Source organism: Somniosus microcephalus, chromosome 20 (assembly GCF_052327205.1).
Source record: "Somniosus microcephalus isolate GS21.2 chromosome 20, FLI_Smic_1.0, whole genome shotgun sequence".
NCBI classification, from domain to species: domain Eukaryota; kingdom Metazoa; phylum Chordata; class Chondrichthyes; order Squaliformes; family Somniosidae; genus Somniosus; species Somniosus microcephalus.
The window spans coordinates 22,604,969-22,744,279 of record NC_141006.1 but is presented as its reverse complement, the minus strand read 5'-3'; the positions used below and the strand labels follow the sequence as shown (position 1 = coordinate 22,744,279).

Here is a 139,311-nt window from a genome sequence, read left to right as displayed (position 1 = left end):
ATTGGGCGAGAAATTCATTATAACCAAGGAATGGGCAGTGTTTAGACTAAAAATGATTAAGTAGCGCTGGGTGAAAATCATCTAGACTGCGTGGAAAATTCGTCCCCATTCTTCATTAAAATGATTGCAGTTGTGGCGGTACCACTGGTTGTCCCTTACATTGAGACACATAATTCCCTTTAACTTACCTTACTGTATGTTTAACTTACCTTTTGGGGCCGTTGCCCTTTTAACTTACCTGTTGGGGCCATTACCCCTTTAAGACGCGCCCTATCGCGCTGACGTCACGTACAACGTGATTTGCGTGCACCGGCACAGCCCGGCCCAGCGTCTTCGGCCTCAACGGCCAGCCGACGGGAGCGACGCAATCTTCCGCTCCCACGGCAAGCACCGGCACAGCCCGGCCTCCCGACTTCGGCCTCAATGGCCAGCGACGCAACGACGCGCATCACGTGACGCCCTAAGCGCGGGAAACGCGAACAACGTGATGACGTCATCACGCTCCCCACAGGACTGCAAACTCAGTCCTCGTGGAGTCTGTGGTGTATGTACCTTTAAGAGGAACTATGTTTTTTTGAAGCCCCTGTGTACTGTAGTACCGGTAGTGACCACTCGGGTATATAAGCCTGCATAGCATCTTGTATAGTTTAGTTCACCTCCAGACTTTGTTCAGTAAACACTTGTTAACTCAACTCCTGCTTTCCGGGTCTTCATTAACATACGGATACAACAGTGGCGACGAGTTAGAAATGAACTTACCTGCAATTCGGCAGCACCTCAAGGAGACCGATTCCTAAACTGTGGTTTCACCAGCTAAACAGGCTGGTGGCAGGTAGTGCACTGATCCTTCCTGGGTGACGGGCTGGGGCTTGATCGGGTAGCTCTGCAGCGGGGCCGGGCAGCAAGTCGTAAGGCAGAAGCAAACAGAGAGAGAGGGTGGAGCACTCAGGACACAGCCGGCGCTGCAAAGCAGGTCGGCGTTCGGACCAAGCAAAGGGAGGGGAAAGTCCCAGAGAGTCCGACAGGAACGATTCTCCAAGTGACGGAGAAACTGTTTAAAAATACATATGTGAATAAAAACCGCGGAGAACAGCGTTGGCAACGGCGGGAAAGCGCAGGAGGCGCCATCTTGACTCAGCAGGGAAGAAGGGAAAGCGTGGGAGGCGCCATTTTTGATTTTCAGGATGCCTAAGACTGGCAATATTACTGCTTTCGATAGTGATGTAGAGGATTGGACCACATATGTGGAAAGAGTGGAGGTATATTGCAAGGCGAATGAAGTAGCGGATGATAAAAAGGCATCGGTACTTCTAAATCTGATGGGCGCAAGGACATACGGGCTGTTACGAAACTTGATCACTCCAGCCAAACCGATGGACAAGAATTTTAAGGAGATTGTTGATACCCTACAGGAGCACTTAAACCCAACACCGCTGCTGATAGCGGAACGATTCAAATTCTTCAGGAGGAATCAGCACAAGAATGAAAGTAACGCTGATTACCTCACCGAATTACGAAAGCTGTCTAAGCACTGCCAATTCGGGGCAGGACTGGCAGATTCTCTACGAGACAAATTCGTCTGTGGTCTCCTAAGCGAAGGAACACAGAAAAGACTACTTTCTGAGAAAGATTTGACACTGGACAAGGCTTTCAGTGTGGCTGTATCATACGAAGCAGCAGCAAGAGGAGCTGCAGAGATACAGCAAAAGCCACAGGACTTCGGCACCCATGAAATGACACGGGGTTTCAAGAGATGTTATCGCTGCGGCAGATCCACCCATGACCAGAGGGACTGCTGGTTCAAGGACAAAGCATGCAGGCAATGCGGAAAGATGGGACACATTGCACGCGTATGCCGATCTGGAAAAAAGTCCGCTGACAGTAAAAAGGTCAATAAGGAAAAGTACAGGAAGGTACAAATGATGACAGACAGTAGCTCCGAAGACCAGAAGAGCGATAGCGACTCCGGAAACAAGAGACTAAGCTGTCTCAAATTACATAATGTAATTGCCAAAGAAGATTACCAGACCATTTGGGTTACCCTCACAATAGCGGGGTCCCCAGTTAAAATGGAGCTAGATACAGGATCAGCTCTGACCGTCATAAATCGACGGGATTACGAGCGGCTATTTCCGCATATACCTTTGAAAGACACATCCATTATCTTGAAGACATATACGGGGCAGAAAGTATACCCCAGAGGGAAAATAAGGGTGCCTGTTGTATACAATGGCAAGGAAATACAGAAGTTGTATTTATACATTCTGCAAGATGGTGGTCCACCGTTGTTGGGACGTGAATGGATCAGGAAGATACGTTTGGACTGGCACTCCATTCAGGCACTGACGGTGACCAGTAAGAAAAAAAATGATGATGACGTCATCCCTGGACGATTGAAAGAAATCTTGGCTAACGCCAAAGAAGTGTTTCAACAGGATCTAGGAACCCTGAAAGGCACCACCGCCTCAATAAAGGTGGAAGATGCGGCAATTCCCAAGTTTTTTAAGGCAAGGCCGGTGCCATACGCAATTCGTCCAGCAGTCGAGGCAGAGCTGGAGAATTTGGAAAAAGCAGGCGTGTTATCCAAAGTAGATTGGAGCGAGTGGGCAACACCCATCGTCCCGGTCATGAAGAAAACGTTGAATAATGATAAATCTGAAGAACAGAGAAAAATTCGCATCTGTGGGGACTTCAAGGTGACTGTAAACCCGGTTCTTCATACGGTACAGTATCCTCTTCCGAGGATAGAAGATATTTTCGCCTCACTATCCGGAGGGAAACATTTCACCAAAATTGACTTGGCACAGGCATATCTACAGATGGAGGTTGAGGAGACCTCTAAAAAGTATCTCACGATAAACACACACAAAGGCCTGTACCAGTACAATCGGCTAGTTTTCGGAGTAGCATCAGCTCCAGCTATCTGGCAAAGAGCTATGGAGCAAGTACTGCAAGGGATTCCAGGGACTCAATGCTACCTAGACGACATCCTTGTAACAGGAGAAAATGACAACGAGCACCTTGCCAATTTGGAGCAGGTGCTCACGAGGCTGAGAGAACGGGGCCTACGAGCAAATCGCCCCAAGTGCGAATTTTTCCAGAAACAAATATCATATTGTGGCCATGTCATTAACGAAGAAGGGTTGCATAAATCACCTGAAAAAATTGAAGCGGTCGTAAAAGCCCCAGCGCCTGAAAATGTCTCACAATTAAGGTCGTTCCTGGGATTAATAAATTACTATCATAAATTTTTACCGAACTTGTCAACGGTTCTGCACCCTCTTAACGCACTGCTACAAACGGGAGTAATTTGGAAATGGAGCGAAGACTGTAAACGTGCCTTCCATAAATGCAAAGGCTTGATCACGTCCAAGGAAGTGTTGGCTCATTACAACCCATCACTGCCAATCAGACTGGCGTGCGATGCATCCCCTTACGGCGTGGGAGCGGTATTATCGCATAAATTCCCTGATGGCTCGGAGCGGCCGATAGCTTTTGCGTCACGCTCATTGAACTCAGCTGAGCATAACTATGCCCAGATCGACAGGGAGGCACTCAGCCTGGTGTGGGGGGTTAAGAAATTCAACCATTACCTACACGGACAAAAATTTACCTTGTTGACTGACCATCAACCCCTCGTCTCCATATTCAACCCTATAAAGGGTGTTCCCATTATGACAGTGCAAAGGCTACAGAGGTGGTCCCTTTTCCTAGGGGCACACCAATATGACATAGAATACAAAGGAACAAAACCGCATGGGCATGCTGACGGTTTATCGCGCCTACCGTTGCCAACGGTAGAAGAGGCACCTACAGTGGACCCAGTGGAGATGTTCCACTCGACCATAGTTGAATGTCTACCAGTGACAAATTCTACCATTGAAAAGGAAACGAGAAATTACCCGACTCTCTCACGAGTCTACGATTTAACGGTGAAGGGATGGCCAGCACATGGTGAACCACTGTTGCCAGCATTCTCGCAAAGAAGAGAACAGCTGTCAGTGTGCCGAGGAACCTTGATGTGTGGATCCAGAGTGGTGATTCCACCCAAACTCCAGGATAAAGTGCTAAAGGAGCTTCACGAGGGGCATCTGGGTGGAGTGAAAATGAAGAACTTAGCCAGAGCATTTGTGTGGTGGCCAGGTATCGATGGAGACATCGAAGAAATGACCAAGGGCTGTCTAGGATGCCAGAAGGTCCAAAACGCCCCACCACAAGCCCCTCTACATCCATGGGAGTGGCCCTCATCTCCCTGGCAAAGGGTACATATCGACTTTGCTGGTCCATTTATGGACTCAATGTTCTTAATCGCGGTTGATGGTGGCCGGAGGTAATAAAGATGTCCTCCACCACCGCTGAAAAAACCATCACAGTATTAAGGACCATATTCGCCAGGAATGGGCTGCCTGAACAGATCTTTTCTGATAATGGATCGCAATTTGTATCCGAAGAATTCAGGAAGTTCTTAAAAAACAATGGGGTTAAGCACTACACGTCCGCCCCATAACCATCCCGCCACCAATGGATTGGCAGAAAGGTTTGTCCAGACCTTCAAGAAGGCCATAAAGGCCATGGGTAATGAAGACATGAATCTACAACATAAGGTAGATAACTTCTTGTTTGCGTACAGGAATGCAACACATGTGGTTACAAACCAAACCCCCGCCATGATGTTTTTCAATAGAAGACTAAGATGCCAGCTGGATTTGATCAAGCCAAACATCAGAAGGGACGTAGAGAACCGACAATTTCAAGGCATGAATGAAAGACCAACTAGAACCTTCCAGATAGGTCAACAAGTTTTGGCCCGGGACTACCGTACAGATAAATGGCAGCCTGGAACTATTTGCACACGACTAGGACCACTGATGTATAACGTGGACATTGGAGAAAGCATAATAAGGCGCCATGCTGATCAGATCATAGAGTCATCCGAAAAGGGACAACCTACACCACAACTCTATACGCCTAATGATGAAGCAGAGATACCCATAGTATCTACCTCCGATCCGGTGATACTGGAACCAGATGAACCCGACACTGGCATTCAAGCCGAATCGACCTTGCCAAAAGAACCTACTACACCACCGAGGCGTTATCCGGACCGAGTCAGGAAGCCTCCAGAGAGACTGAATTTGTAATTAATTAACTTCAGCAAATGTGTAGATTATTGTTCTTGTAAAAATGTTAATGAATGATTATTTAAAATATTATGTACTATTTATCTAAAAGGGGAGGAATTGTGGTGTATGTACCTTTAAGAGGAACTATTTTTTTGAAGCCCCTGTGTACTGTAGTACCGGTAGTGACCACTCGGGTATATAAGCCTGTATAGCGTCTTGTATAGTTTAGTTCACCTCCAGACTTTGTTCAGTAAACACTTGTTAACTCAACTCCTGCTTTCCGGGTCTTCATTAACATACGGATACAACGGAGACCCCGCTGGGACAAGACCTACACCATGGTGCTCCTACAGTCAGCCATCTTACCTGCTATCTTACCTGCTGTAATTAGCCTGTTCCTGTAAATAAACAACTTATTTATAGTTCGGCAAAGTCAAACTCTTTTATTTAGTGGCGATCTACACGAACCGCTACATTGGTGACCCCGATGTGATTACGGGAGCTCATCAATTCCAACGCTACAATTGGTGAACCCGTATCCGTGAACGATTTTCACGGTAGCAACGCGCAGCCTGACCCTCGTCTTCTCACAAGACGACCAACGCACAACCGACGAACAACCACGGAACAGCAACCGCCTAACACCGATTCCACCAAAAGCAACCCCGTCTTTGCGAACGCCTTCGCAAAGGAAGCGCAGCTTGGAGGTGAGCCCGTTTTTCACGAACAATTTCACAGAGGTAGAGCATGACCAACGGCAACCGTCGTCCACCAGCGCTACAATTGGTGGGTTTGTGAACAACTTTCACAAATGAAGCACGCTATGGAAGCATCAGCCGTTCCGCTGTCGCTACCGCAATCCAGGGAGCCACGGTCTCCCTCGTGCTTTATGATGGTAGAAGCCCCGTTCGCCGAGAACATCGATGCGGCACAGACCACGCACGTGCTCACGGTCTCCGTATTCGACTCTTCTACCGCCACACGGATCGTCCGCCTCTACGTCCAAAGCAACAGCAAGTATACATCTCTCCAAGCGCGGGGTACAGCATGTTTGGGCCCACAAGTTCGGAGCGCGCCCCGCGGGGATACCACGAGGACTCACCCCCGCAAAACACGAGGACGCACTCCTCGCACACGAGGACCCATCCCTCGCGAACCACGAGAACCCATCCCTCGTGAACACCGACGACTCCTCCGCCGACGGCGCACCAGCCCTTCAGCTTGCTGGTTGTGTTACCTACTACACGATTCGGCGTGAACAAAAAGCGTGCCGCCCCCCCGGCTGTTTTCTCCTATATCTACAACAGTTTCAAGTGTTGCCACCCTCCAGGCAGAGTTTACCCCGCCCGAAAGCAACAACAACCTGGACCGTTGCTGCCCCTTATCCAGTTTTCCCTTTAGCAAACGCAAACGTCTACTGAAGCTGCACACATCGAGGACAGGTCCAACGGGCATCCTGCGGCCAATGTAGCGGTTCGTGTAGATCGCCACTAAATAAGAGAGTTTAACTTCGACGAACTATAAATAAGTTGTTTATTTACAGGAACAGGCTAATTACAGCAGGTAAGATAGCAGGTAAGATGGCTGACTGTAGGAGCACCGTGGTGTAGGTCTTGTCCCAGCGGGGACTCCACGAGGACTGAGTTCGCAGTCCTGTGGGGAGCGTGATGACGTCATCGCGTTTGTGTTGTGACGTCATCACGTTGTTCGCGTTTCCTGCGCTTAGGGCATCATGTGATGTGCGTCGCTGGCCGTTGAGGCCGGAGTCGGGAGGCTGGGCTGTGCCGGTGCTTGCCGCGGGAGCGGAAGATCGCGTCGCTCCCGTCGGCTGGCCGTTGAGGCTGAAGACGTTAGGCCGGGCTGTGCCGGCGCACGCACATCACATTGTACGTGACGTGACGTCAGCGCGCTAGGGCGCGTCTTAAAGGGGCAATGGTCCCAACAGGTAAGTTAAAAGGGCAACGGCCCCAAAAGGTAAGTTAAACATTCAGTAAGGTAAGTTAAAGGGAATTATGTGTCTCAATGTAAGGGACAACCAGTGGTACCGCCACACATTCATGATTCTAATCTTAAAAACCCAAGCTCATTGGCGTTACACTGAAAAGATCCCCTCTTTCACTATTTGAAGGGGCTGCTCCTCGATTTTTGGCTGCACTTCAGTCCCACGCTCTTGATCTATGGTCACCCGGTGTGGAGGGGAGCGGGCAGGTTGGAGGACCTCCTCGTGGGTCTGCTCCTGGGCCTGGCCAAAAAAGTCATTAATTGGTCCAGGCAGCGGGCAATCGAGGGGGTCGTTCAGCCCGATTGCCTGCCTCTCTTCCGCGGCCATGTTCGCGCCTGGGTGGCCCTGGAGATGCAGCACGCGGTGTCCACCGGCACGCTTGAGTATTTCCGCGACCGGTGGGCGCCGCGGGGACTGGAGTGCGTTATCAACCCGGACAACCAAATTTTAATTTGATTTGTTAAGTTTTATTTGAAGTTTTGTTAATTACAGTCAATTTGTTTATGTACCCAATCAAAAGAGTACACTGAAAAGATCCCCTCTTTCACTACTTGAAGGGGCTGCTCCTCGATTTTTGGCTGCACTTCAGTCCCACGCTCTTGATCTACGGTCACCCAGTGCGGAGGGGAGCGGGCAGGTTGGAGGACCTCCTCATAGGACTGCTCCTGGGCCTGGCCAAAAAAGCCATCAATTGGTCCAGGCAGCGGGCGGTCGAGGGGGTCGTTCAGCCCGATTGCCTGCTTCTCTTCTGCGGCCATGTTCGCACCCGGGTGGCCCTGGAGATGGAGCACGCGGTGTCCGCCGGCATGCTTGAGGCCTTCCGCGACTGGTGGGCGCCACGGGGACTGGAGTGCATCATCAATCCGGACAACCAAATTTAAATTTAATTTGTTAAGTTTCCTTTAATGTTTTAAGTTACAGTTTATTTGTTTTTGCGTGCATCAAAAGAGTACACTGAAAAGATGGACCAATATCGAGTGTAGTCTAAACTCAAGTAATGATTGGCCCGGGCTTGTTTCACTACTTAAAGGGGAGGTTCATTGATGCTACAGCACCTTATTCTCAGCATTGTTGGCGTGCCTGGGTGGACCTGGAGATGGAGCATGTGGTGTCCACCGGCATGCTCAAGGCCTTCTGCGACTGTTGGGCACTGGAGGGACTGGAGTGCATAATCACCCTCGGGGACAAAATTTTCATTTGATTTGTTAAGGTTCCTTTAAACTTTTTTAAGTTACAGTTTTCATTGATTGTGCCCCTTTAAAAAGGGGCCACGTGCAGAAGAGTCAGCATTGTTGGGAATGCAGCTACCTCAACAACCATAACAAGAAGGACAAGGAGAAGGAGCACTTATTTACAAATCCTGACGGCGGATCGTTGCCCCAGGGAGAGAACCCGGGGGTTTTCCAATGAAGCTTTGGAGGCATTGATTTTAGCAGTGAAGAGAAGGCGGGTGGTCCTGTACCAACTAGCAGGAAGCCCACGCCACAAGTCTGCTGGACGATGCGGAGGGAGGTGGCACACCACGTCACGGGCAGCACTGTGGTCACTGGAGCCAGCTTCCTGCTGCTGTACGCCACCTGAAGCTGTCGATGCTTTCTCCAGCCGGTAAACACCTTGGTTAAATGAAGTTGAGTGATCGGGCGTTCAGTGAGCGTTGCACACTCCCTGACGTCACGGCCTCCATCATGGCGAGCTCCCTGGCGATTGAGGTTACCGGCAGCACTACCAGCACCACCGATATAGCGTGCGGTGCTGGAACCGGCATTAGAGAATTAAAATAAGGCAATTAAGAGTGATATAATCAGTAATTAATAAATAATACCTGTTCCCCCAAATATTTCCACCTTAATTATAGACAAACCAACAACAAAACACATTGATGTAATATTTTAGGAATTTTATCCACATGACCTGGAAGGGATTTGCTTTAGTTTATGTTATGCTATTGATGTAAGGTCAGGTTCAGCTTCCAACGGATTTACCCCCAGACATAAAACATTTTTTTGACTTAATATTTAATAGCCAATCACCCCAGACATGCCCTTCCCCCATGTCAGAGCGGGTGCGACTGGTAAAAGGGACCCCCTACACTGGGAGTGACCAGTGATGCTGAGCTCGAGTGAATATCTACTGACGACATATGAAATTTGTAACATCCACCAACAAGAGAACACAAATTGCACTGCTGCAGTTATCTTGAGTAAGAACTGTGATTCGGAGCAGACTTTCCCAGTGCTTTTCGAGTGGGCTATTTCTGGCTTTTCCAGGGACCTTCCCCCACCTGAATTCCCTCCAAAACTGATCAATGTCTTTAGAAACACAACTTAAATAAAACAAACCAAGAACAGATGAGCACCAGATTTTGATTTCAATGCTGAAATATAGATCTGTAACAAGCCTTGAATGAGTGAGGATGTTGTGGGTCATTTGTGATCGTGCAGATACTCGCACTGCTGCAAGTACAGGCAATGGTGTCTGCATTGGTGAAGTCAACAACATCCAAAAACCCAAGTAGATTGTCCTTGATGAAGCACCAAGTCAATGACCTTAGAAACTTGTTTTTTGACACCATTGATGACCTTTGGGAAGACTATTGAGTTATGAGAGTGAGTTACAGAAGTCTCACGAGTAACTAATAATTAAACTCAATATCGGGAGGTAGTGCAGCGCAGCCATGTTTGTTTCTAATGATGACTGGATGAAATGTTCAGAAAAAGTCTGCCAGGAATACAGATTGAATATGAGCTGCCATAAAGTTCAGATCTTCCATGGTGAGTAACTAAGACATTACCATTCAGAGACTGGCCTCAAAAAGGGCCAAGACACACTGAAGATGTTTTGATAACTTCTTGAACTGGCACTTACAAATACTAATGATCTTCTTAGAAGTAGACATGCATACTTTGGATCTGTAATGCTCTTCAATTATTAAACAGCACCTTGGAAAGTTTGAAGGTTGAAGTGATGCCAAACTGGAGAATTCTGTGTTCGTTGTCTTTTCTCATCCTACTTGTGGTTGTGGAACCTCAAATACTTCCACCTCAAGGCTTCTTTCTACCTTCCCCGATCAGTTATCTTCTGTGTGTCACCCACCACTTCCTCAAATTCCTCCTGACCCAAATCCTGACCACTCATCTAACTCTCCTCAGCCCAATACTAGAATCTATGAATGATATAGCACAAAAGTAGGCCATTTGGCCTATCATGTCTGGGTCGGCTCTTTGAACGAGCTGTCGAATTAATCTCAAACCCCCTGCCCTTTCCCCACAATCCTGCAGATTTTTCCTCTTCAATTATTTATCCAATTCCCTTCTGAAAGTTATTATTTGAATTTACTTCCACTGCCATTTCAGGAAGTGCATTCTAGATAATAACAACTCGCTGCGTTAAAAAATGTCTCCCTTCTGGTTCTTTTGCCAATTACCTTCAATCTGTGTCCCCTGGTTACTGACACTCCTGCCAGTGGAAGCAGTGGCTCCCTATTTACTCTATCAAAACCCCTCAATACTCACTGACATACGACCATAAGAATTAGGAGCAGGAGTAGGCCATACGACTCCTCGAGCTATACAATAAGATCATGGCTGATATATGACGTCAACTCCACTTTCCCACCCGATCTCCTTCCTTTCCTTGAACACTGTTCCTCTGACCATCAAATCTGCTACCACCCCGACCTTTAAAAGCCCAAATTTGTCCTCAGCGGTAGCCAACCCCATTGCTAACCAGGCTTTTACCAGGCATAAGATTTTTAAGGGTTTTCAGCGGAAGCAGAAAGCGGAACACTTCACCCGCAGAGGCCCTTCTCCAGGGCAGGCGTCCGATCTGTCAAGAGGATTCTTGACATCGGAAATGCCGGTTTTCAGCGCATGCGTGTCGCATGCCTGAAACCGGTTTTTCCGATGTCATTACGGGTGTGTACACAGCTCGTACAGACCCATAGGCGTCGGAAAATATGGGCCATTGTTGCCACCCAGATCTGTGTCCATCTCTCTCACCACTATGTGTTTGAATCTTTTCAGTCGGGCTTCCTTCCTGCTCACAGCACTGAAACTGCCCTGGTCATGCTCACAAACAGTAACCTGTTTGACTCTGACTGGAGTGTTTAATTCCTCCTTATCCTTCTCAACCTCTTCAAGACCTTTAATATGGTCAACCACTCCATCCTTGAATATCACTTCTCCTGTGTGGTCCAACCCCATGGCCCCACCCTTTTGTGGTTTCATTCTCTACCTGTCTCTACATAGCCAGAATATCTTCTGCATTGGGTTTTCCTCCCATCACTGCACAGTTCTGTCCTTGGCTTCCTTCTGCCCATCATTTATAGGCTGTCTCTTTGTGATATTATATAATAAGCATTGGGTCAGCTTCCATATGTACAGCACTTTTAACCAGATGGGCTGTCTGACTACCTGACCACAAGTCAAGGATGAGTCAGAACTTCCTCCAGCAAAACATTGGTAATTACAAAGCCATCCTGTCCTGTTCTGGACAGAAACTCCATGTCTATGTCCCCATCCCATGCCCTTTCCCAACTGTTCAATTTGAACCTGACAGTGTCACTCTGAACTCTGCTTCAAAGCCCACGTCCAATCTATTGCCAAGGCTGATTAACTATCTCCAAAACGTCACCCACCTCTGTCCCCACCTTACTTTCACCATCACATAGGATTACATAGGATATACAGAAACAGGCCATTCGGCCCAACCAGTCCATACCGGCATTTGTGCTCCACCCAAGCCTCCTCCCGTCTTTCCTCATCTAACTTTATCAGCATAACCCTCTATTACCTTCTCCCTCATGCTTACCTAGCCTCCCCTTAAATGCATCTATACTATTTGCTTCAACCACTCCCTGTGGTAGCGAGTTCCACATTCTCACCACTCTTTGGGTAAAGAAGTTTCTTCTGAATTCCCTATTGGATTTCTTGGTGACTGCCTTATATTGATGACCTCTAGTTTTGCTCTTCCCCACAAATGGAAACATTCTCTCTGTATCCACTCTATCAAAACCTCTCATGATTTTAAAGAACTCTATTAGGTCACCCCTCAGCCTTCGTTTTTCAAGAGAAAAGAGACCCAGCCTGTTCATCCTTTCCTGATAGATATACCCTCGTATACCCAGCGGCGGCGGCAGTGCGGACCTGCGGGGAACGAGGCGGTGGCGGCGGCAATAAAAGGCGGCAGAGACCAGGTAGGCCCCACAGCAGCAGCAGCGGCGGCGGCAGTGCGGACCTGCGGGGAACGAGGTGGTGGCGGCGGTTATAAAAGGCGGCAGAGACCAGGTAGGCTTACCAATCTCGGAGCTTCGAGAGCGGGAGAGAGAAGTAAAAAGTAATCGAAGTGTGACGCCACCAGAAAGCAGGTAAGTGATTGGTTGGTGACAATTTCTCTCTTTTTTAGACTTAAATTCTGTGGTTTATAGTTTCTAGGGTCTCTGTGGTGTAGTGGGGACTGTTGGTAATCCAGGGCCCTTAATTATTATCATTTAACTGTAGTGAAATTGGTGGGATTGAATTGTTTAATTTAATTTGAATTAATTAAAGGGTAAGTCATGGCAGGACAGCTCGGTGCCATGGTATGCTCCTCCTGCACTATGTGGGAACTCAGGGACACTTCCTCTGTCCCTGACAACCATGTGTGCAGGATGTGTGTCCAGCTGCAGCTACTGACAGACCGCATTGCGGCACTGGAGCTGCGATTGGATACACACTGGACCATTCGCGATGTTGAGGACGTCGTGAATAGCACGTTTAATCAGTTGGTCACACTGCAGGTAAAGGTTGCACAAGCAGAAAGGGAACGGGTGACCAACAGGCAGAGTAGTAGGCGCAGGCAGGTAGTGCAGGGGTCCCCTGTGGCCATCCCCCTCTCAAACAGATATACCGCTTTGGATACTGATGGGGGGGATGGCTTACCAGGGGAAGGCAGCAGCAGCCAACTTCCTGGCACCAGGGGTGGTTCTGCTGCACAGGACGGGAGGAAAAAGAGGGGTAGAGCTATAGTAATAGGAGATTTAATTGTAAGGGGAATAGAGGGGCGTTTCTGCGGCCGCAAACAAGACTCCAGGATGGTGTGTTGCCTCCCTGGTGCAAGGGTCAAGGATGTCTCAGAGCGGCTGCAGAACATTTTGGAAGGGGAGGGTGAACAGCCAGTTGTCGTGGTGCATATAGGTACCAACGATATAGGTAAAAACTGGGATGAGGTCCTAAAAGCTAAATATAGGGAGTTTGGAGGTAAATTAAAAAATAGGACCGCAAAGGTAGTAATCTCAGGATTGCTACCAGTGCCACGTGCTAGTCAGACTAGAAATAGAAGGATATTTCAGATGACTACTTGGCTAGAGGAATGGTGCAAGGGGGAGGGATTCAAATTCCTGGGACATTGGAACCGGTTCTGGGGGAGGTGGGACCAGTACAAAACGGACGGTTTGCACCTGGGCAGGGCCGGGACCGATATCCTAGGGGGAGTGTTTGCTAATGCTTTGGGGGAGGGTTTAAAATAAAATGGCAGGGGGTTGGGAACCTGAGCGGGGAGACAGAGGAAAGGGAAACAAGGATAAAAGCAAAAGACAGGAAGGAGAAAAACAAAAGTGGCAGGCAGAGAAATCAAGGGTTTAAATCAAACATGGCCACAGTAAATAATAATTCTAAAAGATCTAAGAGCATTAAAAAAACAAGCCTGAAGGCTTTGTGTCTTAATGCGAGGAGCATTCGTAATAAAGTGGATGAATTAGCTGTGCAAATAGAGATAAACAAATATGATATGATTACGATTACGGAAACATGGCTCCAGGGTGGCCAAGGCTAGGAACTCAACATCCAGGGGTATTCAATATTCAGGAAAGATAGGCAAAAAGGAAAAGGAGGTGGGGTAGCATTGCTGGTTAAAGAGGGGATTAACACAATTGAAAAGAAGGATATTAGCTCCGATGATGTGGAATCTGTATGGATGGAACTGAGAAATACCAAGGGGCAGAAAACATTAGTGGGAGTGGTATATCGACCTCCAAACAGTAATGCGGAGGTCGGGGATGGCATTAAACGGGAAATTAGGGAAGCGTGCAATAAGGGCACAGCAGTTATCATGGGTGACTTTAATCTACATATAGATTGGGCTAACCAAATTAGTAACAATACTATGGAGGAGGAATTCCTGGAGTGTATACGGGATGGCTTCCTGGACCAATATGTCGAGGAACCAACTGGAGATCAGGCCATCTTAGACTGGGTATTATGTAATGAGAAAGGATTAATTAGCAATCTTGTTGTGCGAGGCCCCTTGGGTCGGAGTGATCATAATATGATAGAATTCTTCATTAAGATGGAGTGTGAAATAGTTGACTCAGAGACTAGGGTCCTGAATTTAAATAAAGGAGACTACGATGGTATGAGATGCGAGTTGGGTAGGATTGATTGGGGAATGTCACTCAAAGGGTTGACGGTGGATGGGCAATGGCAAACATTCAAAGACCGCATGGATGAACTACAGAATTTGTTCATCCCAGTTTTGCATAAAAATAAAACAAAAAAGTTGACTCAACCGTGGCTAACAAGGGAAATTAGGGATAGCATAAGATCCAAGGAGAGGACATATAAATTGGCCAGAAAAAGCAGTAAACCTGAGGATTGGGAGCAGTTTAGGATTCAACAAAGGAGGACAAAGGGATTAATTAAGGAGGGGGAAAATAGAGTATAAGAGTAAGCTAGCATGGAACATAAAAACTGACTGTGAAAGCTTTTATAGATATGTGAAGAGAAAAAGATTGGTGAAGTCAAGCGTAGGTCCCTTGCAGTCAGAATCAGGGGAATTTATAATGGGGAACAAAGAAATAGCAGACCAATTAAATACATACTTTGGTTCTGTCTTCACAAAGGAGGACACAAATAACCTCCCAAAGATGTCAGGGGACATAGGGTCTAATGAAAGGGAGGAACTGATAGAAATCAGTATTTGTAGGGAAATGGTGTTAGGGAAATTGATGGGATTGAAGGCCGATAAATCCCCAGGGCCTGATAATCTACATCCTAGGGTACTTAAGGAAGTGGCCCTAGAAATAGTAGATGCATTGCTGGTCATCATCCAAAATTCGATAGACTCTGGAACAGTACCCATGGATTGGCGGGTAGCTAATGTTACCCCACTGTTCAAAAAGGGTGTTGGAGGGAAAACGGGGAATTACAGACCAGTAAGCCTGACATCGGTAGTGGGGAAAATGCTAAAGTCCATTATAAAGGATGTAATAGCAGTGCACTTGGAAAAAAGTGACCAGATCGGACAAAGTCAACATGGATATACAAAAGGTAAATCGTGCTTGACTAATCTACTGGAATTTTTTGAGGATGTAACTGGTAAAATAGATAAGGGAGAACCAGTGGATGTGGTGTATTTGGACTTTCAAAAGGCTTTCGATAAGGTCCCGCATAAGAGATTAGCGTGTAAAATTAAGGCACATGGGATTAGGGGCAAGGTATTGACTTGGATAGGGAACTGGTTGGCAGACAGAAAGTAAAGAGTTGGAATAAACGGCTCTTTTTCCGAGTGGCAGGCAGTGACTAGTGGTGTACCGCAGGGATCGGTCCTTGGACCCCAGCTATTCACAATATATATTAATGATCTGGACGAGAGAACTAGATGTAATATCTCCAAATTTGCAGATGACACTAAGCTGGGTGGGCGTGTGTGCTCGGAGGAGGATGCCGAGAAACTGCAGTATGATTTTGACAGGTTGGGTGATTGGGCAGATGCATGGCAGATGCAATATAATGTGGATAAATGCGAGGTTATCCACTTTGGTGTCAAAAACAGGAAGGCAGATTATTATCTGAATGGCAATAGATTGGGAGAAGGGGAAGTGCAACGAGACCTGGGCGTCCTTGTGCACCAGTCGCTGAAAGTAAGCATGCAGGTGCAGCAGGCGGTTAAGAAGGCAAATGGTATGTTGGCCTTCGTAGTGAGAGGGTTTGAGTACAGGAACAAGGATGTCTTGCTGCAGTTGTACAGGGCCTTGGTGAGACCACACCTTGAGTATTGTGTGCAGTTTTGGTCACCTTATCTGAGGAAGGATGTTCTTGCCATGGAAGGAGTGCAGCGAAGATTCACCAGGCTGATACCTGGGATGGCAGGAATGACGTATGAGGAGAGATTGGGTCGATTGGGCTTGTACTCGCTGGAGTTTAGAAGAATGAGAGGGGATCTCATCGAAACTTATAAAATTCTAACAGGACTAGACAGACTAGATGCTGGAAGAATGTTCCCGATGGTCAGGGAGTCCAGAACCAGGGCTCACAGTCTAAGGATAAGGGGAAAGCCATTTAGGACAGAGATGAGGAGGAATTTCTTCACCCAGAGAGTGGTGAACCTGTGGAATTCTCTACCAAAGAAGGCAGTAGAGGCCAATTCATTAAATATATTCAAGAAGGAGTTGGATATATTTCTTAAGGCTAAACGGATCAAGGGATATGGAGAGAAGGCAGGAACAGGGTACTGAGTTTGGATGATCAGCCATGATCGCATTGAATGGCAGAGCAGGCTCGAGGGGCCGAATGGCCTACTCCTGCTCCTATCTTCTATGTTTCTATGTTTCTGATACCATCCTTGTAAATCTTTTTTGCACCCTCTCCAGTGCCTCTATATCCTTTTTATAATGTGGCAACCAGAATTGTACACAGTACTCCAAGTGTGGTCTAACCAAGGTTCGATGCAGGTTTAGCATAACTTCACTGCTTTCCCTCTAGAAATAAACCCTAGTGCTTGGTTTGCTTTTTTTTATGGCCTTGTTAACCGGTGTCGCTACTTTTAGTGATTTGTGTATTTGTACTCCGAGATCCCTTTGCTCCTCTACCCGAATTAGATTCTTATTTTCCAAGTAATATGTGACCTCCCTATGTTTATTACCAAAATGTAATACCTCACATTTATCTGTGTTGAATTTCATGTGCCAATTATATGCCCATTCTTGTAATTTGTTGCAGTCCTCCTCAGTATTGACTATCTCCCTCAATTTGCTGTCGTCCGCAAATTTAGAAATTGTGTTTTTGATTCCAAAGTCTAAATCATTAATATAAATTGTGAACAACATTGGTCCCAGCACTGATCCTTGTGGAACACCACTTCCCACCTTCTGCCACTCCGAACTTTACCCCTACTCTCTGCTTTCTGTCTTGAAACCAGCTCGCTATCCATTCTGCTACTTGTCCCCTGACTCCACATTCCCTGACCTTATTCATTAGTCTATTATGTGGTACCTTATCAAAGGCCTTTTGAAAATCTAGATAGATTACATCACCTTCATCCTTTTCTAGTTGGCCACCCAAGCTCCAACTCATCCAGAATTCTGTTGCCTTATTTTAACCCATTGTCCTGCTCAACCATCACCCCAGTCTTTGCTGACCTTCATCGACTCCCCATCCCCCAGCGCATTGAATTAAAAATCCTTGTTCTCATTTATAAATCCATCCATGACCTTGTCCCACCCGACATCTGCAATATCCTTTTTGTCTCAGCTCATACTCTGAGTTTGATCTTCTGTGCAATTCCCCCTTCCGCTACTCCATCCTTGGTGGCACAGTCTACAGCCATCCTACACTCTGGAATTCCCTCCCACGTTGCTACACACCTTCAAAACGCTCCTCAAAATCTACATCTTCGAGTGTGTTGTCAGTTGCCTCCCCTACCGTTCTATCGCAATTCTTTCTCGGTATCTTCTGCCCACTCTTGTGAAGGATCATTTCAGCAACATTGAACCAGCATTGTAATTGAAGTTAACAATCTCCACATACCAAGGCGTTTACAACTGATGTTAGGTGACAGTTTTTCTACTTCCTTAACTTTCTGGGTCCTACAGATTATGTGTAATGTCCAAAGAAATTGGAGTGATGGAACCTCCAGAAGCAGGAGGGTTTTGCATTCACCAAATGCCCCTCCTATTTCTTATTATAGATTATTCAGATTTTCCCATACTTTTATATTATAGCTTAGGCACATTTGACATCCAATCATTATCGTTTTTTATTGTATTTCTAAGAACCAGCTCAAGAAAGACTTTGTAGCAAGTCACCTCTCCTCTCTATTGGTGTGAAACAGTGCTTCATGTAGGGAGAACAAAACAAAGGGAGGGAGAAACTTGCTGGTTATGAATACTGGATGTCCTTTGTAAGATGCAAATGCCATTCATTGCAGAGACTTAAAACTGCAACCAGAGCTTCGGTCGCTGTTTTTGAGTGGATAGAATGACAACTTGCATTTATACAGCGCCTTCAATGTAATAAAATGTCCAAAGACACTTCAAAGGAGCATAATCCGACATAAATTGGCACCAAGCCAAAGAAGGAGACATTAGGACAGGTGACCAAAAGCTTGGTCAAAGAGGTAGGTTTTAAGGAGGATTTTAAAGGAGGAAAGAGAGGTGGAGAGGCAGAAAGTTTTGGGAGGGAATTTTAGAGTTTAGGGCCTAGACGGCTGAAGGCATGGCCGTCAGTTGTGGGGCGAAGGATGTGGGGGATACACATGAGACCAGAGCTGGAGGAATGTAGAGATCTCGGAGGGTTGTAGGGCTGGCGGAGGTTGCAGAGATAGGGAGGGGGTGAGGCCATGGAGGGATGTGAACATAAGGATGAGAATTTTAAACCAAGCTGTTTCAACAGCAAACTCAGTGCACGTCTCATGTGTTTGCTAAAATATACTTCAAACACTTGCAGTCCAAGCACCAGGAGTAGTTCTACACCTGGGATTAAAGGATTGATGTTTTGAGTGCGATTTTCAGTGGTGTACTTTTTCAATTTAAAGTAACGAACACCTGTTGAACACCTCATCTGAGATCTTGTCAGAAAACAATGCACGTTTTAGAAATACTTAATAAGAACATTAGTATAATTGGGTCATGCTGGGCGTGACATGCAGCTTTGAATAAAGTCATTTTAAATCTCCAATGTTCAAAGTAGAAGATGAAAATAAGACCAGCATGATGCCATAGATGATACAGTAGCCTAGTTTTTCTGATCAGCATTATTTTAACACCAGTATTAACCCATTCATTCTAAACGTCAATGTTAAAATAATGTCGGTTGGGGAAGTCAGGCTTGTAACATAAAACATAAAAACATAGCAGATAGGAGCAGGAGTAGGCCATTCGGCCCCTCGAGCCTGCTCCGCCATTCAATGTGATCATGGCTGATCATCCAAATTCAGTACCCGGTCACTGCTTTCTCCCCATACCCCTTGATCCCTTTAGCCTTAAGAAATATATCCAACTCCTTCTTGAATATATTTAATGTCTCTACTGCCTTCTGTGGTAGAGAATTCCACAGGTTCACCACTCTCTGGGTGAAGAAATTCCTCCTCATTTCTGTCCTAAATGGCCTACCCCTTATCCTTAGACTGTGACCCCTGGTTCTGGACTCCCCGACCATCGGGAACATCCTTCCTGCATCTAGTCTGTCCAGTCCTGTCAGAATTTTATAAGTTTCAATAAGATCCCCTCTCGTTCTTCTAAACTCCAGTGAGTACAAGCCCAATCGACCCAATCTCTCTTCATACATCATTCCTGCCATCCCAGGTATCAGCCTGGTGAATCTTCGCTGCACTCCTTCCATGGCAAGAACATCCTTCCTCAGATAAGGCGACCAAAACTGCACACAATACTCAAGATGGGGTCTCACCAAGGCTCTGTACAACTGCAGCAAGACATCCTTGTTCCTGTACTCAAACCCTCTCGCTACGAAGGCCAACATACCATTTGCCTTCTTAACCGCCTGCTGCCCTTGCATGCTTACCTTCAGCGACTGGTGCACAAGGACACCCAGGTCTTGTTGCACTTCCCCTTCTCCCAATCTATTGCCATTCAGATAATAATCTGCTTTCCTGTTTCTGACACCAAAGTGGATAACCTCGCATTTATCCACATTATTTTGCATCTGCCATGCTTTTGCCCAATCACCCAACCTGTCCAAATCATCCTGGAGTTTCTCGGCATCCTCCTCACAGCACACACGCCCACCCAGCATTGTGTCGTCTGCAAATTTGGAGATATTACATCTAGTTCCCTTGTCTAGATCATTAATATATATTGTGAATAGCTGGGGTCCAAGGACCGATCCCTGCGGTACACCACTAGTCACTGCCTGCCACTTGGAAAAAGAGCCGTTTATTCCAACTCTTTGCTTTCTGTCTGCCAACCAGTTCTCTATCCAAGTCAATACCTTGCCCCCAATCCCATGTGCCTTAACTTTACACGCTAATCTCTTATGCGGGACCTTATCGAAAGCCTTCTGAAAGTCCAAATACACCACATCCACTGGTTCTCCCTTATCTATTTTACCAGTTACATCCTCAAAAAATTCCAGTAGATTAGTCAAGCACGATTTACCTTTTGTAAATCCATGTTGACTTTGTCCGATCCTGTCACTGTTTTCCAAGTGCTCTGCTATTACATCTTTTATAATGGACTGTAGCATTTTCCCCACTACCGATGCCAGGCTTACCGGTCTGTAATTCCCCGTTTTCTCTCTATCACCTTTTTTGAATAGTGGGGTAACGTTAGCTACCCTCCAACCCATGGGTACTGTTCCAGATTCCATCGAATGTTGGAAGATGATCAGCAATGCATCTACTATTTGTATTTTCGTCTCTGTGTATGAGTATGGCAGCCTCGTGATTATCATACTAGACTGGCAGCCGAGGGGTTGTGGGGGGTAATTTTCAACTTTGCCACCTGGGCATTAACCTGACCAAGCAGATCACCCACCCATTATCGAACCAGCCATTTGTTATTTGTTCGATTGATTTCACAACCAGGTTACCGCCCATGCGGAGAAGCTGAAAATGACCCTCAGTGGGTTTAAATCCCACCATGGCGAGTTAATTGATCTCAATAAATCTGGTCATTTGTGGGCTGGCAGCAGGAAAATGACCATGGAAACTGCTGGGTTGCCATAAGAACCCAACTCGTTTGTTAACGTCCTTCAGGGAAGAGAACCTCCCACCCATACCCAGTCTGGCCTACGTGTGATTCCCATTCCACACCACGTGGTTGACTCTTAATGCCCTCAGACCAACCAGGGATGGGCAGTAAATACTGCCTTGCCATTTTATTTAAATGGTGTATCTTGTCAGGAACGTTCAAACTGCTGTTATGGAGTCAAACTCCAGGGCCGTCTTTCAGGATATCGGAAAATGGTTACAGGCCACTTTGATGTAGGGATTCCAAGGCCTCGTGCAATGTCAACTCTCTATGGCTGCACAGATCAGTGAGCACCTTTATTTTAAAAAGCAACCACCATTGAGTTAGTTAGAAGAGCAGACAGTCCAAGAGGTCGAAGGGCATGTGAGGAGGACATATCGAACCTAGTGGTACCCCAAGAGCTTACCATCCCAAATTTCACCTGGATTTCACCAAGGATCAGTGACTCGTGAGGCTACATCTAAGCAAAGACATAGTAGCTGATGTCTGCCGTATGATTGAAGCGGACCTACAGATACAGTCAGACACTGTGCTATTTGTGGCATTTAAAGCAACCACAGACCTCAGCTTTTGTGAAACTGGGTCAGTCAAGACAGCAGAACCTGCCTGTTCACCGCTGTATAAGGGAAGCTATCATCGGCCTTCTTTAGACACACCAGTACCTACATTGTCATCAGCCTCGCCAAAAGATTTTATCATTATGTTGGCTCATCAGGGTGAAAGAAAGACTTGCATTTATATAGCACCTTTCACAACCACTGGACGTCTCAAAGTGCTTTACAGCCAATGAAGTACTTTTGGAGTGTAGTCACTGTTGAAATGTGGGATACACGGCAGCCAATTTGCACACAGCAAGCTCCCACAAACAGCAATGTGATAATGACCAGATAATCTGTTTTTTGTTTTGTTGATTGAGGGATAACTATTGGCCAGGACACCAGGGATAACCCCCCCGCTGCTCTTCTTTGAAATAGTGCCATGGGATCTTTTACGTCCACCTGAGAGAGCAGTTTAACGTCTCATCTGAAAGACGGCACCTCCGACAGTGCAGCACTCCCTCAGCACTGCACTGGAGTGTCAGCCTAGCTTTGTGCTCAGGTCCCTGGAGTGGGACTTGAACCCACAACCTTCTGACTCAGAGGCGAGTGTGCTACCCACTTTTTAAAAATTACTTTATTGAACAGTAAGAACATTTACAACATCGTGATCATTTCATTGTATGATACAAATCAATTCCGCCGCTCTGCACAGCCATTCCGCCACCACATTTTAACATCAAAACCTGAAGTTTAATTTGTCTCCTGTAACATATATTAATCAATTATACTTTAAAAGTCGGTTGTAAAATACTGTCCTCAAATTCCTTTCTGAATAAAACATCCACAGAGCCTTATACAGTAATGATCTTTTAGCTTATATTTAAAATACTCTTTTAGATTGATTCTCCTCCCCTTAAAAAACAGAGCATTCCTTCTTTGCACAATCATGACTCTAGCCAAACTGAACATTAAATTAATTGCCGCTCTGCTAGACTCTGGCAGACTCTCCTGCAATCCCCATCTCAAAATTGAGTCCCACGGGATTCCCATTTTCGCACTTCGGTCCCCACCCAGCAAAAAAGCTTCACACAACTGTCGAACATAGTACTTAAAGTCATTTAACTGCGGACATAACACCAGTAAATGGGACAGAGTCTCATCCCGTGTCCCACACATTGGGCAAGTTGCCGCCTCCACTCGTCCAATCTTGCACAAGACCGTCATGGTAAAAATTCAGTTATGAGCCAATTTGAAATCCAGTTCAATCCATTCTGGGCATTTAAAATTCGCCCACACTCCCTTCCAAATCCTGTTGAAGTCCAGCTGTGGGTATATACTCTGCCAAAACTCCTGACCAGCTGGTGTCTTGAATCTCCATTCTCTGAATACCTCATAGAAATCTCGAGTATTACAGTTGTCAAATTGGACCAACTCTCCCCCCTTTCTCCAGTACAAAGCTTGGAAAAGCAGGAAGCATTTTACTTCCTTTGGAGATTTCCGCATTTATTTCTTCCATCCAATCCTGTGGCATTGCCCTTACAATCTTCTCATACATGATTCCTATTGCTTTTCCCTCTACCTCCTGATCCTCATCCCACACCATGTCCCTCACTATCGCTTCCGGCAACCAACCTGGATTTACCTCGTATAATACATCTTTCACAGATATAATCCCAGCTTTTATAAAAGCTTGATTAAATAAAACCTCTCCTTCGATGTTGATCCACCTGTTCAAAAATAAGGGCTGTTCTAAAAATTCCTCAGCCCCCTTGGGCATAAACTGCACACTCTTTAAAAATTGGGCCCAAGTCTCTACAACCCCCTTATAAAACCTAGAGAGAAGTTTAATCGATTTCAAAAACATATTATTGTATTCCATATACAATATCCCCTGCCCTCCTATCCCACTTCGTTTAAAAAAATGCTCAAAACAACTCTTCTAAAAACCTGTATTTAACTTCTGAAGAAACCTCTTCACCCATTTGATTTTAAGGATTTCTTCTTCAAATCAATATCTGGAAAATTGAGTCCTCCCTGATTTCTCCGTCCAATAGTAGTATTGTATGCCACCAAGGCTGGTTTCCCTTCCCATAAAAACCTCACACAAGCCTCTCGGATGGACTTTTCTGCCCACTCAGGAATATCCTCCACCATCAATAAGTACCATAGCTTAGATAGCAGGAGAGCAGACACCACTGTCGCTCTTCCTTGCACTTTCAACCACCTTTCCCATCTTCCCAAAATCTTTTTAATTTTCATAACCTTCGGTTCCCAATTTAATCGATCCACTTCATCCCTGTCTTTCTTGCACACCATATGCACCCCCAGAACTTCCAAAACCTCCACCACCTTAAAGGGACATTCCCCCAACCATTCCCCCCTACCCATCCCTGCAACCAGGCATTGGGACTTACTATAATTCACTCTGGCTCCTGAAGCTCTACAATATTCCTCCACTACATCCATAGCATTCCTCACTGACTCCCCATTTCTCAATGTTAAGGTTGGGTCATCTGCATATTGGTGTATCACCGACACCAGCCCAGAACTGGGGACCACAATCCCAACGACACCTTGTTTCTTTCACATCATGTAACCTAATGGTTCTGCTACCAATGTGTACAACAATGGGGACAGGTGACAACCCTATCTCACTGACCTCTGTATCGGAAAATACTTGGATAAAAAACCATTACATTTAACACAGCTAAATATGTTTGAATAAAAAATCCTTATCCACTGAATGAAATTTTCCTTGAAACCAAAAGCTTCCAAAACCTTCAATAAAAACTCATGAGAGACCCTATCAAAGGCTTTCTCTTGATCTATCTTTAATACATAAGCCTCCCTCCCACTCTCTTCCATGAGCTCTATCGCATCTCGGATTGAGACCACAGAGTCTGCGATGACCCGGCCTATGACTCCATAGGACTGAAAGGGCCAAACTATCTGCGGCAACACCTCCTTCAAACGATTTGCCATAACCCTCGCCAAGATCTTATAATCCACATTTAATAATGTGATGGGCCTCCAATTCTTCAGATCCTGTCTATCCCCTTTATTATTTTTATATAAGCTAAGCTTATGATGCCTCTCCTCATAGATGGGGCCAGGATTCCCTCAATTTTAATTTCCTTAAAAACTTCTAAGAGCAATGGACTTAAAATCTCAAAAAATTCTTTATAAAATTCTGCACTTAGTCCATCGGACCCTGGGCTTTCCCCCCCTTCATTCCACTTATTGCTACTTTTATTTCCGCTAATCCTACTTCTTTGTCACACATGCTTCTCTCATCCTCCTTTAAACCCTCTTCAATAAAAGCAGTAACCTTCTCCATCGCCAAATTGGAAATGTCTTCTTTTGTATATAACTCTTGATAAAAGCTGCTAGCCACCTTTAAAATCTCCCCACTTTCATGAATGATCTTCTCCCCAACCTTCAACTCTTCAATTAACGATAATCTCTGTCGCAGCTTCTCTTGCTCTAGAAAATATCTAGTGCATCTTTCGCCCTCCAATGCATCTATAGCCTTTGCACAGAGAATGGCCCCCTTGCATTTTTCAGCTTGCAATAATTCCCACTCTTCCTTTAGCACCCGGAACTTAATCTCAGCTCCCTTATCCCCTCCGTCAACTGCTTTACAGACATCCGTAAACCTTTTGTTTATATTCTCTTCTCGATGCCGGTTAGTTGCCGCCCTCTTTTTCCCATAACGTACCGAAAAAACTTTTACCTCATATTTGAAATTGTCCCACCAAACTCTTCTTTCAAGAACAAAGCTTCCGAGCATTCTTTATTATATTTATAATCCCTTCTTTATAAGCAATTTCTTTCAGGTATTGATTGTTTAAAATCCACACCCCTGAACCGACCTTAACTCTGCTGTTCCTAATTCTAAGAACCAAAGCCGAGTGATCACTAAAAAATACATTTTTATAATAAATCTCCATCACCTCCGAACTTAACCCTTCCCGCATTAATACAAAATCTATTCGGCTCTGTTTTAAAATATCACCCAACCTGCTTTGGAGAACTCCCTTTTTATGGGGTTCCGGTCCCTCCATAAATCTCTCAAATTTAAATTTGCCATCATTTTTACAATCATCCCTCTGGAGTTATCATCCTTAAAGGTCATCTGGGCTGAAATGTCCATCCGAGATAAAAATACATTAAAATCCCCCACTATACAAGGATTTTCCACCTCTGCCGCTTCAGTGAATAACCCCCGAAAAAACTTGCGACGCTTGCAATGGTCGTTCGGTGCATACATATTAATGAGATCGCAATTAAATCCCTCCATTTTTACCCGTAGCCATAAAAATCTCCCCTCAGTGTCCTTGTCCACCAAGGCAACGTTCCCTTTTATGGACGGACTCACCAAAACAGCCACCCCTCTATGGTTATTGTTTGCACAACTTGCAAACACCTCTCCCTTCCAAACCTTCTGAACTCTTTCTAGAATATCCTCATCCCAAAAGGTTTCTTGCAGACACAAGTCCGTGCCTTTAAAACCCTGCAACAACTGCTGCAATTTCTTCTCACCCCTCAGTCCGTTCACATTAATCGAGACCAATGCAATCATGGCTCCAAAGAAGGGAAGTATGCCTGATAATCTCCCCATCATTTAATCTCTGGCTCTTCCCTCCTCTCATGCTCCTTCTCAACTTTTCGGGCAGCTGTTGCTTTTTCCTGCAGCCTCCGGCTCTTTTTCACCTCCTGTTTGACCCCTCCCTGCTGTTTCAGTCTCTTCCTTGCATTTAGTTTGGGCCCAGGAGCTGCCCTTTCTCCCTCCTTCTGCCCCTCACTAACCTTTCCCTTTCCACGTGATGCCACCCCATCCCCGACTTCCATGTCTCTGTCCCCCTCTAATTCCTCACACTCAAGCTCTTCTGCAACCCCCTGTGCCTGCTCCCCGTCAGATACATAATCCTGCTCCCCGTCAGATACTTCATCTCCCATAGAGAGTCTTCCTGCTATCGCAGTTTCTCCCACTGTGCTGCTCCCTTCGACCACATCTCCACCTCTGACCCTTGCACCCTGTCCCCTCTCTCCATGGGACAATGGTGCACCTAAATTGTTCCCTTCTGATGGCTCTCTCTCGCCGATCTCATCCTGCTGTCCCTTTAAGGCTCCTGCCTCTTGCACCCTTTCTCCGTCCTGCCCCCTCCCGCTCACCAAGATATCCGACTCCCCTCCTCTCTCTCCCTGGAGCACCCACATCCACCACACACCCCACTCGCGCCACCTCTCCCCCCGCAGACACCAGACTCCCCAGGGGGAGCCGAACCGCACTGAGGCTTGAGTCTGCACTCGACCCTTGCTGCCCACTGCTGTCTTTGTTCCCCTCCACAGCACTCGGCATGTTTTCCGCCATCTCCATCCCATTCTCCGCTCCGCCATCCTCTGCCTCTTCCTGTGCTCCATTCTCCTTCATTTTACCGGCTGTGTCCTCCAATTGCACCGCTCCTCCAGCCGTTCCACTCTCATTTCCTGCTCCTTCTCCCATCTCATCACTCATATCGCTCCCTTCTGCCACACACTCACAGCGGGTGGGGCCTTTGGGACACACCCCACAGCTCTCCGCCTTGCAGCTCCGAGCGATGTGTCCCGACTCACCGCAATTGTAACAATACAGGTCTGGACAGTTTCTTACGAGATGGTCATGTCCAAGACAATAATAGCACACCTTTACTTGGTTATCGTGCAGCACACGAAAGTACTGCACTCCTTCCAGTGTCTCGAACTTCATACTGTACGGCAATGACCTCACCCCCTCTGGGAACCGCACCTTTACATACCGGGTTCCGTCTGCTACCCGTGTTCCCGGATAGTACCTCTTTATTGCAGAACAGATTTTAATGTCCCACGACTCCAACTTTTTGCTTAGCACTTCATCCTCAATGTAAACTGGCAAGTTTAAAAATGAAACCACCACCTCCTCTGAATATAGCAGTCACCTCCAAGAATTTCTCACCAACTGTCAGACTGAGTAACAGTCTTTCCACCTCCTCACGACCACTGACCGTCACCTCGAATCCCACATTTGGCTTTGGTCGGCAGGCAAAGCAGCTTCCCTTGCCACAGTCCTCATGAACCGTTTGGATAATATCCCAAGCTCGAATCTTCTTATCCTCACATTGCACCACCACCGTATTTTCTTTACCAAACCTCCTGGGGTCCCGGCCCAAATCTTTGGGCCTTTTTTTCCCCTTTCCCACCACAGTTTCTTCCCTAATTAAATTCCTCTCGGGAACATTGTCCTCTGAGGGGCCCGGCACTCCGGACCCCTCAGCAGCCATCTGGCTGTTTTTGTGGGCCAAAAAGGCCCTAAAACCTGAAAACAAAACCCCAAAACCCACCACCAACTTTTTACAAAACTCCCTCCAACTCCCAGCTGCAATCAAGCAACCAGTAACACCTGTTCACTCCTAGCCCCTCCCACCTAGAGAGTGCTGCCCACTGAGCCACAGCTGACACGTAACGGCTACTTGGACTACACCCACATAGTGATTTGTGCACCTTTCTACAATGCTACTTTCCACATAAATGAGGGATCATTCACTACCACTTGTTCAAAGGGAATGTAATGGCCCAGGCAACCACCAGTTCCTGAGATACTGGATGCATGTCACTGCTTGAGGCCAAGTCCTGAAGGTGCTCACTAATCTGTGCAGCCACAGACAGTTGACATTGCACAAGGTCTCGGAATCCCTACATCGTAGTGGCCTGTAACCATTTTCCAATACACTGAAAGACGGCCCTGGAGTTTGACTCCTTAACAGCAGTTTGAACATTCCTGACAAGATACGCCATTTCACCTATGGCCTAGGTCCCTGGGGTCTCTGCTGAAAATGCCAGATACAATGCAGACAACTGTTTCTGCATGACTGTACAAATCCGGGTGCTGCACCCACCTTCAGACCTTGCACCGGATTCAAATATCTCGTGATGCTGCTTACGTAACCAGGCCCTATAAAGCCTGAATCCTGAGGCGATGCTGCACGGCTAGCAACAGTACTGAACCTCTACCCAGTTTCACATTCTGCTACCAACAGCACTGGCTCTTCCTCCCCCGCGTCCTGTATCCCACCCAGTCTTGCCTCCTCTATTTCAGAACTATGATCTTCTGACGCACGTGTCTCTGACCTCTACCTGTTTCAAGTGATGTTGGCATTGCGATCTAGGTTCTGGAAGGCTCCAGTCTCTGGCTTTGACTCTTCATGCATTTCTATGAAAAAAGCATCATGACAAAAATGGTATTTTGATTACTTGGGCTCAGCAAACCCTATTACAGCTGCACCTGGAGGACATGTTGCACTCTGTGATGTTGCTTTATACAGTGCATGCTCCCTTAATCTTTTAACTTATTGACAGTGTTGCAGAAACTCAACAATATAGTATAAATCTTCAACTTCGCCATCAACCATGACCTCAATGGTCTCTTGGCCTTTGCTGTCCATCGTAGCAAGATTAATTCCCAGTCTGAAGCATCTTAGTTATCAAGATAGACTAATAAAGGTGGGACTCTGCACTTTAGAGAAGCATAGACTTAGAGGTGATTTCATCGAGGTTTATAAGCTGATGAAAGAAATAGATTGTGTTTGAGTAGATAGCTTCTTTCAACTTAATAGGTTAGGGAGGACCAGGAGTCACAATTTCAAGTTATATAAGGACAGATCTAGGTTAGATGTCAGGGGGTGGTTCTTTTCCCAGAGCATAGTGAACCTCTGGAATGGGCTGCCAGTTCGTGCGGTCCTTCAAGTGAGATCTGCACCTGTTTCTGGCAAGGGCGGATATCACCTCCTACAAAAGGTAGGTACTGTATGACATTAATCAGGGCAAGAGTGATTTCCTGGACTAGTTTCGATCGCCTAAGGGGGTTGAAGAGGAATTTCCCAGATATTTTTCCTCCCAAATTGGCCTGGGTTTTTATTTGGTTTTTCGCCTCTCCCAGAAGATCACATGGCTTTCTCTCTGGGTGCGGAGTGTATATATTGTGATACACTAGGCATTGCAGTTATGTGGGACAGGTTGGATGGATGAGAGGGTCTTTTCCTGTCCGTCATTGCTCGTACATTCCTATGTTCGTATGACTGTCTCAAAGGAGCTAAGCTCTTTATACTGGCCAGTTTACCTGCTCATATTCCAGGCGACTTAATAGCAGCTTTACACAAAAGTGGGACAGTGTTTAACAAAGCAGATTGCACTTGCAATGCTGAGTTCTTCTATGATGCACAGTTAAGGTAGAATAGTGGAACTTCCAAGATGTTACAGCGGCCAGATTTAATAATCAGGTCCAACTTTGGGCTTGTGAGCACTTTTAAGCTACAGGAGTGCAGCCGACTGCAGATGTGCAGTTTGTCCTCTGTCAGCTGCACTCTGTCATGTAAACAGCCAACCTCGAGCAACGCTTTTAGTCACTGGTTAGACCTCAGCTAGAGTATTGTGTCCAAATCTGGGCACCACATATTACAAAGGACTTCAAGGACTTGGAGAGGGTGCAGGGGAGATTTACAAGAATGGGTACCAAAGATCAGTTATCTGGAGCGACTAGATAGGCTGGGATTGTGCGCCTTAGAGCAGAGAAGGTTAAGGGGAGATTTAATAGATTTTCAAAATTATGAGGGTTTTTGATAGAGTAACTAAGGAGAAGAAAATGTTTCCACTGGCAGGAGCATCAGAGGACACAGATTTAAAATAATTGGCAAAAAAGTCAGGAGGGAGATGAGGAGAAATTGTTTTACGCAGTGAGTTGTTGTGATCTGGAATGCACTGTCTGAAAGAGTAGTGGAAGCAGATTCAATAGTAACTTTCAAAAGAGGATTGGATAAATACTTAAGGGGAAAGAACAGCTGGAGTGGGACTAATTGGTCACTCTTTCAGAGAGCTAGCACAGGCATGATGGGCCAAATAACCTCCTTCTGTGCTGTATCGTTCTATGATCCTAACAACAACAATAACTTGCCTTTATATAGCGCCTTTAACGTAGTAAAAAATTCAAGGCACCTCACTGGAGTGTTATCAGACAAAATTTGACACAGAGCCAGATGAGATATTTGGACAGGTGCTTGGTCAAAGAGGTAGGTCTCAAGGAGCGTCAAAGGAGGAGAGAGAGGTAGTGAGGTGGAGAGGTTTATGGAGGAAGTTCCAGAGCTTTAGACATAGACAGCTGAAGGCGCGGCCGCCAATGGTGAGGCAAAGGAAATCGGGGATGCGCAAGAGGGCAGACTTGGAGGAATGCAGAGGTCTCGGAGGGTTGTAGGGCTGCAGGAGGTTACTGAGATACAGAGGGGTGAGGCTGGAGGGATTTGAACACAACGATAAGACACAGCAAATAAATGTACCAGAAGTTCAAAAATATGGCCAAAAAGTAATTGCCATGATCTGGTCCTGCTCATCTGTACTAAGGGGGCTGGAGTTTCTGAATCGAGGGGGATGCATCTGGAAAACAAGGAAAAATTGGGCGGCAAGGTCTCCTGTCCCACCCTCTCCTCAACTTTTAACCCCTCACCCTTGCCATAACATCCATCAGCCTCAACTGCCACGTGTAAATGCTTGTGGGGTGGTGGGACCTGTAAGCTGCCCAATTTACTTGCTTAATGCTATTATCTCTAGCAAACTCCTAGGGGCCACCAGGAGAAAGGTGGCGATAGGCCCTGGGAGAGTGGCGATAAGCATACCTAAAACAACGTGTGGAGGGATAGGGCCATTGGCATCCTTACCCTGCATAATGGTCAAACACATTTCCTCTTCTAGGCCTTGGTCTCAGCCGGCCTAAAATAAATCTACTCTTCCTCATTAGGTCTCTTGATAGAATCATAGAAATTTACGGCACAGAAGGAGACCATTCGACCCATCATGTCCGTGCCAGCCAAAAAAGAGCCATCCAGACTAATCCCACTTTCCAACTCTTGGTCTGTAGCTTGTAGGTTTCGGCACTTCAAGTGCATATCCGAGTACTTTTTAAATGTGATGAGGGTTTCTGCCTCTACCACCCTTTCAGGCAGTGAGTTCCAGACCCCTGCCACCCTCTGGGTGAAATAAGCTCTCCTCAACTCTCCTCTAATCCTTCTACCAATTTAAATCTTTGCCCACTGGTTATTCACCTCTCTGCTAAGGGAAATGGGTCATTCCTATCCACTCTATCTAGGCCCCTCATAATTTTATACACCTCAATCAAGACTCCCCTCAGCCTCCTCTGTTCCAAAGAAAACAACTCCAGCCTATCCAAACTTTCCTCATAGCTAAATTTTCCAGTCCTGGTAACATCCTCGTAAATCTCCTCTGTACCCTCTCTAGTGCAATCACATCTTTCCTGTAATGTGATGACCAGAACTGTACACTGTCTTTCATGCCCTTTAAATCTCCAGCTGTCTCTTCACCAGAGACCTGCACCCGACTTGGGGTGTAAAAAGGGGAGAGTGATATATGACGGTCACATTGTGGAGACAGGACCAAAAGTGCTCTTTAATTTAATAGGGACTTTATATGATGCAATCCTGCTTCAACATAATATGGATTGTAAAAATTATTTTGTTTCAAGTGTTAGCCGTGGCTCAGTGGCAGCGCTCTCACCTCTGTGTCAGAAGGTTGTGGGTTCAAGCCCCACTCCAGAGACTTGAGCACATAATCTAAGCAGGCATGAAGGGATAATTACTAGTCCTAGCCCCTTTAGGGCTACCCCAAATCAGGCGTATCCCTCAGACGTTCACTTTCAACTAAAGTTTGAGGTAGCCGAATCCAAAAGGTGCTTAATTGGGTCTAACGGTCTGGACTATCTCTCCCTAAAGGAAGGAACAACCTGAAAATGTTACCATCCTCCAGATAGCACTTTTAATAAGTTTAGCTAGACTGTAACATTCTGGATATTATGAAGGTCTGGAAAACTCCCCCAGAATTCTGCAACTCCTCACCAAAGAGTGTACAGAGATTGAGTTTGCGAGTTTGATACAGAAATATTATGTGAGCTGATTCAAAAAATATATAGATTTATTAAAGAACTGACATGTAATTTACAGTTGGTGAGTCAATCGCAACATTAACAGTTCCAAAAAGAGAAAGCTTACAATTCTATTATCAGAGAACCTACTCTCAAATCTTAACTTCACTACAGTTTTATAGTTCTTAGTTTTCTACAGGATATCCACCAAAATCAAATACCTTTGATCCTCGAGGTACAAAGAGTTGGAGACTTACAGAGCCGCCTCTGAAGCTGAGAATCGCTTTGCCCCTTTAAAGTGAGTCTACTATCCCATTTGAGAGTTCAATATTTATACCCTTTTCCAGTGGTATTTCCTTTAAGGTTTTCTGCTGATGTAAGCTAATTATCTCTAGTCATTTTTCTGCTGACCCCCGCAATTTTTACAGCCACCTCAGCTGGTAGCATTACAGAATTATGTCTCTCCTCTAGGTGTTCTAAGTTTATCATAAAAAACGGTGTAACAGCAGGTGCGCTTTATTTGATGTCATTTTTACAAAGGCAGATGTTTGTTACTTTTATGTGCTTCTTAACGAAGTGTAAATTAGAACACTTTGTACAGGGTGAACTATTGTCTTGTTCCCAAAGGTTCAGACTGCCAGGAGCCTTTAACCTTCTGTTTCAATAAGGTTATTGATTCAGTGTCAACAACTATCTTATCTCATTAGCCAGAATGCTATCACAGCTTTTTCATAGATTTTTCTAGATTTCCAGATCCAGTTTGTCATGTTTCAATAAGGCCAGAATTCTTTCATAGAATGGTGTCTTTTTCTGAATAGGTTATATGGCTTATTCCTTCACAGGCCCGGCACTTCCCAGCTGGGCCCCGGGTCGCGCTGCGCAAGGCCCCTCCAGTGCAGTACTGAGGGAATGCTGCACTGTCAAAGGTGCCGTCTTTCAGATGAGACATTAACCCGAGGCCCCGTCTGATCTCTCAGGTGGATGTAAAAGATCCCATGGCACTGTATCAAAGTGTGGAGTTTGCACATTCTCCCTGTGTTTGCGTGGGTTTCCTCCGGGTGCTCCGGTTTCCTCCCACAGTCCAAAGATGTGCGGGTTAGGTTGATTGGCTATGATAAATTGACCCTTAGTGTTAGGGGGATTAAATACGTGGGGTTACGGGGATAGGGTGGGATATGTGTTGGTGTAGGGGTTACGGGAATCGGGTGGGATATGTGTCGGTGCAGGCTCGATGGGCCGAAATGGCCTCTATCTACACTGTGGGGTTTCTGTGATTTCTGTGATCTGTGATCTGTGAAGAGTAGGGGGGTTCTCTCCAGTGTCCTGGGTGATATTTATCACTCAACCAATATCACTAAAAACAGATGATCTGGTCATTATCTCATTGCTGTTTGTGGGAGCTTGCTGTGCACAAATTGTCTGCCGCGTTTCCTACTTTACAACAGTAACTACACTTCAAAAAGTACTTCATTGGCTGCAAAGCGCTTTGGGACGTCTTGAGGTCATGGAAGACGCTATGTAAATGTAAGTCTTTATTTTCTAATTCCTCTTCTCCATTTGCCCACAAATTTGCTCTGACAACAGCTGCACACAGTACTCCAGCTGTGGCCTTACCAGCATTTTGTACAGCTCCATCATAACCTCTCTTCTCTTATATTCTATGCCTCGGCTAATGAAGGCAAGTATCCCATATGCCTTTTTAACCACCTTATCCACCTGTTCTGCTGCCTTCAGGGATCTATGTACATGCACACCAAGGTCCCTCTGATCCTTTGTCTTTCCTAGGGTCTTACCATTCATTGTGTATTCCCTTGCCTTGTTAGTCCGTCCAAAATGCATCACCTCACACTTTTCAGGGTTAAATTCCATTTGCCACTGTTCCGCCCATCTGACCAACCCATCTATATCGTCCTGTAGCCTGAGGCTTCCCGCCTCGCTATTTACCACCCCACCAATTTTCGTGTCATCTGCGAACTTACTGATCATACCTTTTACATTCACATCCAAATCATTAATGTAGACCACAAACAGCAAGGGACCCAGCACCGATCCCTGTGGTACCCCACTGGACACAGGCTTCCAGTCACAAAAACAACCTTCCACCATCACCCTCTGCCTTCTGCCACTAAGCCAGTTTTGGATCCAATGTGCCAAGGCACCCTGGATCCCATGGGCTCTTACCTTCCTGACCAGTCTCCTATGTGGGACTTTATCTATAAAGTAACACACTTCATGCGTGGTCATTTCATACTCGGGAAGGCAACCGGTATCTCTCACTTGCAACTCTTCACTCATGGGACAAACCATATTCAGCAAGCCTGCAGTTTCTTCCTTGGGGTGGAGGGTGTTTGAGAACACTTTAGTAAGCACTGGATCCTGGAATTGTTTTTATTTGTAACACTTATTACAGTTATTTTGAGTGACCACACACAGACAGTTAAAGTTGCATCACTTGCCTTGTGATTGGCAGAGTTTCAGTGGATCTGGCTTTAAATTGTTAAAACTCAGCTCTTATCTCCCACAACTTTTTTTTTTAACCCCAAAGCTCTTGGTACTACTCAACAACAACAACAACTACTTTTTATTTATATAGCGCCTTTAACATAGTAAAGCGTCCCAAGGCGCTGCACAGGAGCGATTATCAAACAAAATTTGACACTGAGCCACATCAGGAGATATTAGGGCAGATGAGGTCAAAGAGGTAGGTTTTAAGGAGCGTCTTAAAAGAGAGATACGGAGGGAATTTCAGAGCTTAGGGCCTCGGCAGTTAAAAGCACGGCCGCCAATGGTTGAGCGATTAAAATCGGGGGATGCGCAAAAGGCCAGAACTGGAGGAGCGTCGATATCTCGGAGGGTTGTAGGGCTGGAGGAGGGTACAGAGATAGTGAGCGGCAAGGCTATGGGGGGTTTTGAAAACAAGGATGAGAATTTTAAATACTCAAGTGATAAGACTGCATTCCGAATAACTAATAGAACATTAATACTAATGTGTAGTGGTGATGGGCATCGTGAGAATGTCGGTGAATACGGAGGAGGCTCTCTTGGATTGTCAACAAGCTAACATAGGTAGGGCCTGATATTGTGCTCCCAGCACACTGCTGGCACAGGGGCATTTTATACCACAGTTGGCACCACTGCAGTTTTAGGCTCGTCGTGCCCGTACTCGAAACTGTGATAGAACAGATCTGCATAATTACTGACCCACTGTCTAAATATAATGGAATTTATTATTAGAGGTAAATTTCTGTGCTATCATCCAATAATGCCCAGAATTATCCATAATATTCTAAAAATGATCTAGTGTGCAATTCCTACACATCACGTTCTCTGACACACTCAAATATCTGTGTTGCTCTTTAAATAAAAGGAAACAAAGGAACTCAGCAGGAATGCAAAGTACCAGATTACAATGCTCCAACTGTGCTGCCACCTTTAATACCCTTTCATGAGTCAGACAGGTCCAGGTACAAGTGAAATGGGTTTCACAATCAAGAGGATGATCCCTAACTAAGCCTCGTCCAAGTTCAATGTTTAAAAAAAAATAGTTCCTAGGATGTGGCTGCCGCTGGAAAGGCCAATGTTTATCGCCCATCCCTAATTGCCCTTCAGAAAGTGGTGGTGAGCCGCCTTCCTTAACTGCTGCAGTCCGTGTGGTGAAGGTACTCCCATGGTGCTGTTAGGAGGGGGGGGGTTCCAGGATTTTGACCCAGGATCACCTTCTGCTTGAGCAGGATTACCTCCCGCTTTTTTATTCTATGCCTCTAGATGCAAAAACCAAGGATTCTGTTTGCCTTTTTGTGGCCTTGTTGACTTGTGCTGCCACCTTTAATACCCTTTCATGAGTCACACAGTCACAAGTACAAGTGAATAGAGTTTCACAATCAGGAAGAGGATGATCCCTGAGTTGAAGGTTTCGTGAGATTCTTTGGTACGGTAGGTCCCTGCTGAAATTTTTCTTCACTTCAGTTATTTGGCACTAATGCCATAATATCTCAAACATTTGACCTGTTTTACATTGCTGCCAGTGCAGGAACACTATCCCATTTTTACCAGTATACTTCAATTTATTTGTGTTGGGACAAAACATCTGAAATAAGCCCACCCAGTGAACATTTCCGTTCTTTGGCCTCTGTGTGTACTTCTGTTTATTTGTCGTTGAACATTAGTCAGTAACCAAATAGCTGAAGTAATTTCATGAGCTGAGGAGCTACCAGGGGTGGAAAATGCGAGTCAGTGGGGAAATGTTCTGTGGGAGCACTGCAAAACTGGTCTTTTTCATTCTGTTATGTGGTTCGGTTGTAACTGAAGACCAGGAGCCTGGTACCTGTCCTGGTAAGGAGTAAAGTAATGCACTTGCTTTGCTGTAATGTTACCTTCTCATTTCCCTTTCTTTGATGTTACATAACTAAACAGAGTTTTCAAAGCTACCAGCGATGAGATGGTGATTTTTTGAGATAAAAATGCCAAATTTTCTCAGCAGAAACTATTGTTTGAGCTTTAAACAGAGAAAATTATTCCCCTAAATAAGTGGCACTCCTGGTGTAGATGAAGGACAAGTCAGCTGAGGTGTGGAAGGATCAGATGGAACTAGCAGAATAGATAAGGGGGAACCAGTGGATGTGGTGTATTTGGATTTTCAGAAGGCACTCGATAAGGTGCCACACAAGAGGCTTTTAAACAGAATTAGGGCTCATGGGATTGGGGGTAATATACTAGCATGGATTGAGGATACAGAAGGAACTAGGTGTACTCTTTTTGGTGGAAACAATAAACAAATAAACTGTAACTTAAAAAAAAAATTAAAGGAAACTTAACAACTTAAATTAAAATTTTGTTGGCCGGGGTGATGATGCACTCCAGTCCCCACGGCACCCACCGGTCTCGGAAGGCCTCGAGTGTGCCGGTGGACACCGCATGCTCCAACTCCAGGGCCACCCGGGCGCGAATGTGGCTGCGGAAGAGAGGCAGGCAATCGGGCCAAACGACCCCCTTGACCGCTCGCTGTCTGGTCCAGTTGATGGCCACTTTGGCCAGGCCCAGGAGCAGTCCCACGAGGAGGTCCTCTGCCCTGCCCGCTCCCCTCCACACAGGGTGACCAAAGATCAGGAGCGTGGGACTGAAGTACAGCCAGAAATCGAGGAGCAGCCCCTTCAAATAATGGAAGAGGGGCTGCAACCTCTCACACTCCATATAAACGTGGAACACGGACTCTTCTAGGCCGCAGAAAAGGCAGGCAGCCTGGGAGTTCGTGAACCTACTTAAAGGAACTAGGTGTACTTTTCTGGTTGGGTGATTGAACAAATAGTCTGTAACTTAATAAAACATTAAATAAAACTTAACAAATTAAATTAAAATTTTATTGGCCATTGTGATGATGCACTCCAGTCTCCGCGGCGCCCACCGGTCGCGGAAGGCCTCAAGCGTGCCGGCGGACACCGCGTGCTCCATCTCCAGGGCCACCCAGGCGCAAACATGGCCGTGAAAAAAAGGCAGGCAATCGGGCCGAACAACTCGCTCGACTGCCTGCTGCCTGGACCAATTGATGGATTTTTTGGCCAGGCCCAGGAGCAGTCCTATGAGGAGGTCCTTCGCCCTGCCAACTCCCTTCCGCACCGGGTGACCAAAGATCAGGACCGTGTGACTGAAGTGCAGCCAGAAATCGAGGAGCAGCCCCTTCAAATAATGGAAGAGGGGCTGCAACCTCTCACACTCCATATAAACGTGGAACACGGGCTCCTCCAGGCTGCAGAAAAGGCAGGTGGCCTGGGAGTCCGTGAACCTACTTAAAGGAGCTAGGTGTAATGCTGATGTGCCCCAAGACAGAGGGGGTAATTTTCAGCTGTGCCGCTGGGCCTACCCTGGGGGAATGCCCACTCTTTCTAGAACCCGCCCGATTCTTGTTCCATTGATTTCAGCTTCTACGACAGGTGAGCAATCTGTTCCATCAGCTCATTGCCCCACGACCAAGTTGAAAGTTGTTCCCAGTAACTGTCCATCTTGCAAATTTCAAGAGCAATTATACCTCTTAAACCTCATTTTCTTTTCCATGAAATTCATCGCAGGGTTCCGTGCCTGCTGAAGTATTTTTGCAAAACGCATTTTGTATTAAGATTTTTGTGAATTGCAAGTTCCTTAATTACCTTGCGACCACAGATGTGAAAATTGCGGGACCTGCTTGCTCAGAGAAACCTTCAGTTCTTCAAGGATGTCCGGGAATACCTGGAGCTTCAGGCATCCCAGGCATAAATGGATTACCTGGCAGTAAAGGTGATCCTGGGTCTCCTGGACCTAAAGGTAAGACCCAGCCGATTCAACAAAGCTATACATGTGAGACAATGGGATGGGGAGGGGAGGAGTAGACTTGTAACATTCAGATAGATATTGCAGTACAGTTTGTAACACAGCTAAACTTGATGTAATTGTTATACATTCTCATTATGCATATTAATTCTCATGATTACCAGCACACATTTCATTTCATTTTAATTCTATTTCTTTATAATCCCAATGATTGTAAATGAAGGAAACCATCAGGTGAATGGAAATATTTTAGAATTTACACATGGGGTTTTACCTGTGATTATTCATATTCCTCCAGAGAGTCCGCGACGGTGCAGCTTGTACCTGGGGCAACAAGTCTGACAAGTTGCGTCATCTGTCTCATTTTCCACTTAGGTTACACAAAAGCATCAAAGGTAACTCCGTGCACCTGTCCGTTTATAGAAGAGAGGCGACCACGAGGTAGCACGATGAAAGGCAGCTCCCTTCAGGCTTTGGAAAGCAAATTTGATGTAAGCGGGCTAGTGAGATAAGGGTTCAGGGCTGGAGCAGGACAGGAGAGCAAAATTGCTCAGTGTGAGTCTTGAAAGAGGCGCTAAACACCAGGGTGAGTAACATAAAAAGAAAGAAAGGACTTGCATTTATATAGCGCCTTTTACTGCCTCAGGACATCCCAAAGTGCTTTACAGCCAATGAAACACGTTTTGAAATTTTGTCACTGCTGTAATGTGGGAAACGCGGCAGCCAATTTGCGCACAGCAAGGTCCCACAAACAGCAATGTGATAATGACCAGATTATCTGTTTCGTTAGTGATGTTGGTTGAGGGATAAATATTGGTCAGGACACCGGGGATAACTCCCCTGCTCTTCTTCAAAATAATCTCAATCCAATTTAAACAGGATATTCTTTGATACCAGCACTTTGTATATTTCTCCAGCCTACAACAGGGAAATTTCCCTTTGACACAGCAACGCCACTGCAGTCAGGGTTAGTCCCAGACACAAGGCTGTACACACATCTGTATTACGCAATCAAAGCACGATCATATGTTACTCCATTTTAAAAAAAATTATGTTTTTTCTTTTAATTACAGGGGAAAAAGGTTTTCAAGGGAGTCCTGGTAAGCTGGGGCCAAAGGGCGATAAAGGTACAGGGCACAAGTCACATCTTAACAAACAATACTGCATGTGTGACAGCTTTAATCAATTTTGATTATTCATTTATTCATTTATTGCCCATCCCTAATTGCCCTTGAGAAGGTGGTGGTGAGCCACCTTCTTGAACCGCTGCAGTCCGTGTGGTGAAGGTATTCCCACAATGCTGTTAGGGAGGTAGTTCCAGGATTTTGACCCAGCGACAATGAAGGAACAGCGATATATTTCCAAGTCGGGATGGTGTGTGACTTGGAGGGGAACTTGGGGGTGGCAGTGTTCCCATGCGCCTGCTGCCCTTGTCTTTCTAGATAGTAGAGGTCGCGGGTTTGGAAGGTGCTGCCGAAGCCTTGGCGAGTTGCTGCAGTGCATCTTGTAGATGGTACACACTGTAGCCACAGTACGCCGGTGGTGGAGGGAGTGATTGTTTAAGGTGGTGGATGGGGTGCCAATCAAACGGGCTGCTTTGTCCTGGATGGTGTTGAGCTTCTTGAGTGTTGTTGGAGCTGCACTCATCCAGGCAAGTGCAGAGCATGCCATCACACTCCTGACTTGTGCCTTGTAGATGGTGGAAAGGCTTTGGGGAGTCAGGAGGTGAGTCACTTGCCGCAGAATTCCCAGCCTCTGGCCTGCTCTTGCAGCTACAGTATTTATGTGGTTGGTCCAGTTAAGTTTCTGGTCAATGTTGACCCCAGGATGTTGATGGTTGGAGGTTCGACGATGGTCATGCTGTTTCATGTCAAGGGGAGGTGATTAGACTCTCTCTTGTTGGAGATAGTCATTGCCTGGTACTTGTGTGGCATGAATGTTACTTGCCACTTATCTGCCCAAGCCTGGATATTGTCCAGGTCTTGCTGCAAGTGGGCACGGGCTGCTTCATTATCTGAGGAGTTGCGAATGGAACTGAACACTGTGCAATCATCAGCGAACATCCCCACTTCTGACCTTATGATGGAGGGAAGGTCATTGATGAAGCTGCTGAAGATGGTTGGGCCTAGGACACTGCCCTGAGGAACTCCTCCAGCGATGTCCTGGGGCTGAGATGATTGACCTCCAACAACCACAATCATCTTCCTTTGTGCTAGGTATGACTCCAGCCAGTAGAGAGTTTTCCCGATGCCCATTGACTTCAATTTTACTAGGGCTCCTTGATGCCACACTTGGTCAAGTGCTGCCTTGATGTCAAGGGCAGTCACTCTCACCTCACTCTGGAATTCAGCTCTTTTGTCCATGTTTGGACCAAGGCTGTAATGAGGTCAGGAGCCGAGTGGTCCTGGCGGAACCCAAACTGAGTATCGGTGAGCAGGTTATTGGTGAGTAAGTGACGCTTGATAGCACTTCAATAACACCTTCTATCACTTTGCTCATGATTGAGAGTAGATTGATGGGGTGGTAATTGGCCGGATTGGATTTGTCCTGCTTTTTGTAGGCAGGACATACCTGGGCAGTTTTCCACTTTTTCAGGCAGATTCCAGTATTGTAACCTAACTGGAACTGCTTGGCTAGAGGCGCTGCTAGTTCTGGAGTACAAGTCTTCAGCACTGCAACCGGGATGCTGTCGGGGCCCATAGCCTTTGCTGTATCCAGTACGCTCAACCGTTTCTTGATATCATGTGGAGTGAATTGAATTGGTTGAAGACTGGCTTCTGTGATGGTGGGGAATTCAGGAGTAGGCTGAGATGGATCATCCACTCTCGGCACTTCTGGCTAAAGATGGTTTCAAATGTTTCAGCCTTGTCTTTTGCACTCACTTGCTGGGCTCCACAATCATTGAGGATGGGGATGTTCATGGAGCCTCCTCCTCCCGTTAGTTGTTTAATTGTCCACCACCATTCACGACTGTTTGAGGCAGGACTGCAGAGCCTTGATCTGATCCATTGAATGTGGGATCGCTTAGCTCTGTCTGTAGCATACTGCATTTGCTGTTTAGCATGCATGTAGTCCTGTGTTGCAGCGTTCCCAGGTTGGCACCACATTTTAGGTATGCCTGGTGCTGCTCCTAGCAGGCTCTTCTACACTCCTTATTGAACCAGGGTTGGTCCCCTGGCTTGATGGTATTGGTAGAGTGAGGGATATGTCGGGCCATGATGTTAAAGATTGTGGTGGAATACAATTCTGCTGCTGCTGATGGCCCACAGTGCCTCGTGGATGCCCAGTTTTGATCTGCCAGATCTGTTCTGAATCTATCCCATTGAGCACGGTGGTAGTGCCACACAACACGATGGAGGGATCCTCAGTGGGAAAACTGGACTTCATCTCCACAAGGACTGTGCGGTGGTCACTGCTGCCAATGCTGTCATGGACATATGCATCTGCGACAGGTAGATTGGTGAGGACGAGGTCAAGTAGGTTTTTCCTTCGTGTTGTTTCTCTCACCACCTGTCGCAGGCCCAGTCTGGCAGCTGTGTCCTTCAGGACTCGGCCAGCTCGGTCAGTAGTGGTGCTACCGAGCCACTCTTGGTGATGGACATTGAAGTCCCCCACCCAGAGTACATCTGTGTCCTTGCTACCCTCAGTGCTTCTTCCAAATGGTGTTCAACATGGAGGAGTACAGATTCATCAGTAGGAGGTTTCCTTGCCTATGTTTGACCTGATGCCATGAGACTTCATGGTGTCTGGAGTCAATGTTGAGGACTCCCAGGGCCACTCCCTTCCAACTGTATACCATTGAGCCGCCACCTCTGGTGGGTCTGTCCTGCCGGTGGGTCAGGACATACCCAGGGATGGTGATGGAGGAGTCTAGGACGTTGGCTGAGGTATGATTCTGTGAATATCTCAGGCTTTTGCTTGACTAATCTGTAGGACAGCTTTCCTAATTTTGGCACAAGTTCCCAGATGTTAGTGAGGAGTACTTTGCAGGGTCTATTGAGCCAAAATTGGGATGGCACCATGTGCAGAATTAAGGAAGAAAAAGTGCAACTAACAGTGGGACCATTACTGCCCCTTAGCATTAGCTGCCCTTGCCAGGGTGACCATTGATCCTGTGTAAATCTGGGGAACGAATGTCAGCAGGCTATTTTATCATACAGGCAACATTGGCAAGTCCACTCATATCCTTACCCAATCCACACACATACACACACACACACACACACACATGTGCACAAGCACATACATACATACACATACACACATGCGCACACACACTCACACACAGACACACATAAGAGACATGCGTGTGCATGCGTACATACACGCCTGCATACATACACGCCGCATACACAATCACATATGCACACACAATCACATATGCACGCACACACAGACACACACACACACAAACACATACATGCACGATGGATTATTGAAATTATCCTTATTCACGTTCCTGTGTCTGTATGCAACTCACTTTATCCTATATAAAATATAGGAATTTGCGTAGATATAGGAACAATGGTATCTGTTATCTACAGTAACCATCATGTTTGCCTGTTATGAGCAAGAACAGGACGTAGGAACAGGAGGAGGCCATTCAGCACCCCACCCCACTCTTTCCCCCCCCACCCCCCCCCCCCCGCCGCCCCGACCTGAGTCTACTCCACCATTCAATTCGATCATGGCTGATCTGTATCTCAACTCCATTTACCCGCCTTTGCTCCACATCCCTTAATACCCTTACCCAATAAAAATCTATCGATCTCGGTCTTGAAAGTTCCAATTGTCCCCCAGCATCCACAGCCTCTTGGGAGAGAAAATTCCAAATTTGCATAAAAATATGCCTGTTTTTTCTTCCAGGTGAGAATGGAGATTTCAACACTTTCAGCTGTGAAATGGGTAAGACTGTCATTATCTCCTATTTTGTAGTTCCGATATTTTGAAGATGACTTTTATCCCTTTCCTCCTCTATGCTCTCCTCATGCCACACCCCCAGCCCAGGGCTCCCCTTTGCTGTTTTATAACAGGCACTTTTCTTTTAATCGATGATGTAAAATTTTCCAATGTTTTTTTAAATAAATGATCTAATTTATAATGAGATGAATTAGCAGCCCCAGGGTGCCTCAGCCTCATATTACAAATATTTCCTACATTACAAGTGACTACATTGACTGTAAAGCGCTTTGGGACGTCTGGTGGTCGTGAAAGGTGCTATAGAAATGCAAGTCTTTTTTTTATTCTATTCCTCCCTGTTTGGAAGCGCCTACTTTTACTCATCGCCTCTGAATGACAGCATGGCTGAGACTGACGAGACACTGTGTGAGGAACCACGTGTCCCACCATTCTGTGGTGATGTGATGAATCTCAAATACACTCCAGGCAGGCAAATGATGCCTTACCTACTTCGTGATTCTGCATTGCTTTCGTCACTGATATCCAGATGCAATCTAATTACAGTGCAACCTCCACTAACATAATGTTGGATAATGTGAGTTGTAGATAATTGAGAGTTTTCACATTTTGGTCTTGTACATTTGGTACTGCACTCTCCTTGACATCACATACTCGTCTTTTTTGTTGGCGATAGGCAGGGCGATGAAGCGACATCTCGCACTGGTCTTGGTGTCAGTGGGCGGGGCTATGAAGCGACATCTCGCACTGGTCTTCGTGTCAGTGGGCGGGGCGATGGGGGCAACATCTCGCACTGGTCTTCGTGTCAGTGGGTGGGGCTATGAGGCGACATCTCGCACTGGTCTTGGTGTCAGTGGGCGGGGCTATGGGGGCGACATCTCGCACTGGTCTTGGTGTCAGTGGGTGGGGCTATGAGGTGACATCTCGCACTGGTCTTGGTGTCAGTGGGTGGGGCTATGAGGCGACATCTCGCACTGGTCTTGGTGTCAGTGGGCGGGGCTATGGGGGCAACATCTCGCACTGGTCTTGGTGTCAGTGGGCGGGGCTATGGGGCGACATCTCGCACTGGTCTTGGTGTCAGTGGGTGGGGCGATGAAGCGACATCTCGCACTGGTCTTCGTGTCAGTGGGCGGGGCAATGGGGGCGACATCTCGCACTGGTCTTGGTGTCAGTGGGCGGGGCGATGAAGTGACATCTCGCACTGGTCTTGGTGTCAGTGGGCGGGGCTATGGGGGCGACATCTCGCACTGGTTTTGGTGTCAGTGGGCGGGGCTATGGGGGCGACATCTCGCACTGGTCTTGGTGTCAGTGGGCGGGGCTATGGGGGCGACATCTCGCACTGGCCTTGCTGGGTAATCCTGCTGGCTAATTGGACTTAAATTTCTTTGTCTTCTCTTCTGTGCCGAGTGGCAACTCACTTCTTCCACTGCTTTTACATCCAAAGATGTAACTGGTCGCCAGAAGCTTGGTCAACCTGCACTGGCTTTTCAGACTGCTGCCTGTTGAGTGTGATGCACAGTTGGCGCATCAGAGTTATACTGCCGATTGAGCATCAGTCTAGGTCCCACTGAAGTCAGCAACAAAGGAGCTCTCCACATGAATGTTTGGGACCGGTATGTGGGACTCTACTACCCAGAATGTTTGGCCAGCCTGATGGGAGCGCCCACTTTGATCCAGCGTTTAAAATATTCCATACAAAGTTTCAAAAGTGTCAAAATTTAGCATCACACTGGGTTGGAGTTATAAGACACCTGGAGTGAACTCGGACTGGCGTGAGATGGTGTCACATTCCCTGGCTTAAAAGAGAGAAAGAAGGTGCATCTTACCGAGAGGCAGCAATGAGGGGGAGAAAATAACCAATGCATCAGTGGGAGCTGCTAACGACAAATGTGGACGAACAGACCATTCCATCCCTAGTGTAGTCTAGTCAAAACCCAATAAATGCTTCCTTTCTCCTTAGGTGCGAAGAACTGTAAAGAGCTCCTGGATAGGGCCAACACACTAAGTGGCTGGTACACGGTATACACTGAAAACTGTACAACACTGACTGTCTACTGTGATATGGACACAGATGGGGGAGGATGGCTGGTGAGCTGAACTGAAGTTTGGAAATGGCGTGCATGTTATTAATCTACCTGCATGAAGTGTAATGTTATTTATTATTAAATTCCTTAAATAATTAAGCCCACTTCGACGCTTAAATAAATGAAATCCATCGAGAATACGAAACTTCTTTTTGATAGAGTTCTATTTTAATACGTATATGCTTTTCCCAGAATAACATTGCTGTAAGTAGCTTGAAGGTTGTATTTGTTTCGCTGTATCAAGATCAAGCCTCAGTTGATCGCCGTCTCACTGCTGAGTCAGAAGGTTGTGGCTTCAAGACCACATGATCTAGTCTGACACTTCAGTCCAGTGCTGAGGGTGTGCAGCATTGTTGGAGCTGCTGTCTTTCACATGAGATGTTAAACTGAGGCTCCACCCTGTCTTTCAGTGAATATAACGGGTGGCATTGGCACCATTCGAGGAGGAGTAGAGTGTGGTGTCCTCCCCAACATTCTTCCCGCAGCCAGCAAAAACAGATTACTCATCTCGTTTGTTCTTTGCGGGACCTTTTTATATGCAAATTAGCTGGCATGTTGCCGATATAACAACTAAATTAACTTTAAAAGTCATTAATTGGCTGTGGAGTGCTTTAGGATGTCCTGTGAACGTGAAAGGCACGGTATAAATGTGAGTTCCTGAGGATCACGATGGTCTTGGAAGGATGCTCACTCTCTACTGCTGGTTCTAATTAATCTGTTGCTGCTTCCACTATTATTGGAGGGCCCAATACTCTTACTCTTCCACTGCCAGTGATGCTCAAGTCTCACTCAAACTGTATTCTTGGTCCTCACACTGTATCCGTCAAGGCTGCATTCTGTTTTTTGTGGGCAATTTTATTACTATACATTCTTCGGTCATATCTGCATTAATGGGGGGAATTTTTCAGCGGGAATTAATTAGTGCATGAACAAATTATATTTTTCATATGAAATTGTACAGTATTGTGGCGTACCGATCACAGAAAGGACACAACCCGCTTTCCGGTCCGTAGACTATAAATCAGGCGTCATGCCTTTAAGAAGGATCACACCTTTAAGAAACTCGATCTGCAACATAGTTAAGCCCAGAGCGGGGGAGGAGCAGTCGAAGCTGTGCACTGATGAAAGGCAGTCGTACTTTGTGTAGTCTGACTCCATTTTGTGTTCAGCATGCAGCCTCAACAATTAAACCTTTTCTGTTGAACCTCTCCGAGTTCAGTATTTTTTGCTAGGAGTACGTAGACTCCTACATTGGTGACCCCGACGCTCAGGACGACTACTAAGTGTAACCATGGCTGACACAAACGCAGTTTCTGTGAAGCTGCCGGAGTTCTGGGAGAACCTGGCCACCGCCTGGTTCCTTCAAGCCGAATCGCAATTCCGACTCCGCGGCATCACCGCCGACGCAACGATGTATGACTACTCAGCACTCCTGGCTGAGTTCCCAGCCCTCACCAACCCGACCTTCTCCGCGAAGGTTGCTAAGCACGGGGTAGAACACTTCATCCCCACCACAGGCCCACCGGTGTATGCCCACGCCCGCAGGCTGGACCCGGCCAAGCTGGAGATCACGCGGGCCGAGTTCGCCACAATGGAACAGCTCGGCATCATCCGCCGCTCCAACAGCCCCTGGGCCTCCCCACTCCACATCGTCACCAAACCCGACGGGGGATGGCGCCCCTGCAGGGACTACCGGCGCCTAAACGACGCCACCATGCCGGATCGGTACCCCATACCACACATTCAAGACTTCTCGGCTAGACTGGCCGGCCGCTCAGTCTTCTCCAAAGTCGACCTGGTGCGCAGTTACCATCAGGTGCCAGTCCACCCCACGGACGTTCCCAAGACGGCCATAATCACCCCTTTTGGGCTATTCGAGTTCCTCCGAATGCCCTTCGGCCTCAAAAACGCGGCCCAGGCCTTCCAGCGGCTCATGGGCTCGGTCCTCCGAGACCTGAAGTTCCTCTTTGTCTACCTGGATGACATCCTGGTAGCTAGTTCCTCCAAGCAGGAACACACCGAGCACCTCCGCACCCTGTTCCAGCGGCTCAGTGAGCACGGGCTCATCATCAGCCCAGCCAAGTGCCAATTCGGCCTCAGCAGGATCGAATTCCTCAGCCACCACATCACGCAGGACGGAGCCATTCCCCTGCCCGCCAAGGTGCAAGCCATCCAGCAGTTCCCCCGGCCTACCACCATCAAAGGCCTCCAGGAGTTCTTGGGGATGATCAACTTTTACAACCGCTTCATTCCCGGAGCGGCCTCCCTCATGCGGCCCCTATACGAAGCCCTCCGGGGTAAGAAAGACAGAATGGCGATCGAGTGGTCGGCGGACATGTTGACCGCTTTCGACTCGACCAAAAAGGCGCTCGCCGACGCCACCATGCTCGCTCACCCACAGCCCAACGCCAGGGTGGCCCTCACCACGGACGCCTCCGACCACGCGGTCGGCACCGTGTACGAACAGTGGGTCGACGGGGCCTGGCAACCGCTGGCCTTTTTCAGCCGCCAACTGCGCCCCCCGGAGGCCAAATACAGTGCCTTTGACCACGAGCTCCTCGCACTGTACCTGGCAGTCCGCCATTTTAGATTTCTTCTGGAGGGCCGCCCCTTCACCGCGTTTGTTGACCACAAACCCCTGACATTCACGATGGCGAAATCTGCGGACCCGTGGTCAGCCAGGCAACAACGCCAGCTCGCCGCGGTGTCCGAATTCACCACGGACATCCGGCACATCTCCGGTCGAGACAACGTGGTGGCCGACTGCCTATCCCGCCCCGCCGTCCACGGCGCCCACCTGGCAGTGGACTATGCTCAACTGGCAATGGAGCAACGCACCGACCCCGATCTGCTCTCCGCGCCCACAACCCTCCCAGGGCTGCGACTGACCGATGTTGCCTGCGGCCCATCCGCCGTCACAGTCAAATGTGACACCTCCTTGGCACAACCCCGCCCCGTAGTCCCGGCGTCCTGGCGAAAACGGGTGTTTGACACCGTCCACGGCCTCTCACACCCCGGCACCCGCGCGTCCATTAGACTGGTGGCCAACTGATTTGTCTGGCGCGGCCTGCGCAAAGATGTGCGCGTCTGGTCCAGATCCTGCATAGCTTGCCAGCGTGCCAAAATCCACCAGCACGTCAAAGCCCCACTCGAGGAGTTCACCGTGCCAGAAAGAAGGTTCGACCACGTCCACATCGACCTCGTCGGCCCCCTGCCACCATCACAAGGTCACACGCACCTGCTGACAATCGTGGACCGTACCACCCGCTGGCCCGAGGCCATTCCACTGACGTCCACCACCACCACCGACATCGCGAGGGCATTCATCGGTACCTGGGTCGCTCGGTTCGCTGTCCCCTCCGACATGACGTCGGATAGAGGCCTGCAGTTTACCTCTGATCTGTGGGCCGCCATCGCCCGAAACTTCGGAGTGGCCGTTCACCGCACCATGGCTTACCACCCCCAAGCCAACGGACAGTGCGAGCGATTCCACAGGTCCATGAAGGTGTCCCTCCGCGCCAGCCTCGAGGACGAGGCTTGGATCGACCGCCTCCCGTGGGTGCTACTCGGCCTACGCTCCGCGGTCAAGGAAGACCTGCAAGCCTCAGCGGCGGAACTCGTGTACGGCCAGCCATTGCGCGTACCCGGTGAGTTCCTGCCCACCGCCAGGACCCCCTGGTCGGCTGACCAGCAACGCCGCGCTTTCGCCAACCAAGCACAACAGTTCGCTCCGGTACCCACCGGCCGGCATGGCGAACCAGCAACCCGCGTACCACCTAGCCTGCACATGGCCAAATTTGTTTTCGTGCGCCATGACGCCCACCGAGGACCTCTACGGCCCCCATACGATGGACCCTACAAGGTACTCCAGATGGGGAACAAGTTCTTCCTCCTCGAATTGGGCGGCAGAACTGACAAGGTGTCGGTCGACTGGCTCAAGCTGGCGCACCTAGAGCCCGACGAACCCGTTCAAGTGGGCCAACCCCCACCGCGGGGCAGACCGCCTAAGAGCCCGACGCATCCGACCGCCCCGCTCCCGACACAAACCGCCAAGAGCCGTTCCGGCCGTGCCATCAAGCCACCACGCCGGTTCGTACACTCCCTACTAGCGGATTCTGGGGGGAGCTGTGTGGCGTACCGATCACAGAAAGGACACAATCCGCTTTCCGGTCCGTAGACTATAAATCAGGCGTCATGCCTTTAAGAAGGATCACACCTTTAAGAAACTCGATCTGCAACATAGTTAAGCCCAGAGCGGGGGAGGAGCAGTCGAAGCTGTGCACTGATGAAAGGCAGTCGTATTTTGTGTAGTCTGACTCCATTTTGTGTTCAGCATGCAGCCTCAACAATTAAACCTTTTCTGCTGAACCTCTCCGAGTTCAGTATTTTTTGCTAGGAGTACGTAGACTCCTACAGTATTATAATTTAAGGAGCGGGACTATAATGTAGCTGGACCTACCATTTTATAGGGCCAATTTGCTGACATCGTGCAAGATTGATTCTATAAAGTGGCAATAAAATGGGCTGCGGATTGCATTTTGCGATTTGCGATTTCAGATGGTGCAAAGAGGCTGCACTGCAGGTATGCACACACCTCACTTACATTTATTTAAATTAGGTCCCGTGCTGAATTTTACAGTGGGCAAGGCCTAGGGTGCATCTCACCCATAATAAAATGGGCGTGCGATTGCTAAGTGGGCCAGGCCTGCCTTGGAGTGCCTCTTAAAGCAAGGTTGCTGTTGTTTCAGTTGCTGTTGAACTTTAGATTTTTGTTTATGGCTGGGAGCATTTCCCTACTTCTGCATCGAGCATCCTGCAAAATTTGGCCAATCCTGGAAGATCCAGTAAGGTCAACCCGCTTCTCATTGGGTAGGTGCAAACTGTTTAATAATATAGACAGAATGAAAGAGCTTGTATTTATAGAGCGCCTTTCTAAACTCAGGACATCCACAAATGCTTCACAGCCAGTGAAGTACTTTTTCAAATGTAGTCACTGTTGTGATGTAGGGAAATGTGGCAGCCAATTTTCGCACAGCCAGCTCCCACAAACAACAATGAGATAAATGACCAGATCATCTCTTTTTTAAGTGATGTTGGTTGGTTGAGAGATAAACAGTGACCAGGACACCGGGGAGAACATCCCACGCTCTTCTTCGAAATAGTGCCCTGGGATCTTTTACATCCACAATGTATCATCAATGTACAATTTGCCACACAGGTGGAAGGTCCTGACACTGTGAAATATTTCAGGTGTTCCAGAAACGCATGGATGGCTCTGTCAACTTTTACCGAGACTGGAATTCATACAAGAAAGGATTTGGGAACCAATTCTCGGAATTCTGGCTGGGAAATGACAAGATTCACACGTTGACAAAAACAGGTAGGACACTACAAAAAGGCACTGATCTTCACAAGTGAGCGCGGAGGGAAGTTGTATCTAATCAAACCCTTGCAGTGATGCAGGCTACAGACCTGACAATGACCAGGTCTGACATGAAGAAAAGCCTTAGATCTGAACAATTATGCAGAGCAGAGATGTTAAGAGATACTGTTACTTTCTTGGTTCCCTTTATGGATTCGCTGCTCTATTGTGTGTTTTTAATTATTTTTTTCCTTTATATTTTGTCTGTTTTTCCTGTTTATTTGCCTGTATGTCTTTAATTCTATTAAACTTGCGTTCCCTTGTAGCATGTTGAAAGTGATTTCTCACAACTTAACCATGGCTTCTTAACATATTTGGCACAGGAGATTTTGAATTAAGAATTGACCTGGTGGACTTTGACAACAAGGATACCTTTGCCACATACCAGTCTTTCAAAATACTTGATGAATCTGAGCTGTACAAGCTTGTGCTGGGCAATTATTTGGCTGGAACTGCAGGTATGATGTTCCTTCACATTAATATTTGAGTAAATTTGACTGTAAAATGGTGGCTGGGGTCAGTATAAAATGAGGGTTCAAATCTGGGGGGCGGGGGTGGGGGCGGGGTTGCGGGGTGGGGGTGGTGGGGGTGGGGGCGGGGTTGCGGGGGTGGTGGTGGGGGCGGGGTTGCGGGGGTGGGAGCGGGGGCAGGGTTGCGGGGGCGGGAGCAGGGGCGGGGTTGCGGGGGCGGGGTTGCGGGGGGGCGGGGGTTGGGGGCGGGGTTGCGGGTGGGGGCGGGGTGGCGGGGGTTGGGGGCGGGGGCGGGGTTGCGGGGGCGGGGGCGGGGGTGGGGGTGGGGGCGGGGTTGCGGGAGCTCAGCTAGTATCCTGCAAGCGTTTATGACAGGAGAATCCCCCAGAGCAGAATTTCAAAGGCAATACATTTAAAACCCTTGCCTTGTTTATAAATACCTCAGCGGTTTTGCCCCACCCTCACTCCGCAAACTGCTCCATCCCTATAGCCCTTCCTGTACACACCGCTCCCCCAATTCTGACCTTGTATACATTTCCCTTCCCGTTGCCCCATTGCTGGTGGTAAAGCCTTCAGTTACACTGTTTCTGCTCTCTGGAACTCTCTCCCTCCACTCTCTTCACCTCTCCTCCTCTCTTTCCATCTTTAAATGGCTCCTCAAAACCCATCTCTCACATACGGACGTATGAAAATAACGGGCAGGAAAAGACTCACTGGTTCATCCAGCCGGTCCCACATCGTTGCGCTGCCTTATGCATCACGATACAGACATTCCCTACCCACCCAGCGCCATCAGGTAATCTCCAAGGAGAGGCGAAAAACCAGATACAAAACCCTGGCCAATTAGAGAAAAAGATCAGTAAGATTCCTTTCCGATCCCTTTAGGCGATCAAAACTGATCCAGGAGATTCCATCGACCTTGGGTTACATTACAGGATACCTACCTCTTGTGCGAAGTGACCTGTTCCTAAACCCTGCAACCTGTCCACTGCTAAGAACACTTATTTCCACCTCTCTGCTTGTCTCTCTTCTTTTAAGTCGCTCATTAAAACCTACCTCTTTGACCAAGCTTTTGGTCACCTGCCCTAATATCTCTTTATGGGCTTTAGTGTCAAATTTTGTCTCTTAACGCTCCTGTGAAGCGCCTTGGGGCATTTTTACTACATTAAAGGTGCTATATAAATGCAAGTTGTTGTTGTTGTTGCATTTCATCGCTACAATGCTTTATGCTTTAGCTCGACTAAACAGCCCAGTATGAAGTAAATTACCATTATGATCCCGAGATGCTTACTGCAAATTAAATGCAAATTGTGACTGAGATATTTTTGATCGGGTTATTGTTTGAATGCTCCCGACAGATAATGATACAAAACGTATTGAATCCTTGAAATTCAGAAAATGCGATAACAAATGCCAGCTGTTTTTTTCCCCCTTTCTTTACACAGCACTAGTTTCATCCAAGATAATCGGCAAAAGGTCCAGGGGGGAGATGAGGAGAAGTTTTGTTTGTGCAGCGAGTTGCTGTGATCTGGAATTCACTGCCTGAAAGGGTGGTGGAGGCAGATTCAATCGTAACTTTCAAAAGGGAATTAGATAAATAAATATATGATCGTCACAATCGCACCCCCTCCCCTCCCGCCCCTTGTTGCCCACTCTATACCCCCTCCCTCCCCAGTACTTACATTTGGGCCATTGCCAGCGAGGCAGGCGGCCCAACATTTGGCATCTGCATTCTGCAAGCTGCCTATAGAGACGCAGCAGGTTTCGGCAGCTCGCGTGTAAAATGTTAATGAGGCCCAATTCGAGCCAGTTTCGGGCCTCCCAGTTGGGGCGTGAGCGACCCGTGCTTCGCTGAGTCTGGGTCCGGAAACGGGGCCCAGATGAATTTCTATCCCTATTTGACTGTAAGCACAGAACTAGAGGACACATTTTTAAAATGAGCTCGACTGAGGCAAGATTAGACATTTGGAAAAATTTCCTTCCCTCCCCACCCAGTGAGTGCTGGATTTGCAGCCCCGACTCCCAACTAAAGCTGTGTTGAGCAGAATAAAAATGTGATGTGGAGTGGGATTGGAGGTTACAGAGATAATTATGGAATGAGATGACTGTAAACTCCGTGAGAGATATTGGTTGCTGTAGCCCTGGGGTAAGGGCAGGATATAGTATACAGTCTGTGAATACAGCAAGTCAAGGCTGAATAACAGGGACTGAGGAAGGATGCATATTCTGGAGATTCTTCCCTTGATTAGCTTTGAGAATTAGCTCATAGTTGTACAGAATGCTCACCAGGAGATTAAATGGGTGGGACAGAGTCCATGATAGAGTTGGATGAAGAAGACCCTGCCATCTCCTCCTCCCAGAATATCAACCCTTCCTTCTTCCTATTGCACCAGCTAGCTATTTCTTGAATCAGTCTAGAGTCCCGGGAGGTAGGTTGTCACTTTCAGCGGTCAGCCGCCCGTTATGCATCCCGCCCAATTTTCTTTTCCAAGTAACTTCATAGGAACATAAGAACAGGAGGAGGCCATTCAGCCCCTCGAGCCTATTCCACCATTCAGTGAGATCACGGCTGATCTGTATCTTAACTCCATCTACCCGTCTTGGTTCCGTAACCCTTAATACCCTTGCCGAACCAAAATCTATCTCTCTCAGTTTTGACATTTTCAATTGACCCCCAGCCTCAACAGCGTTTTATGGGAGAGAGTTCCAGATTTCCACTACCCTTTGTGTGAAGAAGTGCTTCTTGACATCAGCCCTGAACGGCCTGGCTCTAATTTTAAGGCGATGCCCCCTTGTTCTGAACGCTCGCACCAGAGGAAACAGTTTCTCTCTATCTACCCTTTCAAATCCTTTAATCATCGAAACACCTCTATTAGATCACCCCTTAATCTTCTATACTCAAGGGAATACAAGCCTGGTCTATGCAACCTGTCCTCATAATTTAACCCTTTAAACCAGGTATTATTCTGGTGAACACGATAGCAAAATACTGCGGATGCTGGAAATCTGAAATAACAACAGAAAACGCTGGAAATACTCAGCAGGCCAGGCAGCATCCGTGGAGAGAGAAACAGAGTTAACATTTCAGGTCTGGGACCCTTCATCAGAACTGGAAAAAGCTGGAGATGTAACAGATATTAAGCAGGTGCAGAGACGGCGGTGGGTTTAGGAGGGGAGGAAGGAACTGAAAGAACATCCTGTACTTTTGTAAGAGGCAGGAAAGATAAAATGTTGAAAATGGGAGTGGCAAAAATAATACAGCATGAAAAATGGGGGCAGGGATTATTATCTGAAATTGTTGAATTCTATGTTGAGTCCGGCAGGCTGTAAAGTGCCCAATCGAAAGATGAGGTGCTGCTCCTCGAGCTTACGTTGAGCTTCATTGGAACAATGTAATAGGCCGAGGACAGAGAGATCAGAGTGGGAGTGACGCAGAGAATTAAAGTGACAGGCGACCGGAAGCTCAGGGTCACCCTTACGGACTGAACGGAGATGTTCCGCAAAGCGGTCGCCCAATCTGCGTTTGGTCTCCCCAATGTAGAGGAGACCGCATTGTGAGCAGCGAATACAGTATATTAAATTGCATGACGTACAAGTAAATCGCTGTTTCATCTGGAAGGGGTGTTTGGGGCCCTGGACAGTGGGAAGGGAGGAGGTAAAAGGGCATGTGTTGCATCTCCTGCGCTTGCACGGGAAGGTGCCAGGAGAAGGCAAAGGAGAAGGGCTGTTAGGGGTGATTGGGGAGTGGACCAGGGTGTCGCGGAGGGAGTGGTCCCTTCGGAATGCTGAAAGGGAAGGTGAGGGGAAGATGTGTTTGGTGGTGGGATCACATTGGAGGTGGCAGAAATGGCGGAGGATGATACGTTGAACATGGAGGCTGGTGGGGTGAAAGGTGAGGACAAGGGGAACCCTATCGTGGTTCTGGGAGGGAGGGGAAGGGTGAGAGCAGAAGTGCGGGAAATGGAACGGACACGGTCAAGGGCCGTGTCAACCACAGTAGAGGGGAATCCTCGGTTGAGGAAAAAGGAAGACATGTCGGAAGCACTGGTATGGAAGGTGGCATCGTCAGAACAGACGCGGCAGAGATGGAGAAACTGGGAGAATGGAATAGAGTCCTTACAGGAAGCGGGGTGGGAGGAAGTGTAGTCCAGGTAGCTGTGGGAATTAGTGGGCTTGTAGTGGCTGTTTGTCGAAAGCCGATTGTCAGAAATGGAGACGGAAAAGTCAAGGAAGGGAAGGGAAGAGTCGGAGTTGGACCATGTGAAGGTGAGGGAAGGGTGGAAATTGTAAGCAAAGTGAATGAACTTATCTAGTTCAGGGCGAGAGCAGGAAACGGCACCGATACAATCATCGATGTACCGGAAAAAGAAGTGAGGGAGGGTGTAGTGTATGTACTTTGCAGAAGGAACTATATTCTGCAGCCCCTGTATACTGCAGTACCAGTAGTGACCACCCCTGTATATAAGCCTGTGTAGTAACTTTGCATCGTTAGTTCCAGTTTGTCTCCACTCAGTAAAGACCTGTTATAACCAACTCCTGCAGTCCGTGTCTCAATTACACATGGACATAATACTGGCGATGAGCAGATCTGAACTTACCTACAGTCTGCACCACCTCATGGGGATCCATCCCTGAAGCGAAGTTGTCAGAGGTCGAGGCCAGAAGGAAGAAAGAAAAAAAATAAAAATAAATAAATAAAACAACCAGAAGAAACGGGCGTCGACCGGGGGGCAACCGCCTCTGATTCATCGGAGTGAAAGATTTGCAGGAGAGGCTGTCGAGAGCGGGGCTTGGTTATCCTGTCGATGGTGTTCCAGCTAATCGGGCTGGTGGCAGGTAGTACACTGATCCTTCCTGGGCTGCGGCGGGCTAGAGCTCAATCGGGTGGCTTTTCAACGGGGCCGAGCAGCGTTGTCGGGAAGAGGAGAGAGAGAGAGAGGGTGGAGCACACAGGGCGCGGCCGGTGCTACGAAGCCGGGCAGCGTACAGACCCGAGAAGAGGGAGGAAAGTGTCCCGCAGGGTTGCTCCGACGACGGGGAAATAAAAGAAATTAGAAGCGCAGAAAGCCGCGAGGAGCTGCAGTTTGCCACGGGAATCGCGGAGAGCGGCGTTAGCAGCAGCGCGGGGGGGAAGTGCGCGAAGACCATAGGGCGTCGCCATCAAGGCATAAAACGCCAGCAACAGCGCTAGCAGCAGCGGAGAAAATGGAAAGCGCGGAGACGCCATTTTGTTCAATCGGGGAAGAAGGCAAAGCGCGGGAGGCGCCATTTTGTTAAATCGGGGAAGAAGGCAAAGCGCGGGAGGCGCCATCTTAGATTTCCAAGATGCCGAAGACTGGCAATATCACTGCCTTCGATAATGCAATAGAAGACTGGACCACGTATGTGGAAAGAGTCAAAGTATATTGCGAGGCAAACGAAGTAGCCGATGAGAAAAAGGCATCGGTACTACTAAACTTAATGGGCGCAAGAACGTACGGCCTATTGCGGAACCTGATCACTCCAGCCAAACCGATGGCGAAGAGTTTTAACGAAATTGTTGATATCCTACAGGAACACCTAAATCCTACACCGCTGCTGATAGCAGAAAGATTTAAATTCCACAGGAGAAATCAGCATAAAGATGAGAGCAATGCTGATTACCTTACGGAACTACGCAAGCTATCAAAGCACTGCCAGTTCAGAGCAGGACTGGCAGATACCCTACGGGACAAATTTGTCTGTGGACTCCTGAGTGAAGGAACCCAGAAGAGGTTACTCTCAGAGAAAGAGCTGACGCTAGATAAGGCTTTCAACGTGGCAGTATCGTACGAAGCAGCAGCAAGGGGAGCTGCGGAAATACAGCAAAAGCCACAGGAATACGGCACCCACGAAATGACACGGGGATTTGCAAAATGTTATCGCTGCGGCAGAACAACCCATGGCCAGAAGGACTGCTGGTCCAAGGACAAAATATGCAGGCAATGCAGAAAGATGGGACACATTGCACGAGTTTGCAGGTCTGGGAAGAAGACTAACGACAACAAAAAGGCTACTAAGGAACAGTACAGGAAAGTACAAAAGATGACGGACAGTAGTTCCGAAGACCAGATGAGCGATAGTGAATCCGGGAACAGGAGACTAAGCTGTCTCAAACTTCACAATGTAATCGCAAAAGAGGATCACCGGACCATTTGGGTCACCCTCACGATAGCAGGGTCCCAAGTCAAAATGGAATTGGATACAGGATCAGCCCTGACCGTCATGAATCGGCGAGACTACGAGCGGCTATTCTCACACATACCCTTGAAAGAGACATCCATTGTCTTGAAGACGTATACGGGGCAAAAAGTATACCCCAGAGGGAAAATAAGGGTGCCTGTCGAATACAACGGCAAGGAAATATAGAAATTGTATCTGTACATACTGCAAGATGGTGGACCACCGTTATTGGGATGTGAATGGATCAGAAAGATAAGTTTAGACTGGCACTCCATTCAGGCACTGACAGTGGCTGGTAAAAAGGATGACGACGTCACACCTGGATGATTGTCAAAAATCTTAGCTAACGCCAAAGAGGTATTTCAACAAGAACTGGGAACTCTTAAAGGCGTAACCGCCTCGATAAAAATAGAAGAGAATGCAATTCCCAAGTTTTTGAAAACAAGACCGGTACCGTATGCAATTCGCCCAGCCATCGAGGCAGAGCTGGAGAATCTGGAGAATGCAGGCGTGTTATCTAAGGTAGACTGGAGCGAGTGGGCGACACCCATCGTTCCTGTCATGAAGAAAACGTTAAACAATAAGTCTGAGGAGCCAAGGAAGGTTCGCATCTGTGGGGACTTCAAGGTGACGGTGAACCCAGTCCTTCACACAGTACAATATCCTCTCCCGAGGATAGAAGATATTTTCGCCTCACTATCTGGAGGGAAGTGTTTTACAAAAATTGACCTAGCATAAGCATATTTGTAGATGGAGGTTGAAGAATCCTCTTGGAAGTATCTCACGATAAACACTCACAAAGGTCTTTACTAGTATAATCGACTGGTATTCGGAGTAGCATCAGCTCCGGCGATATGGCAAAGAGCGATGGAACAAGTCCTGTAAGGGATTCCGGGGACTCAGTGTTACTTGGACGACATCCTAGTGACAGGTGAAGATGACAGTGAACACCATGCCAACCTAGAGCAGGTGCTCACTAGACTAAGAGAACATGGGCTACGAGCCAATCGCCCCAAGTGCGAGTTTTTTAAGAAACAGATATCGTATTGTGGCCACGTGATTGATGAAGAGGGGTTACATAAGTCCCCTGACAAAATTGAAGCGGTAGTTAAGGCTCCAGCGCCTGAAAATGTGTCGCAACTGAGGTCATTCCTCGGATTGGTGAATTACTACCATAAGTTTTTGCCGAATTTGTCCACAATTCTGCACCCACTGAACGCCCCACTACAAACTGGAGTAACATGGAAATGGAGCGATGAATGTAAGCGGGCCTTTCAGAAGAGTAAAGACCTAATCACTTCAAGAGAAGTATTGGCTCACTACAACCCATCACTACCGATAAGACTGGCGTGTGATGCGTCTCCCTACGGCATTGGAGCGGTACTGTCACATAAATTCCATGATGGTTCAGAGAGGCCGATAGCTTTTGCGTCACGCTCGTTAACTTCAGCCAAGCGTAACTACGCCCAGATTGACAGAGAGGCCCTCAGCCTGGTGTGGGGGGTGAAGAAGTTCAATCACTACCTGCACGGTCAGAAATTTACTCTACGAACTGATCATCAACCTCTGGTCTCCATTTTCAACCCTCAGAAGGGCGTCCCGACAATGACAGCACAACGGCTACAGAGGTGGTCCCTTTTTCTAGGGGCACACCAATATGACCTCGAGTACAAAGGAACTAAACAGCATGGGAATGCTGATGGATTGTCGCGCCTACCGTTGCCGATGGTGGAAGAAGCACCTGCAGTGGATCCAGTGGAGATATTCCACTCGACCATAGTCGAATGTCTACCTGTGACGAATGCAAACATAGAAAAGGAAACACGAAATGACCCGACACTCTCCTGGGTCTATGATTTAACGGTGAAGGGATGGCCAGCACATGGCAAACCACTGATGCCAGCATTCTCGCCGAGAAGAGAACAGCTGTCAGTGTGCAGAGGAACCTTGATGTGTGGATCCAGAGTAGTAATTCCACCCAAATTGAAGGATAGAGTGCTCAATGAGCTTCATGAGGGTCATCTGGGAGGGGTAAAAATGAAGAACTTAGCCAGAGCGTTTGTGTGGTGGCCGGGAATCGATAGAGAAATCGAAGAGATGACCAAGAGCTGTACAGGATGCCAGAAGGTCCAAAACGCCCCACCACAAGCCCCTCTACATCCATGGGAGTGGCCCTCATCTCTATGGCAAAGGGTGCACATTGATTTTGCTGGTCCATTTATGGACTCGATGTTTTTAATTGCGGTGGATGCACATTCAAAGTGGCCAGAGGTAATAAAAATGTCCTCAACCACCACAGAAAAAACTATCACAGTCTTACGAACCATATTCGCCAGGAATGGGCTGCCTGAACAGATTTGCTCCGACAATGGACCACAGTTTGTGTCTGAAAAGTTCCGGAGGTTCTTAAAGAACAATGGTGTTAAGCATTACACATCCGCCCCATATCATCCAGCCACCAATGGATTGGCTGAGAGGTTCGTTCAAACATTCAAGAAGGCTATCAAAGCAATGTGTAATGAAGACATACCCCTACAACACAAGGTGGATAACTTCTTGTTTGCCTACCGGAATGCGACACATGCGGTTACCAACCACACTCCAGCCATGATGTTCTTCAATCGAAGACTACGATGCCGCTTGGATTTGGTTAAGCCAAACATCAGAAGAGATGTGGAGAACAGGCAGTTTCAGAATATGAATGAAAGGCCGACCAGGAGTTTTAAGATAGGTCAACCAGTTTTGGCCCGGGACTACCGCACAGAGAAATGGCAGCCAGGAACGATCTGTACATGGCAAGGACCTCTAATGTATACCGTGGACGTTGCAGAGAGCATTGTAAGACGCCATGCTGACCAGATTCTACAGTCACTGGAAAACGTCAATTCCACACCACGATCTGATACACCTGGTGATGAAACCGAAGTACCAATTGCATCTACCTCAGAATCGGTGATATTGGAAGCAGACGAACCCAACAACGACGTTGATTCCGAATCAACTCTGCCAGAAGAACCTGATACCCCAAAGAGGCGTTATCCAGACAGAATCAGGAAGCCTCCTGAAAGACTGAACTTATAATTGCTTAACTTCAGCTAATGTATATGACAACTGTAATTGTAAATATGTTATTTAATTATTAATCGAATGTTATGTACTGTTTAGCTAAAAGGGGAGGAATTGTAGTGTATGTACTTTGCAGAAGGAACTATATTCTGCAGCCCCTGTATACTGCAGTACCAGTAGTGACCACCCCTGTATATAAGCCTGTGCAGTAACTTTGCATAGTTAGTTCCAGTTTGTCTCCACTCAGTAAAGACCTGTTATAACCAACTCCTGCAGTCCGTGTCTCAATTACACACGGACATAATAGAGGGGACCTGAGTAGGACTGGAACAAAGAATGTTCCACATATCCCATAAATAGGCAGGTATAGCTAGGGCCCATGTGGGTTCCCATAGCAACACCTTTAATTTGGAGGAAGTGAGTGGAGTCAAAGGAGAAGTTGTTCAATGTGAGAACAAGTTCAGCCAGGCGGAGGAGGGTGGTGGTGGATGGGGACTGGTTGGGCCTCTGTTCAAGGAAGAAGCGGAGCACCCTCAGGCCGTCCTGGTGGGGGATGGAGGTGTAGAAGGATTGGACGTCCACAGTGAAAAGGAGACGGTTGGGGCCAGGAAACTGGAAACTGTTAAAGTGACGAGGGCATCAGAAGAGTCGCGAATGTAGGTGGGAAGAGACTGAACAAGGGGAGAAAAAATAGAGTTGAGATAGGAAGACATAAGTTCCGTGGGGCAAGAACAGGCTGAAACAATGGGTCTACCAGGGCTGTTTGTGGATCTTGGGAAGGAGGTAGAAGCGGGCTGTGCGGGGTTGGGGGACTATGAGGTTGGTGGCCATGGAGGGAAGATCTCCAGAGGAGATGAGGTCAGTGACAGTCTTGGAAACAATGGCTTGATGTTTGCTAGTGGGGTCATGGTCCAGGCGGAGGTAGGAGGAGGTGTTGGAGAACCACTCCCATTTGCAACATTTTATCTTTCCTGCCTCTTACAAAAGTACAGGATGTTCTTTCAGTTCCTTCCTCCCCTCCTAAACCCCCCCCCCCCGCTGTCTCTGTACCTGCTTAATATCTGTTACATCTCCAGCTTTTTCCAGTTCTGATGAAGGGTCCCAGACCTGAAACGTTAACTCTGTTTCTCTCTCCACAGATGCTGCCTGGCCTGCTGAGTGTTTCCAGCATTTTCTGTTGTTATTTCATTATTCTGGTGAATCTGCGCTGCACCCCCTCCAAGGCCAATATACCGTGGGCTGAGTGGGTGGAATTGCCTTCTCTCGTTCCACGCTTTGTGTCCTTAAGACAGGACCAAACATAAAAATCCTGCGAGTTGGATAATCATATTTATCTTTGTTTGAATCGCAGGTGATTCTTTAAACCCACACAGGAACAGCTACTTCACTACGCATGACAGTGATAATACAGGGCTGAAAGCAAACTGCAGCAAGTTGTATAGTGGAGCCTGGTGGTATGGTTACAGTAACAACGGCAGTCGGCACTGCCATTTGTCAAATCTGAATGGATTATATCTCAAAGGAAACCACACGTCATTTGCGAATGGCATCAACTGGATTAGTGGGAAGGGATATTATCATGCCTACAAGTATTCTGATATGAAGTTTAGGCCCAAGTCATCGCTATATTCCTAAAGATATATTGTATGTATATTCAGACCAAAGTCTGAGATTGTTAGAGTGAATTTTTTTATTAGCTTGTGTTTTTCAGTTGTGATCTTGCACATGGTCTCATAACTGCGTTGAATTTAGGATCCAATGCCTTTGCCGACAAATGTAAATTTTCTCAGTTACTGATTTTTGTTTTACATCTGAACATTTTTATTGAACTGCATCCACTAGTTTCAGCTGTGAAATACACCATTGGTTCAATTTCCGACCAACAGACAGACGTAAAACAAACTGCACTGTCACATGCTGTCTGGGTGTATGTTGTTTAAATATAAGTTTGTAGAGAAAGTTTGGCTATCACTGTTCGGTGTGCAGATTCATAATGTGAATTCTATAAACAGCACCATTAAAAATAAGTAATAAATGATCTGTACTGTCGCTCAGTTATTGTGTGTCTCCTCATTTTAAACATGTACAATGTCATTACCTCACATCACAGATATGTGAATGTTTAAGAATGTGAAGCTGTTTGCTATACAATATATGAGCAATTTGATACATGACGTGGTAAATGCTTCTACCTCCGTCCCAAGGTCCACAAACAGGACTGCCCTGGTAGACCCATCGTTTCAGCCTGTTCTTGCCCACAGAACTTATTTCTTCCTATCTCAACTATTTTTTCTCCCCTTGTCCAATCTCTTCCGACCTGCATCATCAGCGACTCTTCCAATACCCTCCACCACTTTAACAATTTCCAGTTTCTTAGCCCTAACCGTCTCCTTTTACACCATGGACGTCCAGTCCCTCTACACCTCCATCCCTCACCAAGACGGTCTGCGGGCCCTCCACTTCTTCTTTAAACAGAGGCCCAACCAGTCTCCATCCACCACCACCCTCCTCCACCTGGCTGAACTTGTTCTCACATTGAACAACTTTACCTTTAAATCTGTTACTTCCTCTAAATAAAAGACGTCGCTATGGGAACCTATGTGGGTCATAGCTATGCCTGCCTTTTTGTGGGAAACGTGGAACATTCTTTGTTCCAGTTCTGCTCAGGTCCACTCCCTGACCTCTTTTTCTGGTACATTGATGACTGTGATGGTGCCCATTCATGCTCCCGCACTGGAAAATTTCAGCAACTTTGCTTCTAATTTCCACCCCTCCCTCGCCTTCACATGGCCCATCTCTAACTCTTCCCTTTCCTTCCTCAACTTTCCCAGCTGCATTTTTGGGGATAGGCTGTCCACCAATGTCTATTACAAACCCACTAACTCCCACAGCTACCTTGATTATACTTCCTCCCACCCCACTTCCTGTAAGGACTCTATTCCATTCTCACAGTTTCTCCGTCTATCCAGCGCTTCCTTGGTCTTCCTTGGCTTCTTGTTCCGTGTACCTTTGTGCGCGGGGCCATGAAAGGAAGTCTGTCTGTTTCCATTCCCGAAACTGTTCCAGCCATCGCAGTTGTCTTTCTTGGATCTTCTGTATCAGCGTTTGTTTCTTGTCCAAGCCATGTTCTTATTATATCATTCTTGATTCTTTGCATTCTGCACACTCCTAGTATTCCTCTCAACCAACTCACCTCTGCTGTTAGTATCTTTTGCTCATCAACTTTTTTCATGTTCCAACACTCAGATCCATATAATGTCGGGATAGCCATCGTTCCATAAGCTCTTGCCTTTGTTTTTACCAAAATATCTTCAGCTTTCCATATCTTACTTAATCTTCCAAAAGCAACAGAAGCAAGTATAACCCTTCTCAGTAATGCCAACTCTGGCGAATTAATTGCGAGACACGCAATTTTTAATGAAAATTTAGCCCAACTTGCGATCTCGCGATTCAACTCTGAAAAGTCCTGATTTTTTGTATACTGCATTAATCTCTGTCACGTCTCCTGTGATTGGCTGCTGCTGAGACACGTGGGCTAGATCAGGCTGGAGGAGGGGGGTCCGCGGCCTCCTAGGGGTCCGTGGGAAGATTTCCGGGGGTCTGCGAGTTGGTTTGTTCCATTAGTAGTTTGTTTTTTCCCATCAGTAGTCTTCCCCGGCTCCCCTGTGTATTGAGACGATTGGAATAGTCTCAGATACAAAGACTGTGCAAGCGTAGTTCTCACTGTTCTGGTGGACACCATTTGTGATTTGCAACGTGGTTGGGCGAGTTCACTGCATACACTGGCTTGTAGAAACATAGAAACATAGAAGATAGGAGCAGGAGTAGGCCATTCGGCCCCTCGAGCCTGCTCCGCCATTCAATGAGATCATGGCTGATCATCCAAACTCAGTACCCTGTCCCTGCCTTCTCCCCATATCCCTTGATCCCTTTAACCTTAAGAAATATATCTAACTCCTTCTTGAATATATTTAATGAATTGGCCTCAACTGCCATCTGTGGTAGAGAATTCCACAGGTTCACCACTCTCTGGGTGAAGAAATTCCTCCTCATTTCTGTCCTAAATGGCTTACCCCTTATCCTTAGACTGTGACCCCTGGTTCTGGACTCCCCGGCCATCGGGAACATCCTTCCTGCATCTAGTCTGTCTAGTCCTGTTAGAATTTTATAAGTTTCAATGAGATCCCCTCGCATTCTTCTAAACTCCAGCGAGTATAAGCCTAATCGACCCAATCTCTCCTCATACATCATTCCTGCCATCCCAGCTATCAGCCTGGTGAATCTATGCTGCACTCCCTCCATGGCAAGAACATCCTTCCTCAGATAAGGATTTATCTCGGTAAGTTTTCTTTTTGGTTGCTTCTACATTCAGCCCACTCACTGCTTTTAACTATTAAATAAAAGAGAGGGAGTTAGAACTTCTTGAAACCTGAGTTGAGGGCATGAAAATCAGTGATACTGCCACCCTAGCTCAGATCTGGTAACTCAGCATTGGCCGGGGATCGAACCAAGGCCCCTTCCTGCTCTTACATTAAATAAGTAAAACAAAAATAAAAATAAATACATATGTTTAATTCTACAACTAATTTTTACAGAGAAATAGACAATATTACCCCACTCTTCCTCTGGGTAAGGCGTCGTAACCTTTATCGATTCTTTTGTTCTTGTCTCTATAAATTGTGAAGGAAAACTCAAGATCTTTATAGGCCTCTCGTCTTTGATGATTCATTACGACGTGATGGTAGTTTGTTGTAAACAAGACTCCCAGAAATGAGATATTTCCTGACAAAAGACCAGATGGCCAACCTGTTCACCATCTTGGATTCATTGTCCCGTTTCCTATCTCAAGGCTATTGTTTCACAATGTATTGTCAAAGTTCAGTCAACAGGCACAAACCAGCACATCCTGCACCTCAGCAGAAAACAAACAGCGCAATCAGCTAAATTGTGCCCTGATACATTAAACCCTAAAGCATCCTGGGAATGATCAACTTAACCATTTCATTATTGACATACTGATATCAGCTGTGGCTCAGTGGGTAGCACACTCACCTCTGAATCAGAAGGTTTGTGGGCTCAAGTTCTCACTCCAGGAACTTGAGCACATTAAAGCTGAGCTGACACTCCAGTGCAGTGCTGAGGGAGTGCTGCACTGTCGGAGGTTCCGTCTTTCGGATGAGATGTTAAACCAAGGCTCTGTCTGCCCTCTCTCAGGTGGATGTAAAAGATCCCATGGCACTATTTTGAAGAAGAGCAGGGGAGTTATCCCCGGTGTCCTGGCACAGTATTTATCCCTCAACCAACATAACAAAAACATTGCTGTTTGTGGGAGCTTGCTGTGCGCAAATTGGCTGCTGCGTTTCCCACATTACAACAGTGACTACACTTCAAAAGTACTTCATTGGCTGTAAAGCGTTTTGAGACGTCTGGTGGTCGTGAAAGGCGCTTTAGAAATGCAAGTCTTTCTATTTCTAGCTACAGCAACAACAACCAATTCCTAATCCTACGCATATAAGAACGGGGTATTTTACAATATGTTCATCTTCCTGATGCTTCCCAAATTACATGATCTTTATCTCCGTTTTGTTAATGTGTAATTCAAATGTTCTACTCTCCATGTATACCTTATCAGTTAGTCTCTGCAAATCTGTTTTAGGTATTGCTATTAGGTCAATGTCACCAGCAAATCTGAGATTGTTTAAAATCTTGCCACATAAGGAGACTCCTCCAATATCATCTGTCAGTGCAAAATTTATTACTACTTCCAGTACTAGGTTAAATAAATCAGGTGGCAGTGCCCATCCTTGTCTCACCCCAACAGTAGATCTAAACCATTCCATCAGTTTCCGGTGCCCTCGGGACTTGGTATAGATGTTTTCTATCAGTCTGACACGTTTCTCCGGAATACCCTACATTCTCAAGCCTTGCCATATCCCTTCACGCCCATACACTGTAAAAGGCCTGCTTAAATACTATGAAGTTGTTGTAACAATGGATGTTGTGTTCTATAAATTTCTATGAAATCTGTCTTATCACAAACAGTTGATCCATTGTACTGTGTCCTGGTCTAATACCAATGTGTTCTTCATGCAGTGTCATTTCTATGTATCTTTTCATTCTCCTCTGCCATGCCTTAGTAATTACTTTTCTGGGTATACTCAGTAAGCTGTGTTCGCTCGTCTCCTTCTTTGAAGATTGGTATTATTATCGCCATTCCCCAGTCTTAAGGTACTTGCTCTTCTTCATGAATGTTGTTAAACAGCCTTTGCATCACTTTCTTACCCGCCTGTAACAACTCTGCAGTTTGTGTCGGCCATGGCTCAATGGTAGCACTCTCACCTTTGGGTCAGAAGGACGTGGGTTCAAATCCCACTCCAGAGTCTTGAGCACATTAATCTAAGCTGGCAGCACTGAGAAAGTGCTGTATTCTCAAAGGTGCCATCTTTCAGAGGAAATGTTAAACCAAGGCCCCGTCTGCCCTTTCAAATGGATGTAAAAGATCCCATGACATTGTTTGAAGATGAGCAGGGGAGTTCTTCCCAGTGTCCTGGCCAATATTTATCCCTCAACCAACATCACTAAAACAGATAATCTGGTCATTTATTTCATTGCTGTTTGTGGGAGCTTGCTGTGTGCAAATTGGCTGCTGTGTTTCCTACATTACAATAGTTACTATGCTACAAAAGTACTTAATTGGCTGTAAAGCGCTTTGGGACATCCTGAAGTCATGAAAGGTGCTGTATAAATGCAAGTCTTTCTATATTGTTGATAGCAGGAGCCTTGTTCTTTCACACTATTCATAAATAATATGGAGGATACTTCAGGTAGTCTTACAGAAATTTGCTGATGGCACATAGCTCGAGAGCCTGGTTGCCGAATTAGCCATTAACTCCATATACCACATTGCTCTTTGGTATCTTCAGTGAGGTTCTTTGATTAGATTAACCGTGGATGTTTCATTGGGTGGCTCGGGCCACTTTGGGAGCGGGGAAACACCATTTTAAGGGACAAGGATACAGGAGCATGATTTCCACCAGTTTCAAAAGTGGATGCGAGACCCCCGAAAGTGGGAGTGGCATCTCAACCTTGGCCTGAAAAGATGAACCTTGACCTCAGAAGCGGCGCCTCGGGAGAAGGACCTGGATTGTCTCAAGATGAACAGCAGGCAGTGCAATGAAGGGAAGCAGTGTAGCGAGAGGAGCAGCAAAATGGCAAATCAAAGGTGATTTTCGCTTGAAAAATGCCCATTTGTATTTTTAAAAGCTCTTAAGGTTTGTCCAAGGTGGGAGCTCCAATTGAGATCAGAGGAAATATTGGAGCCACGAATCTGAAGAGATGAAGGACAAGTCTGCAATCCTTAACTGTAGGAGATGGGAACTGTTAGACTCGCAAAAGACGTTCGCTGGGAATTTCTTCAGGCCTTTTCCCACTTTGCCACTGTAACTTGGGCAGAAGTTCAGTGGAAACTCCGTAAATGCGGCTTCCACCACGGTTACCGCAGGAGACTCCATGAAGAAATTCCCAGCTATTACCAAACTATGGGACCGATTTCCATCTTCTAGTCTAAGTAAGTAAGCGTTGCAGTGCCTGACCTAGTTTCCTTGATGGGGCAGTGTACAGGGAGCTTTTTCAGTGAATCTAACTTGTGCTATACTCGATCTGGGAGCGCTTGGTGTAGAGGGAGCTTACTTCTGTATTTATTCTCTATAGTATCTGACCTGGAGATCCTGAATGGGACAAAACGAGATGCACTCTGTATCTAACCCATCCTGTATCTTACAACAGAAACAGTAACTTGCATTTATATAGCGCCTATAACGTAGTAAAACATCCCAAGGCGCTTCACAGGAGCGTTATCAAGCAAAATTTGACACCGAGCCACGTAAGGGGATATTAGGGCAGATGAAAGAGGTAGGTTTTAAGGAGCATCTTAAAGGAGGAAAGAGAGGTAGAGAGGCGGAGAGGTTTAGGGAGGGAATTCCAGAGCCTAAGGCCTCGGCAGCTGAAGGCACGGCCGCCAATGGTGGAGCGATTAAAATCGGGGATGCGCAAGGGGCCAAAATTGGAGGAGCGCAGATATCTCGGAGGGTTGTTGGACTGGAGGAGGTTACAGAGATAGGGTGGGGCGAAGCCATGGAGGGATTTGAAAACAAGGTTGCTTTACCAGAAGCCAATGTAGATCAGCAAGCACAGGGGTGATAGGTGAACGGTACTTCTGGTGTGAGTTTCGAAGAGCTTAAGTTTATGGAGGGTGGAAGATGGGAGGTCGGCCAGGAGTGTGTTGGAATAGTCAAGTCTAGAGGTAACAAAGGCATGGATGAGGGTTTCAGCAGCAGATGAGCTGAGGCTGGGGCTGAGTCGGATGATGTTATGGAGGTAGAAGAAGGCAGTCTTGGGGATGGAGCAGATATGTTATTGGAAGCTCATCTCGGGGTCAAATCCGACACCAAGGTTGCGAACAGTCTGGTTCAGCTTCAGACAGTTGCTAGGGAGTTCAACTCGGGGACGAAGATGAAAAGGTGCTGGTGGGGGCCGAAGAGGATGGCTTCAATCTCCCAATGTTTAACTGGAGGAAATTGTGGATGACAACGTAAAGGCAGTGGATGGGTCGAGAGCGGTGGTGGAGAGGTGGAGCTGGGTACCCTCAGTGTACAGGTTGGGCCTGCGGATTATGTCACCAAGGGGAAGTGTGTTGATGAGGAAGAGGAGGCAGCTAAGGTGGGACTCTTAGCAGACTCCAGAGTTAACGGTGCAGGGGTGGGCGGAGAAGCCATTCCTGTAGATGCTCTGGCTATGATTGGATAGGTGAGAGTGGAACCAGGCATTAAGTGGAGGGACCATCAGAGATATTAATTGGAGGGGGCCTATCAGGAACATTGAGATAGTGCAAGGATTAGATACAGAATAAAGCTCCCACTACAGTGTCCTATTGAAAACCCCCAGGTCAACTACAGCACAAGTTAAATGGAGATTAAAGCTCCATCTATGTTGCCCCATCAATCATTCCTAGGTCAGGTACAGCATGAGAGATGCAGAGCAAAGCTCCCACTACAGTACCCCATCGGGGAGACATAGCTCAGGTATAGCATGTGTTAAGAGACAGAGGAAACCTCTGTTTGACTTTATGGGCTACTATGATAGTTAGATATACCATAAATCTCGCTGTAAACTGCCCCATCTAGCACTTGTAGGTCAAATAGAATGCAGATTGGATTCGGAATAAAGATCCTTCTAAATACCTGCACCAAGCACTTCCAGGTGAGGTGCAGAACTGGAGGTACCGAGTAAAGCTCCCTCTGCAGTGCCCCATCACAGTTTAGATGCAGAGGAAACCTCACTTCACTGTCCCATCAAGCACATTAAAGTCAGGTACAGCACAGTTTTACACAGAGTAAAGATCCCTCTACATTGTCACATAAAACCTACACCATCCTGCGCCTCTCTCGGCATCCACCGTAGGGCCCATCGAGGCACTCGTCACTGCCACCTTATGAGCAGCAACCCCAACTACCCCATTCTACTCTCTCGCCGACCTTCCCTCCCCGCGCGCCCACTGGGGGCTAATCTTTCCTACCTCCTTCCTGTCCCATTCACCTCTCCCAATGCTGACCCTGTGGACTCTGCCACTGGATCAGCTATCACTTCCCCTCTGCGCATCTCCCTCCAGAATGTCCGTTCACTTGTGAACAAGGCCCTGGAGATCTATGAGCTTATTGTGGATGATTGCATCAACATCATGGCCTTGATAGAAACCTGGCTGAGAGGTGATGACACCTTCCCCCTAAATAAAGCCTCCCCGCCCGGTTATACCTTCCACCACTTGCTCCGCCCAACCCGCCATGGTGGCGGTGTGGCTCTTATCACCAAATCACACCGTGGTCTGTCCCCCTATTCCTCTGGCACCTTCTCCTCCTTTAAGCATCTCACCTTGTTCCACCCCTCTCACTTCTCATTTAAAATCCTCATTCTCTACCGCCCACCCAAGTACTATAAATATTTTCTTACCGAGTTATCTTCACTGTTTTCCTCCCTCAGCCTCTGATTTGAGCAACTTCTCATCCTCGGTGATTTCAACCTCCATCTCAACTCATCACGCTCTCTCTCCTCTGAGTTCACTGCCCTCCTATCCTCCCTTAATCTCCTTAATCTCTCCCTCCACATAAACCCCCTACCCATATTCACAGCCACCCCCTTGACCTTGCCATCTCACGTGGACTCGCTACTCCCATTGTGTCAATTACAGATAAGGCCATCTCTGATCACTTCCTCGTATCGCTCTCTGTTAAGTCTGTGTGTCCCAGTTATGCTTATTATAAATCACTGGACACAGACCACAAGAATAACTTTAACAGGTCTTTACTATTTGGAGGTCAGGGCTGAACTGCCCAGCAAATCCCTACACAACACTTATATACCGGTGTGGTCACCACCGGTATTACAGTATACAGCAGCCAAGAGAAAGTAGTACATCTCTTAAGGTAGTTCTCTTAAGGTGGAACAGGTTACATACACCACAATCCTCCCTTTTTAGCTTAACAGTTATATCCCCATTTAACATAACATAATAACATATATATATACAACTTCATGCAAAACAGTTCAAAGATTCAGTCTCTGAGGAGGCCTCCTGATTCGAGTTGGATAACGCCTTTGAGGGGTCTCTGATTCTCGTTGCTGGGGTGACTCATCTAGTTGGTCTCTTATGGATTGGACATCATCATCAGGTACATTCACTTCTGAGGTAGATGCTTCAGGTTCACTAACTTCTTCCACGGTTGTCTCTGCCGTAACCCTGGGTTCGACCCTTGTTCTCGATTCTACCAGTTGGTCAGCATGACGTCGTATTACATTTTCACCAATATCTACCGTGTACATCAGGGGTCCTTGTCTGGCCCGAATTGTTCCAGATTGCCATTTCTCGTTTTTATAGTCCCGGGCTAACACTGGTTGTCCTATTTCGAAACTCCAAGTGGTCTTGTTATTTATATGCTGGAACTGTTTGTTTTCAACTTCCCTCCGCACATTTGGTTTTAACAATTCCAACCTGGACCGCAACCTCCTGTTATAGAACATCATGGCAGGACTTTGGTTTGTCACTGCATGAGTGGCGTTTTGATATGCCAGTAGGAATTTGTCCACCTTGTGTTGTAGTGGAATCTGATCTTCGCTCATGGCCTTTATTGCTTTTTTGAACGTTTGTACAAATCTCTCGGCCAACCCGTTTGTAGCCGGATGATATGGGGCAGAGGTATAATGTTTCACCCCATTCTTCTTCATGAATTTCTGGAATTCTTCTGACACGAACTGCGGTCCGTTGTCTGAACATATTTGTTCTGGCAATCCATTTCTTGCAAATATCGTTCTTAGCACCGCGATCGTCTTTTCCGAGGTGGTGGTAGTCATCTTAATCACTTCTGGCCATTTAGAATGTGCGTCCACCGCAATTAAAAACATGGAGTCCATGAATGGACCAGCAAAGTCAATATGTACACGTTGCCATGGGGTTGAAGGCCATTCCCATGGATGCAGCGGTGCAATCGGAGGTGCATTTTGCACTTTTTGGCACCCTGAGCAGCTTTTCGTCAGATCCTCTATCTGTTGGTCGATACCCGGCCACCACACATAAGCCCTAGCAAGGCTTTTCATCTTGACTCCCCCCAGATGACCTTCATGCAGTTCCTTTAGAACTCTCTCTCTTAACTTAGGAGGAATAATCACCCTTGTTCCATACATCAATGTTCCTTGACAGACGGACAGCTGTTCTCGTCTTGCTGAGAATGCCAGTAACAGTGGATCACCATGTGCTGGCCATCCCTTCACTGTCACTTCGTAGACCCGGGACAGTGTCGGGTCGTTCCTGGTTTCTCTTTCAATACTTGCATTGGTGACTGGTAAACATTCGATGATGGTCGAGTGAAATAACTCAACAGGGTCAACCGTCGGTGCCTCCTCCTCTGTAGGTAGTGGCAGGCGCGACAGCCAATCAGCATTACCATGCTGCTTTGTACCTTTGAATTCGATCTGATATTGATGTGCCCCTAGGAAAAGGGACCATCTCTGGAGTCTCTGTGCTGTCATCACCGAAACACCCTTCTTAGGGTTAAAAATGGGTACCAACGGCTGGTGGTCTGTCAGAAGCGTAAACTTTTGGCCCTGCAGGTAATGATTAAACTTCTTTACTCCCCACACAAGGCTGAGAGCCTCCCTATCTATCTGAGCATAGTTGCGCTCAGCGGAGGTCAATGATCTGGATGCGAACGCAACTGGCCTCTCCAGGCCATTTGGCAACTTGTGTGAGAGTACTGCCCCAATACCATATGGAGAAGCATCACAAGCCAAACGAATAGGCAGCGTTGGGTTGAAGTGAGCCAACACTTCCTCTGAGGTGATCAATGCCTTGCTTTTGCGAAAGGCCCTCTTACAGTCCTCGCTCCACTTCCATGGTACTCCCTTCTGTAAAAGAGCGTTCAGCGGGTGCAGCACCGTGGATAAATTTGGCAGAAACTTATGGTAATAGTTAATCAACCCTAGGAACAACCTCAACTGGGATACATTATCTGGAGCGGGAGCCTTCACAACAGCTTCGATCTTGTCAGGAGACTTATGAAGCCCCTCCTGGCCAATGACATGACCACAGTACGAGATCCGCTTCTGAAAGAACTCACATTTCTGGCGATTAACTCGAAGTCCATATTCTTTCAATCTGGTGAGCACCAGTTCCAAATTTGCAAGGTGTTCCTCGTCATCATCTCCTGTAATCAGAATATCGTCCAGGTAACATTGTGTGCCTGGAATTCCCTGTAATACCTGCTCCATGGCCCTCTGCCAAATTGCTGGAGCCGATGCCACTCCAAAAACCAGTCTATTATACCGGTACAAGCCTCTATGCGTGTTGATCGTGAGATACTGGTGTGACTCTTCCTCAACTTCCATCTGTAAGTACGCCTGTGCCAGGTCTATCTTGGTGAAGTGTTTCCCGCCAGACAACGAAGCGAAGATATCCTCAATCCGCGGAAGCGGATACTGCACCATGTGAAGCACCGGATTAACAGTGATCTTGAAATCTCCACAGATGCGAACCTTCCCCGGTTCCCCCGGCTTGTTGCTCGATGAACGCTTCATGACGGGGACAATGGGCGTGGCCCACTCACTCCAGTCTACCTTAGACAGTACTCCTGAACGTTCTAGCCCTTCCAGCTCAGCTTCCACAGCAGGTCGTATCGCATAAGGTCTGGCATTGAAAAATTTCGGGTTTGCATGTTCTTCAACCTTGATGTTTGCCGTAATTCCTCTCAGTGTTCCCAGTCCCTGTTGGAACACCTCTTTAGCATCGTCCAATATTCTGGACAATCGTTTAGGTTTGACATCTTTTTTACCGGAATCTACCGTTAGTGCTTTTAAGGAATGCCAGTCCATATTTATTTTCCTAATCCACTCCTGTCCCAGTACTAGTGGACCTCCCTCAGGTAGCACATATAAGTCCATTCCTCGGCTTTCTTTGCCCTTGTGGACCACCTTTACCTCTATCTTCCCGATGGGGTATACTCTTTGCCCCGTGTATGTTTTCAATACAATCTCCGTATCCCGTAGGGGAATATGTGGGAATAACCTTTTGTAATCTTGCTTATTCATGACCGTCAATGCCGATCCAGTGTCCAATTCCATCTTCACTTGGACTCCTGCTATCTGATGTGTGACCCAGATTGTTTGGAGGTCTGCTTCATTACCAACATTGTGTACTCTTAGACTACCCAGTTCATTACTGCTGGAGTCTGAATTTGACTTCTGTTCGTTCGAACTGTTCTCTGTCACCTTGTGTACCTTTCTGTACTTTTCCTGCGGTGACTTTTTGTTGCTGGTCTTCTTTCCTGACCGGCATACTTTAGCTATGTGACCAAGCCTGCCACATTTTCTGCATTCCTGATTTTTGAACCAGCACTGGTTCTGATCGTGCGTTGTCTTTCCACAACGATAACATTTTACTGTACCCAAGACCATTTGATTGGTGCTGAGTTCCGGTGACCGTAGCTGCATTTCCGCAGTGCCTCTCGCTGCGGCTTCGTGCGATGCTGCAATAGTGACAGCTTTATCAAGCGTAAGATCATTCTCCTCAAGCAGTCGCTTTTGTGTTCCTTCTTTTAACAATCCACACACAAATTTATCTCTCAGCGCATCTGCTAGTCCTGTTCCAAACTGACAGTACTTTGATAGCTTACACAGTTCAATTAAAAATTCAGCGTTGCTTTCGTCTTTCAGCTGCGTTCTTCTGTAAAATTTAAATCGTTCCGCTATCATCAGCGGCGTGGGGTTTAAATGATTTTTCAGGACAGTAACAATATTCGCGAAAGTCTGATCCGCCGGTTTATCTGGTGACAGAAGGTGCTTCAATAGCCCGTATGTCTTCGCACCCATTGAGCTTAATAAGGTTAGTGCTTTCTCATCATCTGGTACCTTATTTGCTTTACAATAAACTTCCATGCGTTCTACATACGTGGTCCAATCTTCGATATCGCTATCAAAGGTATTAATGTTCCCATGTTTAGGCATCCTTGCAAGTTTTTAATTTTTCTTTTTCTCAAAATGGCGGCTTCCCGCGCTTGTCTTCTTCCCCCGCCTACTAAAATGGCGGCTTCCCGCGTTTGACGGTCTTTCCCGCGCTCGTCTTCTTCCCCCGCCGACTACAATGGCGGATTCCCGTGTTTGCCTTCTTCCCCCGCTGGCTGCAATGGCGATTGCCGTGCTGCTGGCGTTCTCGCCTCCCCAGCGGTTCTCAATTCCCCGACGCTGCTTTTACTCCCCCACGGTTCCCGTGGGCATTCACGCTTCCCCTGCTGTTGCGCCTCTCAGCCCCGCATGCAGCCCGGTCCTTTACACCAGCTGCGTTTGAGTTCTCCGCGGCTCTCGTGCCTTAAGCTGCCCCAGTCGCTGCGCCTCTCGGCCTCGATTGCAGCCCGGCCCTTTTCACCGGCCGTGGTCGAGTTCTCCGCCCTTTTTCCTCCGTTTTCCCTCCCCCACTCCACAGTCAACGCGGCTGACTTTCTGCTCGTGTCGCTGATCGGCTTACCCACCACCGTGGTAGAAGGGATGATCACTGCCCGTCGCTGATGGAGGGCTTCGTGGTCAGAATTTTTCTTTTTAACCCGGGTTCTCGATGCCTCCCGTGCGATGGTGCTCAGCAGGATGATGAGGGCGGATGCCTCTTCTCGACGCCCGTTCTGAGGACGAAGCTGCCTTGGATGTAAAACTGCCGCAGGGTAAGATCGGACTCGTCGCCACTGTTAAGTCTGTGTGTCCCAGTTATGCTTATTATAAATCACTGGACACAGACCACAAGAATAACTTTAACAGGTCTTTACTATTCGGAGGTCAGGGCTGAACTGCCCAGCAAATCCCTACACAACACTTATATACCGGTGTGGTCACCACCGGTATTACAGTATACAGCAGCCAAGAGAAAGTAGTACATCTCTTAAGGTAGTTCTCTTAAGGTGGAACAGGTTACATACACCACACTCTCCACCCACATCCCCCTTCCCCCTCCCAACCCTACTTCCTTCTGTGTCCGCCCCTGGGAAAAACTCTCTCCCAATTCACTTACAACTGCACTTTCAAAATCCCAACTGTCCAGCCTTTGGCCCTCCATTCACCAGGACATTTCTGCACCTACCAATCTGCTCAACCACACCCACACCTTTGATGCCCTAGTCCCTATTAAAACCATTACTCTCTCTCACCCTGGTCATTCCCCCTGGTACGGCCTCCTGGTCAAGGGACACCGACTTGAACGGATATGGTGGACAACTGGTTTAGCCATTCGTCGCCAGATCTGCCTGGACCACATGAAGCATTCTCGGGCCCTGCTCTCCTCGGCCAAAACTGCTCACTATTCCAGGATCATCCTGGAATGGAAAGATAACCCCCGGCTTCTTTTTTCTACTGCAAACCGACTTCTTAAACCCCTCTCCGCTGTCTCCTCCACCCTCACCTCCAACAACAAGTGCAGGGAGCTCATGGACTTCTTTGTCACTAAGATCGAGACCATCCATTCAGCTGCCTCTGTTGCATCCCTCCCTTCCCCAAGCCCACCGGGCTAAACTTCTTCTAAGTTTCCCCCCTGCCCTAGCCCTGAACTCGCATCTTTCTCTAGTTTCTCCTCTTACTCCCCCCTCATGCCCTCTCCGAACTCATCTTGTCCATGAGACCCACCTCCTGCTCCCTCAACCCTATTCCCACTAAACTGCTGATCACCCAACTTCCCTTCATGTCCCCATGTTAGCTGATATTGTTAATGGTTCGCTCTCCTCAGGTACTGTCCCCCTCTCCTTCAACTCTGCCGTCATCACCCCCTCCTCAAAAAAACAACCCTTGACCCCTCTGTCCTTGCAAACTACTGCCCCATCTTCAATCTTCCTTTCCTCTCCAAAGTCCTTGAACATGCTGTCGCCTCCTAAATCCATGCCCATCTTTCCTGGAACACCATGTTTGAATCCCTCCAATCAGGTTTACGCCCCTGCCGGAGTCTCACTACGGCTCTTATCTTATCTTTGGGGTTTATAAAGCAAGAGGTGCATATGGGGGCCATTGAATAATGGGCCCTCACATTTGGCGGATGGGATGGAGAATTCACAATGGGTAATTTTGGGCGGCTGTGCTCTCTGCCTGGAGTCTCAGTACACGGGAGTGGGGTCATAAACAGGACTGATTGTACAACCTGCGCTCATGCCCAGTGAGACTGCACACCAGGAGCAGAGCCTGGTCATGTGACCATGTAACACCTCGAGTGGGAGGGGCTTGGCTGCTTTGTGACATCGTTCCTGGCTGCTGTTGTGATTGGCTCCTGGTTCCTTTGCGATGTCACCTGGAGACAGGTTTATGCCCCTGGTTACACAACATCAGTGGGAGTCACTGTGGGAGGAGCTGGAGTTAGCAGCAGATATTGTGGGCGAGTTCAGTAAATATGGGAAAGGAAAGAAAAGAACAATTTAATACAAAGTAAGTAATACAACCAAATGTCTTTAATTGCAAATATAATCATAGTCATAAAAATAGTCCCATTGTTTTCCAGTTACAGATTCTAGGATTAATAGGAATCATTTTTTTATTGATAGTTTCTTGGAGTGAGCAGTATCTCAGGAAGGTGGAGAGAGAGAAATCGAATCATCACCACACTAACTTGGACAGGAGAAATGTCGCTAGGTTCACAGAGCAGATCTGGTGTGGACTAAGACTCCCAGAGGACTAAATTGGATATCCCACGAAAACGGGCGCGAGGATCGCAATGCGAGATTAACCCGTGCCCATTGATTGCAATGCAGGCAGCAAGCCAACTTTGTGCTGCCTGCTCATTTGAATGATCTCTACGCCCAGCCAACACTAATCTCACTGTTCATTGGCTGGATGCATCAGCAGGGGGCCAATATCATGAGTGGCTAGCACCAATTAAAGCTAGCCTACACTGCTAAAAGCTAGTCTGCACCTATTAAAGGGGAGGAGCATTGTAGCTGGAGCAGGTGCTGGGAGTTGTGGTTGAAGAGAATCTGACCTGGGAAAGAGTGAGGAATGGCACAACAGGGGAGAGAGCGGGCTCCAAGGTTTTTGGATGCTGCACTGCAGGTCTTGGTGGAGGAGGTGGAAAGGAGGAGAGACGTCCTATATCCTCAGGGGGGAAAGATGCCCTCCAGACATATGATGAGAAAGCAGTGGGAACAGATCGCCACACAGGTCAATATCAGGAGTGTAGCCCCAAGGACCTGGATGCAGTGCCGCAAGACGTTCAATGACCTCACACGAGTGGTTAAGGTCGGTGAATGCATCTTCAAATGCCATATCCTATCAACTGCACCACTAGCCTCAGCCACTGCTCAATGCACCACACACCCATCACTCACCTACCAACAATCTCTATCAATCAGGACTCATACTGAACATTCCTTTGCTTTGCCTCACACACTTAGCACTGCTGCATGCCTCACACCCACATCTCACAGCTTGCACACACTGCCAGCTAGTTAACCATGACAGCCACATCAGCCAAACAGACTGCACAACACTCGCTGGCACACTGCCCTCTCTCTTGCAGGACAAGGTGACGCACAACCGGAGACAGCAGGAGCTAACTCGAGTGGGGCAGGTGGGCCTGCGTGTCCTTACCCCCATGGAGAAGAAGGTGCTGGCCATTATTGGGATGGCCATTGCTGAGGCCATCGTTAGTGGCGGGGCTGAAACCATCGAAGATGAGGGTATCCTCATACCTAATCCTCCTTCTCACATCCCACTTCCCCCTCATCCCACAATCTCCTCTAATTTACAAGCTGCACATGGTGGAAGTGTGCACCTCTTTCTTACCCTGCCACCGGCACCACAACCTTAACCTTGCGTCTTTTTCCTTTCAAATACCCAAGAGGTGCAACCTGGGCAGGCAGTGGAGGAACACCAAGAAGAGAATGATGATGAAGACACAGGAATGTCTCTTGATTTCACACTCGCAGCCACAAGCTTAGATACTGACACTGCACGTATCTTAGAGGTGGGATCTGCACATGGTGAGACACCAAGCACGAGTCGCCTGCAGCCAGGACAGGGGGCAAGGATAGCGCAGGCGCCAGCTTGCCGGAGGGCGAGGTCGCACACGGGTTCCGCTGCAGAGGACTCAGATGAGGACTTCGATGGGGCATCTTACAGAACACTGATGGGTATGCAGAACGAAATGCTTGGTGCATTGGGAAGCCTGCCAGAAAGCCTGCGGTCAATGTCAAGGAGCATGGAGGAGTCCAGCACCAACTTGGCACAGGGCTTTGCGCAAAGCTCAGAGCCCATCGTTTCCAGCATGGACGTGGTGGCCAGCTCCATTCGCACATCATGATGCAGCATCACAGCTTGCATTGCAGCACAAGCAGCAGCCACCCAACGTCTGAGTGCTGCAGTGGAAGCTCAGACTGCTGCCATCGTGGCTGTGGATTACAGTGTGGAAAGGGGCTTGCAGGGTGTCACAGCAGTCCAGCAATCGGTGCTCCAACAGATTACTAGGATTGCTGAGGTGCCGCCCTGGGGGAGTGGCAGTGGCTCCATGGAGCATGAACCTGCTGTCCTCTCTCAGCATGACAGCATTTGTTCTCCCATCACTGCCACTCCGCCAGTGCCCTTGCTGTTGCCTGACAGTCAGCCAGCCCAGACTGCTGCCACCCACGCCGAGATGGTGCAGGCTGCAGGTGGGCCTTCTAGGGCCAGAGCTGCTCAAGGTCGTCCTCCAAGGCCATCTGCAGTCTCCCCCACTGAAAGTCAGCAGCCTTCCACCGGCCATACTGCAACCACTGGGGCAGCACGTGAAGGAATAAGCCATATTCAGAAAAATACACCATGAGGAGAGGGGTGATGACGGCAGATTTGAAGGAGAGGGGGCTATGATCAGCATTGAATGGCAGAGCAGGCTCGAGGGGCCGAATGGCCTACTCCTGCTCCTAGCTTTTATGTTTCTATGTTTCTATGAAATAATTCTGGCCTCATTAAAACATGACAAACTGGGCTTGAAAATCTAAAAACCTAACAATGGAGAAGCTGTATTGTTAACAGCGTTCAGGCTATTGGGATAAGATAGGTTGTTGACACCTCGGGAGATTTCAAAGGTGAGCGAGAGCGGCTGGAGAACGCCAAACCTCGGGAGATTTCAAAGGTGAGCGAGAGTGGCTGGAGAGCGCCAAACCTCGGGAGATTTCAAAGGTGAGCGAGAGTGGCTGGAGAGTGCCAAACATCGGGAGATTTCAAAGGTGAGCGAGAGCGGCTGGAGAGCGCCAAACCTCGGGAGATTTCAAAGGTGAGCGAGAGCGGCTGGAGAGCGCCAAACCTCGGGAGATTTCAAAGGTGAGCGAGAGCGGCTGGAGAGCGCCAAACCTCGGGAGATTTCAAAGGTGAGCGAGAGCGGTTGGGGAGCGCCAAACATCGGGAGATTTCAAAGGTGAGCGAGAGCGGCTGGAGAGCGCCAAACCTCGGGAGATTTCAAAGGTGAGCGAGAGCGGCTGGAGAGCGCCAAACCTCGGGAGATTTCAAAGGTGAGCGAGAGCGGCTGGAGAGCACCAAACCTCGGGAGATTTCAAAGGTGAGCGAGAACGGCTGGAGAGCGCCAAACCTCGGGAGATTTCAAAGGTGAGCGAGAGCGGCTGGAGAGCGCCAAACCTCGGGAGATTTCAAAGGTGAGCGAGAGCGGCTGGAGAGCGCCAAACCTCGGGAGATTTCAAAGGTGAGCGAGAGCGGCTGGAGAACACCAAACCTTGGGAGATTTCAAAGGTGAGCGAGAGCGGTTGGAGAGCGCCAAACCTCGGGAGATTTCAAAGGTGAGCGAGAGTGGCTGGAGAGCGCCAAACCTTGGGAGATTTCAAAGGTGAGCCGGAGGCTACAACGAACCGGTGAGTGTAAAGAAGTAAAAAGTAATCGAAGTGTGACATCACCAGAAAGCAGGTACGTGATTGGTTCATGAGTATTTCTCTCTTTCTCGCTTTGTTCCAAACTGAATTTTTGTGGTTTATAGTTTCTAAGGTCTCTGTTGTGTAGCAGGAGTGCTAGTAACCAAGGGTCCTTGAGTATATCATTTAATTGTAGTGTAATTAGTGGTATTGATTTGATTTAATTTAATTTAAATTAATTAAAGGGTAAGTCATGGCAGGACAGCTTGGCCCCGTGGCATGCTCCTCCTGCGCTATGTGGGAAATCAGGGACACTTCTTGTGTCCCTGACAACCATGTGTGCGGGAAATGTATCCAGCTACAGCTACTGGCAGACCGCATTGAGGCGCTGGAGCTGCGAATGGATACATTTGGTGTATTTGGACTTTCAGAAGGCTTTCGATAAGGTCCCGCATAAGAGATTAGCGTGCAAAGTTAAAGCACATGGGATTGGGGGTAAGGTACTGACTTGGATAGAGAACTGGTTGGCAGACAGGAAGCAAAGAGTTGGAATAAACGGGTCTTTTTCCGAGTGACAGGCAGTGACTCGTGGGGTACTGCAGGAATCAGTGCTAGGACCCCAGCTATTCACAATATATATTAATGATCTAGACGAGGGAACTAGATGTAATATCTCCACGTTTGCAGATGACACAAAGCTGGGTGGGAGTGTGTGCTGTGAGGAGGATGCAGAGAAACTCCAGTATGATTTGGACAGGTTGGGTGATTGGGCAGATGCATGGCAGATGCAGTATAATGTGAATAAATGCGAGGTTATCTACTTTGGTGGCAAAAACAGGAAGGCAGATTATTACCTGAATGGCAATAGATTGGGAGAAGAGGAAGTGCAACGAGACCTGGCTGTCCTTGTGCACCAGTCGCTGAAGGTAAGCATGCAGGTGCAGCAGGTGGTTAAGAAGGCAAATGGTATGTTGGCCTTCATAGCGAGAGGATTTGAGTACAGGAGAAAGGATGTCTTGCTGCAGTTGTACAGGGCCTTGGTGAGACCACACCTTGAGTATTGTGTGCAGTTTTGGTCGCCTTATCTGAGGAAGGATGTTCTTGCCATGGAGGGAGTGCAGCGTAGATTCACCAGACTGATACCTGGGATGGCAGGAATGACATATGAGGAGAGATTGGGTCGATTGGGCTTATAGTCGCTGGAGTTTAGAAGAATGAGAGGGGATCTCATTGAAACTTATAAAATTCTAACAGGACTAGACAGACTAGATGCAGGAAGGATGTTCCCGATGGCGGGGGAGTCCAGAACCAGGGGTCACAGTTTAAGGATAAGGGTAAGCCATTTAGGACTGAGATGAGGAGGAATTTCTTCACCCAGAGAGTGGTGAACCTGTGGAATTCTTTACCACAGAAGGCAGTGGAGGCCAATTCATTAAATATATTTAAGAAGGAGTTAGATATATTTCTTAAAGCTAACAGGATCAAGGGATATGGGGAGAAAGCAGGGACAGGATACTGAATTTGGATGATCAGCCATGATCTCATTAAATGGCGGAGCAGGCTCGAGAGACCGAATGGCCTACTCCTGTTCCTATCTTCTGTGTTCCTATGTTTTGACACTGAATCAATAACCTTATTGAAACAGGAGGTTGGAGGCTCCTGATAGACTGAAGCTTTGGAGAGAACATAATGTTACATCCTGTTAAGGTGTTCTAAATTACACTTTGAAAACAGGCACATAAAATTAAGGAACATATGCCTTCATAAAAATTACATCAAGTAAAAGAAACACCTGCCGTCAAACCATTTTTGTGTTGAACTTGGAATAACTAGAGGGGAGGAGAGACACGATTCTGTGTTACAACCAGCTGAGGTGACTAAGAATTGCATAGATGACCCTGGCTGAGGTGTTTTAATTTACACTTCGTAAAAAGACAGAAACAGAAGACCTTGGTAAAAATTACATCAAATAGATGCACCTGCTGTTACACCATTTTTTATGCTGGGCTTGGGACACCTGGGGTAGAGACATAATTCTGCATTGCTACCAGCTGAGGTGACTGTAAGACTAGCAGGGGTCAGCAGAAAAATGACTAGAGATAATTAGCTTACATCAGCAGAAAACTTCAAAGGAAATACCACAGAAAAAGGGTATTAATAGTGAGTTCTCAAATAGGAGAATAGATTAGCTGTAAAGGGGCAAAGCGATTCTCGGCTTCAGAGGCAGCTCTGTAAGTCTCCAACTTTTTGTACCTCAGGGATCAACAGTACTGTATTTGATTTTGGTGGATATTCTGAATAAGACTAAGAACTGTAAAACTGTAGCAAAGTTAAGATTTGAGAATAAGGATCTCTGATATAAGATTGTAAAAGCTCACTCTTTTTGGAACTGTTAATGTTGTGATTGGAACACCTACTGTAATTACATGTCGGTTCTTTAATAAATCTATATATTTTTAGAATTGCCTCACATAATACTTCTGTATCAAACTTGCGAACTCAATCTCTGTACGTTCTTTGGTGAGGAGTTGCAGAATTCTGGGGGAGTTTTCCGAACCCTCATAATATCCGGAATGCTACAGTCTAGCTAAACTTATTAAAAGTGCTATCTGGAGGATGGTAACATCTTCAGGTTGTTCCTTTCCTTTAGGGAGAGATGGTCCAAACCTCTAGACCCAATTAAGCGTCTTTAGGATTTGACTACCTCAAACTTTAGTTGAAGGTGAATGTCTGGGGAATATGCCTGATCTGGGGTAGCCCTAAAGGGGCTAGGACTAGTAATAATCCCTTTAGCACTGTGTAGAAGCACTAGAAACATAGAAGATAGGAGCAGGAGTAGGCCATTTGGCCCTTCTCTGCCATTCAATGAGATCATGGCTGATCATCCAAACCCTAACACCTGGTCCCTACACTGACAGCCATCCCACCCAAGCCCTATCCCTGTAACCCTGTAACCCCATGTATTTAATCCCCCCTAACACTAAGGGTCAATTTTTATCATGGCCAATCAACCTACCCTGCACATCTTTGGACTGTGGGAAGAAACCAGAGCACCCGGAGGAAACCCACACAAACATGGGGAGAATATGCAAACTTCACACAGACAGTCACCCGAGGCCGGATTTGAACCCGGGTCCTTGGCGCTGTGAGGCAACAATGCTAACTGCTATGCCACCGTGCTGCCCCTAGGGCAGGCAAAGGAACACGAAAGACAGGCTCTAAGGGAATGCACAAGGGTAATTAATTGACTTTTATATGCAAGATGGCATGATTTCATTTATAAATTTGGTTTTGTGGTGGCTTTTATTTTTCCATTGTGGCCACTGTGATGATTAGTGACAGATGGAAAGTAAGTTATGGGACTGTTGGTGAATGGGGAATTGGGTTGTGGTTACTGGTATCACAGTCGGATCAGTTTTTCATGGACAGCCCGGGCATAAAGGGGCTGTGTTGGTTGCCTCCTCCCTTCCTCTTCCTCCTCCTCGTCTTCCTCCTCCTCCTCCTCCTCCTCCTCACTGCTCGCTGTATAGCTGGTGGTAAGAGCTGCACCCTCATGATGGCGAGGTTGTGCAGCATGCAGCAGACCACCATGAATCTTGACACCTGCTCTGCCGAGTACTGCAGGGCTCCTCCAGAGTGGTTGAGGCAGCGGAAGTGTTATTTTAGCACGTCAGTGGTTTGCTCTATCACATTTCATATGGCAGCATAGCTTTCATTCTATGCATGCTGCGCACATGTGTGGGGGTTGCGCACCAGAGTCATGAACCATGTCGTCAGCGGATAGCTCTTGTCGCCCAATGGCCACCCTTTGGTTTGCCTTGGTGGCTCAAATGCAGCCGGCACAGCGGATTGCCCCAGAATTAAGGCTTCATGACTGCCGACAGGATACCCAGCATTGACCTGCATGATTCGCTGCTTATGGTCGCACACCAGCTGGACTTTGAGAGAGTGGAATCCTTTTTGGTTCTGGTATAGGGCAGAGTTGACATGTGGCACCCACAAAGCGATGTGCGTGCAGTCAATGACACCCTACACCATGGGTAAGACTGCAATCCTCGCGAAGCCGCGTGCTCGCTGCACCTGCTGCTCTCTGGCAAGAAAGAATGAGATGTAGTCAGCTCTCTTTGAATAGAGAGCCTCAATGACCTCCCTTACGCAACAGTGGACAACAAACTGCGAAATGTTGCAAATATCTCCATCTCCAGTCTGGAAGGAGCGCGTTGCATAAATGTTCTGGCAATGCGGTCCTCGCCCTGTTCTGAGGTTGCAGTTATGGCTGCACAAAGTGGCAGATTTCAGTGAGGACGTCCTTACTGAAGCGCAGACATCTCAGATATTGGTCCTCGCTGAGGTTCAGGTAGGAGAACTGCTCCCCGAACAGCCTGGGTGGATACAGCCTCCTGTTGAAAGGCCTTCTCCCCCTCCCCCTCCTGCTCCGTCCTCTTCCAGCAGCTTGTCCTGCTCTGCGTGGCCTCTGTTCATTCTCTAAGTTATGCTGTATTCCAAGGGGAATGCCTACTAGCGCACCCATCTCTGGGAGCAACTGGTTTGTGCGGAAGCCTTGAAGTCAGCAAAAAGTCCTTCAGCTGGTGCCACGCCACTCCCTGTAGACTTTTGCAACTTGAAACAACAATAGAAAGCACCAAATAATTGTAGAATGGTAGCAACAGCCAGAAAAAAAATCAACCACCAACTAATCTGTAAGTAGTTAATGATCCCTTTAAATAGCACTGGTAGGTGGGGTGGGGGGTCCTTCTTGCTGCTGAATGTGTGTTCAGCTGTGCGGGGTTAAGAGAGGGCGTCGGCTGGAGCGTTGGGCTCCAAAATGGCACCAATGGTATCAAATCAACGTTGCACGTTGATTGAAGTCACGATCTGCCTGTTTTCCACACCCCCAGTGGACGGCCACTGCGTGTGCGCTAACGCCTGCACCAATATGGCGTCCGGCGTGATTCGTCCCACAAGTGTGCATGTGCGGCGGAAGCCATTTTGGAGCTCTAAGGGCACTCGTAGCACCCAAAAAATGGGTGCAAACTGTTAAGTCTGTGGGTTGTATTATAAATAATCACAGACTCCACTGTTAACAAAATAAAACACGTCTTTACTATTCAGAGGCTCGGGCGATTCTGCCCTAGTTAACGTATCACAACCCTTATATACTGGTGTGGTCACTATCGGTATTACAGTATACATGAGCCAATAGATAGTGCCACCCTAAAGTAGTGCTCTTAAAGGCGAACGGTTACATTCTATAGTTCCCTTAAAGGTAAACGGTTACATACACAACACAAACGAGCCCAATTTCTCGCCTCTAGTGTCAAAGACGGGATACAACAAGTCGCTTCAACATTGATTCAACAAATACTGAACTCTTTTGAATCAGTCCAAGATTTTGCCACGGTGAGAGTCTAATCAGCTAATGGGAGCTGTTCAACATCTACCATAAGGCTCGCCCTTTAATGCAGCAAGTTGAACAGAGCTTTACTCACATGTGAGCCTGGCCCATGCCTCACCTGGGAGTGCGTGACACTTACATCAAGAGGGGTTTTTATTCTGTATTCATCCCATGCTGTACCTGAGCTGTTGCACTTCATTGGATAGTGTCAAGGCAGCTGTACGCTGTATTTAACACCTGCTGTGTCTGGGTTAGCTGTGCTTGATGAACCAATTTAAAGAGAGTTTTGAACTGTATTTAACCCATGCTGTACTTGTCCTGGGAGTGTTTGATGGGCCAGTGTAGAGGGAACTTTATTTCATATCTTACCCATGCTGTTCCTGCCCTGGGAGTCTTTGATGGGACAGTGAAGGGGAAGCTTTACCCATTATTGCCCATGATGCCCCCATGTAATGTTGCCCCAATGGTCCCACCACTTGATACCCCTGATGATCCCTACACATTGAAAGAGAAACTTGCATTTATATAGCGCCTGTCACGACCACCAGACGTCCTAAAGCGCTTTACAGCCAATGAAGTTTTTTTGAAGTGTAGTCACTGTTGTAATGTAGGAAACGCAGCAGCCAATTTGCGTACAGCAAGCTCCCACAAACAAAAATGTGATAATGAGCAGATAATCTGTTTTAGCGGTGTTGATTGATGGATAAATATTGGCCAGGACACTGGGGATAACTCCCCTGCTCTTCTTCAAAATAGTGCCATTGGATCTTTTATGTCGACCTGAGTGGGCAGACGGGGCCTAGGTTCAACGTCTCTTCTGAAAGACAGCACCTCCAAAACTGCAGCACTCCCTCAGCACTGCACTGTCAGCCTCGATTTTTCTACTCAAATCTCTGGAGTGGGACTTGAACCCATAACATTCTGACTCAGAGACGAGAGTGCTGCCAACTGAGCCACAGCTGACACTGCTGCATTGCCTCTGATTCCCCTTCCTGTTACAGGGAATAGACTGGTTTCAGAACACAGAGAAGATTGTAATGGCCCAGAAATTCGGGTCGGGGGCTTCCCGCGGGTGCAAGCCCCCGACCTGCACTTACCTAGCGCACCGGCCATTGAGCTGTGGGCTCGCGTGGAATTCCGATCCGGGGCTTGCTCCAGCTGCCGGCGCGCAGTGCTTGCGTATCCCAGGGGCGCAGTTAGTTCGATGCATCCCCTGGGATCACGTGGGCCATGGAGAGCCAATAGGAGCAGGGAATGCTCCATTCATAAGATTGACAGGAAGAGCTGTCAAAACTGAAAAATACTACAGCCCTAAAACAGCACTAAATCTTCAAATAATTTTTTTTTAAATCACATTTTTTAAATAAACTATAAATTACATGAAATAACTATTTTAAACAATAATTTAAATTTTTGAAAAAAATAATTTTATTTTCTAACGGGGCTAAAAATAAACTTACCTTGCTTTAAAGTATTTAAAAATAATAAACCTGTGGAAAAAATGTTTTAATTTTAATTAATTCACCACTTACCTTGTAAAAAGCAGGCTTTACGCTTGCTTTTTACACGTCTAACTTCTGCAGAGTTACCCTCCCGGGAAAACCTATAGAAATAAGCTAAGTTCGATGCGCACGCGCAGCCTCTCCCGCGCACGCGTTCGACCTCTGAACCCCTTCGTTCAGGGGAACGGAAGTGCCGGTTTCCCGCGCATGCGCAGTACACGCAGGAAACCGGCACTTCCATTGGGCCTACGGGTGAGTACCCCGTGCGTACTCACCCGTGGAGACCCAAATTTCTGGGCCAATATAGGGGTAATTTTGGGAGGCTGTGCTCCCTGCCTGGAATCTCAGTACATGGGAGCAGACTCGGAGACTGGACTGATTGTACAACCTGCGCTCATGCCCAGTGAGACTGCACACCAGGAGCAGAGCCTGGTCATGTGGCCATGTAATACCTCAAGTGGGAGGGGCTTAGGCTGCTTTGCGACATCATTCCTGGCTGCTGTGTGATTGGCTCCTGGTTCCTTTGTGATGTCACCTGGAGACAGGCTTATGCCCCTGGTTACACAACATCAGTGGGAGTCACTGTGGGAGGAACTGGAGTTGGCAGCAGATATTGTGAGTGAGTTTAGTCCATATAAATATGGGAAAGGAAAAAAAAAGAACCATTTAATATTCAAGTAAATAATACAGCTAAGTGTCATTAATTGCAAATATATTCAAATTAAATAATTTTTCCATTGATAGTTTCTTGCAGTAAGCAGTATCGACGGAAGGTGGACAGAGAGACGCAGAGGAAACAATAAGTTACAATTAAGAACAACGGGCATTCAGCGGGCAGAAGTTGGTCAAATAGCGCAACTCTCCACCCGCAGAGGCCCATTTCCCGGGGATGCGGAGGATCTGTCGAGGATTCTTGACAGATCGCAAGTTCCGGGTTTTGCACTTCACACGCCTCAACCCGGAACTTTCGTGGCCCCTACGGGGGCGTGCGCACCTCGTACGCACCCGTAGGGGTCGCAAAATACGGCCCATTATAATGAGGCCCGAAGCCTCTACTTTAACCTGCCTCGCAGGTTTTACTGCAGGTGGCCGGGGATCCCGGGGCTCGGGATTGCCGGTGGCTGCAACGAAGTGGCTACAGTCTCGGCGAGCAATGCTTGTGGGCCGGGATAAGCAGGAGTGCTTCCTCCTGGACCCCCAAGCTCCCCCACCTGAAGCCTGCACCTCCTGGGGTCGGGGATCCACCCCCCCCCATGGATCGGACCCCCCAGGCCTGGAACACCCCATCCCCCGGGGATTGGACTACCCCCGCCCCCGCAGGGAACGGACACCCTCCCTGGCCTGGAACACCGCCCCCCGGGATTGCGATTTGGCCCAGGGGTCAGGGATCGGGGCCCCCCCTGGGGATTGCCAATCCACCCCCCCCCCCAACCCCGGCAACAGGGATCGGACCCCCCAGGCCTGGAACACCCCACCCCCCGGGGATCGGACTCCCCCCACCCCCGCCAGGGACCGGACTCCCTCCCTGGCCTGGAACACCGCCCCCCAGGATTGAATCTCCCCACCGCCCCCACCCCCCCCCCCACACTTAACCCCCCAACCCTGGCATCAGACTGACTTCCGGGCGGAGACCCCGCCCCTGACATCGCACGCACGCTACTCCACAGTTTGCTGGGAAACACGACCTTCCGGGTTTCCCGCCGGCTCCCAGCTCCCCCCGCACTGTGCAGGTGGGACCCGGGAAAATCAAGCACACATTATCTGGTCATTAACGCATTGCTGTTTGTGGGAGCTTGCTGTGCACAATTGGCTGCCGCGCTTCCTACATTACAACAATGACTACACTTTTAAAAGTACTTCATTGGCTGTGAATCACTTTGGGAGGTCCTGAGGTTGTGAAAGGCGCTATATAAATGCAGGTCTTTCTTTCTTTGGCGTCAGCATTTGAGGACTGATTTCCTCACACGAGGTTGCAAGAGGAAGCAAAATTGATAGAGATAGAAATTACCCAGAAAGAGGTGATACAGAACAAGGACACTAAAAAAAGAGCAAGGTACCTGGCCCTGAGCTTCTTAACAGAATATTACAGGAGCTGGCATCTTGATGGCTATCATAAGACTGTGATACAGCTGATGGGCCTGATGTGGTCCGTGAGCTTCTTTGATCCTTTCCTCTTTACACTTGTGCACAAAGCAGATTTCACCACCTTTAAGCTGTTTGACCACTCAGTGGACAACCTACACCAGTCCTCCAACGAGGCCATTCTGCCCTGCTCCGTGTGCTGCTTTAGTGTCCCAGCTTGATGAACCAATTTAGAGAGAGTTTTACACCGTATCTAACCCGTGCTGTACTTGCTCTGGGAGTGTTTGATGGGCCAGTGTAGAGGAAGCTTTACTCTGTGTCTATGCCATGCTGTATCTGCCCTGTAAGTTTCTGATGGGACAGTGTAGAGGGAGCTTTACTCTGTGTCTATGCCATGCTGTATCTGCCCTGTAAGTTTCTGATGGGACAGTGTAGAGGGAGCTTTACTCTGTGTCTACGCCATGCTGTATCTGCCCTGTAAGTTTCTGATGGGACAGTGTAGAGGGAGCTTTACTCTGTGTCTACGCCATGCTGTATCTGCCCTGTAAGTTTCTGATGGGACAGTGTAGAGTTAGCTTTACTCTGTATCACACCTGTGCGGTTCCTGACCTGGGAGTGTTTGATGGGACTGTGAAGAGGGAGCTTTACCCATTATTGCCCATGATGCCCCCATCAATGATTGCTCCAATGGTCCCACCACTTGATACCCCTGATGATCCCTACGCATTGCCTCTGATGCCCCCTCCTGTTATAGGGAATTGACTGGTTTCAGAACTGGTTGTAATATTCCTGCCTCATCCCAACACCATTTCCTCAAACTGCTTCTCACTGCCAAAGCAAGAGGGTGACACACTGCCCGATGTAAAAAGATGGGAGAGTTTAGGGTTAATAAAGCAAGAGGTGGACATGGGGGCCATTGAATAGTAACTCATGCTTGGAGGATGGGCGGGAGAATTCATAAGGGGTCATTTTTGGAGGCTATGTTTCCCTACCTGGAGTCTCAGCACACGGGCATGGTGTCGGAGACAGGACTGATTGTACAACCTGTGCTCATGCTCAGTGAGACCACACACCAGGAGCAGAGCCTGGTCATGTGACCCTGTAACACCGAGTGGGAGGGGCTTGGGCTGCTTTGTGACATCATTCCTGGCTGCTGTTGTGATTGGCTCCTGGTTGCTTTGCGATGTCACCGAGAGACAGGTTTATGTCCCTGGTTACACATCAGTGGGAGTCACTGTGGGAGGAACTGGAGTTGGCAGCAGATATTGTGAGTGAGTTTAGTCCATATAAATATGGGAAAGGAAAGGAACTATTTATAATTAAAGTAATTCATGCAAATATATTCAAATTAAATTATTTTTCTATTGATAGTTTCTTGGAGTGAGCAGTATCGCGGGAAGGTGGACAGAGGGAAGTCAAGTCATCACCACACTAACTGGGACTGGAGAAAAGTCACGGAAGATCATCGACCTGAAACGTTAACTCTGTTTCTCTCTCTACAGATGCTGTCTGACCTGCTGAGTATTTCATCATTATCTGTTTCTATTTCAGAATTCCAGCATCCATAGTATTTTGCTTTGTACTGGAAAAATGTTGCTGGGTTTACACAGCAGATCTGGTGGGCCCAAGACTCCCGGTGTCGAAGAGAGGACAACACATGAAGCTTCGACAATGATTGGAAAGTGACCAAAAAGCTACCGGATTGTTGTAAAAACCCAACTGGTTCACTAATGTCCTTTAGGGAAGGCAACCTGCCATCCCGGTCTGGCCTATATGTGACTCCAGACCTACAGCAATGTGATTGACTCTGAAATGGCCCAGCAAGCCACTCAGTTGTATCAAACCTCTATAAAAAAGCACAGTAAGAATAAAACTGGACGGACCACTCGGTATCAACCTAGGCATCGGATTCGGACCTTTCCGAAGGAAAGATACAACGGAATGGCGGAACAGGCTCGATGGGCTGAATGGCCTCCTCCTGTTCCTATGTTACTAAGTGAACAGGGAAGTACAAATTGAGAGAGAGGCGGAATTAGATATGGAAATTTAAAAATGAGAGAACAGGAGAGGAATAGGTAAGTAAGAAATAATGAGCAGGAAAAGGTATGAGGAGAGAAAAAAAGTAGCCAGGACAAAAATAAGCAGACTTAAAATGATAAGATAGTTAAAATGGTGACATTGAAACAGAAGAAGCAGTGCAGGATAGAAAGGGTGAGTAGAAAATGAGAGCAACGAGAAGGAGTTAAATGGGGAAATAGAAAAATGGGAATTGAGCGGAGGAAAAAATAAGTTACAATTAAGAACAACTAGAAACAAAAAATACAGAACAATGAGCAAGATGAAAAGGAAAGATTACATGGAGCGGAGAAGTTAAACAGATTGGAATTGAGCCGAGGAAAAGTTGTAAGTAGAGATGAGAAGGTTAGCAAGAAATAATAAAAAGCAATTAAGAAAGAAGAGTAGACATAAATAAATTAGAAAAATTAGAGAACTAATGGGAGGGTTGTATAAAATGAGACGGATAGAAAGGAGCAACGAAGGCAACAGGAAAAAGAGATATGGGGGGCTAAATTTGGTTGATTTGCGCCTCCCGTTAGCATCCTAAGAGGGCACTAACGGGGCGCAAATCAACTAGTGCCTGGGCGAGGCGCCGCTAACGCCTCCCGCAAAATTCAGTGGGAGGTTAGCAGCGGCGCTAACTGTTAGCGCCGTGCGGCGCTGTGCCACCAGCGATGATGTCATCGCCGTGCGCAGCGCCTCACTCGCTGTAACATTGGGTGGCACCCCCCGACTTGCCACCGGACGCTATGGCTGATGGGGTCAGTGGGGCCTACCTGCGGCCGGGGCGGTGCTAGTTAAAGGGGAGGTGCCAGGCGGCCATTTTTGTTGTTGGCCGCCTGCCAGCACCTGCCCCCATTGCCATCCCTGGCCTGTTCTTCAGCCGCGCCCCCCCCCCCACCGCGGAGTGCCGGCTGCGCTCTGTGAGCCCGGCACTTCTCTTGAGTGCCGGGCTCTTTTGCTGGCACTCCGATCCCTGGTGGCCAGCTGGGTCCCAGGTTGCTCTGCGCTAGGCCCCTCCCCTTTAAGAAGGGGAGGAAGGCCTGCAGTATCGCGTGGCGCTGTGGCATGTAGCGCCACGATATTCCCTCGCAGTGCCCCAAGAGGGAGGCGGGGCGCTTCCAGTAGTGCCCCGCTTCCCTCTTGGGGTGCTACCGATGAATTTCGGCCATGAGGGTGCTAATTTTTTCGGGGCGCTAAAAGTAGTGCCCCAGCGAAGTTAGCGCCCCAAAGGGGGCGCGACTCAATTTCCCCCCCCCCGCATAAAGTAAATAGAAAAAGAGGGCAAGAGAAGAGGAAATGGTCAAAGTAAAATTAATGTTACAATTAGAAAAACAAGATACAGAAAAATGGAAAGATGAAAAGGTGACAAGCTAAAAAGCAAAGATTGGGATTGAGGAGAGGAGAAGGTGTAAATACAAAGTCAGAGATGAGGAGTTAAGAAACAAAATGTTAAAATAAAGGGTGAGAAGGGAAATGGTAAGATATAAGGAGAAAAATCTATGTGAAGGAGAGAAATGGTAACCAGTACAAAGATAAGTAGAATTAAGGTGAGAAAATGGATAAAATAGTAAAATTGAGAACGAGGCAAAACGAGGGAAAAGGAGAGTAAAATTGAAAATGAAAAGGCAGTTCAGGATCGCCAAAAGTTAAGTAGAAAATAAGAGCGACAAAGGAAGGAAAGTTGATACAGAAAAAGGAGTTCGGCGGCAGGAAGTTCAGTAAAAATGAGAAGGATGCAAAGGAGCAAAAAAGGGGAATGAGAGGTTTGGAGAACAAAATAGAGAGTAGAAAAGGAGAAGAAGAGGAAAAGGTTCATTAGAAATAAATGTTATTAGAAGGACAGAAAAGAGGAAATAGAGAAAAGAAGTAGAAATAAGATGAAGAAAAGAAAAAACTCCCAGGTAGGACAGATGAAAGGAAATGTGGAGAAAAAGAACAAGAATAATGAGGAGAGAATTACAAAGAAATAGGAGTGTTCAGCGTAAAAGGGAAGTACAATTAAGAGAGATGATAACAACAACTTGTATTTCTATAGCGCCTTTAACGTAGTAAAGCATCCCAGGGTGCTTCACAGGAGCGTAATCAGACCAAAATTTGACACCGAGCCACATAAGGAGATATTAGGACATGTGATCGAAAGCTTGGCCAAAGAGATAGGTTTTAAGGAGCGTCTTAAAGGAGGAGAAAGAGGTAGAGAGGTGGGGAGAGGTTTAAGGAGGGAATTCCAGAGCTTAGGGCCTAGGCAGCTGAAGGCACGGCCGCCAATGGTGGGGCAAAGGAAACCGGGGATGCTCAAGACGCCAGAATTGGAGGAATGCGAGAACGTGAAAGGATGAAGTTAGAAATCGAAGAGAGCACTTGAGCATTGAGAAGAAGAGTTAAATAGAAAGGTGGGTGTGATGCCGAAGAACAGAGAGAGAAGGAGTGAGATAGTGAATGGAAACATAAGAGATGAGAGGAAAAGTTAGGTAAGAAAAATGAAAAAGAGAAGGAAAGGGCAAAGAAAACAGAAAGCAATTAGGAGAGGATTTGAGGAAAGCAAAAGCGAAATAGAAAAAGTCTTAGAGAGGAAAAGGTAAGTAGAAAAATAAAAGAGTGAGATGAGAAAAAACTGGAATAAAAAATAACATGTGAGATATGACGGAGACAAAAAAGTAAAATATGAGAGACATGATGAGTGGAACAGGTCAGCGGGAAATAAACGGCATGAGAAGGCCTGTATTTCTCGTGCCCACTCACGAGGCCTGTCTGGAGTGGGGCTCGAGCTCCTCACCTTCTGACTCAGAGGCAGGAATGATGGCACAAAGCCAAAGACTCACTCCAGAAGGGAAGGTATAAAACAAATTTAACCACGAGAAAGTCAAAACAGTCATCAAATCTTCCCAGCAGAGAAAGATCCCAATTCGCAATCAGTTTCCACAAGCCAAGAAATTGCTGCGTCTGCAATTCACGACCAGTGGTGGCTCCCGAAGGTATTTACCTGATGCAATTATTGATCAATTTTCATCTTTGAAATTTCTCCAAGTTTCAATTTGCAAAGTACATTATAGAGGATGTAATGTATATACCTTTAAGGGGGGAACTACTTTTTACAGCTCATGTATACTGTAGTACTGGCAGTGACCACACCTGTATATAGCACTGAGTAGTAATCTGTACAGGCAGTTCCACTGTGAGCCACGTTTAGTAAACACCTGTTGTACCGTTTCTCCTGCAGTCTGTGTCTTATTATACCCGGACACAACATTGGCGACAAGGCAAGTTCGAACCTACCTGCAACTCTGCATCACCTCCCGGGGATTCGTTCCTGGAGATCAGTAGATTGGAGGTCAAGGCCAGAGACTCGGGCGTCGACCACGGGCAACCGCCCAGTCATCCAGCAGAGACTCGAGAATTGCGGGGGAGGCTGTCGAGAGCCAGGCTTGGCTTTCCAGTCGAGGTGGTCCAGTGAAACGGGCTGGCAACAGGTAGTGCGCAGACCCTTCCCGGACAGCGGCGGGCTAGAGCCCGACCGAGCGGCACAGCAAAGGGCCGAGCAGCGTCGACGGGGGAGAGAGAGAGAGGGCCGAGCGCACAGGGCGCAGCCGGTGTTCAGGGGCCGAGCAGCGTCGAAGAGAGGGAGCGAGAGATGCGCAGAAACCCGCGAGGCGCCGCCATTGCCACGAGGACCACCGAGAGCGGCGTTGGCAGCAGCGCAGGAGAAGCGCACGAAACCTACAGGGCGTCGCCATTGCCACGAGAACCGCCAGGAGCGGCATTGGCAGCAGTGCAGGAGAAGCGCGCGAAACCTACAGGGCGCCGCCATTGCCACAAGAACCGCCGGGAGCGGCGTTGGCAGCAGCGGGGGAGGAAGGAAAGCGCGGGAGACGCCATTTTAAGCCATTGGGAGACGCCATTTTAAACCACACCCAAAATGCCGAAGAGTGGCAGTATCACCGCATTTGACAATGAAGTCAAAGATTGGACTACATATGTTGAACGAATAGAAGTGTACTGCAAGGCAAATGAGGTGTCAGATGACAAGAAAGCGTCGGTATTGTTAAATTTAATGGGTGCAAAGACGTATGGTTTATTACGAAATCTAGTAACCCCAATGAAGCCAATGGAAAAGAGTTTAGAAGACATAGTAACGATACTACAGGGACATTTAAACCCCACACCGCTGCTGATAGCAGAAAGATTCCAGTTTCACAAACGGAACCAGCATAAGTGTAGCCAAGTGGGGAAAATGCAGTGAATATTTAAGTCCACTAGATGGCACGGTTCATTTTCCCCTTTAGTAATTTGAACAAGGAGAAAAGGGTTATGGGTAGGACCATGTGATGCCAAAGGAACCTCCCCTTTCTTCACAGCTTCCATTTTCTACATCCAGCGTAAGAGATTGCTCTGAGAGAGCTGGGGTGAATATGACTTTTGAAATGAACTTATTCTGTGTTAAGTACAACTAAAACAGTATTAAGTGCAACCCAGACATAGTTTGAAAGTGATATTGTTTCCCAAATCACTTGATACCACGAGGATGCTTGCAGATTGTCCCACCATGTGCTGGTGTTAACACTTGCTAAAATTGTTGTTGAGTCCTTGGGGGCTACGTTGCGAACGAGTTTAATATTCTGTGTTTTCTTGTAAGATGTAACAAGTGATAACGGGACATAAGAATGTATTGTACTATTGGTTTTGTTTTGTATAATGATTGTTAGCTAACTAACTAACTGCACCTGTGGTTTGCCTTGTGTTCTGTTCCACAGCAAGCCACTGCCGTATTTTATCGACTGTGCTTTCTTGTATTTGCCGTATTTCCGTCTTTTCCGTATTTTATACAATTAAATGTGGTTTTATGTATTTACAACTACATCCTACGCCTAGAACCCAAGTTATCAATTCAGAATAAAAAACCCCAGAAAAAAAGAAAGTTCTGTGTCCTGTGCTGCTCCATTTCGCCAGGCTACATAAGGATGAAAGCAATGCTGATTATTTAACAGAACTGCGCAAACTATCGAAACACTGCCAGTTTGGAGCGGGACTGGCAGATACCTTAAGGGACAAGTTTGTGTGTGGGCTTCAAAGTGAAGGAACCCAGAAACGGCTTTTATCTGAAAAGGACCTTACGCTGGAAAAGGCTTTCAGCATTGCGGTATCATATGAAGCAGCAGCACGGGGCGCTGCAGAGATACAACAGAGACCGCAAGAATATGGCACAAACGAAATGTCATATGGAACAGAGAAGTGCTATCGCTGCGGCAGAACAACACACGACCAGAATGATTGCTGGTTCAGAGACAAAGTGTGCAGACAGTGTGGAAAAGTAGGACACATAGCATGAGTCTGCAGGTCGGGAAAGAAAACCAGCAATAAGAAACCTACCAAAGGAAAGTACAAGAAGGTACATAAGATGATGGAGAATAGTTCAGACGAACAAAAGAGTGATAACAACTCCGAAAGCAGGGAACTGAGTTGTCTGAAACTACATAATGTGATCAGAACGGAGGATCACCGAACCATTTGGGTCACTCTCAAGATAGCAGGAGTCTAGGTAAAGATGGAATTGGACACAGGATCAGCCCTAACAGTCATAAACCGACGGGACTACGAGCGGCTATTCTCACACATACCCTTGAGAGACAAAAAAATTATTTTGAAGACGTACACGGGGCAAAAAGTCTACCCCAAAGGAAAAATAAGGGTGACCGTTATATATATAACGGTAAGGAAACACCAAAACTAGACCTGTATGTATTGCAAGATGGAGGACCACCATTACTGGGATGTGAATGGATCCGGAAAATACAACTGGATTGGTATTCCATGCAGGCACTGACTGTGGCTGACAAAAAGGATGACGACGTCACACCTGGGCGACTGTCAAAGATCCTAACTGACGCGAAAGAAGTGTTCCAGCAAGGACTCGGAACACTAAAAGGCATGACAGCGACGATTAAAATTGAAGAAAACGCAAGCCCAAAATTTTTTAAGGCCACACTGGTACCTTATGTGATCCGCCCAGCCATCGAAGCAGAGCTGGAGAGTCTGGAACGTTCAGGTGTACTGTCCAAGGTAGACTGGAGCGAGTGGGCTACACCCATCGTCCCAGTGATGAAAAAGTCGTTGAGCAGCACGCCTGGGGAACCAAGGAAGGTTCGCATCTGTGGGGACTTTAAGGTAACAGTGAACCCGATCCTTCACACCGTAAAGTATCCACTTCCGCGGATTGAAGATATTTTCGCCTCGCTATCTGGAGGGAAACGCTTCACTAAGATTGATCTGGCCCAGGCGTATCGGCAAATGGAGGTAGAAGAAGCATCAAAAAAATACCTCACAATCAACACCCATAAAGGTCTCTACCAATACAACCGGCTGGTATTCGGGGTAGCATCAGCTCCGGCTATTTGGCAGAGGGCAATGGAACAAGTCCTGCAAGGGATCCCAGGGACCCAGTGTTATTTGGACGACATCCTGGTCACGGGCGAAAATGACAGTGATCACCTTGCCAACCTGGAGCAGGTGCTCACTAGATTGCAGGAATATGGGCTCCGAGCTAACCGCCCCAAATGCGAGTTTTTTAGAAAACAGATCTCGTATTGTGGCCACATTATCGATAAAGGGGGGTTACATAAGTCCCCAGAGAAGATTGAGGCAGTAGTCAAGGCTCCAGCACCGGAAAATGTGTCACAACTGAGGTCGTTCCTCGGGCTGGTAAACTACTACCATAAGTTCTTGCCAAATTTGTCTACAATACTACACCCACTGAACACCCTACTGCAAACTGGGGTGCCATGGAGGTAAAGTGACGAATGTAGACGAGCTTTCCAGAAGAGCAATACACTAATCACATCGAAAGAGGTATTGGCCCATTACAACCCAGCATTACCGATTCGGTTGGCATGTGATGCGTCACCCTACGGCATTGGAGCGGTGCTGTCGCACAAATTCTCGGATGGCTCAGAGAGGCCAATAGCCTTTGCGTCACGATCACTAACCTCAGCCGAGCGTAACTACGCCCAGATTGACAGGGAGCCCTCAGCCTAGTGTGGGGAGTGAAAAAGTTCAATCACTATCTGCACGGGCAGAAATTCACCTTGCTGACTGATCACCAGCCTCTTGTCTCCATTTTTAATCCGAAGAAGGGCGTTCCGGTGATGACTGCGCAAATGACTACAAAGATGGTCACTTTTTCTCGGGGCGCACCACTATGAGATTGAATATAAGGGCACGAAACAGCATGGAAATGCTGATGGGCTATCACGCCTGCCACTGCCTACTGCGGAGGAAGCACCAGCCGTGGATCCTGTCAAAATATTCCATTCGACTATAGTTGAATACCTACCGGTAACTAACGCTTGTATCGAAAAGGAAACCCGAAATGACCCGACACTGTCTCGGGTATATGATTTGACGGTGAAGGGATGGCCAGCACATGGCGACTCACTGTTGCCAGCATTCTCAACAAGGAGAGAACAGCTGTCAGTGTGCCGGGGGACCTTGATGTGTGGATCCCGAGTGGTAATTCCACCCAAGTTAAGGGATAGAGTGCTCAATGAGCTCCATGAGGGTCATCTGGGAGGGGTAAAAATGAAAAGCCTAGCCAGGGCTTATGTGTGATGGCCGGGAATCAATAAACAAATCGAGGACCTGACCAAGAGCTGCTCAGGATGCCAGAGAGTCCAAAATGCACCACCACAGGCCCCTCTACACCCATGGGAGTGGCCCTCATCTCCATGGCAACGGGTGCATATTGATTTTGCTGGTCCATTCATGGACTCAATGTTTTTAATAGCCGTGGATTCACACTCGAAATGGCCTGAGGTCATCAAAATGTCCTCCACCACCACGGAGAAAACAATTGCAGTCCTACGGACCATTTTTGCCAGGAATGGCTTGCCAGAACAGATTTGCTCCAACAACGGACCACAGTTTGTGTCCGAAGAGTTCCGGAGGTTCTTGAAAAAGAATGGGGTAAGGCATTACACATCCGCCCCGTATCATCCAGCCACAAATGGATTGGCTGAGAGGTTCATACAAACCTTTAAGAAGGCAATAAAGGCTATGTACAATGACAACATTCCGCTGCAGCACAAGGTGGACAATTTCCTGTTCGCCTACCGGAATGCGACACATGCAGTCACCAACCAGGCCCCAGCCATGATGTTCTTTAACCGAAGGTTAAGATCTCGTCTGGATTTGCTCAGACCAAACGTATGAAGAGATGTTGAGAGTAAACAATTCCAGCACATCCATGAGAAGCCAACAAGGAGCTTCAATTTAGGGCAACCAGTCTTGGCCCGCGACTACCGAAAAGAAAAATGGCAGCCAGGAACGATATGCACACGGCAGGGCCCACTAATGTACACAGTGGACGTTGGGGAGAGCATCGTGAGACGCCATGCTGACCAGATCCTAGAGTCACAGGAACAAGTCAACCCCATGCCTCACCCATACGTACCTGGTGATGAACCCGACGTACAGTTCGCATCTACCCCAGAAACAGTAGCATCGGAAGCTGATGAACCAACCGACGACAGGGGGCCAGAATCGCCTCCGCACCAAGAGCAAGACACTCGGGAAAGGCGCTATCCAGAAAGGATCAGGAGGCCTCCCCAAAGACTGAATATATAAATAGACTATTTTCAGCTAATGTTGCATGTTAAAAGTGTTAATTGTAATTAGTTTGATATTTAATTGTTAAATGAGTGTTATGGTACTGTTAATCTAAAAGGGGAGGAATTGTAATGTATATACCTTTAAGGGGGAACTACTTTTTACAGCTCATGTATACTGTAGTACCGGCAGTGACCACACCTGTATATAGCACTGAGTAGTAATCTGTACAGGCAGTTCCACTATGAGCCACGTTTAGTAAACACCTGTTGTACCGTTTCTCCTGCAGTCTGTGTCTTATTATACCCGGACACAACAGAGGACAGTAATCCCAACCCCTCTAACATGATTAATTCCCCAGTCTTATTCTGTTTGTGTCCATACCCGTGCGCGTTTTGGCTGCCGCTCCAGATCTGAAGTCCATCACTTCCATCTCTCCCTTTTTCCTCTTTCTTCATTCCCCTCCCCAGCCTTCGTGCCTCCTTTTCTTTCTCCGCCGTCATGTACTCTACCCTCAGTAACCCCAATTCTCCACTGCTCATCATTCTCCCTCCTCTCATGCTGTCGCTCGAGGCTTGACTCCCTCCTAAATAATTCCACAGCTTCCCTCTGTGCCTTTGAAAGGCCCACCGAAGCACTCGTCGCTGCCTCCTAGCTAGCAGCAACCCAAATTGCCCTATCTTACTCTCTCCCTGAATCCATGCCCTAAGCACCTGCTGTGAGCTAATCTTGCCAACCTCCTCCCTGTCCAGCCCTGCTCTGCCCCTCTGGACTTCGCCAGTAAATTAGATATCATCGCCCCTCTCTGCATTTCCCTTCAAAATGTACGTTCACTTGTAAATAAGGACCTTGTCATCCATGACAATGTGGAAGATCAAATTGACATCATGGCACTGACGGAGACATGGTTGAGGGGTGATGACACCTTTCCACTTAGTGAAGCGTCCCCACCTGGCTACGTTCCACCATATTCCATGCTCAAACCGCTGTGGTGGTGGTGTAGCCCTTATATCTAAATCACGCCCTGGTCTGTCACCCTGCGCCTCTGGCAGCTTCTCCTCCGTGGAGCATCTCACCTTGTTCCACCCCTCACGACTGTCATTTAAAATCCTTCTTCTGTACCGCCCACCCAAATACCACAACAATTTTCTCGATGAAATTTCTTCAGATGGCACAAAGCTGGGTGGGCGTGTGTGCTGTGAGGAGGATGCCGAGAAACTCCAATATGATTTGGACAGGTTGGGTGATATGGCAGATGCAGTATAATGTGGAAAAATGCGAGGTTATCCACTTTGGTGGCAAAAACAGGAAGGCAGATTATTATCTGAAAGGCAATAGATTGGGAGAAGGGGAAGTGCAACGAGACCTGGGTGTCCTTGTGCACCAGTCGCTGAAGGTAAGCATGCAGGTGCAGCAGGCGGTTAAGAAGGCAAATGGTATGTTGGCCTTCGTAGCAAGAGGGTTCGAGTACAGGAACAAGGATGTTTTGCTGCAGTTGTACAGGGCCTTGGTGAGACCACACCTTGAGTATTGTGTGCAGTTTTGATCGCCTTACCTGAGGAAGGATGTGACGTAATAAAACTCACTACGCACTTGGTTTGAGTATAAAGCAAGGCTTTAAGCAACTTGTTTCAGAACATGGAGGTCTAGTTGTACTTCACTAGTTCCTTGCCTTACAAAATGTCCCTGGCAAGCTGGGGCCGACGCCCGAGTATTTATACTCCTTGGACGGCGCCACCAGCTGGCCGTCCAGCGTTATTTCATGAGTAGTTTCTTGATGAATGATGAGATTTATAACATTCTTCCTGCCTAAAAGATTTGGAAGTCCGACGACTTCCTCTTAGCAGATCAGGCGGACCACGAATAGCCGCAGTCATTTAGATTTTTGTTTATGGCTAGAAGGCACGTCTCCCCGGGCTGTGTCTTGGTCCCTGGGCCGCTGGATCCGTACCGGTGGATCGACAGGGCCCGTGTTGCTCTGATTGACCCAAGGAAGGCTGGGGAGATCGTGACTCCGGGTGCGGGTCCCCACAGGCACAGAACTGGCTTCATCCTGTTGGATAGCCGGGGATTGATCGGCGTCCTGGCCTCGGGTGGCCATCCCACGGGGAGTGCTCGGCTCCCCGAGTGGATCCGGTGGGGCAGCTGGCAGATCTCTTGATGCCCTAGGTAGGGCGTCATCTTCGGGGGAGCGCAGAGTGTCAGCATCATCCCCATGGGTCCCTCTATCGTTTGTGTCTGTGGAACCGGCCGGACAGGGAGCCAGGTCCCGGAGCGAAACGGTGGACTCCCGGCCATCAGGGTACCGCACGTGCGCGTACGTGGGGTTGACGTTCGTGAGTTCTACCTCCTCGATGAGAGGTTCGGTTTTAGATGATCGGACGAATCTTCGGAGCAGCATGGGGCCGGGAGCTGCCAACCATGACGGTAGAGATGTCCCATGGGTGGAGCGACGCTGGAAGTTGAAGAATCGCTCGTGAGGTGTGACATTGGTAGACATAGAAAGGAGAGACCTGATGGAATGCAACACGTCAGGGAGCATAGTTTCCCACTGCTGGTCTGGTAGGTTGCGTGACCTCAACGCAAGATGAACAGCGTTCCAAATGATAGCATTGTATCGCTCAACCTGTCCATTACCGATGGGATGGTACGGTGTCGTTTTACTTGTGGCGATTCCCCGTTGGGAGAGAGAACGTTTGAGTTCACTTGACATGAAGGAGGGACCCTGATCAGACTGGATGAAATTGGCCGTACCGCAAAGGGAAAAGACTTGATCAAGGCATTTGATCCCTGTGGAAGTAAGCATATTGGGACAGGGGAAAGCAAAGGGAAAGCGTGAATATACGTCCACCATAGTCAGTAAGTAGGTGTTTCGCGTTGAGGAAGGCAATGGCCCTTTAAAGTCAATGCTGAGTTGCTGCATAGGCTGTATTTTGTTATTCTTGATCTTAGTGCGTTTCTGGTTATCCAGCATAAAGGCCATGGAGCGCTGATCGGTTATAAGTATGAAATGGTGACGAGCGAGAAAATGACTCCATTTACGTACAGTTTCGATGATGGCCGTAGCCTCCATCTCAACAGGAGGATAATGGAGCTCGCTACCCTGCAAAGTTCTGGACAGAAATGCAACGGGTCGACCACCTTGATTCAAGGTAGCAGATATCGCCACATCCGATGCATCGCACTCGACCACGAAAGGAAGATTTTCATCAATGGAACGAAGCGTGGCTTTTTCCAGTTGTCGCTTGAGGAGCTTGAAAGCTGAAATAGCCGTTGCCTCTAATGGAAATGACTTTGCGTGAAGCAGGGGCTGGATCTTGTCGGAGAAGTGGGGTATCCATTTCGCATAATAGGCGAACATGCCGAGTGGCCGACGAAGAGAGCTGAGATTTGTAGGGGGAGGGAGCTCCTTAAGCGCATGAAGTCGCTTCGGATCCAGTTTGATGACACCGTTGCCCACCCAGTAGCCAAGGATGTTGACTGATGGTACTGATTTCACAGATTTGGACTCATTTAAGGTTAAGTTGCGACGACGGTGAACGTCAAAAAATTTCTGGAGGTTGGCATCATGCTCCTTCTGGCCATGACCAGCAATGGTGATATTATCCAGATATGGAAAAGTATCCATTAAGTTCTCCTGTTTGACTAGGCTATCCATTGCCCGTTGAAAGACGGCCACCCCATTGGTGACCCCAAATGGAAGGTGACAAAACTGGTAAAGCCGACCATTGGCCTCAAAGGCCGTATACTTCTTGTCAGTGTCCTTTAACGGTACTTGATGATATGCGCTCTTTAAATCAAAAGTTGAAAATACCTTGTAGTTGGCAAGGTTATTGACCATGTCATCGATGCGTGGTTGTGGGTAGGCATCCAGGTCAGTATACTGGTTAATAGTTTGCGAGTAATCGATGCAAAGATGTTTCTTGTGTTGCTTCAGAGGATTTTTAACAACGACGACTTGAGCCCGCCGGGAAGATGAACATGGCTCAATGATACCGTCAGCTAGAAGGCGAGAGATTTCTGTCTCGAAAAAGGATCGATCATCTTGGCTGAAACGTCGTGATTTAGTGACTATGGGCTTACATCGAGGGGAAAGATTGGCAAACAAGGAGGGCTCGTCGAGCGAAGCCGCTGAAAGCGCACAAAACGGTACTTTGAAAATAGTAAGCTCCAGCTTTGACCCTCCAAACTCGAAAGTGAGTCTTTTGTGTTGTTTCTGGAAATCCTGTCCCAGGAGCATGTCACTGCATAGGCTTTTGAGCACCCCGAGCCGGGTGGAGAAATAAGTGCGGCCATTGAGAATAAGGTCGACAAGACAAAAACCGGAAGAATTGGTGGTCAGTGTCGTCAGAGCCATTGCAATTTCCCTGTCTGAGGGGTAAATACGCAGTTTTAATTTACTGACAGCCCGCTCACTAATGAAGCTTTCGATTAGTGCACTCAAAATGTGTCCATTTACCGAAACCTTCGTGGCTGCATGGGACAGACATTGGGGAAAACAGCTGTAATGGGAGGCGGGGTAGTTTTACCCTTGACAGCTGTAACCTTAGTAGTGGTTCTCGGGGGAGGAGCAGTTTTAAAGATTGCAGCTGTAACCTTAGTAGTGGCTCTTGGGGGAGGAGCAGTTTTATAGCTAGTAGCTGCAAAACTAACAGCAGCTCTCGACCGGTATACCTTAGAAAAGTGGCCTTTCTTACTAACAGCGGCTTTTGACTGGCATACTTTAGAAAAGTGACCTTTCTTGCTGCAATGATTGCAGGTCACGTTACGAGCAGGACAACATTTCCTATAATGGAACGCACCTCCACAGAAGAAACACTTCCTTCCAGATTGCCAAGATGCTGCTAGGGCGGGGTTGTCATCAGTGTAGGTTTCTAGGGTAGGGTTGTCATCAGCTGGGTTGGAGTCGTCATCCGTGAGGGCTTCTGCCCGAGGCCTATCGAAAGAGTCACTAAAAGTGATAGCAGCAGCCCATGCACGTGGTGAAAGATAGGTGTCTGCATTCCTCTTTGCTAAGTCCAGAGAACATGCCTGGTCATAGGCAGCCTGTAACTTGAGGGTTTTATTCTCCAACAGACACTGACGTCTGAAGGGAGACGCAATCCCATTAATAAAGGAATCACAAATTAAGTCCTCCTGGTACTGCTCAGCTGTAACAGCTTTAAGATTACAATCCTTGCTGAGCCTACGAAGTTTCTGAAGGAATTCGTCAAGTGATTCCCTGGGTTGTTGTCGAGTTGTGGCCAGTAGATGCCGAGCAAAAATTTCATTTGGGGACTTGACATATAGCTGCTGTAGTATTTGGATAACGGCGTCACAGTCTACACAGTCTTCAATATAATCAAACACATGAGGGGATACGTAATTGGCAAGTATTCGTAACTTGTTAGGAACATTCTCACCACACTCCTCAAGGAAGTTGCTAAAGGTACAATACCAGTGTTTCCATACCTTAGCGGCTGTAAGTGAATTCGGGTCCAGGTCGAGACGGGTGGGTCTGAGTAGTTTCTCCATGATGGATCGATTACTTGTCTGAGTTCCCTTCTACCGTTCGAGTTGTAGCTGGCTGTTCCCGAATCACCCAATATCAAGTTGATTAAATTGACGTAATAAAACTCACTACGCACTTGGTTTGAGTATAAAGCAAGTCTTTAATCAACTTGTTTCAGAACATGGAGGTCTAGTTGTACTTCACTAGTTCCTGTCTTACAAAATGTCCCTGGCAAGCTGGGCCCACGCCCGAGTATTTATACTCCTTGGACGGCGCCACCAGCTGGCCGTCCAGCATTATTTCACGAGTAGTTTCTTGATGAATTATGAGATTTATAACAGGATTTTCTTGCCATGGAGGGAGTGCAGCGAAGATTCACCAGGCTGATACCTGGGATGGCAGGAATGACGTATGAGGAGAGATTGGGTCGATTGGGCTTATACTTGCTGGAGTTTAGAAGAATGAGAGGGGATCTCATTGAAACGTATAAAATTCTAACAGGACTAGACAGACTAGATGCAGGAAGGATGTTCCCGATGGCCGGGGAGTCCAGAACCAGGGGTCACAGTCTAAGGATAAGGGGTAAGCCATTTAGGACAGAGATGAGGAGGAATTTCTTCACCCAGAGAGTGGTGAACCTGTGGAATTCTCTACCACAGAAGGCAGTTGAGGCCAATTCATTAAATATATTCAAGAAGGAGTTAGATATATTTCTTAAGGCTAAAGGGATCAAGGGATATGGGGAGAAGGCAGGGACAGGGTACTGAGTTTGGATGATCAGCCATGATCTCATTGAATGGCGGAGCAGGCTCGAGGGGCCGAATGGCCTACTCCTGCTCCTATCTTCTATGTTTCTATGTTTCTCTGCTTTCCTCCCTCTGCTTCTGCACCAAGCGACTTCTCATCCTCGGTCATTGCAGCCTCCATGTCAACCCATCTTGCCCTCCTTTCCTCCCTTAATCTCTCCCTTCATGTCAACTCCGCAACCCATATACACGGCCACCCCTTTGATCTTATCATCTCATGTGGCCTCGCTATCCCCTCCGTAACCATCACTGATAAGGCAATCTCCGACCATTCTCTTATATCACTCTCTACCCATATTCCCCTTCCCGCTCCTAAACTCACTCCGCCCCTGGAAAAAACTCTCCCTCAAGTCCCTTACCACTGCTCTTTCTAATTCCCAACTGCCTAGCCTTTGGCCTACTATTCTCCATGACATCTCTGCAGCTACTGACTTACTAAATCACACCCTCTCCACCACCTTTGATGCCCTTGCCCCCACTAAAATCATTACACTCTCTCACCCGAGTCATTCCCCCGGTATACCCCTCATCTCCGCTCCCTTAAGTCCAAGGGACGCAGACTTGAACGTCTTTGGCGGACAACTGGTCCAATCATCCATCACCAGATTTGGCTCGATCATATAAAGCACTGTCGGGTCCTGCTCTCCATCACTGAAACCGCCCACTATTCTAAGATCATCCAAGACGGCAAAAATAACACCAGGCTTCTCTTCACCATTAACCGTCTTCTCAAACCACCCTGCCCTGCCTCCTCCTCCTCCCTCACCTCCAACAATAAATGTGAGGAGCTCATGGACTTCTTTGTTAAAAAGATCGACAACATCCGTTCAACTGCTTCTGTTTTCAATTCCCTCCCTCCCCAGCCCACCGGACCTCACTTCCTCTCCGCTTTCCCCCTGCCCTAATCCTAAATTTGCATATTTCTCTAATTTCTTTCCTATCTCCCCTCTTGCCCTTTCATAGCTCACCTTGTCAATGAGACCAACCTCCTGCTCTCTCGACCTTATTGCTACTAAATTGCTGACCACTCAACTTTCCTCCCTGGCTCCCATGTTAGTGGATATTGTTAACGGGTCTCTCTCGTCTGGTATTGTCCCCCTTTCCTTCAAATCTGCTGTCATCACCCCTCCTAAAAAAAAACAACCTTTGACCCCGCCGTCCTTGCAAACTATCGCCCCATCTCCAACCTCCCTTTCCTCTCCAAAGTCCTTGAATGTGTTGTTGCCTGCCCATCTTTCCCAGAACTCCTTGTTTGAACCCCTCCAATCAGGCTTCCGCCCCGCCACAGTACTGAAACTCCTCTTACCAAAGTCACAAATTACATTCTAATTGACTACGACAAAGGATAATCTATCCCTTCTGGTCCTTCTGGACCTGTCTGCAGTCTTTGACACAGTTGACTACAAAATTCTGCTCTGCGCCTCTCCACCGTCGTCCAGCTGGATGGGACTGCTTTCGCCTGGTTTCAACGTTCAGCTGGTCTCCAACCATAGGAAGATCATCATGCATGTGTGCGCCAAATTCCCTGGCAACTGTCATGACTCTTTCGTCCTGCACCAGTCCGCCCTCCCTCAGCTCTTCGCTCCACCAAACAGACTTCCTGGCTGGCTGCTCGGAGATAAGGGCTATCCATTGAAGATGTGGCTCACGACACCCTTGAGGAGGCCAAGTACTGAGGCCCAGGAGAGATATAATGAAAGCTACATTTCCACCAGGTGTGTCATAGAGCAGACAATAGGCATGCTGAAGATGCGCTTCAGATGCCCTGACAGATCTGGAGGAGCCCTTCAGTACGCACCAGCCAGGGTCTCCAGAATCATCGTGGTCTGCTGCGCCCTGCACAACATAGCGCAGCAACGAGGATTAGCGCTGCATGAGGAGCAAGGCACTGATCGCACAGCCTCTTCAGAGAAAGAGCAGGAGGAGCATCAGCTGGAAGATGAGGAGGAGGAGCAAGAGGAAGCTGTGGTCCAGATCCTACCAGCACCCGAGCACATTGCTGCCCGGGAGGCCAGGGATGGTTAATCATGGCCAAATTTACTTAACTTTAGGCATTATACCCATATGGCTGCCACATGCTGCGCCAGGTTGGCACCACCCCACAGCACACCATAAAGGATCCCTACAATGACCAAACCATTCCTTTCACACTGACCACCATTGCTGGAGGTAACGTTATGTCTCACCATTCACTCCAACTCACTAAGCCACTTCCAAAGTTGCAGACAGAATTGTCCATGGCCGGAAAGTGGTGAAAATAATTTTTATCTGTGACATCAGATTAATCTAAACTTCACACAAACAGTTATTAAAACACCCAAGTGGTTACCCTTGTGCATCTACTTGTGTGGCACCTTTCTCTTACACGTCCTTCTACGAGGTGCTACCCCTGTGGCTTCAGCAGAGGTAGAGGCAGCCTGCTCACTTCCCTGCTGCGACTGCACAGACCCTTTTGGCAGATGTCCTCTGGGTCTTGGAGCCTGTGATGGCCCCACCAATGTCTGCTCCTCCTGCGACTGTGCAGGGGCAGACTCGGCAATCGCGATCCCAGGAGGCATGTGGGGCTTTGACTGAGGGGGAGGCAACGGGGGAGAAGTGTGAGTGCTTTGAGAGGAGCCCCCAGTTCCATGTCCCCGCTCACCGTCATCGCTCTCAAGGGCCACCCGCACTTCCCCGCTAGCAAGGAGCTGGAGAGCACCCTGCTGCTCAGCAGTGGGATGATGAAGGCCCAAATCAACATTGACATCCCTCCTAGAAAGGAGGTCTATGAGAGTCTGCCATCTATTCTCCATAGAGGCCATGTGCTCCTGTGAATGGCGCATTAGCTGCTCCATGCAGGTGGCCATCCTATCCATGGAGCAGCCTACAGTCACCATCGCCTGTGACAAGGTGGTGCTCATGTTGGAGATGATCTCCCCCATTCTCTGCACATTTGCAGACATCGCGATCACAAAACCTGCCAAAGCCTCCTGCACTTCTTTCTGCACCTCCAGGATCACCCTCTTTCTGGATGGCCCCCAAGGCTCAGCGTCTGCATGCAGCTGAGCAGAGCTGGGAGCATTCTTCGCCCTCTGGCGAAGAGTCTCCACAGCTGTCCCTGTCTCGACTATCTGCTCTTGCTCACTTGTGACTTATGAGACAACAGGTGACAACACTATTCTACCTTGCGTGGGAGCCACCGAGGTGTGCGTATCTGCGCTGGTGCTGGGTGCGCTTATATCCGCTGACGGTGCACCCGCACTGGCTGCTGACATCAGTCCCCATATGAGTGACTGCTGTATGCCATGTGCTTGTATGAGATGTAATTCTGTCACCAGGTTGCTGAGATGTCCCCCTCTCTCCGTCTCCCATCTCCAGCTGCTTTGCAACTCCTGAGGCTTCCAGTGCGACCTTCTCTGCTGCAGTTAAGGTGGCCAATGGTGGAGGGCCACCTCCGGTTCCCTCCATCTCCCTCTTATTGTGGGCTCTCTTCTCCTGCAAGGAGGGAAAGAAGAGAAGTTTTAGTGAGAGTGATGGAATGAGTGTAATGAATGGATGGGTTACAACTTTAGAGGATGACTATGATGGAATGGGGTGGCAATGCCAAGTGGCCTCCTTGTACTGTATGTTGTTAATTGGTAATGATTGCATTAGAATGAGGGCGAGTGTGAGGGCTGGTTAGTCAGAGGGGGATGTGAGTATGTACATAGAGAGAGAAGGATGGGTGGATGTGCAAGGTATGTTGCTGTGAGTAAGGATGTGCAGGAGCAGGGTTGGGAAGGCAGAGTGATGGGGATGTGATGAGAGGCACAGCAGGATGAAGTTGGGTATGGCTTTGCACTCACCTTTCCTGATCTAATGGGATCATTGAAACATTTGCAGCACTGCACCCAGGTCCTCCTGAAAACATCCCTGCTGTTGACCTCCTCTGCCATTTAGAGCCAGGCTCCTTTGGTCTGCTGGGGAGGTCTCTTCCGCCCATCGGAATAATAGAGGACCTCCCTGCATGCTCTGACTCCATCCACAAGCATATGGAGGGAGTCAACTGAGAACCTAGGTGCAGCCCTCTGCCTCTGTGCAGTCATGTTTGCCACTCTTTGCAACACTCCAGCGGTGCAGTGCAGTGCCTGCACAGTCCTAGATGAACCTTAAAATGCAATGTGGCCATGGCTCCTTTAAATAACCCGGCTGAAAACGCGTCATGGATGATGTCATCAGACCTGCACCATTTAATAGGGCCGGGTAACGTGCAGGGCGGGCTTAATAGGCCCCATTAAGGGAAAGTCAATCTCAGGAGCGGCATGGAATCAGGAACGGGGTCGCGACCCGCCATGGCGACTGCCCACAGCCGACCCGCCCAGCTACAGAAAATTCCGGCCAACATCTTCGGTTCACACCACAAACTCCGTTCCCTTTCCACTGATTCGATCCCCGGCAACTGTCTAAGGCTGACCAAGTCTGTTCGCAACCTTAGTGTCATATTTGATCACGAATTGAGCTTCCTACCTCATATCCATTCTATCACTAAGACTGTCCATTTCTACCTTCGTAATATCGCCCGTATCTGCCCTTACCTCAACTTATCCGCTGCTGAAATCCTCATCCATGCCTTTATCACCTCTAGACTTGACTATTCCAATCCACTCCTGGCCGGCCTCCCTAGTTCTACCCTACGTAAACTTGAGGTCATCCAAAACTTTGCCGCCCATGTCCTAACTCGCACTCAGTCCCACTCACCCATCACCCCTGTGCTCGCTGACCTACATCGGCTCCCAGTTAAGCAGCGCCTCAATTTCAAAATTCTCATCCTTATTTTCAAATCCCTCCATGGCCTTGCCCCTTCCTATCTCTGTAATCTCCTCCAGCCCTATAATCCCCCTAGACCTCGGCACTCCGCCTATTCTGGCCTTTTGAACATCCCTGATTATAAATGTTCCGCCATTGGCGGTCGTGCCTTCAGCTGCCTAGGTCCTAAGCTCCGGAATTCCCTCCCTAAATCTCTCCGCTTCTCCACTTCTCTTTCCTCCTTTAAGACGCTCCTTAAAACCTTCGACCAAGCTTTTGGTCATCTGCCCTAACATCTCCTTATATGGCTCGGTGTCAAATTTTGTTTTTAATTTTGATAATGCTCCTGTGAAGTGCCTTGGGTGTTTTTTTATTACATTAAAGGCACTATATAATTATATAAGTTGTTGTTTGCCGACAGTCATTAAGGTGAATAATGATTGGGTCTCGGGAGAGCTGCGTTTTTCTCACCTACCCACACTGATCACCAGACCCTTATGGGTAAGGAAGGCCATTCTGTCAAATGTTAATCCATCCGCCCAGAACAACCCTAGACATCCCCCCATTTCTGGATCCAGTTGTTTTCTAAATGATTCCAGGGATTTCATCTCCACCACTCTGCCTGGAGGTCCATTCCAAGCGTTGATCATTCTCCTGACGTCAGTCCTAAAGAGTTCACTTTTACTAGTTTCACCCTGTGCCCCCTTGTCCCTACTCCTGTGGTTTAATATAAAGTAACATTCCCCACAAGTTACGAGCTTGTATCTCTCTGTAAGATCATCTCTTAGATGCCTCCCTTCCAGGCTGAAAAATCCAAGGGGAAAAAATTCACTCGCAACCAAAATGGTGCCGGCGATCGCTAACTTCCGTTTTAGTGCCCCAAGAGGGAGGTGGAGCGTTAATTCGAGCGCTCCACTTCCTTCTTACAGCGCTAACCTCGAATATCGGGGCGGTGCGTTCTGCATTACGCACTGGGCCACGTAGCGCTGCTGCATGGAAGGGCCCTTCCCCTCATTAACGGGGAGGGCTCAAGCCCACAACTCTGCAGGGCCCTACCTGGACCACAGGGGAGCGGGCTGCCGCGTTCAAAGACGCAACGGGCCGCGGCAAGTAAGTCGGATGATTTTTTTCCCCTGCCTGCCACCTCCCCTTTAGTTAACGCCCCGCGAGCCTCCTGCCGCTCCGTTCCCGCCCCCTGAATCGGTCGCTGTCATCGCCTGGCGCAGATTCAGGGGGCGCAGGCCAATTTTGCAGGTGGGGCAAAAACGGGGTGCTGCGCACGGTGATGACATTGTCATCGCCTGCGCAGCGGAGCGGACGCTACCGGTTACTGTCGGCGCTAAACCCCCGCTGAATTTAGCGGGAGTCGTTAGTGGCGGCACGCCCGGGCGAAAAGTCATTTGTGCCCCATTAGCGCCCCCTTGGGGTAATAACGAGAGGTGCAAATGCACCAAATTTCTAGCCCCCAGTCTTGGACTGCACTCTGCTGTACCTGGTGAGTTGCACTACTCCACAGGATAACAGTACACTGGCCTGTTATATGGCTGTCCGTGTGGGTTTAGAATATTCTGTGAATTATTGGCCCCTCTCAGTCATAAAGCTGGAATTTCCTCGACTAAATTGCTCCATGTCTGTGATTGGGCAGTAATGAATAATGAGGCATTTCACTATCAGGAGTTCTGTCATCAGCTGAATCTAAAGAGTTCTCAACAAGGGACAAATGGCAAGTCTTTGTCTATAAATCCCAGTCTTTAAGGATGGCATTCATGGTTACTGAACAATACCGGGTTTAGAGGGTGTGACCCAGGCCCTTCTCTACATGCTGAGCAAATCATCTGAGGGTTGGACATCAGTACCATGATGAGTCACATCAAATGGCATTGTCTCGTGATTCTCAGAAGACGCAGGAAGGGAATAGCTTTCCAGACTTAAAGCACAATTATATGGAATTGGAACCTCATATATATTCTGTTAAAGGAAGAACCTTGTTATAGGAAGGAGTTGGTTATAGGAAGAACCTTGTTATAGGAAGGAGTTGTTTATAGGAAGAACCTTGTTACAGGAAGAAGCCTATTATAGAAGTCTGTTACAGGCCACTAAACCATACACAGGAAAAGGATGGGTCACTTTATTGAAAATCAGGGGATGATGTACGGAAGAGCACACAACTGGGGGTGGGAAATTTCAATTTGCCAGAGATTCATTGGAAATCTTATAATAGTACAGGAAACTCTTTTTTATCCAGCACCAACGGGACCGGCGTGGTGCCGGTTGATCAAAAAGTCCGGATTACAGAGAGGTATACTTACTAAGGTACGAGAGCCCCATACACGGCCACAGATCCAGGCGTCCCTGCAACAGGTGCAGGAGTCCTGGTTACACGGCCACAGATCCAGGAACCCCGGTTACACGGCCACTAATATGAAATAAATTACCTGAACCTACTCCTGAATTTTGCCGGTTAGCAGAGATTTCCGGTTATTTTTTTAGGTGCCGGTAAAAAGAGAGTTTCCTGTAGTAAGGAAAGTGAATTTCTATTTTGAGGCATGATTATGGACTGTTATATGAGTCAAATGGTCACGGAAGCTACAAGAGGGGAAGAGGACATAGAAACATAGAAGATAGAAGCAGGAGTAGGCTATTCGGCCCTTCGAGCCTGCTCTGCCATTCAATGAGATCATGGCTGATCATCCAAGTTCAGTACCCGGCCCCTGCTTTCTCCCCATACCCCTTGATCCCTTTAGCCTTAAGAAATATATCTAACTCCTTCCTGAATATATTTAATGAATTGGCCTCAACTGCCTTCTGTGGTAGAGAATTCCACAGGTTCACCACTCTCTGGGTGAAGAAATTCCTCCTCATCTCTGTCCTAAATGGCTTACCCCTTATCCTTAGACTGTGGCCCCTGGTTCTGGACTCCCCCGCCATTGGGAACATCCTTCCTGCATCTAGTTTGTCCAGTCCTGTTAGAATTTTATAAGTTTCGATGAGATCCCCTCTTATTCTTCTAAGCTCCAGCAAGTATAAGCCCAATCGACCCAATCTCTCCTCATACGTCATTCCTGCCATCCCAGGTATCAGCCTGGTGAATCTTCGCTGCACTCCTTCCATGGCAAGAACATCCTTCCTCAGATAAGGTGACCAAAACTGCACACAATACTCAAGATGTGGTCTCACCAAGGCCCTGTACAACTGCAGCAAGACATCCTTGTTCCTGTACTGAAACCCTCTCGCTACAAAGGCCAACATACCATTTGCCTTCTTAACCGCCTGCTGCACCTGCATGCTTACCTTCAGCGACTGGTGCACAAGGACACCCAGGTCTCGTTGCACTTCCCCTTCTCTCAATCTATTGCTATTCAGATAATAATCTGCCTTCTTGTTTTTGGCACCAAAGTGGATAACCTCGCATTTATCCACATTATACTGCATCTGCCATGCTTCTGCCCAATCGCCCAACCTGTCCAAATCATACTGGAGTTTCTCGGCATCCTCCTCACAGCACACACGCCCACCCAGCTTAGTGTCGTCTGCAAACTTGGAGATATTACATCTAGTTCCCTCGTCCAGATCATTAATATATATTGTGAATAGCTGGGATCCAAGGACCAATTCCTGCGGTACCCCACTAGTCACTGCCTGCCACTCGGAAAAAGAGCCGTTTATTCCAACTCTTTGCTTTCTGTCTGCCAACCAGTTCTCTATCCAAGTCAATACCTTGCCCCTAATCCCATGTGCCTTAACTTTACACGCTAATCTCTTATGTGGGACCTTATCGAAAGCCTTTTGAAAGTCCAAATACACCGCATCCACTGGTTCTCCCTTATCTATTTTACCAGTTACATCCTCAAAAATTTCCAGTAGATTAGTCAAGCACGATTTACCTTTTGTAAATCCATGTTGACTTTGTCCGATCCGGTCACTGTTTTCCAAGTGCTCTGCTATTACATCTTTTATAATGGACTCTAGCATTTTCCCCACTACCAATGTCAGGCTTACCGGTCTGTAATTCCCCGTTTTCTCTCTACCACCTATTTTGAACAGTGGGTTAACATTAGCCACCCGCCAATCCATGGGTACTGTTCCAGAGTCTATCGAATTTTGGAAGATGACCAGCAATGCATCTACTATTTCTAGGGCCACTTCCTTAAGTACCCTAGGATGTAGATTATCAGGCCCTGGGGATTTATCGGCCTTCAATCCCGTCAATTTCTCTAACACCATTTCCCTACAAATACTGATTTCTATCAGTTCCTCCCTTTCATTAGACCCTATGTTCCCCGACATCTCTGGGAGGTTATTTGTGTCCTCCTTTGTGAAGACAGTACTAGACATGCTCAGATAACATGGTCAGGGAATGGAGGAGAGAGTCAGGGAACAGCTGGCCAACAGCAGTGCGGAGAAGTTTAGAATAAGAGAAGTGTACATCTTAGATTTTTAACTTCAGGGAGGCAGAGGGGATAAGGAAGGAACTCCACAATGGTCTGGCTATTGGGAGTAAAGGATAGAGAATAAATGGAATACATTCAGAGACTGCAGAAAAGATGCAATCCAACAGGTAAAAAAGAGCAATAGAGGAGATAGGAAACCAGTGTGGGAAATCCTGGAAGTAATATAGTCGCTAAGATATAAAAAAGGGACTTAGATTATGTATAACACTGCATGTGTGATTAATGAGAGGCCACTGTATAAGAATAAGGAATAAGAGATGATTAAATCAATTAGGAGCCAAAATAGGATTGCAGCAAATATTTCTGTGAAAGATTTCTATGAATATGTTTAAGGAAACAGTGACGTTCCTGTTCGATCGCAGAGGAATCATATGGCCAAGCAATAGCAGAAGACCTTAATGATCTTTGGTGTCAGCATTTGAGGACTTCCTTCCTCACATGAGATTGCAAGAGGAAGCAAAATCGATAGAGACAGAAAGTACCCGGAAAGAGGTGATACAGAACAAGGACACTAAAAAGAGAGCAAGGTACCTGGCCCTGGTGAACTTCTAAACAGGATATTACAGGAGCTGGCATCTTGATGGACATCATAAGACTGTGAGCCTGATGTGGTCCGTGAGCTTCTTTGATCCTTTCCTCTTTACACTTGTGCACAAAGCAGATTTCACCACCTTCAAGCTGTTTGACCGCTCAGTGGACAACCTACACCAGTCCTCCAATGATCCATTCTGTCCTGCTCCGTCTGCTGTGGCCTTCAGTGTCCCAGCCAAAGCCCTGCAGCTGCTCCTGCTCACAGAGGAAATGCCTTTTGAGGCAGGGGATTATATTCTTGACGATGAAGGAATCATCCTAAAGATCTACTGCGATCTAAACTGGAGAGCGAAGCAGAGGACAGGGAGAGAAGGTGAACAGAAGAGATAGAAAGAGCGTGAATCAGAGAAGAGCAGAGAGAAACGGAGAGAGAAACAGAGGAGGGGGAAGAGAGAGAAAGCCAGATGAGGAAAGAAAAGACAAGAATAGGGCAAAAGGCAGATAGACAAAGGCAAATGACTTGCTGAGCAAGAGGCGAGTGTGCCGCCATTGGGCCAAGCTAATGCTTAAAATAGATTTAACACAAAAACAAGTGAATGCAAACACGAATGTATTTACCTAAACTCATAAATTAACAAAGGAGCAGGGAGAATGAAAATAGGGACATCCCTGCATCTTGGGACTGAAGTCCCCCCCCACCCATGTAGGCCAGACCAGGTAGAGAGAGGTTCACCTCCCTGAAGGACATTAGTGAACCACTGGAGTTTTTACAATAATCTGACACTTTTCACGGTTATGTTATCTGGTGCCAGGCACGAATCACTAAATGTGATGAAGTCAATTTCCCAACTTTTCCTGGTGGGATTATGAACTCACAACCTCTGGATTGTTAGGTCAGTACCGTAACCACTAGACTATCACATCCACTCGAGTGTTGTATTGATATAATAACTGGTCCCCTCCTACTAAAGCTTAGCTGGAATAGCTATTACTACACATCCAGTATTCAACACTGGTATTGTAGGAGCTGTTTTTCTGAGGCTGGGGTGAAGGTATATCCTGTTGGAACAGAGTGAGGAAGTTTTACTCTATATTTAACTTGTGCTATAAACCGGGAGTGCTTATTTATGTATGTATGAAGAAATGTAAGGATTCACCAACAATGGACTGTGAACGATCTCGGTCTGAGGGTTTCAGCAGTGCTGGATGTCGCCAGGACCCCCATTTGTGTACTATGGGTTGAGTGGTGTTGATCTACTGACCGCCTAGTGTTTGTTTAATCACGTACAACAGCAGGCACCCATCACTGTGCAGTGGCGCCATTATTTGTGGAGCCTGTAGTGGGCACGGGGAAAGGCAGGAGCTGGGAAAAGGGCTGCGTAGTGAGTGGCAGAGAGATAGGGTGGTGCTTGGCTGGGGAAGGGCAGTGGGTGGGATATGGGCAGTGCAGTGAGTAGATGGGGATAGGATAGTGAGTGGACGGGGATGGGACAGGGGGTGGGATTATATAACTTAAATTTTGATGTTTGCCTTGCATCAGAATTCATCAAAAAACTTAAATCACTGAAATGTACACCTCAGAACCTAGAAATAAGTGGGCAAAATGGACTCCTATTTAAACATAAAAGGAAGACTTTTGATATGTGGTTTACACTAGAAATATCTGGGCAGCCCAGTGCAAAAACACCCAGAGTGAATTGGGTGGGAACCTGAGTATTGGGGCCTCTTCATTTAACTTGACAAATTTGCAGATTTCGCCACTTGGTGGCGCCAAATCTCATTTTTGGTTCACTCACATTTTGCAGTCAGTTTAAGAGGGGCTGGCAGTGCTCCCCTCACCGGTGGCAGTTCCGTTTCTTTAAGAGTGAGTGACAGTGGTACAGGCACACTTTAGAGAAGATCCACTTCAATCACACTTTACCGTATTTGTCTCAATTTTAAAATTCTCCTTGTGTTCAAACCCTCCATGGCCTCGCCTCTCCCTACCTCTGTAACCTCCTCCAGCCCCACAACCCTCCGAGAACTCTGGCCGCTTGTGCCCCCCCCAGTTTCCTTTGCCCCCACCCTAGGCCTTAAACTCTTGATTTCTCTCCCTAAACCTCTCCACCTCTTTCTCCCCCTTTAAGATCCTCCTTAAAACCAACCTCTTTGACCAAACTTTTGGTCACCTGCCCTAATGTCTCCTTTCTTTGGCTTGGTGTCAAATTTGTGTCTGATTACGCCCCTGTGAAGCGCCTTGGGACATTTTACTGCGTTAAAGGGGCTGTACAAACACAAGTTGTTGTGTTCAACTGAGCTCTGAATTCAGCACCTCAAATAGCTCCCACCAGCCATGTGACAGACCCGCAATGCCCAGCACTTCACCCTGGTGTTACACGGCTCAGTGAGTTCTCCCAGCGCAGTCCCTGTTTGGAGGGACAGAGTCTATGATTGTCCTGCTTTCACAGGTTAAGCGGACGCAGTATGAAAATTTCACCCCCGCCCTCCCCTACCCACCCCCCCCCGCCCAGCACTGCACTTTACTGACATCCTCACGACCACCCTGAATTTTAAAAATGGAATTAGTTGCTCGGTTTTCCCAGTTACAGAACTTATCCATGAATAATAGCCGGGCCTGCGAATGAAGCACAGGTCGATCCCACTGACAGCGGCTGATGGAAGGGACAAGCTGCCATGCCTCCCTGTTTGTTTTTAACCGTTCCCCACTCTGGTCTCCCCATCCCGCAATCCCTTTAGTGCTACTGTATGTGAGGATTGCCCTGCGTCTGGAAGGTATGTGTGTGGAGGGGCAGGGGAGGTGTAGTGAGGGGGGGGTTGTGTCGTTTTTATTCTGTTTGGTCATCTAGTGACCCCAGACACTCGGGTACCAGTGGAGGCCACTGGACAATGATCTGGAATGGCAACTTTGGATAACTCTTTCCCCCCCCCCACCCCCCTCGCTAACCCGGGAGTGCTGAGGCCAATCATGTGACTCAGCATATACCCGGGATCTGCCTGGACGGTTCAATGCCACACCAAGGGGTGCAGTTACCAACTGATCCATTGGGGGGTGCTCAACCAGACTGAAAACCAAAACTGAGCTGATGGGACAGAGCAGACCTGAATGGAAGACTGACAAAGGAGCAGAGGTGTGAGTGCAATGGAAAGCTGTCATCACTAGCCCTGGCAGAACCATCGGCATCACAAGATGCAGGCGCCTTCACCTTGATACCCACTGACACGATGAGCAACAGGAGGTCCAGCGCCATTGATGCTTCTTTCACACAAGTAAGAGCGCGTCACGTTACTCGGCAAGCACCGCCTGCAGATGTTCTGGAGTACTCCTTTCAGGTCTGGCACATCGGGTGGCAGGACTTTGCCACAATGGCTACTGTAGCACCCTTTGTAGTTCTGGTTCCATCTCCTCAGCCAGCGTTGGCAGCTCTCAGCCAACCAACAGGCCAACCAACTCTCCTGCAAACATTGGGTTCTCCCGACAATGGTAGGGTGAAGGAGACAAGGGGGCAATGGAGCACGCTATCAGGGAGCATGCCCTTCTTTCGAGCTCATGTCACAGGCTGACTGTAACAGTCCCAAAGCACTTTACAGCCAATGAAGTACTTTTGAAGTGTGGTCACTGTTGTAATGTAGGAAACCGGGCAACCAATTTGCACACAGCAAGATCCCACAAACATTTATGTCTAATTTGATTTTTGAAGGTGTTAATCGAGGAATAAGTGTTGGCCAGGACACCGGGGCGAACTCCCCTGCTCTTCATCAAATAGTGCCATGGGCTCTTATACATCTACCTGAGAGGGCAAACAGGGCCTCGGTTTAATGTCTCACCTGAAAGACGGCACCTCCAACACTGCAGGGCTTCCTCAGCACTGCACTGGAGTGTTGGCTTGGATACGTGCTCAAGTCCTGCATTGGGGTTTGAACCCATGACCTTCTGTCTCAATGGGCTACCACAGAGCCACAGCTGACACTTAAAAGGCATGACTATGGGCCTGGCGGAGGCACTCGGAGTATTCCAGCTCCATCCTGCCGTGCAGTCCGCCACAAAATAGCGTGGGAGTACGTGGAGCAATCTGCCAGCCGCCCCTGGGCCAGACGACCCGGGCCAGTGAGGAACGCTTGTTTACGCAGCCTCGGGCAACCTCTCAGGTGGCCGTTCTTGTGCCGAGCAAGTACAGGAAAATACTAGTGTGGGGTACGTTAACTGCTCCTCCAGAGAAAGTCAAAAAAGGCCAAGTACTGGGGCACAAGATTCTGTCTTTAACACATCTTGCAGGTGAGGATGGATTTGGAAAAGGTTCACTGAGTCAATGGAGAGACAAGCCACCTAGACTATCTGTGGCTGATGTGAACACAAAGGGTTTGTCTCGTGTTGTAGTTTGCAAGACGCTGGTCAGGTTTTCACGGGGGCAGGTTAACTAACGGCGCAAGGAGCCTGATTCCTGCAAATTAAGTAGTTTCATTTAAAAGAGTGATTTAGCTTGCTTTATTATTACTGCACTGTGTAAACTTTCTACTGGCCTGTTTCTTCATGCATTTTCTGCTTGTTTGTGTTTCAATGGGTCGGGAGGAAGGGGGTTGTGCAGGGGGCGTAAACCATGTGCTCAAGTCCCTGGAGCGGGACTTAAACCCACAACCTTCTGACTCAGAGGCGAGAGTGCTGCCCACTGAGCCACGGCTGACACATATAGTAAAGTAGGATTAAGATGTTAGTAAAAGATCTGTGCACTCTATGTGGAATTCACCATTTCTATCTAGTTTATATATTGGCCTGGATTTTGCTGTGGGTTATGACGGCGAATGCTGACTATTTCTGCACTGGAGTGTCGGCCTGGATATGTGCTCAGTCCTGCATTGGGAGCGCTGACATTTCAGTGAACGCCGCCATTACCCCTCTGAAGCTGACTGTAACTTCAGGATTTAGCACGTGCGCATCTAAACGCAGAAATCCTTAAGTTGCAGTCAGTCATTCCCTGCTTCGACACTGGCTGCGCTGTGCGCCCGACCACCCCCCCACCCCACACCCCCGGCCCCGCCATAGCTGGCAGTCAGTGAAATCAGTGAAACTGACAAAAACTTGAGTTTTTCCGTGCTAATATCGCTGTTAAACACCCCACTAAATGTTAAGCCATGTTGAAATAGGTTTAACAGCATATTGACTGCTAAACAACTGTTCTGGCCCTGAAAAAACTAATTTTTATATTTGTGAAATTTCTCCATTATGATAAAAATTACTTAAAATTTTGTTTTTAAAGTTTGTTCATGATATTTCAGCATCTACCTTATCCCCATGTGTATGTCCCAATCTTTATTTTGCTTTCTGTCACTTTTTTAAAAGTGAATGATTATGAGCTGCTTTTCATTTCCTGGTTTGCTAGCTGTGAGAATTCTTCAATGTGATTGGTTGCTGAGACAGCTTGATGATGTCATTGCTGCGTTACGCTAGTAATCCCCTATTCACAGCGCTGCAATCAATTCAACGTCAAGGAAGCTAAAATTCTCGTCACAGAGATCACAAGATCTCCGTGGGGAGCTTTCTTCAAGGTCAGCAGCGATCGGCGTCACATCGCCACCGACCGTAAATTACAGGCCATGAAATTTAGGAATTCCAAGGACTGCCCGTTAAATGGTGAGACCCCAGGTGAAGCAGTGTTGCTGCATACTCACCATTGACCACGGTACATTACTACTCATAGTGAAGTAACACGCTTATCACTTGAGAGGGTGCAGAGGAGATTTACCAGAATGGTTCCGGGGATGGGGGATCTTAGCTACAAGGACAGGTTGGAGAAGCTGGATTTGTTTTCATTAGAGCAAAGGAGGTTAAGGGGTGATTTGATAGAGGTGTACAAGATTATGACGGGTTTAGATATGCTAGACGGGGAAAGGTTGTTCCCACTAGTTGATGGTACAAGGACTAGTGGACACAGATGTAAGGTTTTGGGTAAGAGTTACAGGGGGGATGTGAGGAAAAACTTTTTTACACAGTGAGTGGTGAGGACCTGGAACTCGCTGCCGACGGAAGTGGTGGAAGTGGTGACACTCAATGGCCCTGAAATTAGGATCGGGTGCTTGCCGCGCGTGCAAGCCCCCGATCTGCACTCACCCTGCGCGCTGACATCTGAAGCCCGGGCCTGCTCGCATTTCCTGTCACAGGCCCGGTTCAGATGTCGGTGCGATGTGCTTATCTGATCCAGCGGCGTAGTTAGTGCGATGTACCGGCTGGGATCAGGTGAGCACTGTGCAGCCAATCAGGGGAGGGGAAACTCATTCATGAGTTTGACAGTAAGAGCTGTCAAACTCATGAAAAGTATGGGCTGCCAAAACACTACTTTAACTTTAAATAACATTTTAAAAAACATCCCACTGATTATATTAACTATAAATAAGTTTTTAAAAATGTTTTAAACAATTAATCAATTTTTTGTAAAAAATAAAAAAATTTAAAATAGGGTCGAAAACTAAACTTACCTTACTGTAAATTCTTTAAAAATAACAAACCTGTGGAAAAAAAATTTCTACATTGTACTAAAAGCCCGCTTACCTGTAAAACTAAATACTTACATCTGGTTTTTCCACGCGTAAAAACCGGAGGCCTTTACACTCGGGCAACTCTGAAAAAAAAAAGGAATTTTACTGCGCACGCGCTGCCTGTGCAGTCGCACATGCTCTGCCTCTTAACCCCTTGGGTCAGAGGACAGGAAATGCCGGTTTTCAGCGCATGCGCTGTGCATGCTGAAAACCGGCAATTCCTCCGGGCACACGCGTGAGTACCCCGTCCGTACTCACGCGTTGGGACAGGAATTACTGGGCCAATGTTTTCAAGGGGAGACTGGATAGGCACTTGAGAGAAATAAACTTGCAGGGCTACGGGGATAGAGCGAGGGAATGGGACTGACTGGATTGCTCTACAGAGAGCCGGCATGGACTCGATGGGCCGAATGGCCTCCTTCTGTGCTGTTATGACTCTATGAATCTATGACTCTATGGTGTTGGGGCAAGGCCACTGATAACAAATGCAAAGTGTGCCCTCGGAATTACCCTCAGCTGAAAATTGACCAATGAAAAAGCTGATCAGAGCATGAGGTGTATGGAATGGCAGGGGATCTATAGAGGAGGAGCAAGTACCTTGAAACATGTATAAAGAAATCCTTGTAAACACGACAGTCCGGGGCCTTGTTTAGCCTCTCACTTGTTGTCTTGATGTTAAAAGTAAGAACGATTTTCTCCAAATGTAATTTTTTTTTAGATTCTTCCTCAATTTTCTCTCGGTTTTTGATGTTAAAAATAAAAATGGTGAAACACCCGAAAGAAACCCAAGTATTTAAATCAGCAATAAAGACTGATTTTAAAGGATCTTATGTATATTGTCTGTGTAACATTAAACGGTTGGCTTAAACAGCAATAATGATAATTATTGGAGGATGAATTTGAGCTGAATGAGACATATGGGGGTAGATTTTCCCGAACCTGTCGGGAAGAAGGCGGGACTTCAACTTTCAGGTTTTTGACCCGCCTACATCGACGTCCGGCCAATCCGCGTGATTTTCCCTTGATTGACCTTGTTAAGCCCGCCCAGCTGGCTCAGCAGGCCAATTAAGGGCCACCCGGCAACAGGTGACGTCACAGACTGCAATTTCATCTGTCAAGATTTCTTGACAGATGAAATATCAGCGTTTCACAGCTGTTTGAAGCTGTGAAATACTGACAGTTTGAGTTCTGACATGAGTCATTCTGCACAGACTCAGTTAGAACTGTCACCGGCACTCAAAGCTGAAGGCTGTCACTTCTCACAGATCGCAGCCGTTCAGCTTTAAGTTCCGGCTCAGTGATGGGCTCCCGACGGCTACAGGAAGAAAGGCTGTGAAGGTAACTACAGGTAAGTAAAAGTTCTTTACACACTTTAGACACACCAAACACACTTACCTTTGCACTCATGCACCCATCAATCACCTGAACACCGACAGGTGTATGGGTAGAATTGAGAAATACTAAGGGGAAAAAAACATTAGTGGGAGTGGTATATAGACCTCCCAACAGTAAGGCGGAGGTTGGGGATGGCATTAAAAGGGAAATTAAAGAAGCGTGCAATAAGAGCACAGCAGTCATCATGGGTGACTTTAATCTACATATAGATTGGGCCAACCAAATTAGTAACAATACTGTGGAGGAGGAATTCCTGGAGTGTTTGCGGGATGGTTTCCTGGACCAACCAGAGATCAGGCCATCTTAGACTGGGTATTATGTAACGAGAAAGGATTAAGAACATAAGAACATAAGAAATAGGAGCAGGAGTAGGCCAATCGGCCCCTCGAGCCTGCTCCACCATTCAATAAGATCATGGCTGATCTGATCCTAACTGCCAATCCACTATCACAGAACCATCTCCTGAATCTAACAGAATTAGACACATGAAATAGGAGCAGGATCAGGCTACACGGCCCCTGGGCCCGCTCCGCTACCCACAGGGCCATGACCGATCCGAACCTAGACTCATGTCCAATTTCCTGCCCGCTCCCCGTAACCCTTAATTCCCTTTACTTCTAGGAAACTGTCTATTTCTGTTTTACATTTATGTAATGATGTAGCTTCTACAGCTTTTTGGGGCAGCATATTCTATGGACTTACCACCCTCTGAGTGAAGTAGTTCCTCCTCATCTCAGTTTTGAAAGAGCAGCCCCTTATTCTAAGACTGTGCCCCCTAGTTCTAGTTTCACCCATCATCGGGAACATCTTCCCCGCATCCACCCGATCCAACCCCTTCACAATCTTATATGTTTCAATAAGATCGCCTCTCATTCTTCTGAACTCCAATGAGTAGAGTCCCAATCTACTCAACCTCTCCTCATATGTCCATCCCCTCATCCCCGGGATTAACCGAGTGAACCTTCTTTGTACTGACTCGAGAGCAAGTATGTCTTTTCTTAAGTATGGACACCAAAACTGTACGCAGTATTCCAGGTGCGGTCTCACCAATACCTTGTACAACTGAAGCAATACCTCCCTATTTTTATATTCTATCCCCCTAGCAATGAAAGCCAACATTCCATTGGCCTTCTTAATCACTTGCTGCACCTGCATACTAACCTTTTGAGTTTCGTGCACCAGGACCCCCAGATCCCTTTGTACTTCAGTACTTTCCAGCTTCTTGCCATTAAGATAATAACTTGCTCTACGATTTTTCCTGCCAAAGTGCATAACCTCACACTTTCCAGTATTGTATTCCATCTGCCAAATCTCTGCCCACTTACTTAGCCTGTCTATGTCCCCTTGCAGGTTTTTTATGTCCTCCTCACTCACTACTTTCCCTCCCATCTTAATATCATCTGCAAACTTTGATATGTTACACTCGGTCCCCTCCTCCAAATCGTTAATATAGATTGTAAAGAGTTGGGGACCCAGCACTGACCCCTGCGGAACACCACTAGTTACTGATTGCCAGTCTGAGAATGAACCATTTATCCCAACTCTCTGCCTTCTGTTAGCCAATCCTCTATCCATGCCAGAATATTACCCCCAATCCTGTGATTTTTTTATCTTAAGCAATAATCTTCTGTGTGGCACCTTGTCAAATGCCTTTTGGAAGTCTAAATACACTACGTCCACTGGTTCCCCTTTATCCACCCTATATGTTACTTCCTCAAAGAACTCCAGCAAATTTGTCAAACATGACTTCCCCTTCATAAAACCACGCTGACTTTGTCCTATTAAATTATGACTATCCAAATGTCCTGTTACTGTCTCCTTAATACTGGACTCCAAAATTTTACCTACCACAGATGTTAGGCTAACCGGTCTATAGTTTCCAGCCTTCTGTCTACTGCCCTTTTTAAATAAGGGTGTTACATTAGCAGTTTTCCAGTCTGCCGGGACCATTGCTGAGTCCAGGGAGTTTTGGAAAATTATTACCAATGCATCCACAATCCCTACCGCCACTTCCCTCAAGACCCTAGGATGTAAGCCATCAGGTCCAGGTGATTTATCCGCCTTGAGTCCCATTATTTTACCGAGTACCACTTCCTTAGTGATTTTGATCGTGTTTAGCTCCTCCCCCCTTTAGCCCCCTGTTTGTCCAGTGTTGGGATATTCTTAGTGTCTTAAAGACTGATATAAAATATTCATTCAGTGTTTTTGCCATCTCCATATTTCCCACCATTAGTTTCCCGGTCTCATCCTCTAAGGGACCAACATTTACTTTAGCCACCCTTTTTCTTTTTATATAACTATAAAAACTCTTACTATCTGTTTTTATATTTTTTGCTAATTTACTTTCATAATCTATCTTTCCTTTCTTAATCAATCTATTTGTTATTTTTTGCTGTCTTTTAAAGTTTTCCCAATCCTCTATCCTCCCACTAGATTTGGCTACCTTATATGCCCTTGTTTTTAGTCGAATACTATCCTTAATTTCTTTACTTAGCCACGGATGGCTGTCTTTTCTTTTACACCCTTTTCTTCTCAGTGGAATATATTTTTTTTGGAAGTTGTAAAATAACTCCTTAAATGTACACCACTGATCATGTATCGTCTTACCCTTTAATCTATTTTCACAATCCACTCTACTCAATTCCGCTCTCATACCTTCATAGTCTCCTTTATTCAAGCTTAGCACGCTTGTTTGAGATCCAACCTTCTCACCCTCAAATTGAATATGGAATTCAACCATGTTATGGTCACTCATTCCAAGGGGATCCTTTACTAGGACATTTTTAATTAATCCTGTCTCGTTACACAGGACCAGATCTAAGGTTGCTTGCCCCCTGGTCGGTTCAGTTACATACTGCTCAAGAAACCCATCCCTAATACACTCAATGAACTCATCCTCAAGGCAGCCCTGCCCAATTTGATTTGTCCAATTAATATGAAAGTTAAAATCCCCCATAAATATAGATGTTCCATTATTACAAGCCTCAACTATTTCCTGATTGATACTCCGTCCAACAGAGTTGCCACAGTTCGGAGGCCTATAGACTACGCCCACTAGTGTTTTTTTCCCCTTATTATTCCTTACCTCCACCCAAACTGTTTCATTGTCCTGATCTTTTGACCCAATATCATTTCTCTGTATTACAGTGATTCCTTCCTTTATTAACATAGCCACCCCACCTCCCCTTCCTTCCTGCCTGTCCTTCCTGATCATTAAATAACCTGGTATGTTTAATTCCCAGGCATTGTCACCCTGCAGCCATGTTTCTGTAATGGCCACAAGATCATACCCATATGTAATTATTTGTGCCATTAACTCATCTATTTTGTTACGAATGCTATGTGCATTCAGATAGAGAACTTTCAAAGATGTTTTGTGACACTTAGTTCCTGCTTTTGCCCTTTTTATTACTTTACCTTTTACTCCATACCTTCTGCCCCTTCCTGACATGCTCTGGTTTTTAATTTCCCCACTGCTACCTAAGTCTATGACCTTCTCTGTTGTCATTTGTATTATTTGCTCTCTAGGAACCTCCCCCCCTCTAGTTAGTTTAAAGCCCTCTCTACAGCCCTAGTTATATGATCTGCCAGGACTCTAGTCCCAGCACTGGCCAAGTGAAGCCCATCCCAACGGAACAGCTCCCTCCTGCCCCAGTACTGGTGCCAGTGTCCCAGGAAGCAAAACCCATTTCTCCCACACCAGTCTTTGAGCCACGCATTTAACTCTCTAATTTTATTTGTCCTAGCCAAATTCGCTCGTGGCTCAGGTACCCTTGTGGTTCTGCTTTTTAATTTGGCCCCTAGCTGCTCAAACTTCCTCAGCAGAACCTCCTTCCTTGTCCTATCTATGTCGTTGGTACCAACGTGGACCACGACAACTGGATCCTCCCCCTCCCACTCCAAGTTTCTCTCCAGTCCAGAGGAGATGTCCTTAACCCTGGCACCGGGCAGGCAACACAGCCTTCGGGACTCTCGCTCTCGGCTGCAGAGAACTCTATCTATCCCCCTAACGATACTATCCCCTACCACTACAACATTTCTTTTAACTCCCCCCACTTGAATGGCCCCCCGTTCCACGGTGCTGTGGCCAGGTTGCTCATCCTCCCCGCAGTCCCTGTTCCCATCCTCACAGGGAGTAAGAGCCTCGAACCTGTTGGACAAGTGCAAGGGCTGCGGCTCCTCCAACACTACCTCCTGGATCCCCGTATCTGCCTCACTTCTAGTCACACCCTCCTGACCCTGGTCACGGACTACTTCTGAATTAATTAATCTAATTGGTGTGACTACCTCCTGATACACAGAGTCCAGGTAACTCTCCCCCTCCCTGATGTGTCTCAGTGTTTGAAGCTCGGACTCCAGCTCTTCAACACGGAGCCGGAATTCCTCGAGCAGCCAACAGTTACTGCAAATGTGATCACCGTGAGCATCAATGGTGTCCACCAGCTCCCACACATTGCAGCAACAACACATCGCCTGATCTCCCATTCTATGTAATTAATTAAATTTATTAATATTATTCTTAAATACCCTCTGCCTCGATTCTAGATGGTGAATATCACACCTTAGAAACTATAAACCAAAGAGATTTAAGCTTAAAAAGGGAGAAATACTTACCAACCAATCACTTACCCGCTTTCTGGTGACGTCACACTTGGATTACTTTTTACCTCTCTCCTTCCCTCCGAGACTGGAGACTGGTGCACCTTACCTGGACTCTGGGGCTTTTATAGCCCCGCTCTGCCGCTCGAGATTCCCGCCGACGCTGTGAGGCCTTGCCTGGTCTCTGGGGCTTTTATAGCCCCGCTCTGCCGCTCGAGATTCCCGCCGACGCTGTGAGGCCTTACCTGGTCTCTGGGACTTTTATAGCCCCGCTCTGCCGCTCGAGATTCCCGCCGACGCTGTGAGGCCTTACCTGGTCTCTGGGACTTTTATAGCCCCGCTCTGCCGCTCGAGATTCCCGCCGGCACTGTTAATTAGCAATCTTGTTGTACGAGGCCCCTTGGGTCTGAGTAATCATAATATGATCGAATTCTTCATTAAGATGGAGAATGAAGTAGTTGACTCAGAGACTAGGGTCCTCAATTTAAATAAAGGAAACTATGATGGTCTGAGGAGCGAGTTGGGTAGGATTGATTGGGGAATGGCACTCAAAGGGTTGATGGTGGATAGGCAATGGCAAACATTCAAAGACCGAATGGATGAGCTACAGAATTTGTTCATCCCAATTTGGCATAAAAATAAAACAAAAAAGGTGACTCAACCGTGGCTAACAAGGGAAATTAGGGATAGCATAAGATCCAAGGAGAGGACATATAAATTGGCCAGAAAAAGCAATAATCCTGAGGATTGGGAGCAGTTTAGGATTCAACAAAGGAGGACAAAGGGATTAATTAAGAAAGGGAAAATAGAATATGAGAGTAAGCTTGCAGGGAACATAAAAACTGACTGTAAAAGCTTTTATCGATATGTGAAGAGAAAAAGATTGGTGAAGTCAAGCGGAGGTCCCTTACAGTCAGAATCAGGGGAATTTATAATGGGAAACAAAGAAATGGCAGACCAACTAAATTCATACTTTGGTTCTGTCTTCACAAAGGAGGACACAAATAACCTCCCCGAGATGCCGGGGAATATAGGGCCTGATGAAAGGGTGGAACTGAAAGAAATCAGTATTTGTAGGGAAATGGTGTTAGGAAAATTGATGGGACTGAAGGCCGATAAATCCCCAGGGCCTGATAATCTACATCCCAGGGTACTTAAGGAAGTGGCCCTAGAAATAGTAGATGCATTGCTGGTCATCTTCCAGAACTCGATAGACTCTGGAACAGTACCCATGGATTGGAGGGTAGCTAATGTTACCCCACTATTCAAAAAGGTGGTAGAGAAAAAGCGGGGAATTATAGACCGGTAAGCCTGACATCGGTAGTGGGGAAAATGCTAGAATCTATTATAAAAGATGTAATAGCAGAGCACTTGGTAAGCAGTGACAGGATCGGACAAAGTCAACATGGATTTACAAAAGGTAAATCATGCCTGACTAATCTACTGGAATTTTTTGAGGATGTAACTGGTAAAATAGATAAGGGAGAACCAGTGGATGTGGTGTATTTGGACTTTCAGAAGGCTTTCGATAAGGTCCCACATAAGAGATTAGCGTGCAAAATTAAGGCACATGGGATTGGGGGCAAGGTATTGACTTGGATAGAGAACTGGTTGGCGGACAGAAAGCAAAGAGTTGGAATAAACGGGTCGTTTTCCGAGTGGCAGGCAGTGACTAGTGGGGTACCGCAAGGATCGGTCCTAGGACCCCAGCTGTTCACAATATATATTAATGATCTGGACGAGGGAATTGAATGTAATATCTCCAAATTTGCAGACGACACAAAGCTGGGTGGGAGGGTAAGCTGTGAGGAGGATGTCGTGAAAATCCAGTACGATTTGGACAGATTGGGTGATTGGGCAGAAACATGGCAAATGCACTATAATGTGGATAAATGTGAGGTTATCCACTTTGGTGGCAAAAACAGGCAGGCAGATTATTATTTGAATGGCAATAGATTGGGAGAAGGGGAAGTGCAAAGAGACCTGGGTGTTCTTGTGCACCAGTCGCTGAAGGTAAGCATGCAGGTGCAGCAGGCGGTTAAGAAGGCAAATGGTATGTTGGCCTTCGTAGCAAGAGGGTTCGAGTACAGGAACAAGGATGTCTTGCTACAGTTGTACAGGGCCTTGGTGAGACCGCACCTTGAGTATTGTGTGCAGTTTTGGTCGCCTTACCTGAGCAAGGACGTTCTTGCCATGGAAGGAGTGCAGTGAAGATTCACCAGGCTGATACCTGGGATGGCAGGAATGACGTATGAGGAGAGATTGTGTCAATTGGGCTTATACTCACTGGAGTTTAGAAGATTGAGAGGTGATCTCATCGAAACCTATAAAATTCTGTCAGGCCTGGACAGACTAGATGCAGGAAGGATGTTTATGATGGCCGGGGAGTCTAGAACCAGGGGTCATAGTCTAAGGATAAGGGGTAAGCCATTTAGGACTGAAATGAGGAGGAATTTCTTCACCCAGAGAGTGGTGAACCTGTGGAATTCTCTGCCACAGAGGGCGGTGGAGGCCAGTTCATTAAATATATTCAAAAAAGAGTTGGATATATTTCTTAAGGCTAAAGGGATCAAGGGATATGGGGAGAAGGCAGGGACAGGGTACTGAATTTGGATGATCAGCCATGATCTCATTGAATGACAGAGCAGGCTCGAAGGGCCGAATGGCCTACTCCTGCTCCTATGTTTCTATGTTTCTATCACGACCCCTCCAACTCCTTCAACCCGACGGCCCGCCTGCTCAATCTGGCGTGGTTTGGAGTCGTCGGGAATCCCACACGAAACCCCTCAAAATAGGGATTAGGCTAAAAGCTACCTGTTAACAGGCAGTTAATTGGCACTAATTCCTTCCCGCCTGGTTTCGGCGGGTCCCAGTGCGGGGCATGTACCCGCCGCCCCTGAAAGTTGCGTGGAGCGGGATTTTGGGCGGGATGGTGTCGGGACCCCCAAATTCGGGATTTTCCCCCCCCACACGCCTGAAACCCCGCCCGACGGCTCGGGGAAAATCGGGGCCATGGTATTTTCACCTTTGCTAAAATGAGGTACAAAGACTACTGAGACTCTATTTCTCCACCCCCATACCCACTTTTCCAGGTATGAGGGAGGACTTGGCCCTGGCCAATGTTCATCCTTCAACCAACATCACTAAAAACAGATTATCTGGTCACTGTCACATTGCTGTTTGTGGGATCTTGCTGTGTGCAATTTGGCTGCCGCGTTTCCTACATTACAACAGTGACTACCCTTCAAAAGTACTTCATTGGCTGTAAAACGCTTTGGGACATCCTGAGGTGGTGAAAGGCGCTATATAAATGCAAGTTCTTTCTTTTCTTTTATGAATATTTAGTGGCTCCTTTACAGTGTCAGGCCCAACAGCTCTTCCATCAAGCAGTCTGCATATAAAAATAATCTTTGATTAAAAATTGGACAAAAATTTGGATAGGGCTGCATTGTTGGTTCATTTTGTATAGAGAACAAGTAACTGAGTGATAGAGACCAGAATAAGAGTAAAGACGTCTTACTGCAATTATTTAGGGCCTCGGTGAGACCACGCCTGGAATATTGTGTACAGTTTTGGTGCCCTTACTTAAGGAAGGATATACTTGTCATAGAGGGAGTGCAATGAAGGTTCACCAGACTGATTCCTGGGATGGGGGGATTGTCCTATGAGGAGAGATTGAGTAGACTAGGCCTATATTCTCTAGAGTTTAGAAGAATGAGAGGTGATTGTAATGATCAGTAACATGTCATTTTAGAATGGTACACTAGGTGGAGCTGTATGTATATAAGAGTGGTCTACTCACGATGCACTAGGCTACCCACAAGGCAGTGGTCAAGATGGATGCTGTACAAGTCCACATGGCTGAATAAAGTGACTAGCTCAAGCTAGCTGTTCATAATGAAAACGTTTATTTATTTATGAACATAACATGGTACCAGGAGTGGGGTGAAGATTGGAAGCCTGTTGCCTATGCCTCCAGGTCTATGACTGATTCTGAGTGTTGATACGCCCAGATTGAAAAGGAATGTCTCGGCTTGGTAGTTGGACTAGAAAAGTTCCATGGCTACATATATGGACTTCCCACCTTCACAGTTGAGACAGACCACTGCCTACTGGTTGCCATCATTAAAAAAAATCTGAATGAGATGTCTCCAAGGATTCAACGACTCATGATGAAGCTGCAAAGATATGACTTTGAACTGATCTACACAACAGGCAAACACATAGTGTTAGCAGATGCACTATCCCAAGCACCCACACTGAGTCATGTGAGCTCTACTGAGGAAGACGTGGATGTTCATGTGAGTATGGTCACTGCTGCACTGCCCGTGTCAGACACAAAATCAAAGCAAATAGCAGAAGAAACAGTAAAAGATACAGTGTTACAAACAGTAATAGAGAACATTCATCATGGTTGGCCAAAAGGTTCCTGTCCAAAGTACTTTCACATCAGGTCAGAATTGAGTGTCACAAGTGGACTATTACTAAAACAGAACAGAATAGTCATTCCACAGGCTCTACGTCGAGACATGCTCGAAAGGATTCATGAGGGACACCTCGGAATTGAAAAATGCAAAAGGAGAGCAAGAGACACTGTTTATTGGCCTGGCATAAATAAGGACATTGAGAACATGATAGGCAAATGTGAGACATGTCAGAAACACCAAAACAAACAAGCAAAGGAACCAATGATAGTAGCTGACTTACCAACAGCACCATGGCAAAAGGTTGGTATGGACCTTTTTCATTTGAATGGTAAAGAATATCTATTAGTGATTGACTACTATTCTAACTATCCTGAGATGGCGCTGCTCTCAAGCACCACAGCAAGCAGTGTCATAATGCATGTGAAATCCATCTTCGCCAGACATGGAATTCCCAGGATTGCCGTTAGCGACAATGGTCCGTGCTTCAACTGTAAGGAGTGGCAACAGTTTGCAGCACATTATGACTTTCAACACATCACATCCAGTCCTCTGTATGCTCAGTCGAATGGTAAGGCAGAAAAAGGTGTTCAAGTTCTCAAACAGCTACTGAAGAAAGCAACAGAAAGCAAGTCTGATCCTTATCTCGCCCTGCTGAGCTACCGAGCCTCACCTTTAGACTCTGGTTCTTCACCTGCTGAACTCCTAATGGGTCGCAAGTTGCGCACCACGCTACCCTGCTGTGCAAAAGAAAAGCAGAGTAAGGAACTGAGACAGAGACTTCAACTGCTAAAGCTGAAACAGAAATCATACTATGACAAGTCATCCAAAACTCTGAAACCATTGACAAGGGATGATGTTGTCAGGATTGAGGATCCAGATGCATGGAACAGGAAAGCTACAGTTCTTGAGGAAGTAGGACCAAGGTCATACACTGTTAGAACTGAGGAAGGACAGATTCTCAGGAGGAACCGCCGTTCCCTCCTGAAAACACAAGAAACCATCCAAGAGCAAATCGATGACAATGCCACAACTGAATCTTGTCACTCACCACCAGAACAATCTAACACAAACACACATACAGGCTCTCATGAAAACACATCAGACTTACCTGTGCTGAGAAGATCCACACGTGAAGTAAAAAAGCCTGATAGACTTAATCTTTGAGTACAAAGAAAACTATATTGAAAATGTGTTGACTGTTGTGAATATGTTCATGTCGTTATGATTGACTGATATTGATTTTGTTTAACCTCTAAGGAAGGGGGATGTAATGATCAGTAACATGTCATTCTAGAATGGTACACTGGGTGGAGCTGTATGTATATAAGAGTGGGCTACACACGATGCACTAGGCTACCCACAAGGCAGTAGTCAAGATGGATGCTGTACAAGTCCACATGGCTGAATAAAGTGACTAGCTCAAGCTAGCTGTTCATAATGAAAACGTTTATTTATTTATGAACATAACAGTGATCTTGTGGGGGACTACAGTCTCCTGCGTAAAGAAATAGGCAACGCAGCGAGCTACAAGAAATAGGTCTTTACTCCAACTCTCACAATACAGTACTGAATTCGTGAAACCCGTGAACCTGTGATGACTCATGGATTGGTCACCTGCTGGAACCTGATTGGTTTTCCTTCTATCAGCAGCAGGCAAATCTGAACGTGCCTTATTCCTCTCAGCTTGCAACTGTCTTGCGGGGGGAGGGGAATACAGCAGTTAAAAGGGGATTATACAGGTTTATCTACATACACACAGTGTTTCCCCAATGTGGCAACGCCACGTACGCCCCCCCAGAATCCTCGTTAACTGTAAAAGTCAGTCTCTGCGGAGGTTTGACCAAGCGGCCGTAGCGGCTGTAGTAGCCATCTGGCGTGTGAGGAGGGCTGTCTGGGAGGTCGGCCGGTTGGTTCGTCGGCTGGTCTGCCGGTGGGCTGGCTGGACGGGCTGCCGGCGAAGGTGGGGCAGCGGCCGGGAAGTAAGGTTCTGGCGTGTCTTGGTCCCCTTGTGGGACCGCTGCCAACGCGGGAGGTCTGCCCCGCCGTGGGGGAAGAGCCGGCCGAAACGGGAAGCTGAGGTCCAGGTGCGCCGGTTTGAGGCGGTCTACTGAAATAAGGTCCAGCTTCCCGCCGACATCGATAAGAAAAGCTTTGTCCCCCGTCTCCAATACTGGGAAGGGGCCGGTGTATGGTGCCTGCAGCGGGCCTCTGTGCGCGTCCCGGCGCACGAAGATGAACTCCGCATGTGGTAAGTCTCGAGGCACGTAGGACGGCTGCGGGCCGTGTTGCGAAGTGGGCACTGGACGGAATTGCTGGGCCGCGTCCTGGTGCAGGGAAAGCTGTCTGGCGGCCGACCACGGCTCTGTTGTCAAGGGGAGGAAGTCGCCTGGTACTCTGAGCGGTTGGCCGTAGACCATCTCGGCCGCAGAGGCGCAGAGGTCCCCTTTGGGCGCAGTACGCAATCCCAGGAGAACCCAGGGTAGTTTGTCGATCCAGCTGGTGTCGGCCGGGCTGGCGCGGAGGGAGGCTTTCAAAGAACGATGAAAGCGCTCGCAGAGCCCGTTGGCCTGCGGGTGGTAGGCTGTTGTCCTGTGCAACTTGGTGCCGAGGCCGGCGATGATGGCATTCCACAAGTGGGAGGTGAACTGGGGGCCTCTGTCCGAGGATATGTCGGTTGGCACGCCGAACCGGGCCACCCATGTCAAGACGAATGCTCGCGCGACGTCGGTCGTGGTGGTGGAGGCGAGGGGAACCACCTCGGGCCATCTGGTGGTGCGGTCGATGATCGTGAGCAGGTGTGTAAAACCATGCGACGGCGGCAAGGGGCCTACCAGATCGACGTGGACGTGGTCGAAACGCCTCTCGGGCACCGGGAAACACTCCAATGGCGCCTTGGTGTGCTGCTGGACCTTAGCGCGCTGACACGGCACGCATGTGTTGGTCCAGTCTCTCACATCCTTGTGGAGTCCAGGCCAGACGAACTTGGTGGACATAAGTTTCTGAGACGCACGCATCCCTGGATGTGAAAGGCCGTGGATGATGTCAAAAACTCGCTTGCGCCAGGCGGATGGAACGACCGGCCTAGGCGAGGGGACTGAGACGTCGCACAGGAGGGTTGTGCCGGCTGCGTGGAAGTGGATGTCGGCCAGGGTGAGGCTGGTAGTTGACGTCCTGAGGGCCTGGATCTCCGCGTCGGCAGCCTGGTCTCTCGCCATGCTGGCGTAGTCGACGCCCAGGTGCACTGCGTGGAGCGAGGGTCTTGAGAGGCAGTCAGCCACCAAATTGTCCTTGCCGGCGACGTGGCGGATGTCCGTGGTGAACTCCGAGATGAAGTTGAGTTGGTGCTGTTGGCGCGCGGACCAGGGTTCGGTTATTTTGGCCATGGCGAAAGTGAGCGGCTTGTGGTCCATGAATGCGGTGAACGGCCGGCCTTCCAGAAGGAAACGGAAGTGCCGGATTGCCAGGAACAGGGCCAGGAGCTCTCTGTCGAACGTGCTGTAGGCCTGCTCGTTCTTGCGCAGCTGTCGGCTGAAAAATGCCAGTGGCTGCCACGCGCCTTCGACCCACTGTTGCTGGACGGCGCCGGCGGCGTAATCCGAGGCGTCCATGGTGAGGGCGGTCTTGGTGCCCGGGATGGGTGGGCCAGCAGTGTGGCGTTGGCCAAGGCGCTTTTGGTCTGGTGGAAGGCCGTCGCCATCTCGCTGGACCAGGTGAGTTGCTCTTTGCCCGTTTTGCCCCTGGTGGCTTCGTAGAGGGGGCGCATGAGTGCGGCGGCCTTGGGCACGAACCGGTGATAGAAATTGACCATCCCCAAAAATTCCTGCAGCGCCTTAACCGAGGTGGGCTGGGGAAAGTCCGCCACCGCCTGCACCTTGGAAGGTAGGGGAATGGCTACCCTTGGCGAGATTCTGTGGCCGAGAAAGTCAATTTGGGCTGCTCCGAACTGACATTTGGCCGGGTTGACGATTAGCCCGTGTTGGCTGAGGCGCTGGAAAAGGGAGCGCAAATGCGCGATGTGCTCGGCCTTGCTGGTACTGGCCACGAGGATATCGTCCAGATAGACGAACAGGAAGTTCAGGTCCCGTAGGACGGAGTCCATGAGCCGTTGGAAGGCCTGTGCGGCATTCTTAAGCCCGAAGGGCATGCGCAGGAACTCGAACAGTCCGAAGGGGGTGATGACCGCCGTCTTCTGGACGTCTGCGTGGTGGACGGGAACCTGATGGTAGCTGCGAATCAGGTCGACCTTGGAAAAGACGGACTTCCCTGCTAGGTGTGCTGAGAAGTCTTGGATGTGCGGAATGGGGTATCTATCGGGCGTGGTGGCGTCGTTGAGCCATCTGTAGTCGCCGCAGGATCGCCAGCCACCGCCCGGCTTGGGCACAATGTGGAGGGGGGACGACCAAGGGCTGTTCGAGCGGCAGATGATGCCCAGTTTTTCCATCGTGGCGAATTCTTCCTTGGCCACCGCCATCTTGGCTGGGTCCAGGCGTCTGGCTCGAGCGAACACTGGTGGTCCCGTAGTGGCGATGTGGTGCTCGACCCCATGCTTGGCTGCCGTGGCTGAGAAGGTCGGTTGTGTGAGCCTCAGGAAATCTGCGAGTAGGCGGGCGTAGTCGTCATGCGCCGGGGCGGAGCAGGACCCGACGAGGGCCGGGCTGTTGCTCTGCTGGCAGGCCAGTGAAGCGAAAGTTGCTGCGTCGATCAGGCGCCTGTCGCGAACGTCGACCAGGAGTCCGTGGGCACAAAGAAAATCGGTGCCCAGCAAAGGATGTGCCACCGAGGCCGTCACGAATTCCCACGTAAATCGCTGGCCGTTGAAACAAACCTCGGCCCGTCGCTTTCCGAAAGTAGCGATGGCTGCGCCATTTGCCGCCACGAGGGGTGGGCCGCTGCGGCCTGCCTGGATGTCGAGCTGGGAGGCAGGAATTATGCTGCATTGGGCTCCAGTGTCGCAAAGGAATCTGCGCCCTGAAAGAGAGTCGGTTATGTACAGCAGTTTACCTGCGGTGCCGATGGCCATCATGGCGGCGGGGGTGCAGTCGAGCGGGCTTAGGCGGCAGCGCGGGGCTGGTGCGTTGGACCGGGTGGCCATCTTGGTTTGATCGAAAGAGCAGGGTGCTCTGCAGCGTTGGGCCTTGTGGCCGAAACGCGCGTGGTAGTAGCATAGTTCTGCGGCCTGGCATGGTGGTGCGCGCTCGGTGGTGTCGGGGAGCCTCGCGGCTGCACAGCCGAGTTGGGCGACGGCGAAAACTTTGTCCGCGGCGG

At 47.7% G+C, this 139,311-nt stretch overlaps 1 protein-coding gene across 1 annotated transcript; it reads left to right on the top strand.

Moving 5' to 3' along the window:
- The first annotated feature begins 36,738 nt into the window (after positions 1-36,738).
- Positions 36,739-63,072, top strand: LOC147103083 (ficolin-2-like). Its single transcript, XM_085962402.1, has 8 exons — positions 36,739-36,895; positions 38,717-38,857; positions 39,937-39,990; positions 43,730-43,768; positions 45,741-45,868; positions 51,115-51,244; positions 51,610-51,744; positions 62,375-63,072. The coding sequence occupies exons 1-8, from the start codon at positions 36,787-36,789 to the stop codon at positions 62,656-62,658; spliced, it is 1,020 nt and encodes a 339-aa protein (XP_085818528.1). The 5' UTR covers positions 36,739-36,786; the 3' UTR covers positions 62,659-63,072.
- The last annotated feature ends 76,239 nt before the right edge of the window (positions 63,073-139,311 follow it).

What these genes read in the sequence shown, in the direction of transcription:
- LOC147103083 (XM_085962402.1), top strand. Translation starts at nt 36,787, where the DNA reads ATGCGAGTCAGTGGGGAAATGTTCTGTGGGAGCACTGCAAAACTGGTC. An exon ending in GGAGCCTGGTACCTGTCCTG is followed by an intron (nt 36,896 to 38,716) that starts GTAAGGAGTAAA and finishes TTGCGACCACAG; the next exon opens with ATGTGAAAATTGCGGGACCT. An exon ending in TGGGTCTCCTGGACCTAAAG is followed by an intron (nt 38,858 to 39,936) that starts GTAAGACCCAGC and finishes TTTTAATTACAG; the next exon opens with GGGAAAAAGGTTTTCAAGGG.